The 144,179-nt window shown below is 40.4% G+C and overlaps 2 protein-coding genes and 1 pseudogene across 2 annotated transcripts; 2 read left to right on the top strand and 1 right to left on the bottom strand.

Annotated features, from left to right (window-relative positions):
• The first annotated feature begins 35,766 nt into the window (after positions 1–35,766).
• On the top strand, positions 35,767–86,479 carry LOC145768087 (ras-related protein Rab-18-like). The gene is made up of 4 exons (XM_082579553.1): positions 35,767–35,947; positions 65,249–65,439; positions 81,330–81,448; positions 83,203–86,479. The coding sequence occupies exons 1-4, from the start codon at positions 35,883–35,885 to the stop codon at positions 83,422–83,424; spliced, it is 597 nt and encodes a 198-aa protein (XP_082435679.1). The 5' UTR covers positions 35,767–35,882; the 3' UTR covers positions 83,425–86,479.
• Positions 86,480–88,194: 1,715 nt separating this feature from the next.
• Positions 88,195–113,785, bottom strand: LOC145768942 (uncharacterized; annotated as a pseudogene).
• A 13,257-nt stretch (positions 113,786–127,042) lies between these two features.
• On the top strand, positions 127,043–128,349 carry LOC145768941 (uncharacterized). The gene is made up of 2 exons (XM_082580542.1): positions 127,043–127,849; positions 128,101–128,349. Exons 1-2 carry the CDS (start codon positions 127,043–127,045, stop codon positions 128,140–128,142), a joined length of 849 nt encoding a protein of 282 aa, XP_082436668.1. The 3' UTR covers positions 128,143–128,349.
• Positions 128,350–144,179: the final 15,830 nt, after the last annotated feature.

The raw sequence follows: 144,179 nt of genomic DNA, 5'->3' as shown, positions 1-144,179 counted from the left end.
ACTTGGCTTTCATCAAAGCACTAGAAGAAATCTGCAGTGCTAAAGGAATATTGCCATATGAGTTTTTAAAGATTGTCCAACCTGCTCTAGATAAGATTCAAGATCACACTTGGTACTTGAGTGAACGGCTGGTAGGTCTTGCTCTTTTCGATACATCAGTGGATAATTCAACCAAAGAAGCAATGCGCTCAGCTTTCTTGAAATACAAAGGAAAAGCTCTTCAAAAAAGTCAGGAGATGCCACAATGCTCTTCATTCTCCAATAAGCAATTGAAAGATTTTGTTGGGGCCGACACATAAAGATTTTTTGATCTTCTACATTTCCTTGAAGAGTTGCTAAAACTGTCAGCGTTTAAATGGCCTGAATTACCAGACTATCAATATACCTTATCTGTTGTCAAGAATCTGTCAGTGGTAAATGATTGTGCCGAAAGAGCACTTGGCATGGCAACATCTCTTCATGGTCCTACAAAGCCAAAAAATGAAAAGCAGCTACAAGCAACATATAAAGTGATTGATGCAGTTAGAAAATTCCAACGATCTGCAGCTACTGCATGTGAACGAGTAACCAAAAAAACTTTGGCTGATTTCTTGACTTATAGTGTTGTGCATTAGTATCAATTACTGTCTGTATAGGTGTATAATTACACAGCACGTACTTCCGATTACCTGCATCCAAAAAAAAATGTTACTTTAAACTGGGAAGAAAATATCACTAATTAAAAGTTGTACTTTAAGAATTCGATATACTGTAAAAGGCAAATGAATCGTTCATATGAACTCAATTTCCAATATATTACGTCATAATGACGTCATCAAACATTATCATGACCAAGTTCAATACACAATCGCTTAGCCGTGCTAATTACCTTGCCATTGATACCTTGTATATGTCGGTGGCTTCAGTGTGTCACCAGTTATTAAAGGAAATATAAAATTATAGCGCCACCATGTGGTTAAAATTCTCAAAACTTTAAACATGAATATCTCACTAAGTATTTGAGCCATGTTAATCAATTTTTTTTCACATGTTGTGTATCAAGTTGCTCCATATATTTGTCAAGTATAAGAACGATTGGCGATAATTTAGATGGTATAATTGGCGTTTTAATTCGTTTTTTTTGTAAAATTTAACAAAATTGGAGCACTTTGGGGCGTTTGCGGGACCCTAAAAACTTTTTTATTAAAAAAAAATTTTTTGCCATCGTTAACCATATAGAAAATGGCAACTTTTTCCAATTTATTGAAGCGATTGAAAGATAAATTTGAAAAACGCCCAATTTTGGCCCACCCTAATGAGCATGTATACTTTGATTTGCTTCATTTTGCATCCCATAATGTGCTGGGATGACTTAGGCCATTTTCCGAATGCACAGACATGACTTAGGCCATTTGATATTTTGAGTTTATCAATATGAGTTTTTTAGCGGTGACATAATAACAGTAATAATACGACTGGAATTAACAGGAAAATCGCTAATAGCAACTCCAACCTAATGATAGGAGTTATATTTCATGCTAGACTGCATATTTTGCCTAAAACAGTTCAGAGTTGGCAAGACAAGCTGAATAAATTATTATCAGTGATGAGGCAAATTATCAAAAAAGAAGTTGCACCTTGTTGGCATAACATGTTTCATAGATTGGAGATCATTGTATTTCCTCAATTTGATTGGAAGATGGCTTAAAAAAATAGGAATCCATGTAGCCTACTGTAGTGTTGCCTAAGTTTGTTTGTGACCGGTGGCAGATCCTCTCACTGTGCAGCCTCACATAATGAAACCTTGTACAATACCCTTCCACTGCTTTCATGATTCAGGCCTCCAAGATCATGAACAGTGGGATCTCCAGCTTTCTTTCCAGGCCTGATACTCAACAAGCATCATCCATCGATTTTCATAAAATTACTGTGTTGCATCCTCTGTACATTGCTAGAATGAGGTCTGATCCTGACATTCTGGATAATAATTTCGCATTCTATCGTCGTAAAAATGTTGTTTACCAATTTTTGCTCGATAGTACTATGTGCATGCTATAGCACTCCATTTGAGTGTGACCAGCCACGAGGTACTTCTGAGTAAGTGATGCCATGCTTCCATGCAAGGGCACAGTAGGCAGGGCCTCCAAAAGCCCTGCCGGGCCCCGGTGCAGATGTTGCTGCCGGGCCCCCCAGCGCGACATGTCGCGTGATATCTCACCAATCACAAGCAAAATTTGCGGTGCGCGTTCTTACAAAGGATAAATTAGGTTAAAGTATTAACCCTCCATTATTTCACAAACAATGCACTATTGTAAATATAACTTTAAATTCACAGACACACACTAGTTATACACAAAGATAAAATTCTAAAACACTACATAGTGTAAATATAGCCTCAATAGCGTTGTCAGATATGGAATTCTGCCCTAATTTGAGGAATAGTTTATAGCTGTTGAAAACAAAAACTTGTATTTTGGATATTTTTTTAGTCCTGGGTGAAGATCAAAACCCTAACCTTTCCTAACTCTAACCCAGTGTTTCTCAACCTTTTTTGGCCCAACGCCCCCTTCATGACCTGGAAAAATTTTACCGCCCCCCAACAAAAACGATTAATTACGAAAAGCGAATATAAAACAATAAATAGTATTAATACTACAAAAGTGCTCAATGCCAAGCAGAGCGAATTACATCAAATAGGCTAGTTACCAGTCTCTAAAACCCTTACAGCCTGTTTCACCCTAAAAGGGGGATCATCAAAAGGTCATTATTCAAATAGAATTCTATTTGAATAAGGACCTTCTGATGATCCCCCTTTTAGGGTGAAACAGGCTGTAAGGTTTTTAGAGACTACCGTATTAACTATATTTGGTGAGAAGCAAATATATATTTGCGAGCATGAAAACAGTATATATAAGTCTACTGGTAGTCAGCGTGAATCTTGAGCTTGGTGAGAAAGTGCCAGTTTCTTCACATCCTGTGTAAAGCCAATGAGAAACATTCGAAGATCACCAGGGCCTCTGAGAGAAATTTTCACTAGGGGTAGGGGAAGGTGGGGTTAGTTGAGTCAGTGGGTTGGTTGAGTCACCATTGTTTTCTGACTAACCAAGCATGACTTCGTGAAGATTAATTGCTTGAAATAATAAGCATTATGGGTAACTGCGTCCATCTTGTTTTAGCAGCTTTGTAAGTTATACAGGTTATACAGTCAGCAAAATGCTATTTTTTGGACTAAAAAGTAAATATTTTCAGCTCAAAGTTGATTAGGATGCTGAAGCTATGATAGGCGTAAGCAAAGATAGCGTCGAAGTTTCATATAGTTTATAGCTATCTTATGCACAGTGCATTTGTGTAAAACTGATAAAGCTTTACGTATAGATAATACTTTCAATAATTGTCACGAGGAAGGATTGGGGTTGGTTGAGTCAATAGCTGCGGGACTAGTTGAGGCAGTGACTCAACTAACCCTACCTCAAGTTGCAGGCTGCTGAAATCTTACTTCTGAATTTTATTGCTAAACGCGCATTATTAATTCAGTTACTTGGACAAAATGAGCTATTATTTGATTATTACTTTTCTGTTTAGCTTTAAAATATTTTCAAATTAAGTCTTAAAAATTATAAAAAAAACTGGTCGTGGACAATGGCTTATGGAAACTTTTGAAGCTGGTTTGAAGTTAGTGCAAAATGGTATGTCGTTAAGAAAGGCAGCAGAAAGAGTTGGTGTGGACAAAGAAACGTTTCGTAGATGTTTGAAGAAGATAAATGAAACTGGAGCTGATGCTTCTAAAGTAAAGATGGGATGCTTAAACCACAAGCAAGGCATGAAACAAGTTGGGTCTATTGTTTTTAGGGATAGAGGAGATTTGGTGACTATGATCGGCACCATCAATACTCTTGGAATTGCTCGATTCGTTATTGCTGCACTTGATGCAACTCGTGCTGTCCTATGGTGGAAGTAGTAGTTCTACATGTTTCCAATGCAACAGTTGGGGTTGGGCACATTTGGCGTGCACCGACAACAGTGCTGTTTTTACATGTCCACTTGTGATTAATTTAGGGGTAGGGAACTTACGGCCGGCGGGCCAAATGTGGTTCGCAAAGCAATATAATGTGGCCTGTGGGAGCATGAAAAGTATTAGATTTCATGTCACTTTCAATAATACGTGTGAAATTTGGGTCTGGGCGATATGAAGACCTTTTTTTAGAGAAATGGCATGAAGTCGGGCGAAATCGAGAGAAATTTGGGCCTGGTTGCGGTGAAGACCTTTTTTTAAATTTATTTTAGAGAAATGGCATGAAGTCGGGCAAATTCGAAGAAAATTTGTGACTGGTTGCTGTGAAAACTCTTTTTTTATGAAAAGTTTGTGGAAACAGGCGAATTTGGAGGAGCCATGTGGCACGCCTGGTATTTTTAATATTTTTTGTGGCCCATAGTACAAAGTATAGGTTATTCCCCACTTCTGGATACAATAAACGTTCATTGATGGTATAGATCAGAGGTGCCAGTCTGCCAGATGGGGACGGTGCCCAATAGCCCCAAAAAATTATGCATCTCATGATCTCATGAATGCCATTGCGCCTCAACTAACCCCACCCACTGACTCAACTAACCCTGCATGCGGGGTTGGTTGAGTCAAACGGTGCTCTGTGTTCAAAGTAATAAAAATGACAATTAAACGTGATATAGCATTTTAATAAATGGGTAGTAGCAAACATACTTTGTTACCTTTGTTTCACTTAGACTTTGATAGGTGTATCTACAATAGGTAAAAAATTATAAGGAAAAATCTGAAACATGACTCAACTAACCCCACCTTCCCCCTACGAAGAGTCATTCCGGGCCCCTTTGTCTTAGACAAAACACGTGATGTTTGCTTAGGCATATTGCACACCATACAACATGTTACTGTAGAATTGGACATCTGTGCGCAATAATACTGTAGTATTAGGCTACAATAAAACTATTATTTAGTGTTTTGTGTAGATCAAGTGATCTGTCCCTCGCTAATTTGTGTATCCTGCATTGAATTCGTGAGTCAGTTGTTGATGATGCTGTTGAGAGGTGTCGCTTGTAGGCTTCAGCTATAATGTAAAGTTTTCAAATTCATTTATTTATTTCTCTTATAGCCTATGTAGCCTATAGCCTAGTTACAGTAGCCTATTCCTGATGAATGTGAGAACAGTGAGAACAATTCATAAACTTTGTATCAGAATATGGGAAACCAACATTTGGCCAGATGATTGGGTAAAGTCAATATTTGTCCCATTACCAAAAAAAGGTGATATAACGGAATGCAGCAACAACCGAACAATTGCTTTAATTAGTCATGCCAGCAAGGTAATGTTAACAATAATTAAAAAAAGACTAGAAAACAAAATTGAACACGAATTAGCTCCTGAACAGGCTGGTTATAGACCCCGCAAAGGAACAAAAGACGCAATATTCAATCTTAAAATGCTGATAGAGAAACGAAGAGAACGGAACCTTTCAACTCATTTATGTTTTCTAGACTATCGAAAGGCTTTTGATTCAGTGAAGCACCAACAATTGTGGACAATTCTGAAAGGTTATGGCTTTCCTACACATCTGATCAATTTAATCCGAAGCCTGTATACTGCTCAAAAAGCAGCAGTAAGAACTGGAAGTGGCCTCACCGAGTGGTTTTCCATTGGAAAAGGTGTCAGACAGGGATGCATATTGTCACCATATCTTTTCTATCTTTATACTGAACACATAATGAGAAAAGTTTTGGAGAATTTTGATGGCTCAGTGAAAATTGGAGGAAAAGTGGTAACCAACTTTCGATATGCTGACGACATAGTGTTGGTCGGTGGAAGTGTAACGGAACTGCAAGAACTTTTGAATAGGATCAAGTCAAGAAGTGAAGAATATGGTTTGCAATTACATCCCACAAAAACAAAAGTGATGGCCATAAGTAAAAAAGATGAAATTTGTCCAAGCTTATACATTGATGGTAATGTTGTTGAAAGTGTAAGTAATTTCTGCTATCTTGGCAGTGTCATAACTGACACTTATGATGATAGCACGGAAATTAGAAGGCGAATTGCTATGGCAAAAACAGCTGTGATATCACTTACAACGGTGTGGAAACAGAGATCAATTGGTAAAAACACAAAATTAAGATTGCTGCGAACTCTCGTTTTCCCAATTGCCACATATGGATGTGAAATTTGGACATGCAAAAAACGTGACATTAAAAAGTTAAAAAGTTTTGAAATGTGGTGTCACAGGAGGCTATTACGTATCAGCTGGATGGAAAGAAAAACAAATGAATTTGTTTCCCAACAAATAAACGATAAATGGAGTCTGATAAACAACATTAACCTTAGAAAATTGAGATATTTCGGACACATTGCAAGAAGCAACTCGTTGGAAAATTCAATGTTAACTGGGATGGTGCAAGGCAAACGAACAAAAGGACGACAAAAAATGAAATATTTTGACAATATCAAGCAAATTACAGGAATAAAAAGCATGCCGGAAGCACTAATAAAAACAAAAGACAGAACAAAATGGAGGCAGTTCATAAGGGAGATCACAGCTGATCAAACATGATCAATCTGTTGAAGAAGAATTCCTGATGAGGACACTACGTGGTGTCGAAAACGTTGGATTTAGTAGTTTTATTTTATTTGTGTGTTTAATAAAAAATGTTAAATCCGTTAACGTTGTTTCAGACGGTTGTTCGCCTGGTCAAACGTCATGTAGAAACCGTTCGGGTCTACTGAATATTACGTCATGGAAATTCCTAAAACATGAGCCAAAATTGCACCATCGTCCGTAAGACCTGTGTCAAACCTGTTGAAACCGGTTTAAACCTGTTTCAGTTTGAAACCTGTTTGGACATGAAATATTGCGTCACACGAACTGCTCTCGTGCCTTTGAGTTATCACAAATTTTTCTGATTCATTCTCGAAGTTGTTTGTTGGAAGTCGGTCGCACATTTAACTGGTTTATTTGGTGCTTGCTAACTGGACAAATTCTCCGTCTTCTATCCAAGTAATCTGTATCGTAGTGACAGTTTTAGAGGTGTAGGCATTGCATCTCCATTTCGATAGCCGCGGGCTAATTTTACAGGAATACACTTATTGAATAGACGTTTCAAGAAGTGTTTCTTTTTCGGTCACTATATGCAGACAAACGGATCCGGGAACTTTATGTTACAATTTTCCCACAAAGAGATTATGGTTTACCGCTGTGACCATAAAAAATAAAAGACGAGTTCTTGTCAGTTGGTAGGTCAAGAAGAAATTAAAGCAAAAAATAAAAATAAAAGACGAGTTCTTGTTAGCTGGTGGGCCAAGAAGCACTTGAAGGCATAAAAATAAACGACGTGTTTGTTGTCAGCTAGTGCAGAAGAACTAATTAGAAGTACAAGAAATAATAAAAGAAGATTTGTTGGTTGGTAGTCTACACTCTTACAGAAGCAAAGAAAAGTAAAGACATTTCTTCTCAGTTTGGTACTGAAGAAAAATAACTTTGACAATCATTGGCAAGAAAGAAGATTAAAAGACAATCCATCTGTGCTTGTAGATTCAAGTGGAAGAATCCAAGCAAGTTTTGTGGACTTTAGGACTTCATACTCGTACAGCTACGGTATCGTGCATTTAAATTCTTTTTTGTATTTTTACTGTCTTTGCAGTTAAGTTTTTTATAACTACTGTAGCCTAATAATTTTGTGTGTTTGTGTAACTTAATTTTTTTAATTGTTAAATTTAGCCCCAACATTTAATATGTCTACACTCGGTGGCGACAAGGACTCGACCGCCGTAGACTCGACTGAGTTTAAGCCTGATGATGTTCTTTGCGGTCGGGCAGGCCATTCTGGGGAGGGACCCATTAACGATGAGGCTAAGTCAGTTCGAGAGGCCCGGCATCTTAGACGAGATATTTTGACTCAAATTGGGAAACTTTCTGTAGCCCTAGGTTCTTTGAGTGATAAGCAGGAACTGTTAATTTTTAGATCTAAGTTATCTACTTTAGAAGAGGAATTACGGCATTTCCATGCTCTTTTGACTAAAATCTTTAACTCTGCGATCTTGGCAGAACTTCGTGATAGGGTAGACCCCGAATTTAACTCGTTAAAAAATAACTTTGAACAAAAAGAAAGTGAGTTCTCAGATATGTTGGATGCTGACATACATCCTGAGGATAGCGCCTCAAATGTAAGCACTAGGATGTCTATGACTTTGTCTCGGATAGTGGCACAAATTAACCTGCAGCTAAGACGAGAGGAGCTCCAGATACAAGCTGAGGCCGAAGCGAGAGCTGCTGAGGCTGCCGCGAGAGCTGAGGCCATTCGAGCTGAGGCTGCCGCGAGAGCTGCTGAGGCCATTCGAGCTGAGACTGCCGCGAGAGCTGAGGCCGAAGCGAGAGCTGCTGAGGCCATTCGAGCTGAGGCTGACGCGAGAGCTAAGGCCGAAGCGAGAGCAGCTGAGGCCGCCGCGAGAGCCGAAGCGAGAGCTGCTGAGTTCGCACTCAAAGACGCTCAGTTGAGGGCTGAACAACGTAAAGAGGTAGTTTTAGCTGAATATCGATCAGAGGTGGGCTCTCGGCGTAGCTCTAAGAAGGGCTCTTCTAGGCATTCCAGAAATGAACATCAATCGCAGTTTAATTTACATAACCTTTTCCAAACGCCCGTTCAACCTGTGAGTGGACCAGGGCAATCCACACGTTTTCCAGCTGTTTCAGGAGGTCTTGGGGCCGCGGCTAAGGGTCTTCCGAATGCTGTAGAGCCAAGGTCTGTGAATTACAACCGAACTCCTCCCCCAGAGCGTACAGGTCACGGGGCCGCCATTAGTAGTAATGCTTTGCCCCCTTCACAGTTTTCTGCGCCGCTAGGTTTTGATCGCCCAGCTACACGTAATTTGGGTGGTTGTGAGAGGCGTATCGTGTCTCCTGATTTTAACGTGTGTGAGGATCGTGGTCGGGCTGTGCATGTGACTGAGCCCACTCAGCCCCTTAAGGGATATAGCTTGTCTTCTCTCGCTAAATCGAGTTCTCAACAGCAGGATTGCTTTTTTGAATACCAAAATAGTAGGACGTTTTTCGATAAGGCGGCCTTGATTGGTTACGATGGTAATAATATGCCATTTATCTTCTTTAAAAATCGTGTTACGGCCTTAATGGCAGCTTCGCCCTTTAAGGGGACTTGTTTGACTTTGTTACAATCAGCTTGTGTTAGAACAGCTGCGCAAACGATTGCTAATTTGGTTTCTGACACCCCTGGCTTGTCAGAGGAAGACAGGATAGAAATGTCGTTAGCTCGCTTGTCCCAGCGTTTTGGGGTTCGTGGAGGTCTTTTTGCAGAACCGGAAATTAGAAAGTATCGCTATGGTAGCAAATTGACTTCGACCTCTTCCAGTGATCTGAAAGAGTTTAAAGATGAATTATCGCAGTGTTTGCTTTACGCGCAAGCTTATGGTCAGCGTGACAAATTGGAAGGACGTTTTGTTTTGGATTTGGCTAAGCGACTCCCGTTTGACGCTAAGCAGCGTTATCTTGACTTTTTAGGTGATCAGTATGGTGGCACTAATGAGCCTACTTTTCAGAGTTTGTTCGATTTTGTTGTACGAGAGGAAACGCGTAAGTCGACTGATTTTAGCATTATGCTAATGGGCGATTCTGGTGAGTCGCAGCATTTTAAACAGTTTGGCAAAGGAAAATTGCCTTCATGTCCGGTTAGGCAGACGTCCGTAAAACCCCACGATGATGTGATGTCAGGGAGTTCGCAGTACTCGACTGTTGTTGGCGCACCGCGCGGTGGTGAAGCCAGACGTAAAAACCTACCGGCATGCATTTGTTGTTCGTCACGTGGTCAAGTTGAATAGGCCTATCATTTTTTGTCTAATTGTAAAGAATTTTTGCGCTTGACACCTAAAGATCGGAGAGATGTCATTGTGAAAGCTGGCAAATGCTTGAATTGTTTGCGCCAGCATATGGTTAGGGATTGCGTTCATGCAAATAACTGTCGTAAGTGTGGGCCTAACAACGATAGGAAACACTATTTTCTTCTGCATGATTTTTATGTGACGTCACGTGATTCCCTGGATTCGGTTGGGAAAGATGATGCTCGTGCCAGAGTTCCTGTGCGTAATGTTAAGATTGGAAATGTTAAAGCAGCCTTTAACCGCGTTACTGCTGCTCGTGTTTTGAATCCAATGACTGGCAAATCGAAGTTGGTGTATTGTCAGCATGATCCTGGTTCGCAGTTGACGTTTGTTTCGAGTGACTTGGTGTGTGAACTTGATCTTAAACCGTACGATAAAGCGTCGTTTAAAATGGATACCCTGGCTGGTCAGAAAGCTACTTGTGCTGACCTTGTCAAACTCAACATCCAGTCGTTAGAGACAGATGAACTGTTTTGTGATATAACTTCGGTGGTTAACCCAGCTTGGGCTGATGATGTTAAAACTTTACCGCATAAACAAGATTTAAATGGTTTCCGTCATTTTCATGACGTGAATATGTTTCATTTGAATGATTGTAGTACTGTAGATGTACTGATTGGCAACGACAACGCTTATTTGATGTGGGCAAAAGAAGAACGTGTTGGTGAAAATCGTAGTGAACCGCATGCTTTACTCACTCCTCTCGGTTGGTTGGCTTGTGGTGGTAAGTCACCCTTAGAGGAAAGCGTTGCTAAAGTGTGCAGAGTGCAGACGTCTTCAGAGTCGGATGTCATCTCTGGCTTTCAGCGTAAAATTGAGTCTCGTGATATGGAAATAGCAGACCTGAATAAAGTCATTCAGGATTTGACGTTGCAAAATGAAACCTGTGAATTGTCTCGCAATGATAAGTTGGCTAGAGAACTTGTTGAACCGAATATTGAGTTGAAAGATGGTCGATTTGAGATACCTGTTCCGTTGAAGGAAGATATTGATCTACCTAACAATTTTGTGTTGGCGTCAGATAGAGTTGCTGCTTTAAGGAAGAAAGCTTTAAAACAACCTGAACTTCGTGATTTCCTTACTGACACCATGAAAGATCTTAAATCAAATGGCTATATTGAGCGTAGCTACTGGTGAAGCAGGAAATGTCAAGGGATTTGAATGGTATTTACCGTACTTTGTTACGTCACAATTAAAAAAGCGCATTGTTTACGATGGCAAGTCTGAATTCCGAGGAACTTGTGTTAATGATGTAATGTTTTCGGGTCCTGACTTGTAGATGAACCCTTGTAAACCCTCTGGTAGATGTCTTGGCTAGATTTCGGCTTGGTAGATTTGGTCTCATGGCTGATGTGACTAAATGCTTCTTTCAAATAAAGTTACCTGAGTCGCAAAGGGATTTGTTTCGTATATTGTGGTTTGAAGATGATGACCTTGAAAATGGTAGGATGGTACCATTTCGTTTTTGTGTACACCCTTGGGGAATAAAGAGTAGCCCGTATATCGCTTGCTTGGCTATAAAGAAAATGATCGAGCAGAATCCCAGCAGTGCTGGTGAATTGACTCTCTGCAATATTGCAAATAATATGTACATGGATGATTTTATATTTTCGGCTGATAGCTTAGAGGAAGCTCAGCAAATCACTCATGAATCAATTGCTTTGTTTGATAGCCGTGGGTTTAAACTTGGTAAGTGGAGTGCTAACAAGGAGGCTATGATTGTCTTGTCAAATTTGGATAATGAGATGCTTTCACCTTTGATTCGTGACATTGACTTTCAGACTGAAAATATGACTTTGCCATCAGCGAAGACATTGGGTTGTGTGTGGCAAACCGAGTCTGACGAGATGCGTATCGCATGTTCCTTAAAGCCCTTAGCTAAACACACGCGCAGAAGTATGCTCAGTCAGCTTGGACAAAATTTTGATCCGCTAGGCTTTGGAGCGCCATTTTTTCTAAAAGCACGCCTTATAGGCCTACTTCAGCAATTGGCGATAGACAAGTTTGATTGGGACACCGAGGTCCCTGATAGCTTTGTTAAAGAGTGGGAGTCGTGGCTTCGCTCTTTGGACCTGCTTAAGGATTTTTCGTTACCGAGATGGAATTTTGCAAACTCTGGTGTGTGCAGTCCGGATGATATTGTTTCATATCAATTGCATGGGTTTAGTGATGCTTCGAATCAAGCTTTCTCTTCTGTTGTTTACTTACGTAGACTGGTTAACGGAGTTCCGAGTGTGTCTTTCGTTCTGGGTAAATCTAACATTGTTGTAAAAAATCAGTTTTCTTGGCCGATAGCTAGGAAAGAGCTTGTTGCCGCTTTGAATACAGCAAGACTCGTGAAGCAGGCCTACGAGGCATTGAAGATGCCCGACTGCCTTAAGTATTTTTGGTGTGATTCTCGTACTGTGTTGCAGTGGGTTAAAAACCCTGATTTACGTTTGAATAAGTTTATTACGCGTCGAGTTGAGCATATTTTATTGTTGTCTGGAGCCCAGGATTGGCGTTTTTGCCCTACCGATATGAACCCAGCTGATGTTGGCACACGGCCAAATCTTATTACAAAGAAAGAATTTCGAGAGTTGTGGTTGAATGGTTCTAGTCTTCTCTATCAGTGTGAAGAAATTCCATCTGTAGAAAACGCCACTCCAGTACCTGTCCATAGCCTATACCTTCGTGACAAAGAGGGATCGCTTGACGTTGGACAGGGTGGTCTTCACAGATTGATCGAGGCCGCACCTTCTTTGTATGTTATGAAAAAGAGAATCGCTTATTTGGTTGCTTTTGTTGAATTTTTGTGCTGTAAAACGAGAAAGCGTAGCTTTGTGAAGCCAAAACTGGATGCATCTTATCTTAACAGTGCTTCAGAGTTGGCTGTGAAGTTTGTTCAGAAGAGCGTGTATGGCGATGTGGTACATTTAATGACCAAACGATCGCCGGATGCCCTTGAGGAAGTGATAAAGCGAGGTAGTGTTGGCGCTTCGCAACGTGAGAAGGAACGCTTGAAAGAATTACGTTCACTTAAAAAGTACAGACCTTGTGTAGATGACGCTGGTGTAATCCGCATTGAAGGGCGCTTAAGTAATTCTCCCGAGATCTCTCTTGAAGCAAAGCATCCGATTGTTTTGCCTTCGAAGCACCCTTTCACAAGGCTTGTTGTACTGTCGCATCATAATGGAAATGCGCACTGTGGAGTACAGCACACTTTGTTGTCTACGCGACAGAAGTTTTGGATCGCTAATGGTAATGCCTCCGTGAAGAGGTATCTTAATGACTGTGGTGTATGTGCGATTGAGAAAGCACGGCCTATAAGGCAGCTCATGTCTGATTTACCTTTGTCTCGCACAACTGCGCATAGGAAACCCTTTTTTGATTGCGGCTTAGACTATCTTGGACCTTTAACCTTTGTTGAAGGTAGAAGTCACAAAAAAGCTTGGGGACTCTTGTTCACATGTATGGCATCTCGCGCTATTCATGTTGTGCTGGTTACGTCATTGTCGCTGAGTGATTTCTTACTTGCCTTTACAAGGTTTACAGATTTACGTGGGCAGGTTAATGCTATCTATTCCGACAATGGAAGTACCTTTCAGGCAGCATCTAAGAAGTTACCCGAGTTGATAGAATCAGCTGAATTTCACAACGCCCTGAGACAGAGAGAGATAAACTGGGAATTTATACCTCCGTATGCTCCGGCGCAAGGTGGCGCCTGGGAGGCAATGGTTAAACAATTTAAAATTGCATTTTTTCACATTTTGGACTCTTCAAGTCGTAAGCCCAATTTTATTGAACTGCTTACGTACACAGGCAGTGCCGTTCGGATCGTGAACGAACGCCCTTTGGTACCTTTGAGTGACGACCCTAGGGATTTTACTGTCATCACCCCTGCCTCACTTTTGACCTCATACTTAGACCCATACTGTGCTGTTGGGCAACCACATGATCGTGACCAATTAAGAAGGGATTATCGGTTCAATTTGTCACTTTCTCAGCAGTTTTAGAGTAAATGGATCGATTTTTACTTGCCAGGTCTTCAGGGCCGGAAAAAATGGCTAAAAATGGCCGAGAATTTGGAGCCTGGTCAACTTGTAGTGGTAGGTTCTCTCCAGGACATTGGTAAACGTGGGAAGTATCAACTTGGGAGGGTGCATGAGGTAGTTCCACAAATTAGGAAAGGGAAGCCTGTGGTTCGTAGAGCTAAAGTTGCCGTCTGCAATTATGATGAGAGTACGGGGAAAGTGAAAGTAGACTATGTGTTGAGGGATATTTCGTGCCTCGCCCCACACTGTCACGGAACACACACTGTCACGCATCATGTTGTAGCAGTTGATTCGTTTATTTTTTTGTATGTTCGCAACACTTCTGTGTTGGAGTAGTTTTCACTCTAAGCAACCGCAATTATTGTTAACCCAGCAGCCGTCATGCTGTTATGTTTTGAGTAAGTTTGTGAGCATCATTTTTATTATTGTATGATAAGTCATTGTTTTATGTTTGAACCATTCGAAGTTAACTACTACGTCATTACCAGGGTAGACTTGGGCAGCAACCCCGTCGATAATTGCATTTGTTTACCTATCTTGTGCACGTTTAATGATCAACCGACAACACATAGTTTTGGCCGCATAATTTGAAAGAAAACTAGTGCTACAAACAAGACTGTTATAAAGATTCCTGCAAACGCATCAGTCCGAGCCACCGGCATCCTCATCGAGAAGTCACACCAAGAAGCATGTCGATGTTTGATCATTTCGTTTACTCATGTTCTAATCATCTGGCGCCAAGTGATGTGGCGTTCCCCTTTACAATTCTGCCTGCGTCTGAATAGTTCTGTCCGCTAGAGGTCGCCAAGGCTGGAACGTGGCTCGCGCCGCGGATGAATACTAAACAGGGACTTTTGAAAACAACAACTCAGCGATCGGACGTGAAATGAAGTGAAGGAAAGCGATGCACAAAAGACAATAAAGAAATGACATTCGGAAATCGGAACATGGCTACAAGGTTGAACCCGGACTATTGATTAAGGACATTTATTCTATTAAGTATAATATTACTGTGTGTGTAACCTGGTCTGCCCTGGTGACCTTTATTTGTATTAGCTTCTACCATTGTTAATTGATGTTATTGTGTTTACTTTGAATTATTATACTACTTCTACAATGCTTACTTTAGTGTGGTATTAATAGACAGTGCACTCTAGAAGAGTTAAGGTTAGAACAACGCCCCTTCTGAGCTAGGAGTCGCATGTCGGTAGTGCTTAGCGTACACTATTCGACAACACCCACACCATACGCCAAACCGTAGCTTAATTATCATTGCCGTTTTAGGCAACTTTTACTGCCAGGGTTAAAATGGTAATAAAACTGCCAGGGTAAAACTGCCAATGTTACTCCCAGGGTAATAAAACAAACAATAAATAAAACAAATGCACTTGTAACATGTACCATACTTGGTACATGTTACACACTCAAAGATGCAATAACATTCCGCTAAAAAAATTTGAAAGACTTTTCCATATCCTGCTTAGGATATCCATGAAAATGAAATAAGTGGCCACTGTAGCCTATGCATGTAGCCTATGTAAGGTCACTGATGTTGATAAACTTTTAGTTTTTGGGCAAAAAACAACCTCTTTCACTAATTTCAAATATAAAACTTGCCATTTTGGCCAGTTTTTGGTAAAAAGAACTCTCCAAAAATCAATGTCTCGCCACTGCCTGCAGCCATGCCAGTGGCAAAAGCTACACGATTGCTGGTACAGTGCTGCTGTTAGATTCAAAAGATTGATTGAAGAGCGCAAATCAGTCACTCTGAAGTCTGAACTTGCAACACACTGCCATCACGCATGCGCAAACCTCTTGCAAAACGATTTCTGTACGAGCGGGGATATTTTTTCTAAAAAGTTGAAAAAATTTTGGAAAAACTTGAGTGGGGAAAATTTCACCAGATTTCACCAAAAAGTTGTCTGGTTCCAAGGTCAAAAAGCTTGGCACCAAAGACCTCTAAATTCCACCAGAATTTTTTCATTTGGTATCCTATTTCCCCATCTGGCAATGCTACGCAGAAGTGCTCTCGCGAGGTCACGTGATTTCGTATCCCGAGCTCACTATATCCATAGATATCTTACATATAGATATGCAACTCAGTGGTGCGTAACGATGTTTGAAAGCTAACAGTGTAGCTATGGCTGTATGCAGGCCCGGATTAAGGTCAAATGGGGCCCCTGTGCTAATGAATTTTATGGGGGCCCTTACCAGCTTACGTGGAGCGTAATGGAAGTAAGCTGGTTTCGCTTGCAGAGGAAACCGAGCCTTGCTTAGGCTAGTTAGATAACTTTGAAATAGCACGTGATCGATGATTAAATAAGCATGTGCAAATTAAGTCAACAATGTTTACGTTATAATGGATGCAAAATCACACACATTAAATCAACGAAACCGTGCAAGGGAAAACATTGTAGCAAGGGACCACTGTTAGTACTGCACACTACACTGCAAATTGCAATGAAAGGTTATTCTGAATTTCTATTCTAAACTGCTCTTTCATTCACTACTAACTACCAATAGAATTTAGAAAACAAACATGAAATTCAGTCGAACGACTTTTTTCTGGCTTTCTTTGCTGCAAAGTCTGTAAAGATAGCATCAAAATTGAGAAGTCGCAGTTCATCACACTCTATGCTGAGAAGGCTCAGATTAGCCAACCGCTCTTGTGTCATTGTAAACCGAAGTACGTTTTTGATTCTTTTCAGCTTAGAGAATGATCTTTCTCCAGAACAGTTAGTGACCATCATACAAAGAAACAATCTAAGAATTGTTTCTACATTAGGAAAAGCAGCTTCAACTTTGTCATTCTTTATTATCTGGTACATGTTTTCATGACTAAAACTTGCTTTATTTCCATAAGCCTTTTTAAGATACAGGTAGAAATTCAAAAGTTCACCAACAAGACAGAGATCAACATCAGTAGGAAATTCTTTTGCTAAATTCACGACACTCTGTAAAATCTGTTCCTTTGATGCGTGAAGATCAATTAAAAACGAAAAATTCTTAGCAACTCTTTTGTAAATTATTGTAATTTGTTATTCAAAATTTGTCATTTTATTTTATGTATTTCATTTTTAGGAAAAGTGGGGCCCTCTGTCTGCGGGGCCCCTGTGCTTTAGCACACCCTAGCACAATGGTTAATCCAGGCCTGGCTGTATGCATTGACTTTAAACTTGGCACAGCAAAACAACTTTTTTTTTAATATATTTTTTGGTTTTTGTTTAAATAAAACTTTCTTCGTTTTCAAGTTGACGTATGGATTGCTTGTGATGACGTCACATTCTCGTTCCGCATGGACTGCTTTATGGAGATTCTGGCGATTGAAAACAAATCACAGTCACAGAGGGTACCTCTAAATAGGCTACCCATTGTCAGGCATTGTAGGCATTGTCGGGCATTGTCGGCTTTTTGGGGGGTTGTGGAGCATTTTCAGGGGTTGTCGAACATTTTGAGGGGTTTCAGGTATTGTAGAGTAGGCTAACTACTTTCAGGCATTGTTGGGAATTTCTAGGCATTGTGTAGGATTTCCAGGCATTGTCGATCATTATCAGTAGATGACAGGCTTGTGAGGCATTGTCGAACATTTCCAGGCATTATCGAACATATTCAGGGGTTGTCGAGCATTTTCAGGGGTTGTCAGGCATTGTAGAGTAGCTACTTTCAGGCATTGTTGGGAATTTCCAGGCATTGTCGATCAATATCAGTGTTTGACAGGTTTGGTAGTCATTATGGAACATTTTCAGGCATTGTCGAACATTTTCAGGGAATTGTCGAGCATTTTCAGGGATTGTCAGGCATTGTAGAGTAGCTACTTTCAGGCATTGTTGGAAATTTCCAGGCATTATCTAGGATTTCCAGGCATTGTCGATCAATATCAGTGTTTGACAGGTTTGGTAGTCATTATGGAACATTTTCAGGCATTGTCGAACATTTTCAGGGATTGTCGAGCATTTTCAGGGGTTGTCAGGCATTGTAGAGTAGCTACTTTCAGGCGTTGTTGGGAATTTCCAGGCATTGTCTAGGATTTCCAGGCATTGTTGATCATTATTAGTGGTTGACGGATTTGTCAGGCATTGTCGAACATTTTCAGGCATTGTCTAGCATTTTCAGGGGTTGTCAGGCATTCTAGATTAAGCTACTTTCAGGCATTGTTGGGCATTTTCTAGCATTGTCTAGGATTTCCAGGCATTGTCAATCATTATTGGTTTTTGACACGTTTGTCAGGCATTGTCGAACATTTTCATGCATTTTTATTCCCAGCTCTGCATGCGCAGCAGAATGATCCCTTTCTATTTTGCATAGGTTGTAAACGTATTTACAGTATACACAAACACAACAGCGTTTAAATGACCTGGCTATCAGTGGCGTGCCGTGACCACTTTGACAGGGTGTTCAGTGACGGCAAAGCAACAGCAGGGGGTCTGGGGGGCCTCCCCCAGAAAATGTTTAAAATTAACATTGAATTTGGTGCGTTCAGAGAGCATTTTCAGCACAAATTCTGAACATGAACAGAACTGACAAAAATAATGTTGTCGGAATGGAGAAGAATACAAAATAGATATTTATTTGACAGCGCATTGAATGAAAGACTTAATAATATCAAACATTAAGTTGCATTTCTAAAGTCACATACTTCAGTTCAGTTTTTATTTCCGACCATCAAAACGAACAATATTACTTGCCATAACACAGCAGGAGTCTGAAAAAACGCGAAAGTTAAAGCGTGCTCGAGATGGAAATGATTTACTTCATGCAAAGATTAGGCACGGTCGCAACACTTTGAGAAATGTACAAACGAATTAAAAACAAACAGGTGAAAGTTAAAATTTGATTTGATTGATTTTGATTTGATTGGCGTTATATATAGACACCCCACTCATGTATTTGGTGAATTTCAGAACAGATTTATGAATGTTTTAAGTAAAATAAATAAAAGCAAGCTTAACTACTATATATGCGGAAACTTCAATATTAACCAACTTTTATATAATTCATGTGATAAAGTTAAAAATTACATTAATGAGCTTATTAGCAATGGATGTGAAAATTTTATTGATAAACCAACTCCAATCACAGACCACAGTGCTACATTAATTGATCATATGTATTCAAATTATTTCAAAGACAATATAACACCTGGAATTTTAGTGAATGACATTAGTGACCACTTGCCAATCTTTATAATGGTAGAAACAAAAATTTCAGCAAAATGCAACTCGGGCACTAAAATAACTACTAGAAATATGAGTAATTTTGATTCTAAACAATTTCTCACTGAACTGCACGACTCATTTCTTGACTGGGAAACGTACAACAACACAGTAGATCAAGATTTCAATATCTTTATGGGCAAATTTAAATCAGTTTTAGATAAACACGCACCTTCAAAAACCACATCAAGAAAACACAGAAAGCTAATTCAAAAACCATGGATTTCAAAAAGCATCTTAAAATCCATTAAGAATAAAAATAAACTTTACAGAGTGTGTATTAAGAACAGACTTGAAAACTCTTTTTTGAAGTACAAAAAATATAGAAATAAATTAAATCATCTTATTGAAATAGCTAAACAAAAACACTATCAAGACCGTGTAAAAACAAACAAAAATAATCCAGCAAAACTATGGAAGACTATAAACACAATATTACAAACGAAACAGAAGGACAATATTTCAAATCATTCATTGGAAAACGAACAGAAACAGATTATCACTGATGGACCTATCATGGCATCCAAAATCAATCCACCAAACATGTCACCACCTGAGAAAATGAAAAGTCCTCTTCATTCCTTCTATTTAAAGGAAACAAATCCAAATGAGGTCCAACAATACATCAGTGAATTAAATCCCAAAAAATCTGTGAGAAAATATGATATTCCAATAAAATTTCTCAAGTTGGCAAGCTGCGTAATTTCTCCCATATTAAGCCATATGATAAACAAGTGCATAAATCAAGGGATTTTTCCACACTGCCTGAAAGTTGCTCAAGTAGTACCAATTTATAAAAAAGGTTCAAAGACTGATTGTAGCAATTACCGTCCCATCTCACTTCTCCCTCCTAAATCAAAACTTGTTGAAAAAATTATTTCATTACATATCAATGAATATGTAGAAAAATATAACTTACTATCAGAGTGTCAATATGGTTTCCGAAATGGCCTCTCTACATCTCTTGCTATTTCTGATGTCTGTCGTAATATATTATCCAATAAGGATAATAAGGGACTTCATACATGTAGTGTATTTTTGGATTTGTCAAAAGCCTTCGATACCGTGGATCATGCTCTACTGTTAAAAAAGATTGAAAACTGTTATGGTATCAGAGGGGTTCCTCTATGTTTATTAAGAAGTTATCTAAATAACCGTTCACAATATACATGCATAAACAATACTAGCTATATCTAACCCTGAACATATATTATGCGGAGTCCCACAAGGCTCAATACTTGGACCTTTACTATTTTTACTGTACGTAAACGATATGCCATTGGCTTCTTCTTTTCAAACCACCCTCTTTGCAGATGACACCTTGTTATCCATGTCAGCAAACTCACTAAATGATCTCCAAAGTAATATTAACAAAGAACTTCTGCAAATTGATAATTGGCTTCGATACAACAAGCTTTCTTTGAATTATTGTAAAACTATGTATATGCTAATGTAAAACTATGTAAAACTATGTATATCAAAAATGGAGGATATATTTACGATAAACATTAAAATAATACGATTTTTGCATGATAGACACCTCTCAAACATCTTCAAATAAAACTATAATCCGCAATCCGTGCCACTTAAATTTTACATGCGTCCGATCCAATATTAAATTACCTTTCTAGGGATGCGCACCAATAAGTAGGGAATTGGAAGAAAGTCCAAGCAGAACGGTTCAAAGATGGAGGATATATTTATGATAAACATTAAAATAATACGATTTTTGCATAATTGACACTTCTCCAAACATCTTCGAATAAAACTATAATCCGCAACACGTGCCACTTAAATTTTACATGCATTGGATTCAGTATTAAATTACCTTTCCAAGGATGTGCACCAATAGGTGGGCATTTAGAAAGAACTCCCAGCAAAACGCTTTAAAGATGCTGGAGCATACTGAATCCAATGCATGTAAAATTTAAGTGGCACGTGTTGCGGATTATTGATTGATTGATTGATTTTATTTCATTGTAGGTAAATATAGTACAATAAATACAGCAATAAAAAAGGAATTTCCAGCAACAGGATTATAGTTTTAGTTTTATTCGATTATAGTTTTATTCGAAGATGTTTGAAGAAGTGTCAATTATGCAAAAAACCGTATTATTTTCTTGAATATCGTAAATATATCATCTATCTTTGAACCGTTCCACTGGGAGTTCCTTCCAAATGCCCACCTATTGGTGCACATCCTTGGAAAGGTAATTTAATACTGAATCCGATGCATGTAAAATCTAAGTGGCACGTGTTGCGGATTTGAGATTTGTCGAAAGTAGGTCAGGTCGCATTTTATGCCTCGGACTTATTCACGGATAACTTTTTTAGGCGGAAAGAGGAAAAATTATTCTGTCAGAATGACGATGGTCAGCTGATGTGTAAGTGTGATGACGCATAGGATAGATTTAATTCAATTTCATGGCCTATGAGAACAGATTAGAGTTGCCAGATTGGGCGCTTTTACGCCCAATTGGGCTACTTTTGATTTGTCTAGGCGCCAAAATCTCGCGTTGGGCGCGCTTTTTTGGCTGGCGCCCAATTGGGCTACTTTTTTTTAAATATAATATAACTTTTTATGTAAAAATTATATCATGTTTAAGATTTTTACCTAATTCGTATTTTTTTCATTGAGGAGCAGCGTTTTTGGAGGCCTCGGTCAGGCAGGGTTACCAACTTGGTATAAAGATGCCAATTTTCAAAAATATGCATGTTTGGGCTTTAATATCTGGCAATTCTGGCAACTTAAGTGATCCAGGTTTTCATGAAAATGCAGTGGACATCAGTTCAGTTTGTTTTTATTTTTGACCATCACAACGAAAAACAATATAGGCTACCAGTATGTCAAACATAGCAGGGGTCTAGAAAAAGTTAGAAGCGACAAAATACGGACGCTATAACGTGCGTGATGCCAAAGCAGGACAATCAGTTATGGCATGGTCGCAACACCTTAACAAAATTTTTGCAAATGTAGAAAGATGAGAAGAAAAAGGCCAATGAATTTTTTTTTAACAATTTATAGGAGTAAAAAACAAGACAAAAAGATAGTTTCTACGTTGATCAACCTTGGTCACTGGTGGCGGTGGGTTATCAATCAATCAAATCAATCAATCATTTTATTTTTTGTCATTAACGGGTCCGGGACGAAAAAGATACTAACTACAAAAATCGATATAAACCTACCAGCACTTTAACGAACGGGAAAAGGTGGCAAAACCTTGAAAGGTTTAAAACGTGCCTGAATGAAAAATTATCAGTATAGTTAGCACGGCCACAAAACCCAAAAAACAAATAGCAAAAAATAAAACAAAAACAGAGAGAAGCACACATGTAGTAATGAATGACAGCCTAATGAAAAGTGTTGTGGATTGAATTTGCCAGTTCCAATATTGATGTGGATGAGCAGTCATAATAATAATAATAGGATAATAATAGGATGGAGAAAGAAAACCGGACATAAAAGAAACCCATCCTCAGGCAAAAGCCTGTTTCAATGTGGCCCAGGAGAGCAGGTGTTGAGCTCTTTCTACGGTTAGACTGCACATCACACAGTAGCCTAAGACGATTGAGGTTTGATATCCAGTTTAAGTTATTGTTTCTTGTCCTGGTGGGTGATGAAATGGATGAGCTGGTAGATGATGATGTTGATGATGGATGATGATGATGTCTTGATGGTGTTGATGAAGCTCTCTTTTGCAACGTGTCGTGTTGATTATGGAGTAGCCTATTGCGTTTGCTGTTAATATCTACAAACAGAAAAGTACAGCACAAGCAATCGATATTACCGGTATTGTTAGGTAAGCCTAGTCTTTTGTAAATAATTTCGGATTTCTACTAAAATCTTCACAAGAAGCCTTTCTACATTATCTTTCTATTCAATCTATACTATTGCGTGTCCGTTTTGCTTAAATGTTGTTTTAGTTTGTGAATAAAAAGTGACTTTGTATCAGTCTTTCTAATTGAAGAAGGAAATTCGTTCCATGTTTTCGCACCTGTGAATTCTATTGAATGTTGAGTAAGCGTTTTTGAGAAGTATGGAATGTTTAGAGAATCATTATCATGGTTTCTTGTAGACAAGCTGTGAACCTCTTTGACACATTTAAAAATGTTGGTGAAGCAATCTGGTAGTAAATTGTTGTGAAATTTAAACACGAAAACACCAATTTCCAGTTTGAACATTTGCTCAATTGATATCGGGATCTTGCTACAACTATCATTATCATCAAAACTGTTGATGATCGTGAGGGGAACACCCTTTATGCGTTAGCTCATCACGAAAAGCAATTAAACCATTTTTGTGTTATTTGGTGTGGTAGCCTACCGGTACTTGTTTGTAGTTATTTTAACAAACAGTTGAGTGAATGCATGGTTGCCAATCTGTCTGAAAGATGTGGATAACTGGAAAACCACTTATAATTTGGGACTGATGATCAACCGCTCTGGAAGAAATTTGTATAATAGCCTATCTTTTTCAGGGTTGGAAAAAATCATGATTTTTTTAAAAAAATCAAAAAAATCGGATTTTTTTGATTTAAATCGGATTTTTTTGATTTAAATCAGATTTTTTTGATTTTTTTTAGATAAAAAAGCGTCGAGTCTACTTGGGGGAAGAGATCATTTTAGTAAGATAGCAGAATCATTTTTAACCCCTTGATTGATTGAAAGGCTTTGCTTTGCAAGTGTTTAATCATTTTTATTATCATATTGTAGGCTAGCCTGTCTATTGCACATATTTTTAAGTAGGTGTGATATGTTGCTTTATACTAAATCACAATTGTGCATATCGAGATTGAGGTGAGTCTCAGACTGTCATCTCACTACACTAAGATCTTTCCTTACGTTTGAGCGCAAAACTCCCATCGTGACGTCACATTGCATGACAACATCTGTGTTGAATAAAAAGGAAAAATTCGCGCTAAAGTTTATGGCTCTACAAAATATCAATAGCTGTGGAATGGTAACATGTTTTTGAAAAAAGAAAGAAACACATTTTACAAAATACTTCTATGATCTAAAAAGTACCAATCTTTTAAAACGGTTTTTAACCTGGACAGGCATATTAAAAAAGGTCTAATAAAAATTAATCTGTGCCGTGTCTTTTAGCTCAAACTCTCACATTTGAAAACCCTGAGCCTCAATGCAGAATAGTGCAGCTTACCCTCTTTTGTATTAAAATGCTGAAACAATTTTTTGTCTGAGTTGAAATGCACAACTGAAACTCCGTATTATACTTAATTATCAGTATCTTAAATCACAGCTATACTTTGAGCTATTACATTGCTGCAACTTCAGACCAAGGCTCATCCTTTCTCATAAATGACAAGAGCAGTCACCCTGGCCATGTGCAATTATTCCCACCTACTAACGTTATTGTCCTTAACATCACAGATATATTATGATAGTACCATCCTTACTAAGTCACAGATCATTTTTCTGAATCGTTGATTGTATTTTTTTTTACCTAAAAAGCTCTAGCCTAATATACTATGTTGGAGCTGGTATACAAGTCCCAAGTGTGAACTGCCAAGTAAACTAAGTTGCCTTTCAAAACATGCATAGCCTATAGCCTTATGTATTTAAATATAACTTTTGTATTACAAAGAAGCAGTAAAACGTTTGTTGATGTATTTATTTTTATTTTAGCAAATAAAAAATCATTTGATTTTTTTAATTGATTTTTTTGATTTTTATTGTTTGATTTAAATCATGATTTAAATCAATGATTTAAATCATTTGATTTAAATCAGCCAACCCTGATCTTTTTGCTTGGGTTCCAATTTGGTCTCCATGTTAGAACCCCCAAAAAAGTTGGGCTACTTTTTGCATAAGCTTGGGCTCTTTTTTATATAAACCTCTGCAGAGGTGGGCAGTAGCACGCTACTTTTGTAGCGGCGCTACTTTTTTGGTAAAAGTAGCGGTAGCGGCGCTACTTTTTAGTTGGAGTAGCGGCTGCAATAGCGGCGCTATTTTTTTTCCAAAGTAGCGGGAACGGCGCTACTTTTTTTCAGTCACACTCCCGCTACCTGCTACTTTTTAATTTAAATTGAAAAAAATGCTTGTTTTTTTGCAATACTGGCGTGGTCAAGCAGCTATATAATCGGCTTGGTTGCAAAGTTTCGGTCTTTTCTAGCTGACGTCAACTTCTTCGGCGAATATCTCCGTGTGATGAAATCTATCTGCCAGGCTTTAGACATTCTCCAGGGCGAGTCCAAGGCATATTACGGAGTCTTGCTTCCAACCATTACAATTTGCGGGAAGAAGTTGACCGAGATCAGTGATCTTGTGACCTGTGACGAGTTGAAAGTGAAAGTCTTTGAAGGGGTGAAGAAACGATTCAACAAGTGCTTCAACAACATGAAATGCATTATGGCATCATGTCTTCATCCCTCCATCAAGACGTCGTGGCTACAATTTCTGCACTACGTTTCCACGGATGATGCTGACGCACTGCGAGAAAAAGTCAAGACAGATGTAATTCAACTATTGCGGGAGACAGCAAGCCAGGTTTATACCGAGAAGAGTGACACCAACACCAGTCATGACTCCGAGGATGTATTTTTTGGAGTGTTTGCGCCATCCCGTGAAACGTCAGTGCATCGAAGGAAGCAACAATTGTGGACGCCTTTTTTTTGGACAAGAGCAAGTCCTTGAGCTTTTCGAATACCGAGTTAAAACATCTGTTCATTAAATACAACACCCCCATTCCTTCCGGGTCTGCTACTATTCGGTGTTCCAGACAATGGTTCACCTAATCAAACGTCATATAAAAAACCGTTCAAGTCTACTGAATATTACGTCATGGAAGTTGCTAGAAAATGTGCCAAAATTGCACCATCGTTCATAAGACTTGTGTCAAACCTGTTTGGACCTATTTGGGCCTGTTTCAGTTTGAAACCTGTTTAAACAGGAAATATTACATCAGCTTTAAACACCTGTTTGAATGACTTCATAATTGTCTTTCATTATTGCGTCACAGTACTGCATATGTGAGTTTGAGATATTGCTATCTATTCTGGTCATTCGTAAAACGATTGTTTGAAAGTTGGCCGCACATTTAACTGTTGGCTTAGTGCTTGCTAGCTGGACAAAAGTTCCGTCTTTTATCCAAGTAATCTGTATCGTAGTGACAGTTTTTAGTGGTGTATCGCGTTGCACCCCATTTCGATAGCCGCGGGCTAATTTTACAGGAATACACTTATTGAATAGACGTTTCGAGGAGTGTTTCTTTTTCGGTCGATACATACAGACGAACGGATTCGGGAATCTTATGTTACAATTTTCCCACGAAGAGATTATGGTTTACCGCTGTGACCATTCGGCGAGTCCGATTCGGCGAGTCCGATTCGGCGAGTCCGATTCGACTAGTCCGATTCGGCGAGTTCCCTATTCGGCGAGAGCCCTTTTCGGCGAGTGCCCTATTCGGCGAGTTTTTGAAATTTTTGAAAGGAAATTATCGGGAACCGTAGCTTAATTATAATTGGCGTTTTTACATCGTTTTAACGTCGCTAAACGTTGAAATCGTGCAGAAAGGAATAAAAATAAAATGTTTGAACTATTAAATTAAAATTCGTCATGTCAGTTCAGTTGTTTTTATTTCTGACCATCATATGAAAAACAATACACGTCAACATAGCAAAGGTAGAAGCGACAAAACGCGAACGTTAAAACGTGCTTGAATTTGTCATGTCAGTTCAGTTGTTTTTCTTTCTGATCATGATATCAAAACAATACACGTCAACATAGCAAAGGTGTAGAAAAAGGTAGAAGCGACAAAACGCGAACGATAAAACGTGCTTGTGACCGAAGTAAGTTATTGAGTTGAAAGAAATTTGGCAAGGTCGCAACACTTTCAAAAAAATTTAAGATATGAAGGGAAAATAAAACAAAGAAAATGTTCCAAAAAAAAAATAAAATAGATCATGTTTATGTCTATAAGTTAGTACTTTTGAATAGTTAAAATGATTATTTTGGACCAACAAATGTGTGGCCTACAGCTTGGATTGAAAGGAAATTATCGGGTACCGGAGCCTAGTTATCCCGACCAGCAAAAATTTGTTCCAAGAACACAGTTCATTTTTACATTGTAGTAACAGAATGAAAAGGCTAAACAAATGTGTGGCCTATCGTGTTAACGTCGCTAAACGTTGAAATCGTGTAGAAAAGGGAGCTTTTGCTGACTAGGATACTTTGAAACTGAGGAACATTCACAGAAGCCCTACGATTTGTTCCAAGAACCCATTTAGCATAACATTTCATTTGTACATTGATTCAACGTCTGAATACATTATCTTAAAAATGCAACGTATCGTAGGGCTTCTGTGAATGTTTCTCAGTTTCAACAGGCGCACACACGACCATTGCCATAGAAACCCGATCAAAGGCGGGGAATATGCGCATCTTTTGTTTCATCTGCAACACGAAAACGGGCGTATTACAGCGAATTGAAACTTGAAAGCTGGTCAGCCATAAGTTGCGATATTGTATATAGTGAAAAGGTAGCAATGTCAAGTCGAAAACTTAATCAAACGTCTCTCTGTAACTATTTTTCAAGGGCTGTTTACGGATGTCAGCAACTTTTAAATTTATTAAAGGTGACGTGCTGTTGAATTGATGTAAACATGAATGATTTTGCTTTCAACAGGTATATTTTCAAGCATATGATCAAGTTAGTATTTTCATTCCATTTACAGTATACCTTTTAGTAAACCTTTTCGTCTCTTGTTTCATGCTAATAAATCTAGTTCGTTGCTAAACTTTATGTTGTGCTTAGCTTAAAGAGTCGCAGTCCATCAACCGCTAGCCAACGCAGACGCATAGCATGTGTTTTGGTCGAGCTTTGTTTATAATAATTAACGGTAGGTCGAACGTAGCGATAACTCCGAGTGTGGCAATAAAAGCAATCCTAGTGTGACGACATAATTACGTCATCCATCTGCGTGACATTTCGCAGAAATTACCTTGCTGCTGATGAAACACGCTTTCGCCCCCACGGCCAAAAAAATAGTTAGGCGCCTATGATTTTAACTATTCAAAAGTACTAACTTATAGACATAAACATTATTTTTTTTGTAACGTTTTCTTCGTTTTATTTTTCCTTCATATCTTAAATTTTTCTGAAGGTGATGCAACCTTGCCAAATTTCTTTCAACTCAGTAACTTACTTCGGTCACAAGCACGTTTTAACTTTCGCGTTTTGTCGCTTCTACCTTTTTCTACACCTTTGCTATGTTGACGTGAATTGTATTTGATATCATGATCAGAAATAAAAACAACTGAACTGACATGACGAATTCAAGCACGTTTTAACGTTCGCGTTTTGTCGCTTCTACCTCTGCTATGTTGACGTGTATTGTTTTTCATATGATGGTTAAAAATAACTGAACTGACATAACGAATTCAAGCACGTTTTAACGCTCGCGTTTTGTCGCTTCTACCTTTGCTATGTTGACGTGTATCGTTTTTGATATGATGGTCAAAAATAAAAACAACTGAAATGACATGACGAATTTTAATTTAATAGTTCAAACATTTTCTTTTTATTGGCAGATCGTTTATTGGCAGATTGGCAGTTTATTGGCAGATCGTTTATCTGGCTATGGTGCATAACGCTTCGGAATGGTCTCCACTGAAAAGGACCCTAACTCAAGATATGGCTAAGATGTCAGACTACCTCCACAAGTGGAGACTCAAGCTCAGTAAATCTAAAACGGTGTCGACTGCTTTCCATCTAAACAATAAGGAAGCAAAGCGTGAGCTGACCATCAACATCGATGGAAACATTCTGCCCTTTAACCCCACACCAGTCTATCTTGGTGTTAGTTTGGACAGGACTCTTGCGTACTGACACCACTTGGAATCACTTCGCAAGAAAGTAACATCACGCGTTGCCCTTATTCGTCGACTGGCAGGTACGAGCTGGGGTGCGACAGCAACAACTCTGCGCACCACTACCCTGGCTCTTGTCCATTCCACCGCGGAGTACTGCGCCCCTGTATGGTGTCGTAGTGCTCATACTCACTTGTTCGACAAACCCATCAACGACGCCTTGCATATTGTATCGGGATGCCTGAAACCTACACCTACTGAATTTTTACCAGTTCTTTCAGGCATCGCCCCTGCTGAGCTTCGCCGCAAAGCTGCCACACTCTCCCTGGCCCGCCGGTCACTGGAGCCACACCACGCGCTCCACAGCTACATCACCAGATCGGTAATAAAGAAACGCTTCAAATCGATAAGCCCCTTTGTCGCTCAAGCACAATCTTTGCTGAAGCACAACACCAGTGCCTCATCCTGGATCGCCAATACCTGGCAAGAGGAGTGGACAGACAACACCTCCAGACTCCACACCTTTGTTCCCGACGCTGGACCCATGCCACCAGGAAAGGAGCTTAGCCGACCTGCCTGGGTATGGTTGAATCGCCTCCGCACGGGTGTTGGGCGCTTCGCTTACTTGATGCACAAATGGGGCCTATCAACATCTGCAGCATGCAACTGTGGTGCAGAGGAACAGACAGCAGATCACATCCTATACCACTGCCCGACGTTTTGTTCCTCCAAGGGCAGTTGGCCTGTCAACGCTGGAGGACTCTACACTCAAGTGGCTGCTCGAAGAATGCCCGGACATTTGACCCCAATGAAATGTAGTCCAAAAACAACCTCTCATACGAAAGAAGAAGATCACAAAACAAACAAAATCAAAAGGCAAAGAGTTTTTCGTAAAAAATGGCACATTTGTGATCTTCTCCATCTATCTTCATTGAAATTCGATGGCATCATCACAGTCACTCTCATTTACTTTACTTCGAATTGTTTCACATACAGCTTGGTAAAAATCTATTACTGAAGTATTCTCATTCTGCCCATTGCCTGCAAAAGCTGAAAAACATCTCGCTTTTTCAGCGCTTTGACGTTGTTTGTTGGAGGAAGTTCTTCCACTCAGCCTCATTTTTTTTTTTTGTGGGGGGGGGGAGTTTCCAAGTTGACCACCACAAATTCATCACCACAATCCAAATCCGTTTTAAATAAAGCAAAAACACAGCAATATTTTTGGGTTCCAAAATGCTTTTCATTACATCTAATGCAGGCCTCGAAATTCGTTTTTGTTGACGGCGGACAAACGTGTCCGGTCTGAGCAGCTATCTCGGCGGACAAATTAAGTCTCACGGCAGACACACCAGTTTTAACGTCGATCGTCATACTTAATCACTTTATCTTGATAAGTCTTCGCCATTTGAGAACAATAGTTACGGTTTAGGCTTTTTAAAATTTCAGCGAAGTCACTCTAAAAGGCTTTCATCATACCAACGAGGTGCGCTTGAAGAGTCAAAGCGCCGTGTAGCTGCTAAATATGATGATGATGATAATATGATGATTGTTAAAATTTTGAATTTTATGGACTTTGTGTCTGATGCAAATAAATAATAAAAAAGTAATACGCCGCATAACTGATTAACCTCCACCTCTGAGGTCGTATGGCTTCTTGCGTCACAATGCTCTGGCCACGAGTCGGCAAACTTCTACACTAACGCTATTTTCTACTGTGCGAAGCTTCATTAGGCTTTTTTCTTTAGGTTAATTTTTGCGTGTCATGTGAGCGAAAGTGACGAAAAGAGTAAACAAAACATTAGAAAAAGCGCAATTACATTTTGATCTCTCCGTGATGCGGTCGCCTCTCCAAAATAGTATCAGTATTCCACGAGATCACGACAGGCTCGGGGCTATAATCAGCGCAGTCAGGGCCGTCCAGGCATATGCGCATGAGAGCTTCAATAGTATCGATCTTCAAAAACGTGCGCCAATCTCCACGCGATCATTGCTTGTCGTTAAGATACGTAATACCGAGATCTACTCCGTGTCTTCTCTCCAGACTGGCTAATTGAGGGAAAAGCGTAAATGCGCGCTCTTGTTTAACAATAAAATGTGCGATTTCAAACAACCTCTTAATTTTGATTATTTTCGTTGTCACTCATATTGTCGAGGGCCTTGGTGATCGGAAATTGATGGCTTGGAGTATTGTCGGCCAGATATGTTGAAGCTGCAGCCATATGAGGTAACGATGTGTTGTGATCTTTGACAGAGCTAATTCTTACATTCGTTGTTCCTTTAATATATGCGATTATGCGTCTATCACCACTAAATTTCCTAGTAGTAGGTTGATTGCCCTTATTCTCACTTTCAGAATTTTTTCTGGGTCTTTTCTTTCTTACTGTAATACCAAAACTTAAGTTTTGCTGCATCTTGCTGTAGTAACCTACTCGTATTATCTAACTTTGTGACCAACATTGCCCTTTCAATATTACTCGGAGATCAAAGCCAGACATTGTGACATAAGACTTGAACTAAGTTGGGCGTGATTAGTGTGGAAGTAGCGGTCGGTACTCCCATCGATTCTTAGCAAAGAATTCACCCTTGTTACGCTGATTCAATGTCATCAATCGTAGAAGCAACGTAAAAATCGAAAGTTTTCCTGCTTGAATGGAAGCTAAGGGATACAGATACAGTATTAACGTTTTCTAGATGCGCGCTGAGAATGCGATAATTTCGCATTCCCACCGCAAATTATATTCTTGCAACAGTTGCTCGTGCTATAAATGACGATTTACATCGCTAGTTCCTGCGTTATTTCTTGGCGGACAAATATGACCGATCTAGAGGGTACTTCCCGCGGACATCACATGCTGTGACGGCGGACATGCCGTGTCCGCCGTGAATTTCGAGGCCTGTAATGTCAATGGAAAATTTTTAAAGTGACGAATTAAAACTGATTTTTAAATTGTCACTTCACATATTTACATTTTAAATCGATTCATGGCAGCTTTGTCTGATTAATAATAATTGTTGTACCATAAATATACAAAACAAAGTAACTTTAATGGGTTTAATATTTTATTACACAAAGAAAAGCAACGTAATTAAAAAACAAACTCAACCGTTTTTGACATGTAGTTGTCTCCTCATCAGAAATTATTTTATATTTGCAATATACATAACAATGAGCAATTGAGCATTACCATTAGATAAATTGTCAAACATGATGCAACTCGCCATGTTTGCTGTTAGAGTAAGACATTTGACGAAGCTGACATGTTGGAATTTGCGGAATGGCCCGTTTCGGCGAGTTTCCTATTCGGCGAGAGCCTTTTTCGGCGAGTGCCCTATTCGGCGAGTTTTTGAAATTTTTAAAAGGAAATTATCGGGTACCGTAGCCTAATTACAATTGCCGTTTTTACATCGTTTTAACGTCGCTAAACGTTGAAATCGTGCAGAAAGGAATAAAAATAAAATGTTTGAACTATTAAATTAAAATTCGTCATGTCAGTTCAGTTATTTTTATTTTTGACCATCATATCAAAAACAATACGCGTCAACATAGCAAAGGTCGAGAAAAAGGTAGAAGCGACAAAACGCGAAGTTAAAACGTGCTTGTAACCGAAGTGAGTTGAAAGAAATTTGGCACGGTCGCAACACCTTCAGAAAAATTTAAGATATGAAGGGAAAATAAAACAAAGACAATGTTACAAAAAAAATCATGTTTATGTCTATAAGTTAGTACTTTTGAATAGTTAAAATGATTAGTTTGGATCAACAAATGTGTGACCTACAGCTTAGATTGAAAGAAAATTATCGGGTATCGTAGCCTAGTTATCCCGATCAGCAAAAATTTGTTCCAAGAACCCAGTTAGCCTAACAGTTCATTTTTACATTGTAGTAACAGAATAAAAAGGCTAACCAAATGTGTGGCCTATCGTTTTAACGTCGCTAAACGTTGAAATCGTAGAAAAGAGAACTTTGCTGACTAGGATACGTTGAAACTGAAAAACATTCACAGAAGCCCTACGATACGTTGCATTTTTAAGATAATGTATTCAGACGTTGAATCAATGTACAAATGAAATGTTATGCTAAATGGATTCTTGGAACAATTCAAAAGGCTTCTGTGAATGTTTCTCAACTTCAACGTATCCTAGTCAGCAAAGTTCTCTTTTCTACACGATTTCAACATTTAGCGACGTTAAAACGATGTAAAAATGGCAATTTTTGCTGGTCGGGATAACTGGGCTACGGCACCCGATAATTTCCTTTCAATCCAAGCTGTAGGCGGCCTACAGTAGGCCACACATTTGGTTAGCCTTTTTATTCTGTTACTACAATGTAAAAATGAACTGTTAGGCTAACTGGGTTCTTGGAACAAATCGAAAGGCTTCTGTGAATGTTTCTCAGTTTCAAAGTATCCTAGTCAGCAAAAGCTCCCTTTTCTACACGATTTCAACGTTTAGCGACGTTAACACGATAGGCCACACATTTGGTTAGCCTTCTCATTCTGTTACTACAATGTAAAAATGAACTGTGTTCTTGGAACAAATTTTTGCTGGTCGGGATAACTAGGCTCCGGTACCCGATAATTTCCTTTCAATCCAAGCTGTAGGCCACACATTTGTTGATCCAAACTAATCATTTTAACTATTCAAAAGTACTAACTTATAGACATAAACAAAATTTTTTTTTTTTTTTTTTGTAACATTTTCTTTATTTTATTTTCCCTTCATATCTTAAATTTTTCGGAAGGTGTTGCGACCGTGCCAAATTTCTTTCCATAGGCCCCGACTTTTCAAAAAACCTTGGTGGGCGAGAAAGGTGATGACGTCATAACCATAACGCTATTTTACTCAATTAAAATAGTCTTTGATTAAGCTTAGTGTCTTGTTTATATTAACAAATAGGTCGCAAACCGAATTTATTAGAAGCGCTGCTTGAAAGGATTAGTTTTACGCATGCAGTACGCCTAGTCGTAAAAATTTTGATATTGTTAGCTCATAATTGGAACTGTTGGAAAACAAGCCGATTCATTTCCTTTTCGTGCGAGTGAATAACAACGATCAAGACAGTGAAGTTATCGAAATAAAACGCAAAAAATCATGATCTCAAGCAGAGTGAAAACCCGCTATCAGTTTTATTAACCTCGTTTCGCTAATTACTCTCAAAGCGTTGACAACGGCGAAGTGTTTTTTCTTTTGTTTTTTATCGAAAGTCTTTATAGTCTTTTATTGAATACAGTAGGCTATACTCGAGTAAAGGTCGAGATGTTCGCAAGTGATTTTCACCTCAAAAAGACAAGTTCAACTAACACGGGACAAGCTGTTGTCTCCAGCTCGGCAATTTTCAAAATGAACACACTAAAAATCATTGTCGACGTAGATTACGGAGTGTGAAATCGCGTCGGCCTAAGTAAAACTTTTGAATACGTTTATTTGCAGTGATTCAAACTTAATTTTCAAATTCAATGATTTCTTGTCAATTCTAAACTTTATGCACTTGTTGAGCAATATGCAAAGCTCACGAGACAAAACAGAAAGTGGAGATCATTTTTTTATTTTTGCGTGTAGGATATAATCGTTCTTATTATAACGTAACATTCCATGATCGTTGAAGTCGATGTCAAACCTTAGCGGCCGCATAAAACAATGATGTCAGGTTAGCTAGGTGATAATAGCGGTAAGAGACGTCGTTAATGCAGGCAATATCTGCGACCAAGACCATTAAACACCTTTTCTTTTATCGGTTTTCGATATAATTCTCACACATTGCGAAGAAAACAATGCGTTCTGTTGAATCATAATTGTCTCACAGCGGGAAGACCTCGTTGAAAATAGCGCGTCTAATTTAGCTGGTTTACTTAATATTGCAGTGAATAGTTACGTGACTATTCCAGCAGTGCAAGTTACTCTACCATCTACTTTGAAATTTCCATACCGTACGAGAAAGCAATGTGATCAGCTGCTGTTTTGCGGGCATGAGCAACGTAGGCTTTTCTTGCTTTCGGCATTCTTTAAGTCCGTTTAAATTATCTAAATCTCTTTCACGAAGTGTTTTATCTTTGAAACACCACTTGTCATCACCATTTTTGTTGCCCTTCAACCATAAATTTACGGGGGGCGCCGCCCCCCGGAAGTCGGCGCGTATGTTTCTTTCAACTCAATAACTTACTTCGGTCACAAGCACGTTTCAACGTTCGTGTTTTGTTGCTTCTACCTTTTTCTACACCTTTGCTATGTTGACGTGTATTGTTTTTCATATGATGGTCAGAAATAAAAACAACTGAACTGACATGACGAATTGTAATTTAATAGCTTAAACATTTTATTTTTATTCCTTTCTGCACGATTTCAACGTTTAGCGACGTTAAAACGATGTAAAAACGGCAATTGTAATTAGGCTACGGTATCCGATTTTTTCTATTCACAAATTTCAAAAACTCGCCGAATAGGGCACTCGCCGAAAAAGGCTCTCGCCGAATCGGACTAGTCGAATCGGACTCGCTGAATAGTAGCAGACCCTGGAATTTGAACAAAGGTAGCTTGTGCATTTGGGTAAGCAGCCCAAAACTGGAAATTTTTTGTCAAAGTTAATTATAATTCTTTTCATGCATATCTCGCCCCCCTCTGTCTCAGACCTCTTAAATTCCCTGTCTCATGCGGAAGAAGGGAAACATCACTTCAGAGGCTATGTTTCTCTTATACATATAGTACTATAACTAATAACTGTGTTCTAATATTTTTATTTTATTTTTTTAACTATGTTCTAAGATTATTATTTTATTAGTTACTTTTTATTTTTAATCAGGTTAATATGAATGATTAATTTGTATAGATATATTATATACCGGTACTGTATGAATATATTTTGATTTATAAACTTTTTCTGAAAAGTATTTTTGATCACTTGGTAACTATAAGGCAGTTAAAATGGATAGTATCTTAACTACTCTTAAAATTTTAATTATTGGGGATAGTGGAGTTGGAAAGTCAAGGTAAGTGTCTTTAAATGTTGCAACATTATTGTGTAATTTATCAATGGCTTACCGTAGTTGTTTCGAAATTTTATAATTATACTGGTGGTGAAGTCAATATCTCGGGCAATGCACCTGTAGTTGTAGAAGACAGCATGAGCCATGGATCTCTACCTGCCTGGGTTTTTTTTTCGGTCATTTATCGGTCATTGACCGATTTTTTAGCAAAATGTCCGAAAAAAATATAGTCAATTCGGTCAAAATGTCCGAAAAATATATAGTCAAATCGGGTGTTGCAAGGTTGAGTTTCGCTGATGAACGTTGAAGAAAGTTTTCTCAGATAAAACACGACAACGTTTCTCAGCGAAACATAATGTTGTAGCCATGGCTTGGTTGTAGCTCATACGCGCCTCACTATTTTTTTGGCCGTGGGGGCGAAAGCGTGTTTCATCAGCAGCAACATAAATTCAGCAAAATGTCACGCAGATGGATGACATAATTATGTCGTCACACTAGGATTGCTTTTATTGCCACACTCGGAGTTATCGCTACGTTCGACCTACCGTTAATTATTATAAACAAAACTCGACCACTTCGGTTAAGCAAACACATGCCATGCGTCTGCGTAGGCTAGCGGTTGATGGACTGCGACTCTAAAAGCTAAGCACAACATAAAGTTTAGCAACGAACTAGATTTATTACCATGAAACAAGAGACGAAAAGGTTTACTAAAAAGTAAAAGGTAAACTGTGAATGGAATGACAATGTCTTGAAAATGGAATGCAAATACTAACTTGATTATACGCTTGAAAATGTGCCTGTTGAAAGTAAAATCATTCACGTTTACATCAATTCAACAGCACGTTAGGGCACCTTGAATAAATTTAGAAGTTGCTAACATCCGTAAACAGCCCTTGAGAAATAGTTACGGAGAGACGTCTGATTAAGTTTTCGACTTGACATAGCTCCCTTTTCACTACAATATCGCAACTTATGACTGACCTGCTTTCAACTTACGACTGACCTGTTTTCGTGTTGCAGATGAAACAAAAGATGCGCATATTCCGCCTTTGATCAGGTTTCTATGGCAACGGTCGTGTGTGCGCCATGCAGTTTGCGCGAGTCCGTTGTTGCGTTGATTATTCCGCATGTGCGCAATGCGGTTTGTACCAGCCCTTGTTACGTTGGTTGGTGGTTACGTCAGCGAGCGGTTCACTGCCGCGACAATTCACTGTAGAGGTTTCGACTTTCGAAAGCAACATCGAGTCTGTTTGCAAGCGCATAAAGCCAAACGCACGCTCCGTCTACGTAGCAAATTATGATGTTTTTGGGTGCATTCAACATCTGATGACATTGAATCGACACAAAATGGTAGATTTTTGCTATGTTGCAGGCAGCAAAATCTGTCATTTTTACATTGATTCAACGTCTGCAGACGTTAAATCAATGTAAAAATGACAGATTTTGTCTGGTGTGGAATTGTAGCATCCTACTCGTTCTAGTGATTATTTATCGCGAAGCTGTTGCGGTTTGCATTAAAAAAATGTTGTCCTGCTGCCGATCGCTAGTTCATCTATTGTTTTATGTATCAATACAGCATAAAAAGTTGGCGCCTATGTTGTAGCTAGTCAGGAAGTGCAAATTTTGGTTTGTATCAGCTACTTGAAAGGAAATATTTTCATCAGAAAAAATGACCGAAATAAATAAAAAAATGGCCGAATTTTTTCAAGTCATTTCGGACAAATGACCGAAAAGTGTCAGCGAAAAAAAAAACCCAGCTACCTGCTCCATTTGACGTTAGCATGCTGTCGGATCAGCTTCCGGCTCGGGAAAGTTCCGTCAGCACAGTCAGCCGTCACCTGTTCGAACATTTGGCGGCAAATCCGATGGCGCCACTTCAAAGATAACAGGTCACGAGTCACCTGCTTTTTATGTCGCAAAGGAAAACATAAAAGAAGTTTGTTTAGTTTAATAAAGCTCATAAGATAGCAAGGCGCAAGAGAGCAAACATTAACCCTATTAAAGCTTAATTGCTGCAGCGACGCTAAACGCAGTCTTTGTGAGAAAAACTAACCATTGCAAATTTGCGAACATAGGCTACACATTCAATGAAATCTGTTTGAAAACTCTCGCCCACCCAGAATTCCTCTCTTCTAAGAAAAAGTGACGCCTATGTTCTCACTTATAGAATTTTCCCTGGGCCTTTTCTTTCGTACTGTAATAGTGTAAATACCAAAACTTAGCCTACCGTACTTGTATAATCTAATTTTTTAACCAACCTTACCTTATCAATATTACTCGGAGTCGGAGATCAAAGCCAGACATTGTGATGTAAGATTTGAACTAAATTGCCCTGATTAGTGTAGAAGGAGGTACTCCCATCCATTCTTAGCGAAGAATTTACCTTTTTTACGCTGATTCAATGTCATCAATCGTTGGAGCAATGTGAAAATCCAAAGCTTTTCTGCTTAAATGGAAGCTAGGGGATATGTACAGTATTAACATTTTCTAGATGCGTGCTGGAAATTATATTCTTCATTCTTGCAATAATTGTTTGTGCTATGCAATGACGTCAGGGTTAGAAATGTTTAAGCCAAGGATTCGATCTATTTCGTCCCCAGAACACTTCGTACCCCCATTTCAGGGGACGAAGTCGGGGTACGAACTGTTCAGGGGACGAAATAGGTTGCATCCCTTGGAAAGCAAGTCAGTCTCATTATGTAAATACCTTTTGAAAATAGCCAAGCTATTATTTTGCATGCAAAATTTGTAATACTGTAGTTATTGTCAGCTTTACTGTTCTTTTGCAGGCCTTTTATACATACATTAATACATTATATATTACTGTACCGGTACATCAAATATCGTTACTACAGTACTTAAAAACCTCTACAACCTGTTTCACCCTAAAAGGGCATAACCAGTGCTGTATTTGAGGGTATACGGCGGTATACGCAGTAGGGAGGGCCGTCAATGCACTTTTTTTGTCAAATCACTTAGCAACTCCGCTCAGATAGGAGGCTTAGGTCACAAACAAATAATCTGAAATTTTTTTAGATCAGGCCGCGGGAAAACGCCGCACAAAAAAGTCAATATTACCCAAATAAAATAGAAAATACACAAAACAACGAAAACAGTCAAAAACAATCACAGAACGTAATCTTTCTTTGACTCAAAACGTGAACACTGTGAGCGAGCAGCAGTTCGCGTCAGAATAAGCTCATGTCTGCTGTCATGGCCGATGACTTCATCGCTTACTTTGGTGATGAGTTTATTGCGCGCTCAACTGCTTGTGTGCAGCACGGAAAACTGTCAATCGATATAGGAACATCGGTCTCGACGAAAAGCTCTGTGAGCTGTTGGATGCTGAAATCATGTAGATTGGTGGCTCAGTGAGTTTCCGCTCGCTCCACCGGAGCAACGAGTTTGTTTTCAAATCTGTGTACCCAAAGTTTAGTTTAGGAATTTCGAAACGACGTATCCCACCCGTGTACTCGTCCCTTGCTTTCTGGGTCCGATGAACTGCAAGCTTACGCATTGGCTTAGACTCGTCATGCAGAAGGACCAACACTACATTCTCCGGATGCGCAGCGAAGGTGTTTGTTTGTAAGCAACTGTCGAGGACTTTTTTTGATTGGCCTGTCAGATAGCGAGTTAGCTTAACCAACCGAAGGAAGGACCGAGCAGAAAAGTGAATCTTCTTGTTTCGCTTGGTAGTAAACCACATCGGAGCATAAACTTTAACGATGTAGCATTCGTCATCATTTCTATCAGCGCCTCTGTTGGTTCATGCTCCGAGATATAAAGTCGGCATATCCTTAAACGAGAGTAAGCCATCGTGCATGACCCTGTTTACCTGGATCACGGAATCGAATGCTTTATGGAGGCAGACTTCCCTCGATGAGCAACACGATATCGAGCAGATACTTTTAATTGTCGCAAATTTCCATCACCTTGAGCATCGACTTTCGTCAGATTGGATTATGTCTTTTCGAACTCGACGACTGCAAATTCTCCCATTTTGCACTTATCATTAGCGACGACACGGCTGATAAATCCTTTGAAGGTTTGCGGTCCTGATGATTTCAGTCAGGAGTTCGTTGAGGTGAAACTGGCAAATCGATTATTGCACCGTACTCCCGATATGTTTCTCAATGGTAGTGATGGCCCTGCGTGCTTACCTGTATTGACAGCAGTTCCGTTGCAGCCAATGACCCGAATGCCTTTCACGTGAGTTCCCTTGACTTTAAGAGCAGCCAACATCGTTTTGGCAATCTTGTTCCCAGTTAAACGCCCTTGAATGGAAACGTGGTCAATATATTCAGATCGTGGGTATTTCAGCATCACGTAGTGGGCTTCGATTGATTTTTGACGATAGCCAGCTATGCCATTCAATGTAAGGATTTTATCCTTTCTATCGTCAAAGTAAAGGCCTTCAACTATTGTGCCGAGCAAACTGGATGCGAAGTGACTCGTCTGTAGACAGAGTCGTTTTCCTGCATGAACGAGCTTGTTTTTGTTGACTATCATCGTCGGATTGAAATCATCTTTTGTGTCCAGTAATGTTGTGGTTGCGAGGGCAGCTGCTGCTCGACTCGGAATTCCATACCTTTCTGTCTGACGCGCAACTTTATGCAGATCGAAAGTACATCGCTCCTGCACTTCTTCGAGTTCTTCTTTGCCGATCGAGCACTCTGAAGTAAGGTGGAGTGAAAAAAAGTTTTTCTGTCATATTAATGAAGATTGAAGAGGGCTGTTAAAAGGGTGTCATAAGGTCTAATATTGACTTTAAAATTATTTTTTTGACGTGGCACTAAAAATCGAGCGTGCCACCCAGCCCCATGGGACACGCAAAGGTCAAAATCCATGAAAACAGCGGAACTTTTTTTACAATGCTCCCAGAAAGCTGGGAGTAGGCTTAAAAGTTGCAGAACAGCTATGTTCCTATATGCTCTAAAACAACATTTTGTTCTAAATGGGATCTATTGGGCATCTATTGGGCAGATATTCCAAAAAAAAAACGGATTTTTTCCATTTTCGGGGGCAAATTTAGATAAAATTGCATTTATTTAATGCTTAAATACATTTGTTTACTACACTTTGTTCAATTATTTTGGGTGTTATTATGGAGTCTACATATTTGGACTACATACTATACCATACCGTTTTTAGCATTAGCATATTGTAGCGGACTTATTGAAGCAAGCGAATACTATCTTTTAATTTGATATTGTTCGGAATGGCCCGTTTCGGCGAGTCCAATTCGGCGAGTCCGATTCGACTAGTCCGATTCGGCGAGTTCCCTATTCGGCGAGAGCCTTTTTCGGCGAGTGCCCTATTCGGCGAGTTTTTGAAATTTTTAAAAGGAAATTATCGGGTACCGTAGCCTAATTACAATTGCCGTTTTTACATCGTTTTAACGTCGCTAAACGTTGAAATCGTGCAGAAAGGAATAAAAATAAAATGTTTGAACTATTAAATTAAAATTCGTCATGTCAGTTCAGTTATTTTTATTTTTGACCATCATATCAAAAACAATACAGGCCTCGAAATTTGTACTTTTTTCCGGCGGTCAAGCATGTCCTACCAGACTAGCCCTTTCAGCGGACATTTAATATCTCAACAGGACATACTTTTTACATGTAGATTTTGCACAAAATCACACTAACAGTATTGTGTAGTCGTGTTTGTAGAAGACGATTTTCGACAACAGAATAACTCTGCAATGGTTGATGGCTTAATTAACCGACCCTAAAGTATACTGGAGCAGATTGCTTGCAAATAAATCAGTGCGTTAATGACAGTCGTATAATGACGCAATAAACACAATTGAAAACAACAATCCAAATTTCCTTATTACAAAAGCAACTACGATCACTTGTTCCATGGTTTTCGCGTTATAGAATCGTTGTGCCAAGCGATTACTGCCGGCGCGGGTTGTAAATCTCCATGTCAGGACCGTCCAGACAAATGCGCATTAGTGACTCAATAGTGTAAGCCCTCAATAGTGTTAACTAACTAACACAATAGTGTTAGTCTAACACCCTCCCTTCTGTGCAGAACTTCTATTTCTATCAGTATCAGCGTGAATAAGGTCGCCACATTCGCCTAAGCACGTGCGGAACCCAGCTGAGACTTGCTTCTCTGTGACGTTTCTTTTTAACAAACGATCAATGTAACGCAATAATCCTCATTGTTAAAATTAGAATACATATCCTGCCGAAAAGTTCAGACAACTTTATTTCAAGGCAACATTGCAAGGCGTTGAAATGATGTAAAAATGGCTACTTTTGCCATCAGCTGTTAACCACGCCACTCTAATGTGATCTTTAAAGCAATTGTCTGTACTATTATTGTTTCAGCTCCGTATTTGTTCGCGTTAAACAAACAATTGTAACAATTCAAATTTAAAATATATTTTTGCTGCATTAGTTCTATTTTTGTCAAGAATTTTGCGGCGGTCATTTATGACCGACCAATGAGTCGGCTTCGGCAGACATTCAAGGTCATTCCGGAGGTCATGTCCGCCATGACCGCCGGAATTTCGAGGCCTGCAATACACGTCAACATAGCAAAGGTAGAAGCGACAAAACGCGAACGTTAAAACGTGCTTGAATTCGTCATGTCAGTTCAGTTATTTTTATTTTTGACCATCATATCAAAAACAATACACGTCAACATAGCAAAGGTAGAAGCGACAAAACGCGAACGTTAAAACGTGCTTGAATTCGTCATGTCAGTTCAGTTGTTTTTATTTCTGATCATGATATTAAAAACAATTCACGTCAACATAGCAAAGGTGTAGAAAAAGGTAGAAGCGACAAAACGCGAACGTTAAAATGTGCTTGTGACCGAAGTAAGTTATTGAGTTGAAAGAAATTTGGCAAGGTTGCATCACCTTCAGAAAAATTTAAGATATGAAGGAAAAATAAAACAAAGAAAATGTTAGAAAAAAAATAATGTTTATGTCTATAAGTTAGTACTTTTGAATAGTTAAAATCATAGGCGCCTAACTATTTTATTGGCCGTGGGGGCGAAAGCGTGTTTCATCAGCAGCAACGTAAATTCAGCGAAATGTCACGCAGATGGATGACGTAATTATGTCGTCACACTAGGATTGCTTTTATTGCCACACTCGGAGTTATCGCTACGTTCGACCTGCCGTTAATTATTATAAACAAAGCTCGACCAAAACACATGCTATGCGTCTGCGTTGGCTAGCGGTTGATGGACTGCGACTCTTTAAGCTAAGCACAACATAAAGTTTAGCAACGAACTAGATTTATTAGCATGAAACAAGAGACGAAAAGGTTTACTAAAAGGTATACTGTAAATGGAATGAAAATACTAACTTGATCATATGCTTGAAAATATACCTGTTGAAAGCAAAATCATTCATGTTTGCATCAATTCAACAGCACGTCACCTTTAATAAATTTAAAAGTTGCTGACATCCGTAAACAGCCCTTGAAAAATAGTTACAGAGAGACGTTTGATTAAGTTTTCGACTTGACATTGCTCCCTTTTCACTACAATATCGCAACTTATGGCTGACCAGCTTTCAAGTTCCAATTCGCTGTAAAGATGAAAACAAAAGATGCGCATATTCCCCGCCTTTGATCGGGTTTCCATGGCAACGGACGTGTGTGCGCCATGCAGTTTGCTCGAGGCCGTTGTTGTGTTGATTATGCCGCTTGTGCGACTGTGGGCAATGCGGTTTGTACCAGCCCTTGTTACGTTGGTTAGTGGTAACCAAGGATGCCAGAGCTTGGTTTTTCCACCTAGATCTGGGTTTTTTTGACCACATCTGGGTTTTAAGTTTTTTTATTTCAAATTTAGCTAAATCTAGGTTTTTAACTTTGTACAGAGCTTGCACAGTATTAAAGCACTGGGATCTTAGATAAATGGTCCACACTGCAACACAAAAATGATAAGGTACACCGGTAATGTTTTTTTGCATCAGCCACTGCAGTCAGTGAGGTACAGGATGCTGAAAAAATGATCCAACTTTATGAAAATGTGGATGACTAAAAATTGGAGTAGGCCTAGTAGCCTACAACTATTTGTGTTACTGAGCATTTATTTATTGTGAATTTGAGTTATTCTTTTCAACAGTATGTTCAAATGAAAAAGGCAAAGCAGGGTTTGTTGCTAAGAACCAAGTTACCGTAGTTGTACACCAAACTGTAAGCAGTAAGCAGGCATGATGATTCTCCTTAGCCGCAGTCTACAACTCACACAGCAAAAAGTTTAGTTCAAAAGTCAAAACTAACCTTAATGGCTAGCCTATACACTCATACATCTAGTCAGTTTTAGAAATTTTGGTTAAACACAGACTAAACCTTGCTAGCTAGACGCTTTACCATAAAGGTAATTTTGAACCAAAATCTTTGCCGTGAGCCCATATAGGCCTACCAAGCTCTTGTTTTTGTATATAGTTATATTACACATATATTAACTGGTCATATTGACTGATTGATTGAATCTTTATCCTCGGACTGGGAAAGCTTCTTGCAGAGCTTAATCCTGGCAGTTTCGCATACTTGTGGAGGCTTTGAATCACTGACGCAGGCCCGGTCACCGAGATTGACAGAGTGGAGTTTCCGATTGTTGAAGTGTTGTTGCCAGGGAATTATTCCATCCAATAGATGCCGCTGAATGGAGAGCAGTCCTTAACGAGCGTTGCTCAAGCGCACACCCCGAGAGTCGAACCGGCGCCGCTATTGATCTTGAAGTTTCTTCGTTCCAGAAGTGACGCGCTAACCAATTGAGCTATTGTATACCGTCAATTATATAAACATGTTACTATTTGTAGCTTTCTGAGGCTTCTGTGTAATGCTTTAAAATGGTACTGAAAGCACACGCAGGTTTTTTAACCGCTTTACTACATATTTTCTGGACCTGGGTTTTTTTTGCCTCATCTGGGTTTTTTTTAGCACACAATCTAAGTTTATTGGAAATTTGTCGCTGGCATCCCTGGTGGTAACCTCGGGCCGAGACTTCAAGTTCATTTTCACAGCAACCGATTCACTGCCGCGACAATTCTCTGCAGAGGTTTCGACTTTCGAAAGCGACAGCGAGGCTGTTTGCAAGCGCATTAAGTTAAACGCACGCTGCGTCAACGTAGCAAATTATGTTGTTTTTGAGTGCATTCAACATCTGATGACATGGAATCGACGCAAAATGGTAGATTTTTGCTATGTCACAGGCAGCAAAATCATTCATTTTTACATTGATTCAACGTCTGCAGACGTTAAATCAACGTAAAAATGACAGATTTTTTTGTCTGGGGTGGGATTGTAGCATCGCTACTCGTTCTAGTGATTATTTACTGCGAAGCTGTTGCGGTTTGCATTTAAAAATGTTTTCCTGCTGCCGATCGCTAGTTCATCTATTGTTTTATGTATCAATGCCGCATAAAAAGTTGCTCCCACGCGGAAATATGCGTGGGGGCCTGGTCCCCACGGCTTAGGCGCCTATGGTTAAAATGATTAGTTTGGATCAACAAATGTGTGACCTACACTCCTACAGCTTAGATTGAAAGGAAATTATCGGTTAGGCTACCGTAGCCTAGTTATCCCGACCAGCAAAAATTTGTTCCAAGAACCCAGTTAGCCTAACAGTTCATTTTTACATTGTAGTAACAGAATGAAAAGGCTAACCAAGTGTGTGGCCTATCGTTTTAACGTCGCTAAACGTTGAAATCGTGTAGAAAAGGGTGCTTAGGATACGTTGAAACTGAGAAACATTCACAGAAGCCCTACGATACGTTGCATTTTTAAGATAATGTATTCAGACGTTGAATCAATGTACAAATGAAATGTTATGCTAAATGGGTTCTTGGAACAAATCGTAGGGCTTCTGTGAATGTTTCTCAGTTTTAAAGTATCCTAGTCAGCAAAAGCTCCCTTTTCTACACGATTTCAACGTTTAGCGACGTTAACACGATAGGCCACACATTTGTTTAGCCTTTTCATTCTGTTACTACAATGTAAAAATGAACTGTGTTCTTGGAACAAATTTTTGCTGGTCGGGATAACTAGGCTACGGTACCCGATAACTTCCTTTCAATCTAAGCTGTAGGCCACACATTTGTTGGTCCAAACTAATCATTTTAACTATTCAAAAGTACTAACTTATAGAAATAAACATGATCTTTTTTTTTTTTTGTGACATTTTCTTTGTGTTATTTTCCCTTTATATCTTAAATTTTTCTGAAAGTGTTGCGACCGTGCCAAATTTCTTTCAACTCAATAACTTACTTCGGTCACAAGCACATTTTAACGTTCGCGTTTTGTCGCTTCTACCTTTTTCTACACCTTTGCTATGTTGACGTGTATTGTTTTTGATATCATGATCAGAAATAAAAACAACTGAACTGACATGACGAATTCAAGCACGTTTAAACGTTCGCGTTTTGTCGCTTCTGCCTTTGCTATGTTGACGTGTATTGTTTTTGATATGATGGTCAAAAATAAAAACAACTAAACTGACATGAAGAATTTTAATTTAATAGTTCAAACATTTTCTTTTTATTCCTTTCTGCACGATTTCAACGTTTAGCGACGTTAAAACGATGTAAAAACGTCAATTATAATTAGGCTACGGTACCCGATAATTTCCTTTCAAAAATTTCAAAAACTCGCCGAATAGGGCACTCGCCGAAAAGGGCTCTCGCCGAATAGGGAACTCGCCGAATCGGACTAGTCGAATCGGACTCGCCGAATCGGACTCGCCGAATAGTAGCAGACCCGATATTGTTATACATTCATCAATATTATAGAGAATCACTTACACATTGAACAGGATATATAGAAGAGCACATATCTAGGTATTTAAATTAAAATTGAAAATGCACAATCAACCCATACCATAGCTAAGCCACAATTCGACTGACCTGCCACCATCCATCCCCAGTCCACAATCGAACAATTGTTCAATCTGCAGGAAGTTTAATTTAAAGCAACAGTGGCCAGCTTCGAAGAAATACATGCATATAAAACAATTGTACAGTAAAACCATAAAAAAGTGTTACAAGAATAGTAGGTATTTAAATCATCATTATGGTCATTCCCCTAATCATGATTTTTTTTTCTGAAACACGAAATATTTTTCATCACCCACTCTTTAATTCTGAAGATATTGTTTTTTGGTGGTAATCCACTTCTAGCTATTTGCGTCTACCTTACAAAACAATTTATTTCAGGCGAAAACTCCATCAACTTCGGAAATACGGAAGAAGATCGTGAATTGAGAGCAGGATTTTTGTGGAAGGGGAAAAATCCCTAATGCGTAAATGCGCAATTAGGGAAATTCGTGGATACAACAAATCTTTCAATTGCACGTTTATTTTGGAATAAATTTGCTTCCATTTGACATGGTTAGCTCCTGCATACCTACTGATTATTTTCACATAGTTTCATCCAAAAAAAAAAAAAAACCTTGGCGTAATGGATCCCGAAAACGATGTTGGTATATAGGAAAATATGTATAAATTACCGTGGATCCGCAATTTTCCTAATTCTTATTTATTTATTGAAAAATTATCAATCCAAACATTTTAAACACTTGAGAACACAATAGCAGTAATGACATTACTCATCAATTAATTGATTGAATCTAACTCTTTCGCGGCCACGGACGTATATACACGTATTGGGATTTTTGCCATGATGACCAAGGTCGTATCCATACGTCCAAGGTAAAAAGGTGTTTCAGGCAAAACAATGTAAAAATTTTTCGATCAAAAGGACTGTAAATTACGTAAACTTTTTTGCTTAAAATTTTCCAAATTTGTCCATATTCATTCTGCTGTATCTCCTAAAGCATTGCGCGCAGAAACGAAGTAAAATTTTTCTCATGTGCAGATTGCAGAATTGTTTTCGCATTATATTAAAGTACATATATTTTCATATTATTGTATCATGCTTGGGTAGCAAAGATTATAATGAAGTATACTTTTCTGCCAATTTTTAATGTTTTTAGAAATTAGAAAAAATACCGTTTGGAAGGTTGCTAATTGTACATTGAATGTTTTAAATTTTACGGCAAAGCTTTGCATCTTCGAGTAGCTGAAGATGTATGCTTTTATTTCATGTCAACAGGCCTTGAAATTTGTACTTTTTTCCGGCGGTCAAGCATGTCCTACCGGACTGGCCCTTTCAGTGGACATTTAATATCTCAACCGGACATATTTTTTGCATGTAGATTTTGCACAAAATCACACTACAGTATTGTGTAGTCGTGTGTCACAATCAAGGTGCAATGCCTCGCGATGGCTTGCTTTGTATCTTCAACGAGCGTGTTGTTTTGGTTGTAGAATTCTGGTGTGATGTGTTATTATCAGTTATGACCTGAAGTAACCTCTGATTACGAAATCTGTATTATGTAAAATGTGTTTTCTGGAATCATTTTCCCTACGTGACATTCTAGAGACTTCTGTAGTAGACTTACATTTAAATGCTGCTTGATAGAACAATGGTTCTTTATGATGTAACCTTACGTAACCTTCTCGAAGTTACTGGACTGAACAACCAACTATAAATAGTGGTGTAATTTGCGTAATGGATTATTATGATGATTATTATTGAGTTGGTTATGAGAATTGTGTTATGAGTTGTGGATTGGTAGTTGATGCAGAAATTATTGTTGATTGAGAGTTGAAGTAATCGAATACAAGTAGATGAGAATTGATGCTGATATAATTTCTGATCAAAATTAGAGTTAATTGAGAAGCCGTTCGTTAAAGTCCTTCAAGAAGTTAGATTATCATTCCACTAGTAGAATTATTCGACATTTAATTGACTGCTTTTCGGTTATAACCCATTAAACTATGTCATTGAATCTTTCCAAGTCTTTTTCCTGGTAAGAGATAGAAAGAAATCGTGACATTCGTGTTTGTAGAAGAAGATTCTACATGGTTGATAGCTTAATTAACCGACCCTGAAGTATACTCGAGCAGATTGCTTGCAAATAAATCAGTACGTTAATGACAGTCGTGTAATGACGCAATAAACACAATTGAAAACAACAATCCAAACTTCCTTATTACCAAAGCAACTACGATCACTTATTCCGTGGTTTTTGCGTTATAATATAGAATTGTTGTGCCAAGCGATTACTGCCGGCGCTGGGTCGTAAATCTCCAGCTCAGGACCGTCCAGACAAATGCGCATTAGTGACTCAATAGTGTTACAGGCCTCGAAATTCATTTTTGTTGACGGCGGACAAACGTGTCCGGTCTGAGCAGCTATCTCGGCGGACAAATTAAGTCTCACGGCGGACACACCAGTTTTAGCGTCGATCGTCACGCTTAATCACTTTATCTTGATAATTCCTTGCCATTTGAGGACTATAGCTACGGTTTAGAAGGCTTTTTAAAATTTCAGCGCAGTCACTGTCTCTAAAAAGCTTTCATCAGACCACCGACGTGAGCTTGAAGAGTCAAAGCGTCGCGTAGCTGCTTTACGCCGCATAACTAATTAACTTCCACCGAACGAGGTCGTGTGGCTTCTTGCGTCACAATGCTCTGGACACAAGTTGAAAAACTTCTACACTAACGCTACTATTTTCTGTTGTGCAAAGTTTCACTAGGCTTTTTTCTTAAGGTTATTTTTGCGAGTCATATGAGCGAAAGTAAATTTTTCCTGGGCCTTTTCTTTCTTACTGTAATACCAAAACTAAACAAATTTCGCTGCATCTTGCTGTAATAGCCTACTCGTGTAATCTAATTTAGTAACCAACCTTGCCTTATCAATCTTACTGGAGATCAAAGCCAGACATTGTGACGTAAAACTTGAACTAAGTTGCGCGTGATTAGTGTAAAAGTACCGGTACTCCCATCGGTTCTTAGCGAATAATTCACCTTTGTTACGCTAATTCAATGTCACCAATCGTTGAAGCAACGTAAAAATCGAAAGTTTTCCTGCTTGAATGGAAACTAAGGGATACAGTATTAACATTTTCTAGATGCGCGCTAGAATGCACGGGAAATTATATATCCGCAACAATTGTTCGTGCTATGCAATGACGATTTCTACCGGACAAATATTTCTCGGCGGACAAATATGACCGATCTAGATGGTACTTCCCGCGGACATCACATGCTGTGACGGCGGACATGACCGCCGTGTCCGCCGTGAATTTCGAGGCCTGGTGTTAGCCCTCAAGGATGTACGCCAATCACCCAATATTCTTTTCAGCAAAGAAAAACACCTCTCAACATGTGAGGAATATGATGGCAGTGTTAGTAAAAACTCAATAATATGCAAAATGTTCAAGAAGGACAAATGTGTTTAACACCCTCCCCTCTGTGCAGAAATTCTGTTTCTATCAGTATCAGCGTGAATAAAGTCACCACATTCGCCTAAGCACGTGCGGAACCCAGCTGAGACTTGCTTCTCTGTGACGTTTCTTTTTAACAAACGATCAATGTAACGCAATAATCCTCATTGTTAAAATTAGAATACATATCCTGCCGAAAAGTTCAGACAACTTTATTTCAAGGCAACATTGCAAGGCTCTAATGTGATCTTTAAAGCAATTGCCTGTACTATTCTATTATTGTTTCAGCTCCGTTTTTGTTCGCGTTAAACAAACAATTGTAACAATTCAAATTTAAAATATATTTTTGTTGCATTAGCTCTGTTTTTGTCAAGAATTTTGCGGCGGTCATTTATGACCGACCAATGAGTCGGCTTCGGCAGACATTCGAGGTCATTCCGGAGGTCATGACCGCCGGATATTTCGAGGCCTGTGTCAAGATTGTGCGTCTACCTCATTCATATGAGATGTTATTACGGTGTAAATACAAAAGATTTTTGTGAAAAATGTCTGGTTATTTAGATTAAACGTCTCGACCTCGGTGGTTGCTAAAACGTTAAGAGGCAGCATGGATGCAACAGAAATTACGTCACATGCTGGGAAAATGGAGATGTCCGGATTTAAATGATCCGGGACATTTTGCATATTTCAAACATGTACTATGTTCCTGTTATTGACAAATAAACCATTGGTTGATTGACATTTGTAAATTTGCCTCCGGCTCTGAACAGCCCCACACTAGTCTGTAGGCTATAGGAATGGGCAATATAGAATTTCGAATAGTTGCATTCCGAATATCTAATTACAGTATTCGAATTGTAATGACATTTCGAATCGAATTTTCCAAACCGAAATGAAAATATCTGCTTTTCCTACTACCAACATTTTTTATCGATTTTTCGCCGATCTATTACATTCGGCTCAGCGATAGCTATTCGGAACGGCTAGCCAGCTCTCTACCAGTGCGGTTTGTAGACGTCGGAAGACCGTTGTGCTGTGGGTTTTCATCGTACAAAACATGGAACACAATGCAACTCTGGGTGAGGCTACCGCTACACCTAGTGTCATAAGTTCCGCAACAATGCAGCAATCCAATGAAATGGATGATCTATTGAGCTCCGGTGTTGAAGCGACAAATACTTCAGCATCAAGTAACGACAACGAACAGCTTTCAGCTGCCAAAGAAAACCGATCGTACCACAAAAGTGCCAAACAGCGATGCAATTGAATGGTGGAACAAAAATCAAAAAAAGTTGCCGCTGTTGTTTGATCTTGCGAGGAAGTATTTAGCCACTTCTGCATCCTCAGAAAGATCCTTCTCGAGTGCTGGATTAACAGCATCAAAAGTGCGATTGTGGCCGACTGGTGAGCAATTAAAAGCGTTAAACATTCTTCACTGCCACAAAGACTTGCTCTCCTAGGCAATTACTGTTGTTTTTCATTTTGTTGCCACTTTTCCACTATGTGTCTTCAATAAAACCAGAATAAAAACAAAGCTTTTTGACATTTTCTGACATTAAAAAAAATTATTCTAGAATAGGTATTCTAAATTCAAAAAATTATTCTAGAATAATTCTAGAATAGCTTATTCTTCTATTTTGCCCATCCCTAGTAGGCTATATATAATATATTATACAAAAACAATGAAAACTATTAATACTACAAAAAGTGCTCAATGCCAAGCAAAAAGGCAAAGCAGAGCGAATTAAATCAAATATAGTTATTACTAATATTAGTAATAACTAATATTATTACTAATATTAGTTAGTAATATTAGTAACTAACTAATAGTTAGTTAGTTACTAATATTACTAATAATGGTAATATTACCATTGCTAATTTGGTAATATTACTTGAAATTCAAATATTTGAAATTCAATTCTATTTCAAATAGAATTGAATTTCAAATTTCAATTCTATTTGAAATTCTATTTGAATAAGACCTTCTGATGATCCGTTAGGTGAAACAATTTGTAAAGGCTTCAGATAGTAATAACTATATTTGATTTAATATATTATACATGTTTAAATAAGTTTGTACATTCTCTAATGCATATATCTGAATTATATCTGCATCCTAGGCAAAGGCTACTCTTCATCACACTTCCTTACCTTTTCCATGACCAGATCAAAACGGATACGATAAAAGCATGGCCGCTCTTACGCAGTAGCAAAATTGCTCGAAACACGACATCGACTATCGCCATCTAGCGGTTGCTGTTTTGAACTTTTATTTGCCGCATGGTGGTAGAGTATTCTTTTCCGATTTTATTGATGTTTCAATGGTCATTCTAGGTTCACCAGAAGAGATTTAACAGCAAAGTTAGTGCAGACGGTCAGAAAGTTTTCAATTTTATTAGGGACAGGGTTTTGGGACTAGGTCAAACATTTGCTGAAATCTGAAAAGCGGTTTTGGTCTAATTTTTAGTGCAGAAATAGGGATAGCAATCTTCTTGCCTGTGCCATTTCAGTTTTTGAGTTTGAACAAATATTAGCCTGTTTATTTTGAAGTTTGTGTTTCGGGTTATTTTACCAACAATTCGCGGTTAGGGGAATGACTATATATTAGTCCATTAAGAAGCAAAATGTTTCTTGGTGTGGAAGCGTTTCATTAAACACCGAGAGTTAATTTTTTTGCCTGATCAATCCGTCACGCCTTTCATAGCCAGCAGCTGAAGACGATGCCTCGGTAACAAGTTTAATGTGCCTTTCAACAGCTTGACTATGACATGGATGTTGAAGACACATGGGGTGGATCTTACCTTATCAAGCTAACATTATTCCAGTGTGTGATTGCCGGAGGTTCAGAGATGTCAGCCACGTTTAAATTGACCATTTTAAAATGTTCCCTTGCTTTAAAGTTTAACTATGGCACCAAGAATCGTCGCACATCAACATTATCATTGCTTGATTTGTCTTCACCATCTGATTGATCAACAAATCCACCTTCAAAATCACCCATATCCATATTTTCAATTGTGTAATTCGATAAACAACCTCTAATTGATAGAATCTTGTTAACAGCCATCCTCTTCACAATTTCATCTGCTAGCATGCTGAACAGTATGTTTTCAGGATGAGCAAAGAATGTATTACTTTGCACAACCTTCAGTAAAATGTCCCTGACTCTCTTATTTGGAAATTTAACGATCCTTTGAATGAAGGCAAACAGATTTGTTGCACCACTTGTAATTCGATTCTCTCGCTTAGTTTGAAACCATGTCGGGAAATATACTTCTACGCAAAATTCAGTCAATAATTGAAGTATTGCAGATGGCTTTTCGACTAAGACATAATACCGCATTATTGTGCAAGCGAGAGTCAACCACCGGGAGTGAAATATTGGCCCAATTTCCAGAATTTCCAAATCATAGTCCACATGCCCGAGAATAACCGCCCAACATATTTTGTAGGCATAATGCTGATCAGTGCTGAGATTATCCACAATTTCATTTGTGAGCAACAGAAAATTTTGGTTTAAAATGGGCTTAAACTTAATAACTAGCCAATCAGATACACTTCCATTTAACTCCTTTTCACTTTTTCCAGAAAAGGTATCCGGGCTTTTTGTCGTTCCATCCAAAGCCATAAAAACATGACATAGCCATACAAACAAACTAGGTAACCAACCATAACCATTCAATTAAAATAGCCAAGTTTCCCATCTGTCCAAATATGTAGACTCCAATTATTGAACAAAGTGTAGTAAAAAAATGTATTTAGCTCCTTCGAACCGATAGAACATTTTTGTCCCATAGCATATTTTGTCATATCTAACATATTTCAAAAAGTTAAACCTTTTCAATTTGTTGGCAAATTGTATATTAATAATTTAGCAACTCTACTAAAGCACAAAAGCGTGCTCTTGCGGTTTTTTGTCTAGACAGGAAGGTTTCAAAGTTTGGAAAGTTTAAGAGAATTTTCACAAACATTAAACAGCTGTAATTTTGCTTTGAAAAGTTGATTTGTTTCAAAAAGTCGACAGTTTTGTTGTACTAGTATTATTTGATCACTTTGTAACAAATTTTGAAACTAAAGTATTTTTCAATCATGAAAATTTCTAATTATACAAATGGGACATTTTTGTCCCATTCGGTTTCACGAGTACTTTTTACTTGAAATTTTTGTTTGGCAGATGGCTAACAAACAAATTAGATCGCGAAAGTTTCTTGTTACTTCCAGTGAAGTTATTCAACTATTAGCTGCTAGTGACTCTGATGCATCTGGAGATGACTTTGTTGATGAAGAAGATTTGATGTTCTTGGCGGAGGAGACTGTAAATGACGATGAACATGTAGTCACTATAGATGATGCTCGAGCAAGCACTTCGACAGAAATTCCAGCTTCCTTGAATCGTATATTCAACTGGAAAAAAATATCACTTCCTGTTTCGATTCCAGACTGTAACTTAGAGGGAAAAGTAAATCTCAAATACGAGCTTGAACCAACACCTCTAGACGTATTTCTAGGCTCTACAAATCTTGAACTTCTTTAGGAAAAAGTAATTTTTCAAAGTCAATTGTATATGCAGCAAAAAGGTGTGTCTTTTGGTATTGGTATTGATGAGTTGAAAGCATTTATTGACATTACATCATTCATGGGATATCACATTGTTCCATCTCTGCAAGATTACTGGAGCCAAGATCCTGGACCAGGAATAAAAGTTGTTTGTGACGTTATGTCCCGTGACAGATTCTTTGAAATCCGAACTGCCCTGCACTTTGCTGACAATGAAAAAGATCATGACGTGGCAGATAGAGTTTGGAAAGTTAGACCACTCCTACTTCATTTTAACGAGGCATTTCAATGTGCTATGGATCCAACATCTAAGCAAGCAATAGACGAGCACATGATAAAATTCAAAGGCCAGCATTCTATGAAGCAATACATGCCCATGAAGCCAATCAAAAGGGGATTTAAAATGTGGTGCCGAAATGATTCTGATACAGGATACCTGTTTCAGTTTGACATGTACACTGGCCGAAAAGAAAACGTGGAAGGTGGATTAGGAGAGAATGTGGTACTTCAACTATCCAGGTCATTAATTGGCACCAATGTTCGATTATTTTTTGATAATTTCTTTACGTTGCCTTCGTTAATTTTGAAGTTGAAAGAAGAATCTATTTTTGGATGTGGAACTGTTCGGGGTACCAGAAAAGGGATGCCTAAAGACCTTCGCACTGACAAATCAATGAAGCGTGGAGAGATCGATCGTCGCTATTTTAATGGAATCCATTTGGTCAAATGGCGTGATACCAAAGCAGTTTCAGTCTTGTCCACCATAGATTCGTGCATGCCAACAATTGGACAAAACGGAGAGTGAAAGGTGAAAAAGAAAAGGTTACCATACAATGCCCCGTCATGATACAATCATACAATGAGGAATGAAAGGGACAGATGTAATGGATCAGATCAAAGTCACCTATGAACTCGACCGTAGATATCCAAAAAAGTTCTACTTGCGTGTTTTCTTTGATCTTCTTGACATTGGATTTGTAAATGCATTTATCATTTACAAAAAACTAATGGATACTGATTTTCCTGGTTGTAAACGACTGACGACGTTGAAACAGTTCAAGCATGAGGTGGCGATGACACTCATGGAGAACTTCTCCAGCAGGAAGCGAGCTAGAAGTGGGTCGGCAAGTTCGTCTAGAGTGCTCTCACTTCAGACAGAATTCACTTCCCATCAAGTTTCTCGTGAGCCTAGTATCAAACATGGACGATGCAAGCTTTGCACAAAATGTACAATTGACTCACGGACATCTGTTCGTTGCAACGAATGTGGTATATTTCTTTGCCAGACCAGCGGAAAAGACTGTTTTAAAGAATGGCACAATAATGTTCGACAGTAATCGCATGCTTATGAACTTATTTGGCCCACTCTTTTTTGATTACGATGCCGTAGCCTACTTTATTGCCAAGTGTGGTCGTTATTGATTGATGTACTTTTTCATGTTTTTAAAAAAAAACACCCCCGTCATCTTGTACACCCCTAAAATTTAATTATGATAATAAATCACAGAAAATAAACATATCAATGTAAGAGAAAAAACAGTCGGAAACGTTTATCAAACCTGCTCGATTATCAATAAATGAGCTTATTAACTATTGAGATTGTGATTCTTTAGTCGGAATGAAAAGTGCACGTGAAGCCGAATGGGACAAAAATGTCCCAAATTTAAAAATAGGTCTTACTCATTGAAAATAAAAACAAAACACAAATTTAGAGTTTCTATTGCAATAAGAGTGGTCTAAAGTTAGACAAAACAACAAAATAATAGAAAAATATTCTTTTAAAAACATCGGTTCGAAGGGGTTAAGCATCAAATAAATGCAATTTATCTAAATTTGCCCCGAAAATGGAAAAAATCCGTTTTTTTGGAATATCTGCCCAATAGATGCATTTAGAACAAAATGTTGTTTTAGAGCATATAGGAACATAGCTGTTCTGCAACTTTTAAACCTACTCCCAGGTTTCTAGGAGCATTATAAAAAAAAGTTACGCTGTTTTCATGGATTTTGATCTTTGCGTGACCCATGGGGCTGGGTGGCACGCTCGATTTTGGGTGCCACGTCAAAAAAATAATTTTAAAGTCAATATTAGACTTTATGACACCCTTTTAACAGCCCTCTTCATTAATATGACAGAAAAACTTTTTTTCACTCCACCCTACACTGAAGGGAAGTGCCTTCTGGGAGTTTCTTCTGTATTGTCGTCATCCGAGTCGTGAGTACATTCTTCGCATTCTTCCGCTCGTTTCCTCGCTTCTCTCTCGAAAGCAGTTGCTCCTTCTGCTCGTCCCTCTTCAGATTTCACCGCCTCCCAATCCAATGACACCAATGCGTGCTTCGCATTGGTCCTTAACGAAATCAACCTCGCGTGAGTGCAGCAATTTGTCGTCAACGACATCGAAAAGAGTGTGGAGGCAAAGACTGGCCTTCAATGAAGTTTTCCATTCAGCCGTCTTTCTAGCCTTGAGAATTTTATTCTTCATCTTAACCATGGTTCATTCCTTCAGAATCTTCTTGATCACTAGGGTGGATAAAAAAAAATGAATTTTTGGGTTCGGCTTAGTGCATCTGCCAAAAGTTGCAGTTTGGGCTATCTTTTACATTGGTACTTGAAAAAACATTTTTTGACCCCGTTTGACCCCTATCCAAGAGCTCTCTAGTGGCCGTCAAGCCAAAATTCTTTAAATTGGCTATAATTTTTTTTCTACGGGGTGTAGGCTAATGATTTTGGTGTCTAACCCCACTAAATCAAGTCTTGGGAAGTCAATTATGCAGTCTAAAATGATGCATGGGCAGCCAAAATTGCATAATGACATTTTTTCTCTAAAAAACGCATTTTATGGGGAAGAAATGGCATTTTTAGATATTTTGGGCAGTTTTATGGATGAAATACTAAAAAAAGTGTAACCTAGGTATAACACACTAGTATATGACCATTTGTGTGCAAACTGGCCTCTAGTCCAATGAGATGGTCGAGGTGGTGGTGATATGAGGTCCAAGTGTAAACTTAACTATTGCATTCATCACAGCTTTAGATATTGTTTATTTCAATGGTTTATTTTCAATTGAGTTTATATGATGTTTACTAGAGGCAAAACTTGCATTTGGCTTCTGAATAAGCATCCCATTGAATACATCCTAGGTAGCGTGCACACAACCCCCTTGGTTTTTCCTTTTTTGTACTATTGACTTGTAGATTTGTGAGATTCTTCCACTAGCCAAGAATCTTTGCTGGACCAAAAATCAGTAGAATTGGGGCATGTTTATGTGGGCCACCATCCCATTCAAATTTCCAGGTTTGCCATTAAGTAAATATGGAATTACTTTCACGCTTCTTAGCAGAATTTGTAGGCTATGTTTCAACAAAATAATATGCATAAAACTCATAAAAAGTATGCCTGTTCGACTATCTATTGTACAGTGAATTAAAAGAATATTCTCTGTAAATTCACATTTTTTGCGCGTTGGAATAGCTAAAAATACAACTTCAGTGAGCGGAAGTAGTCTAAAATTCTACTTTCGCACTAGAAATAGATCAAATACACATCTAGAAGGTTAACAATAGGCTAGTAAGTTTGCTACATAAAACTTGAATCTGTATAACTGCAAACTTTTACAAACACACCTTGTCACAGAAGGCAATGTGATCGACTAGTCTAATCTGTGCAAGAGGATATTAGTTTTTTCTCTCTCAAATTAGGTGTGTCGTTTCTGTTGGCTTTCACTATTTGTAAAGTGTTTTGATAGTGTTCCTCGTTTCTGGCACTATGTAGGTAATCGATGTTCAGTTTAACTCCACGTTCAGCCACATCATTTGTGACATTGATGGAACCAACATTGTAAACAGCTTTCTGGTACGACTTTGATTCAGACCATTTCTCTACTGATAAAGGAAGAAAATCATCATTTATCTCTAAAACAGAGAAAAAGAACCGAGAGTCCTTTGTGATAAAATCTGTCAGTTTTGATTCCAGATTGATTTCTGATGGAAAACGTGGTTTCCTGTAGCTAGCCAGTGCCAAACCGATCTCTGGTGTAAAAACAGGATCTGTAGGTTTTACATGTATAAGTTCATCAGCCATCTGACGTTTTCCCTCTTCCTGAACTTCAGAGCTGAACATTGCCAGTGGTACCATCTCAGCAGAGAGATACCAAAAGTGACGTTTGAAGCTACGTTCAGCAGCATCTGATATCAACTTATGCACTGCTCCGTATCTGAAAATGTTCTTGTACATAGTCAAACAGTTCCAAGGAGCATCTACAGTACTACACCGAAACCAATATGTACAGTAGACATTAGACAAGTGAAATGAAGTTCATGAGATCTTTCAGTTTAGCCACTTGTAGAACTGATGTGATAGTTCCCTTAGGTAACTTAGCTATTTGATTTTCCAGGAATGAATCAATTTGACCATCCATCTGGCCTTGTGTGTGGCCCCAGGACGGTAGAATTTCACATTTTGTAGACCAGGACTGATATTTAAGCAATGCACATTGCACAAGTTCATAAGTTCTTTACAGTTGCCTCAAATGAACAATTTGCTTTGTGCAAGTTGAACAACGCCATCTTTGAGGTTCTGAATGAGATCGTGTGTTGTTACTGGAAAGCTATTGACATCCAGTGTACTTAGCAGTAGGGTGTAACATTTTTCCAAAAGTATGTCAATAATATGTTCTATAGATGGGAAGTGGTGATACTAAAATGCTCTAAAAAGATTTTTGACAATAAATTAATTTTTAAGGTTCCACACTTAACTTGAAAATATTCATATTATTAGCTATGAAATGTCGCGCGACCTATTCATACTATCGTTTTTGACAAGGTCTTTGTCATTGTAGAACAGTTGTATATGTGTAAGAGAGTTTTAAGTTTGTCTGGTCATTAAAAATAACTAAGTTGACATTTTCCTAGCTTTCTTGGCCTAAATTTAAAGGCATAAAGAATTTCAAAAACTCTTAATTTAACAACATTTTACTGTAAAATGCAAACGGTGATAATAATCTAAAATAAAACGAATATTAAGGCAGCAGATATGTTTAATTTGCACAAATCAACATGTCCGAGAAAAGTAACCAACAAAAAATCCAGTTGCAATCAAACGACAAATCAAATCTTATTTTATTTCCTTCAACGAAGCTGCATGCTTGTCGAAGCTCAGCGAAGCTGTCACCTTCTTTTCCTCTAGGCATTTTTTTACACACCCAATTAGCCTTTTATTTGCTATTTGATTGTTTTTGAATGATTTCCAATCACCAGGTGAACCAATTGAAATAGCTGGAGAACATTTACTTGTAATATCAAAGAGCGATTTCATAGGCCTATTTTTCCAAACTAGTTTCTGGGTGTCAATTGATGGAACAGAAATTTTCTTAACATTTTCAACACTAACAGGTGGTTGGTCTAATTTGGTGGTGTTTAGTCAAAACCTTGCTCTCCTGGTGAGACCAGATGCCAAAGTTTAGGGGGTTCAGGTCTGGGGATGAAGGATGCCATTCTTCCTTGGAAATGAAGCACCGCACATTGGCTGAAAGCCAGTAATTGTGTTTTCTTAGCTCCATGTGAAGTGGCAGAATCTTGTTGGAATGGCCAATTCCGTTTTTTGAAGTGTTTATTTGCCTGGCAAAGCAACAATGAACCCTCACGAATATCATTTCGATAGTTTTCTTGGTTCAATTTCACTCCTTGGTCCACAAAAATCAATAGACTCCTTCCTGATTCATTGACTGTGGCCCACACCATCACTGATGCCACCCCTTGTCTCCGAATGACTACCCGGGGTTCAACGTCACCATCTCTTGATCAAACACGATCGTTCTGACTGTTAAAATGATGCTGGACATCAAATTTCTTCTCATTGCTGAACACAAGATTTGGCAGCGTGCCTCTTTCTTCAATGCGCGAGAGCAGAATTTTGGCTCTGAAAAGACGTTTCTCAATGGTATTGGTATTTAGCAACTGTTTCTCCATGTATTTGAATGGGCTCATCTTCAAATCCTTCTTGAGAACTGTGAACATGATTCCATAGGCCACGTCGGCCTCCTTTGCCAGTTTTTGAATTGAATCTCTTGTAACGTTAATTATTGATGACCCTGTACAGTAGTGTACACCATACAGGCCTCGAAATTCGTTTTTGTTGACGGCGGACAAACGTGTCCGGTCTGAGCAGCTATCTCGGCGGACAAATTAAGTCTCACGGCGGACACACGAGTTTAAACGTCGATCGTCATGTTTAATCACTTTATCTTGATAATTCTTCGCCATTTGAGAACTATAACTACGGTTTAGAAGGTTTTTTAAAATTACAGCGAAGTCACTCTGAAAGGCTTTCATCAGACCAACGACGTGCGCTTGAAGCTCTCGTCAAAGCGCCGTGTAGAGCTCTGCTTACACCGCATAACTGATTAATTTCCACCGAACGAGGTCGTGTGGCTTCTTGCGTCACAATGCTCTGGGCACGAGTCGGAAAACTTCTACACTAACGCTATTATATTCTGCTGTGCAAAGTTTCACTTGGCTTTTTTCTTTACGGTACGTTTATTTTTGCATGTCATGTGAGCGAAAGTGATTTTTCCTTGGGCCTTTTCTTTTTCACTGTAATACCAAAACTTAACAAATTTTGCTGCATCTTGCTGTTATAGCCTACTCGTATTTATAATCTAATTTTTTAACCAACCTTGCCTTATCAATATTACTGGGGGATCAAAGCCAGACATTGTGACGTAAGACTTAAACTAAGTTGCGCGTGATTAGTGTAGAAGTACTGCTATTCCCATAGATTCTTAAGCGAAGAATTCACATTTGTTACGCTGATTCAATGTCATCAATTGTTGAAGCAACGTAAAAATCGAAAGTTACAGTATTTACATTTTCTAGATGCGCGTTAGAATGCACGAGAAATTATATTTTCGCAACAATTGTTCGTGCTATGCAATGACGATTTGTATCGCTAGTTCCTGTGTTATTTCTCGGCGGACAAATATGACCGATCTAGATGGTACTTTCCGCGGACATTGCATGCTGTGACGGCAGACATGTCCGCCGTGAATTTCGAGGCCTGCCATATATTCTAATATGTATATATTATAGTAACTATACAGTATACATATATACTTATCCCAACCAAACCAAGGAACCATAAATGACAAACAGTTGCTATTAATGTATGTTGGTAGAAATTTCAGTGTTGATGATAATTGTACAAAAAGATAGTGCAAAAATGTAAAAAAAAATACTGCAAATGTTGTATGCACATTAGGTTATTTACAGAATAATACAGTAGGTACACACAAAATAAATGTTGCAAAGCATGATTGATAAGTATTATTGAATAGGTAGCCTATAACATTTCGATAATATAATACGTGATATTATACACCCTTTTCCTACAATTTGCAATTATTTGTAAACAACAAATTAAGTGTAAAACATAAATAAGCCCCTATTTTACCTAATTTGCATACCGTATCCGAAAGCACTATATTTCAACCTGAGTGTGGAACTTTAAAAAATCGTTTTTAATCCCTAAAAATTGGTTTCTGCTATCAGTGAGGCATTTCCCACCTGTTAGAAACAATATTGAAACAAAGTGAAATTATTTTTTAAAAAGTGTTACACCCTACTTAGCAGTTGGCCACTGTGAAATAGAATCCCAGTTCTTGCGGAGTCTCATGAAGATGCTCATTTCTGGTTATTTTGAAACCTCTAGCTTTAAATCTTCAAAGATACGTGACACAACGCTTTCACCGATGTGATGTAAACAAGCTGACCAGAGAAGTTCCTTATCTTAAGAGCTACAGTAGTTCTAAGCAGTTTTTGTGTTTCTTTTTTAGAGTATTTTTGTCGTTTTTTTTTTGCACTCAGAATCCTATTTTCTTTCCTTCTAAATCGTGCGAATGAAATAGTCAAATCCGGCTATTGTGGCTGTCCTGTCGCTGTCAGGCATCATTGATTTTAAGAAAGATATGTCTGCAGGATTTGATATAAGCTCCTCAACAAAACACTAACAGACTGATTTTGCCTGAACCCGTTGTTGTGCATTTTGTGTCCATTACTGTAATGCTATGGATAACTGGATGCATAAATTAAAGACATTTTTGCAAAACTTCATACTGTAATTGTTTGCTTTTATATGTTTTCTTTAGTGTATTAACAGCAATACCTTTAGAAGCATTATGCATTTGTTTTTCTTTGCCCTTTTTTAACCTTTTGAGCTCCAAATTTCTTTTCCGATTTTGGTCCGTTGAGGACCAAAATATTTTTTTCTCAAAATTTCCCAATTTTCAAAAGCACCCCACGGAAATGCTTGGACCTTGTTGATCACCAATATGTAGACATCATCCCAGGGGTGACGTTAGACCATGTTACATAATTTTATTTTGCATCCCAGGGATCTACTTGGACCGCAAAAGGTTAAAAAAACAATAAATTTCCAACTTTTTCAAGCATTTTTGCTGAATAAAGGCTCTGATGTCATTTTGCTTGCCCATAGATGATTTTAGATTGCAGAAATGACTTCCCAAGACTTGATTTAGCGGGGATAGACACCAAAACCACAAGCCTGCACCTACTAGAAAAAAAAATATCGCCAATTTAAGGAATTTTGGCTCGGTGGCCACTAGAGAGCTCTTGGATAGGGGTCAAACGGGGTCAAAAAATGTTTTTTCAAGTACCAATGTAAAAGATAGCCCAAACTGCAACTTTTGGCAGATGCACTAAGCTGAACCCAAAAATTCATTTTTTTTGATCCACCCTATTGATCACTCCCTCAGGCGTAATGATCGCCACTGTGGAGAAATCGTGGATAATTGTTTGAAATCGTAGAACTCCAATTTCCTTCTTTTAATCTCCGGTGTCCTCCTTCATGATTTTCTTCTTTCACTGGAGCGTAACTTCGGAGAACGTCACCACTGGTGGGGGTAATATCCCAGAAATGGGGTAATTTACTGATTAGTTGGACCGTGTTGTGCACAGGTCTGGATTTAGGGGGAAGAGGGTGCAGTTGCCCTGGACCCCCTTTTTGAAGGACCCTCCGACGTGAAAAAATGTGATTTTGTGTTATTATAATTATTTTCTCTCAGCCTTTGAAATCTCTGCAAGATGACTCCTTTTTCTTTCAAGGTTAATTTTAGTCACAAGGTGGCGACTGAGCTTTTCGTAAAGGCATTAGCAACAGTGTGGGTGACTTTCAAGTTACCTTGTAAAGTTTTACGCGCCCTCGGCGCAAAAAAAATTTTTTTCACGAGCTCCCCAATCTAAGAGTGCCCCAGGCCTCCATCAGTTAAACTCGCCCCTGGTTGTGCACCTTCTTCCTGGCGTTCAATTAAAAAATGGTTTTCGATTTCATCATTTACTCGGCGAACCTCCTAAGAAACTCAAGTTGCTAAGCGATCTGTTTCCGACGGCCCTCCCTAATATGCAGTATACTCTCTGCTTTTTCGAGCAACTATATATAGTAGGGTACATAAGTAGGGTGTTGCAAATTTTACAACCTATGTTGAAAATATGATTTTCTGACCTGAAATGGTGTGAAACGACACCAAAAAAAAATTTCGAAAAATTTTAAGGTTTAGGTGTCCCACGCTCACCCCGAAAATTTTGCGTTTTGCCGCAAATGAACATATTTTCAAACGCATGCAATTTCTACAGTTTACATCACAACCACACCATGTTGGGTATCATTTTGATCAGAATTTTTATGGAGAACATCACTAAACTATCAAAAGTTAATTTTCTGTAAGAATGTAAAAATTGAAAATTTGGCCTATATATAATATATTATAAAATCATACTTCCAATAAGAGATTCAAAAATTTTTTGAAAAACGCAACACCCTAATATATAGTATATATACATACCCTCTGGTTTTCCAAAGAAAGTGCCTATGTTATCCTTACTGATTCTTTACAACTAACTTACTAACTAAACCTTTGAGGACCTTTGATAATGTGAGCTGTTCGATGTTTATTAATTGCAATGGACCACCTGTGGCTCAATTTACTGCTAAAAAATATGTAAGATCCTGGCTGCTAAACCACCAATCCGCTAAGGATACTATATCCCAAATTTGTAAAGAGGTTAAAGATGTAGATTCCTCTCGGCAGGCTGTTTGGAATATATTCATAGAAAAATAAACAATTTTGTACCTCTTGTCCAATTTTGATATTGATATAATTCATATGGTAGAATATGCGGTGGGATGGCACAGCGGATAAGGTGTTCCGCTTTCCAATCATGCAATCCTGGTTCGACTCCCGGCTTAAGCTGGTGGTTGAAAATCACCGCTCACCTCTACCCAGGGTGTAATAAAATGAGTGGGCATAGTTGCTGAAGGAAAGGCGGCCGAGAGAAAAGAACTGGCCACCCTACTCTTGTTTTAGTATAATGAGAACCTTATTTTCAGTTCTTCACATCCCCCGATGCTTGGATCAAGTATGGGACTCAGCTTTACTATGTTTTACAATTTTGAATATATATGTTTTTTTCAGTTTGCTTTTGCGGTTTACTGATGACAAATTTGACCCAGATCAATCTGCAACCATAGGTGTGGACTTTAAAGTCAAAGCAATAACAATTGATGGGAACACTGTAAAACTGGCCATATGGGACACCGCTGGGCAAGAACGTTTTCGCACTCTCACTCCCAGTTATTATCGTGGTGCACAAGGCGTTATTTTTGGTAAATTTGTGTTTAAACTTCTGTAAATTAACTCAACTGAAGTACTGATTGCGATGATGATCTTTTGAAAACGAATTTATTTTGCTGCACCTTGAATATTTTACTTGAAAAATGAGTAGGCTATTGGCACTGAAAAAAGTTATCTTCAGTCCAGAGAAACAAAAGAACCTTTGCAAGTATGCATGCATCTTATTGCATCTATTTATAATTTGCTTTACACTTTTTGAAATATATAAAATACTTTTAATAAAACATTTTGCTGAAATGAAATGCAATAGGCCAGGGATCCGCAAATAGTGGGTTGCGACCCAAATATAAAGTTCTATTAACTATAAATATAACTTGTATGGCAAAAATAAATATAATCTTATAATCTTTGATGTGCTGAGTTTCATACAATGTTGTACAAAAAAAATCATACTTTTGATTGTAGTACAGTAGTCCCCACTTATTAAACCCACGGTTGTAAAGCCTGGAAAACACCTTCCTTGAGCCAGAACATGAAAAGTCTTTCAGCTTATCTCCAGAACTGGCGACTGAAACTCACCGAAACCAAAGTTGTAGCAGCAGCTTTCCACCTACACAATCGGGAAGCTGATCGTGAGCTACATGTTCAGAACAATGGAAAACCACTTTCCTTCTGTCCCGAATCAAAATATCTTGTGGTGACACCAGACTAATCGCTTACATACCACCACCATTTGGTGTCACTGCGCAAAAAGCTGACATCCCGTGCTGCGCTACTGTACTCAAGCATCTGGCAGGTTTCAGTTGGGGTCGAGAGCTGACACTGCATATAGCAGCGTTAGCCCTTATCTACTCTTTAGCAGAGTACTGTACACCTGTTTGGTGCTGCAGTGCTCACTGCCACTGTAGAATTTTGACGCGAATTCTACGTTAAAGAATATCTTTCTCACTGGCGCCAAACAGTGGATTGGATTATTATATGCGTCGCTCAGTTAATACGGTTATGCGCCTACAACAGACAGAAAAACAAGCCAAGTAGATTGAATCTGAACGCGGTCTTGAGTTCTGTTAGTTTATTGTGGCAGATAGGTTGCAAGATCACAAGTTGCAGGTCGAAGGTTCAGTCACAAGGTTGCAGATCGCAAGGTCTACGGGGTTGCAGGTCGCAAGGTCAGCCACAAGGTCGCAAGGTCGTTTAACAAACTTAGTGGGCAGATATAGGCTACTTCAATTCTAGATAGAGCTGGTGATTAGTTCAGACTCACCGAGACAGCAATCAGGGCTTGAAGTGATAATCCGTACAAACAATAATCCAAATATTAATAGTCTTAACAGTCATACAGCAATTGATTCTACTAGTGCATCTTATTCGAATAGAATACAAAATGTACAGTTAGTAAATGGTCAAGAAATATTTCACATAAAGTTTCTCAATTTATGCTTAACCCTTAACATACCAAGCCTAGCTCACCAACGTCGTTTACCAAGGTGGGGTCCTCCAAGGACCCCATCGTTTCTATTGCTTAAAGCAGTGGTTCTCAAACTTTTTTTTGTTGCGACGCCTCTGGAAAAGTTTTCTGGACTTGCGATGCACCAGCAAATAAAAGTTAATGAGGAAACTTATTATTAAAGTTTTGTTTGTGAAGAAAGGGGCGTTCTTCCCGGCTATCAGCACAAGGCTGAGCACTCACTAGTACAGCGAGCAACTGCGATTCGCCAACCATAACGGTGTAGCTTCCACGCTAGCCATTCAGACTTTCCAATCAACAATATGTTTCTCGGCAGCCGATTTGTAGCAAGAATTGACAGCGATAGACACGTGTTTCGCCCATGAGGCTACAAATCGGCTGCCGAGAAACATATTGTTGATTGGAAAGTCTGAATGGCTAGCGTGGAAGCTACACCGTTATGGTTGGCGAATCGCAGTTGCTCGCTGTACTAGTGAGTGCTCAGCTTTGTGCTGATAGCCGGGAAGAACGCCCCTTTCTTCACAATGCCCTCTGCCCTGGCGCCTGCTGGTTTTGTTGGCTCTTTCTTTGTTTCCACAAAGATAAGAGTTAAACTGACTGGTAAAGCGGTGGTCGAATAAATTTGTGGCAGAATACGGTGCGATACTGATGAGCCCAGCCTCATGGGCGAAACACGTGTCTATCGCTGTCAATTCTTGCTACAAATCGGCTGCCGAGAAACAAAGTTTTGATTGTTGATACAACAACAAAAAGCAATGCATATTATTTAATGTGACGTGTGGGCTTGTTTGTTTTTATAAAGTTCATTAAATTTTGGGAGAATCTTTGAAATTGCCACCCACATTTTTCTTTCAGTGTTTATTGGTGATCGAAATTTGCTTTTTATAACCGCTAAGGCAGAAAATCCTGCTTCACATAAATATGACGTGACAAATGGGATAATAATTCGTAGTGCTTTCTTCACCAAAGCTGGATAATTGCCATTCATTGAAATCCAGAAATTTGCCGGATTTCCTGAATTAAACATCCTTTTCAGGGAATTGTCACAAGAAAGGTCAATGTAGGCTTCTTTTTCTTGTGCAGTAAAAGACAGTGCAGTAGGTTGGACGAAAGGATCACGTATCCATTCGTAGTTTGATAAATTTGTCGGGAAGTATTTTGCAAATTTCGACTCGAGCTTGGACAAATGTTGCCTAAATATGCTTCACAAATTTGAAGGCAGCGTCATACTTTTCTTTTCAAGCAAATTGGACAAGAAAACAGCAGTGGCCGAGTGGTTAGCGCGTTGGGCTCGCAGTCGAGAGCCTGCATGTTCGACTCCAGCCACCCGCACTTGCTGTTGTTTCTCTGGGCAAGAAACTACGATAATTACCCTGTGATCGATTTCGAGTAATGGGTAGTACCAAATTTAAATCATAAGTAGAGTAGATAACCGGAAACAGACAATGCAGTCGGCTGCAGCGTGGGTCAGGTGTACGTCGGAAGGCCTACACCGATGCATAGCGCTCAAGTCCGCTTTCCCGCAATGCAGGATAAAGATAATAAAACAAACAAAAGATAATAAAACAAACAAAAGTAAAGTATCGAGAGCTTTCAGACAGGTTTGCTATATCTTCCTTCCACAATAGCAGCTTTTTAACGAATGCTGCAATTTTATCTGAAATGTAATTTTTATTCGGCCCTTGCATAGAAATGTTCAGTTTGGCAAAGATATCACACAAGTAAAGTAAGCCAATTTCAATAAAAAATTGTTCTGAGCTAAACAATCTGCAAGTGGATTATTTTCTTGCTGCAAAGAAGCCTGAAGTTCATCCACCAATTCGTAGAAGCGTTCAAAGAATTTTCTAAGCGAAAGCCACTTGGATGAAAATTAAAAGAGCCATGGCCACCTGGAGATGCGGCCTGATTTGTCACATTTTGGAGATTTTGATTACAGCTACTGCTAGTGTTTGACTAACATTTTCTGAGATTTTTTTACTTTTTGCTGTCTCCTAATGATATAAAAGCTGTTTGTTGCCTTGAGGAAGCGATAGTAAATGAGAAAAAGTATATTGAAAAAGGCTCAATCAGACTGTTATTGAAAAATTAACAGTCTGACTAAAATCTTCGAAATCAAATTTTCTTTGTTTTTCAACATCTGAGGATGTTAAAACCTATTGTGTCATCTGGGGAAAACAGTAAAGAAAGCGTAAAAATATAATTGTTAGAAAAATTTATTTAAACATTCGCCCAAAGTTAGCAAAATCTGAAAATTTCTGCAAAATGTGACAAATCAGGCCATATCTTTAGTTAGCCATGAAAGAGCAAACTCCGATGCGCAGCGTTCATTTCTCCACAAAGTTTTTTGAAAACTCTTGACTTCAGTGGGCGTGGTTTAATGAAGTTAACAACTTTGATGACAACTGAAACTGCTAATCAAAGGATATACCTCATCTTTATAAGATAAACTGAATTCAGCTACGAAACGAAACTCTTCTGCGACGCCCTTGGAAAATTGAAACGACGCACCAGGGCGTCGCGACGCACAGTTTGAGAACTACTGGCTTAAAGTATACAGTATATACAGGGTCATCAATAATTAACGTTATAACTTCAAACAAATGTATTTAACGAATGGTAGATAATAATTGAGTAATAAACAATAATATTATTGTCAAATAATTAAATATTTAGGAAAAACAAATTTTACTCAATGTGTCAGCCATTTGCGTCGATGACAAGTCGGAGACGCTTCGAAAAGGACCTGCAAGAGTCATGAATAACTTTTTGGGTATTTTGGCTAATTATTTTTTCAGATTATCCTTCACTGCTTCCAAACTTTGGTGGTATTTAGTCGAAACCCTGCTCTCCAGGTAAGACCAGATGCCAAAGTCTAGGGGGTTCAGGTTTGTGGATGAAGGAGGCCATTCTTCCTTGGAAATGAAAAACGGCAAATTGGCTGAGCCAGTTTTGCGTTCTCTCACAATACATACAATCAGTATACCGGCACACCAAAGCACAAGCCAATTTGTAGTCTACTTTCTTCATCCTTACTTAGATTACAGTTTATACAGCTAATGTAACAAAGGAAGATTGCTGAAATTGTAAGTAAAGCAGATGCCATTTTTATGACACTGTAACAAACCCCTGTTGTTACCCCAAGTGTTATAAAAACTAAAATTTTAGTCTTAGCATCACATATAGTATAACACATGTGTTTCTACAAATTACTTAGACAAAGGATCTTATTCATAAACGCACAGTTCATCCACTGTCATCTTCACATTCTTTTGCACTTGTCACAGTTGGGTTGGTGACTCGGTGCTGTTCGCAAACGAAACGTTTGCATTTGGAGCATATAATGTTAACTTTTCTATCGTTGTTTCAAGGACATTGAAAACATCTTCCTCTCTTCCGTCACTGGCTGCCTTGACGTTGAGGATATATTTGAAGCTTCAGTGTTTCGACCTACAGAAACTCCCATAACTGTAATAGCTCTAACGATGTAAAGCTGAAAACCAGATGGATTACATGCTCTGCGCAAGACATTAGGTTTCGTTAATTCTTTGCCTAACTCCATCAAGAAATATAATCCTCGATTAGATTTTCTACTGTTCCAGTCTCTGTTTATGAACACCCAAGTGATACAGGAATTCAGGGCTCCAATGTCAAGCACGTTCATAAAAAGTCAGAAAGGCCATCTTGACATTCGTCTGGCACAAGAATATTCACTCACCAACTTGTCTGTATCATCCACTCCGCCTTTTGTGCGGTTATATTCAAGTATCATGTTGGGTTTCTTGTGATCGTCATTAGACAGTGAATTATCAAGATGCTGAGAAGATAGTAAACGAACCGTCTTGTTTTTTTAGGCACATAGCTTTCAACTGACAGTTTATCTGAAAAGATAAAGTTTGACGATAAAACATATCGTCCCTTCGCAACTTCCATAACTGCAGGAATATCTGACTTTTTTGCTCAGTGTTCCTGTCTTGGTGATATTTTTCTCGAGCAAAATTTCTGCAGTTGGCACTGATATAAAAAAAATATCTGTGGTAACACTTCTTCTAGTTGCAAACAGTGATTTCATCATGTCACACAGTACACACAACCAGACGTCCTTGATTTTTCTCAGGTGTACTCCCAGGAAGTTTTCCAGTATAGACTTGGAGATTCTACAGGCGAGTGGTTTTCACGTCTTCAGCTGCCCACACTTTAATTTCATATCTTGCTAGTTTTGACTTCATATACTCTCTCATTGGACATTTCCCTCGGAAAGAGACTAATTGTTCATCTACCGTTACTTCTTCAAATGGCTTATAGAGTTTTTTGCAGTTTTCTATAAATCCATTCAAATTTCGCAAAAAGCTGCAAGTTTAGCATTTTCTTTTCTTTGACTACATGTTGATTTGTCATCAAATTCTCAATCTCTGGCAAAATGTAAGGACATTTTTCGCGTGAAGTTAACTGGTTAACATTCAGCATTTGTAACGTAATATACCAAGGGGGGTCCCATCAGGACCCCAGGTAACGTTATACTGTTTTTTGCATATGTTTCAAATAATTTTTTAATTTTTGTTGCACTATACCGAACTTGCTTAAATTTATGACACATACAAAGATGATGAGAAAAATTGTTGCTATAGGTAAGGCGGGAGATAAAAAAATTCACCTCTGGGGTCCCTACGAGACCCCGCTTGGTATGTTAAAGGTTAAGAGTTAAGATTTAAACATCTCGTTTTACCAAATGCAGCTAATACAAAACTCAACGGAATTTCTGGTCTATGCTCTCAAACGTTCGCTTTGCTAAGCCTTTTATGCTGATATTGCAAAACACAAAGAAGATGCGCTATATAAAGACAACGATAAGAAAAAATAGCTTCAGTAATATGCCTTGGTTGAAGCAAGCAAGCAGATAACAATCGTTCGCCAACGTTGATAAAACATCTTTCAAGATGCGGCGAAAAGCTTCGAAGAAATAACGCGTTTAGCCAGTATTTATAATCACATACAGACACACAGCATTTAGACGTTGAATTACCGTTGGCCGTGCTATGCCAACGTTTAAATGGATGATGAAAAACAATGATTAATTTTCAACCCACAAGATGACATAAGTTGTTTTTTAGGGCAATGGAAGTTAAAAATAGCATTTTAAAACAACACACTACAGATACTCTGGTGCCGTTTCATGAGTCACAATCCCTTGCAAGCCCAGTCTCTTGTCTAGAAACTGACAGCAATTATTTAACTTGTTTTTCGGGAAGAATAAGGAATTGCTAAAAATGTAAATTGTTTTCGTACAATTTGATAGATCACCAACTCCGTGGAAAGAGATATATGAATTTAAGTAAACGCAAGCTTTATGTCTGTAAAAGTAACGTAATAATTCTATCAACACGAAGCCGCGATTGACGTTTCAAAGGTTTTCATTAAAACAACAAGACTTGCTTGTTTGGCTGATACATAGACTACTTGACATGATATTCATGTCGATTATAAAATTAACACACTCCCGGCCCGAAGAAGGGCATATAGGCCTTCTTTTCATGAAAAGTAAATTTTATCAATCCATTAGTAAAATGCTGAACTTCGGATTGCTTGGCATTAGGCTACAGTATACAATATACATATTATACATATTACAATAGGCACATACTGTTAGTTACAATAATAGTTACAATACATCAAGAAAAAGTTCTGGAACTCCGCAGTTCATCATCTTGATCTAGACGGCGTTCTCGTCCTCACCTTCAAACGGAACAATGACGCAAAGTTTGGTGATTGGACGTTTGAGTGTTCCTGTCGAAGTTTTGACCATGACCACTCTCACATTTCCGAATTTATCGGGAAATGTCTCTGTAATCCTATCAAGCGGCCATTTTTGTCGCGGTGTTAAAGTGTCACTGAGCAATACAATGTCTCCCGTTTTAATGTTGGCATTTCTGGAACGCCATTTTGGTCGAGAAATTATCGATCGGGGGTATTCCTGTACCCATCTTCTCCAGAAACAGTCGGCGAGATACTGCACAGCCCGATATCGGTCACTATGCAAGCAGTCCTTTTCGGTTGAATATAGCGGGGGCAAACTGGGGTTGGTATTTAATTTTAACAAGTGATTAGGTGTCAGGGGTAGATCTTCATCTGCGCCGAGTTTAACTTCAGTTAGTGGCCTGGAGTTTACGATGTCCTCAACTTCAAGCAAGAGAGTGTGAAGAGTGTCATCAACTAATGGGCGCTTTGGTAAAATATGTAGAAGTACTTGGCGGACGGTTCTTATCATTCTTTTCCATCCACCCCCCATATGGCTTGCTAGGGGTGGGTTAAATTCCCATTCGACTCCTTCCTGTCGGAGATAATCGTGAATTTGTTTTTTGTTCCAATTTTGAAGTTCTCTTTTCAGCGTTCTGTGGCAACCGACGAAGTTACTTCCGTTGTCGGAAAAGATCTTGGTAATTGGTCCACGGCGAGCAATGAATCGTCGCAAGGCGTTCATGAATGAGTTGGTAGTTAAATCTGGCGCCAACTCTAGATGTATGGCTCTAGTAGTTAAGCAAGTAAACAGGCAGCCGTATCTTTTCGCATCACTTCTCCTTTGGCGGACGATTATTGGTCCAAAGTAGTCAACGCCAGTACTGTTGCGAAATGGAGGCTCTGAAATTTGAAGTCGTGCTTCTGGAAGTTCAGCCATAAATTGCACTCCTGGCTTTGCGGTTCCACGTCGACAACGTAAACACCTGTTCAGTATTTTTCGAACAGCAACTTTTCCATTCAGAATCCAGTATTTATGAGCCAGCAGGTTGATTGTGTGAGATGCACCAAAGTGCTTCGCCTTTTCAGCGTGGAAGTAGTCGATGATCAAATCCGTTAGGTGTCGACCCGGAGCAAGGATGGCTGGATGTTTCGTAAGGTAAGTTTGCTTTGTCAAGTCTACCTCCGACTCGAAGGGTGTTACCGTCCAGGATTGGGTTTAACTTCTCCATCGGCGCGAGTTGAGTTTTTGATTGTTTTGGTCGTTGTCCTTTTGGCAGTGACAAGAACCATGCCGGAAAGGCTTGGCGTTGTTCGTAACGTACCAACTCGTTTTCAGCAAACTGGAGTTCGGACACTTGGATCGGATTTTGGGTGAGGTTTGAAGTGATTTCGTCGCCACGTATTCGAGCAAGCAGGTAAGCCTTGACTCGTAGTAACCATGCTGTAGCAAGCTTTAGGTGATGTAGTGACGAAAAGTGGGAGATAAGTACATCAGTTCCTGTTGAAGATTTGTTATTTGTACCAATAGTGAACGAAGTTACCTTCTGGCGCCGTTCAGGTTGAAACTTGTTGTAGATATCGTCGTGTTGTGGCTTAACGGATTGTTGAGGCCATTTGGTTGGCGGCTTCTTTAAAAAGTCTGGCCCATTTAGCCAATGACCAGATTGCAGTAGAGCTTCAGCCGTCATACCTCGAGATGCCTGATCTGCTGGGTTGAGGGCCGTTGGCACATGATGCCAGTCGTACACTTTGGTATGACTTAGAATTTTTTGCAGGCAATTGCGAGTGAAGGTTGGAAAACGTTTCGTATCAGCGTACAAGCTTTGCAGGACAATCATGGAATCTGTCCAAAAAATGCATGGACAATCAATTAGCTCGAGCTCTTGTTTAACGGTCCGAGCCAGGTTGACGGTGTCCAAAGCAGCTTCTAATTCTAGGCGTGGGATCGTGTGTCTTCCAGCGCCGGGTAGAAGGGATTTTCCTGTAACAAGACTGCAAAGAACGGTTGAATCAGGTAATATTGAACGTAGATAACACACGGAACCCCTAGCTAATGTTGAAGCGTCGGAGAAGAAGTGGAGTTGAACTTCCGGGGTCGCAGTGGTGGACTTCAGCTTGTAGCAGCGAGGTATACGAATCTCTTTTAGACGTTCTAAAGTGTTTTCCCATAATCTCCACCTTTTTAGAATGTTTGGCTCAGCAGGGTCGTCCCACCCTACCTTTGCTAGACAAAGTTCACTGTATATGAGTCTAGCTTCAAGAACTACTGGGGCTACTAATCCCAATGGATCAAACAATGCATTTGTAACTGATAGCACTTGCCTTTTAGTCAACGGTTTTGTAGACGGCTCTACGTTGAATCGAAATTCGTCGGTTTGTACGTCCCATTCCATGCCCAGGACGCGTTGCTTTGGCCCTTCTCCAGGCAGCTGGTTCTTTATCGATTTGGACTTTTCTTCATCAGGGATTGAATTCATTACCTTATCGCTGGTGGATAGCCATTTTGTTAGCTTGAACCCAGACATGCCAAGGATTGCTCGTAAGTCTTTTACGAGCTTACATGCATTTTCATCGTTTTCAGCTGTTAGCAGTGCATCATCGACGTAAAATGACGTCAGTAAGGTTTGAGCAACATGAGGGTCGAACAACTTTCCATGCTCTCGAGCAGTTTCACGCAAGCAGAATGTTGCTACAGAAGGAGAGCATTTTGCTCCAAACAAGTGTACCTTTGTTCTGTACACGGTGGGTTCACGCGATAGATCGCCACCCTTCCACCAATAAAAACGCAATGCATCGCGATCACATGGTGAAACTTTTACTTGATGAAACATTGCTTCAATGTCAGAGACTATTGCAATTCGGCCCTTGCGAAATCGCATTAATACACCGACCAAAGAATTGTTTAGGTCGGGACCAGACATGAGGTAATCGTTTAAACATTGATTGTGAGAGGTAGCAGCGCAGTCAAACACGACACGTACCTTGTCTGGCATTTTTGGGTTGATAACTAGGTGATGCGGTATGTACCATTTTCGATTAGTGTTGTTGATGTCGTCTTCTGGTACTTCTTCGGTGTAGCCCTTCTCCAGATTTGTCTCCATTTGATCGACGTATTTTTCTAAAAGAGAATTGTCTGCAAGCAGACGTTTCTTTAAGCTTTTCAGGCGCTTTTGCGCCATCTCGCGGCTGTTAGGAAGCGTAGCACAGTCATTGCGCCATAAAAGTGGCAGCTGATAGTGACCGTCAGAGCGGGTTAACCGTCTGCACATCATGTCGTAGGCAATTGGGTCCTCGCGAGAAAATTTAAAACCAAATTCTTGTAGTTCTCTATGAGATTGCAAGAATTTCATCAGGCTTTCCATGTCGAGTAAGTCTGTGTCGACTGAAGGTGAGATTGTTCCTCCTTCGTCGGTTATGATTAAGTCCTGGATGTCTTCGGTGTCTACGGGCCACTTAGCGCCTCTAACAAGAAGGCTTGTGCTATTTTCCTTTGGACAAGGGGCATCTTTGAAGTGTGAGCCACGAAGAAGCCAACCTAATGGAGTGCGGATAGCATCTGGACTTTCGTTCGGACGTGGCGAAAATCTGCTTTCAAGACATCGATGGGTTACTGCATAGTTATTGCCAATCAATAACATTACTGAGCAATTTTCGACTGCAGGCAAATCAATACCTTGCAAATATTGATATGCTTGCAGTGTTTTCGGCTTTGGGCTCAGTTGCGGATCTACAGGGATTTTGTTGACTACGACGACTTCTTGTAGCTCGAAGTCTTGTTCTTCATCTAAAGATGACACTATAAAGGAGACGATGGGGGCTTCCAGACGTTGAGGACTTTCAGACGATAGCGTCTGGAGAGCAAAACTACGCTCACACTCTGGTTTGGTATCCAGAAGTTTTATTAGTTCTTCTTCGCAGAACGTACGGTCAGAACCAGAGTCTAGCAGCGCATAGGTTTCGACGGTTTTTTCACCACAAGTTACCTTTACGGGAACGATGTCCAGGTACGAGTTTTGGCTAGCTAGCTCTTCCGGTTCTGAGCGCACGGCGAAGTTAGGCGCTTTTACAAACGTGTTGTCATGGCGACTGCGAGGAGTACGGTGCCATTGGTCGCTCATAACTTTAGAATTTCAATGGTGGTCATTGCGACGGAAGGTATCGTCTTTTGTCCGTATTGCAGGTCCTGAAGTACCTTGTTCTGAAAGATTAGGTGAATGTAGTAGAGTGTTGTGTTGTCTGCTCCCGCAATGGTCTATTTGGCACGAAAACCTTGAAGTACACGCTGAACTTAAATGGTTTGGGCTTAGGCATTGTTTACATAAGCCTTTTTCTTCGACAAGGCGTACTCGTTGTCGATAAGATAGAGCACGGAATTTTTTACATCGAAACACACTATGAAAGGCATCTAAGCAGCATGCACACTTCCAATCCTCTTGCCGCTTGCTAGGCTTAGTTAGAGGAGGTTTAGGGTTTTGTACAGAGTTAGTGCTAAATGAAGATACCTTATTTTTCCCAGATTGTGGTACACTGGACTTGTGTGGATTACTCGATAGTAGCTTTCGGCCGTAGACGGAGTTTGCATAGTATTATCTTCTATGAATGCTACGAAGTCAAGAAATCTGGCTGGCTTCTTGCCTTCATTGTTTTCTATTATCACACATGATTTCTTTATCCAATCTAATTGCATAGTGTGTGGCAATTTTTCCACCAACATCGTGATAAAATTAACGCTGTCTAAGCTGACGGCAGACACCTTGCCATCAGGCGTGCGAAATAGGGAGGCGTTGCAGCGGTTTAAAAGCACAGACAATTTTGTGAGACGTTCTGGGTCGTACCGCGTGAATTTCGGTACGTTAGTAAGGACTTCTTCACAGGCCTGGGCTATAATATGTGGCTCACCATACCTGTGACGAAGTTCTTCTATTGCTAACTGGTAATTGTTTCTGCGGTCAGGACAGTCTGCAAAGTGCTGGATTTGTTCCTGAACACCCCTGCCGCAATGTTGCAAAAGAAATGATAGCTTCTTTTCTGAGGGAAGCCAACTGCCAACATGGGTTTCAAACCAGTGTTGAAAGGCACGAAAGTCCATGGGGTCTCCTTCGAACTTTCTTATGTCAGGCTTGGGAAGTAGTCGCTCACTGACTTCGGCCTGAAATTCATATGGGTTAATACGTCGAGATTGAGAAACGTCGATGTCGGGGTTTGAGTACCTCATATCCCGGCTACTGTAGCTTGGATGTCCGAAGTGGGGTTCGTCATTAATTTCGAAGTTATTTGGGCGTGACGTTGGGCTCGTAGAAAACGTGACTTTGGCTCTTTCTTGAGTTACATTGTCATTATAGCTTCGTTCATTTTGTTGAGGTAAAATTAAGGTTTGATCATTTGATCGCAAATTATCATGAATTTGTGAACCATTAGTTATTAGTTTAGGGTTTGAGATTTGGGGCGGAATTGACAGGTGACGAACGCTTCTTACAGAACCTTCCTGAGAATTTGCTTCCCACACATCTGCTTCGACGCTAGCTGCTTCTAAAAGGCGAAGGTCCTCAGCTGCGGCTCGGTCAGCTTTCAATTTTGCCTCTTGTTCTGCTTTCTCCAGCTTTAGTTGCCTCTCACGTTGTTCTTGTTCCCGTTTCAATTGCCTCTCGCGCTCTGCTTCGAGACGACGCTGCTCATTATGCTGCACCGCTAGTCGTGCAAGTTCTAATTTAGCTTGCAACGCCTTTTGCTTAGAGCTTCTGTTGGAGCTTGTTGTCGTCGTTCTGCGGCTTCCAGTTGTGGAGCCCGATTTCGAATGGTGGGAGACATTGAAAAGATGTAAAGAGTGAGCCTGACTACCCTCATGCTCGTCCTGTTCTTGTAGCCAGCTGTCGACTTGGGCCATGAACTCGCCTTTACCTCGAATGTAATCATCCTTTGTAAGAGAGGAAGATTCGAGCAAAGGCGTGTCCTCGGGCATGTCAGTGCAGAGATTCATAAGGGCGCTGAACAACTTGTCTAGGTCACGAAGCCGGGCACGGACTGTTGTTGCACAATGAGGACTTTTCATTAAATTGTTGATTTCTAAATAGAAATCGCTTAATTGCTTGGCCGCATCGGAAAGAGTTTCAGCGGCCATTTTGCTGTAGAGTTTTCCGCTTCTTAGCATACAACGTGTTTGAAGGCAGAAAACATAGAAAACCAAGCGAGAATTTGCTGGTTAAGTTTGTTAAACCGTATAGAATTTTGACGCGAATTCTACGTTAAAGAATATCTTTCTCACTGGCGCCAAACAGTGGATTGGATTATTATATGCGTCGCTCAGTTAATACGGTTATGCGCCTACAACAGACAGAAAAACAAGCCAAGTAGATTGAATCTGAACGCGGTCTTGAGTTCTGTTAGTTTATTGTGGCAGATAGGTTGCAAGATCACAAGTTGCAGGTCGAAGATCACAAGGTCACAAGATCACAAGTTGCAGGTCGAAGGTTCAGTCACAAGGTTGCAGATCGCAAGGTCTACGGGGTTGCAGGTCGCAAGGTCAGCCACAAGGTCGCAAGGTCGTTTAACAAACTTAGTGGGCAGATATAGGCTACTTCAATTCTAGATAGAGCTGGTGATTAGTTCAGACTCACCGAGACAGCAATCAGGGCTTGAAGTGATAATCCGTACAAACAATAATCCAAATAATAATAGTCGTAACAGTCATACAGCAATTGATTCTACTAGTGCATCTTATTCGAATAGAATACAAAATGTACAATTAGTAAATGGTCAAGAAATATTTCACATAAAGTTTCTCAATTTATGCTTAAGAGTTAAGATTTAAACATCTCGTTTTACCAAATGCAGCTAATACAAAACTCAACGGAATTTCTGGTCTATGCTCTCAAACGTTCGCTTTGCTAAGCCTTTTATGCTGATATTGCAAAACACAAAGAAGATGCGCTATATAAAGACAACGATAAGAAAAAATAGCTTCAGTAATATGCCTTGGTTGAAGCAAGCAAGCAGATAACAATCGTTCGCCAACGTTGATAAAACATCTTTCAAGATGCGGCGAAAAGCTTCGAAGAAATAACGCGTTTAGCCAGTATTTATAATCACATACAGACACACAGCATTTAGACGTTGAATTACCGTTGGCCATGCTATGCCAACGTTTAAATGGATGATGAAAAACAACAATTAATTTTCAACCCACAAGATGACATAAGTTGTTTTTTAGGGCAATGGAAGTTAAAAATAGCATTTTAAAACAACACACTACAGATACTCTGGTGCCGTTTCATGAGTCACAATCCCTTGCAAGCCCAGTCTCTTGTCTAGAAACTGACAGCAATTATTTAACTTGTTTTTCGGGAAGAATAAGGAATTGCTAAAAATGTAAATTGTTTTCGTACAATTCGATAGATCACCAACTCCGTGGAAAGAGATATATGAATTTAAGTAAACGCAAGCTTTATGTCTGTAAAAGTAACGTAATAATTCTATCAACACGAAGCCGCGATTGACGTTTCAAAGGTTTTCATTAAAACAACAAGACTTGCTTGTTTGGCTGATACATAGACTACTTGACATGATATTCATGTCGATTATAAAATTAACAGCCACAACATCGACACTACCATAAACAGCGCCCTGCGGACAGTAACCAGATGCCTGTGTCCCACATCATTGGACAATTTTCCCATTCTCGCTGGCATCCAACCTGCTGAGTGCTGAGCTTTGTCGTAAAGAAGCCACTCTGTCTCTCGGCCGACTGGCACTGGAGGCTAACCATATTCTCCACTACAAGATCTCTGCTCCACCAAACGAGCACCCCCGACGACTGAAATGAAGACACCCATTCATGCCAGCCGCTAAACTTCTGATCAACGAAGCTGATAAACAAGACATCTCTGCGGTTGCTTGGGTGGACCATAAATGGAATTCTGAATGGAAATTAAGTACCACCAGACTCCATTCGTTCATCTCAGACGCCGACACATGCCCCACCGGCCTGACACTACAAAAACAGGCATGGGTGCGCCTCAACCGTCTTCGTACTGGGCGTCGGGCTTTTCCGCTCAACCATGCACCAATGTGGAATGGCCACTTCTTCCTCCTGTAAATGTGGTGCCTAGGAACAGACCGTGACCACATCATCAATGACAGTACCATCTTCAAGCCACCTAGCGGAGTGGAAGGTCTAAGCGTCATAGATGATGAAATCAAAGACTGGCTGCTCTCTAGTAGCCTTCCAGTGTAGTTCGGCAACATCGTGAGTCTGGGGTTGTAAAAGAATAGTCCCTCGGCCTCAGAAGCTTACACGACGACGAAGCGCACGGTTAATAGGTCTACCCACTTATTAAGCCAAATTTGGTCCATTCCAGAATTACTGAAGGTATAGGAGTGGTAGAAAATTGTCCTCCGCTTAATAAGCCCAAAATCCTCCGGTCCCGATGTGGGCTTAATAAGCGGGGACGACCGTATTGGAATTGATATTAGATTGCAAAAGATTTTGCACAAAAATGATATGCCTCTGAAACGTTTGGGTCGCGAAGATTTCGAACGATTGTTTTTTGGGTCGCCCCAACAAGTAGTTGCGGACCCCTGCAATAGGCTACTGTACTTAACACTAACTTTTTGTGACATTTTTCTTTGGTCAGTTTTTTATTTTTTACAAAGCTCTGATTTTTGTTATAATTGTTTCAAAGAATAAAAGATAAATGCATCTAAAATTAGTTTATTGTACCACAGTTTATGACTGCACAAGAAGAGACTCTTTTTCTCATTTGTCCACTTGGCTCACAGAAGTGGAAACATATTCGACCAAGCCATCGATTGTCAAGATGCTAGTTGGGAATAAAATTGACAAGGTTCAAGGCATTTTAAACATTGCAATTACCGGGTTATTATTTTGGCTAACTTCAAGAATTATGCCTAAACACTAAACAGGTTCCAATGGATTGTATGGACAATGGACATAGCTTTCTCAAATTGATGAATAGTTTAAACTGACTATTACACTGGGGAACAAAGGTTTAGTTGCATTGACATACTTGCCCTTGTCTAAATTTGGGATGCTGAATTCAAAAATGCAGTGTTTGTTTTTTTGGAAGCTACAGATTTTTTGCAATTCAATCTTTTCCAACAAATTTAATAAGTGTACAACGTTTTAGGGGGGCGCCCAAATATGCCCTGTTTTCTCACAACAGTTTCACAAAATAACCAAAAACAAGCGTAAGAAAACAATAGAGAAATTTTTATGAATAGCCTAAAATAAGCTAATAATTACAGTATGTTTTGTCTCTACGGAGGGTTAACACCCAAACTCAACCACCACCCCTCAACACAGTTTCACATGAAAGCATTAACTGCATAGTATACGTTCACTTAATTTACTTTGTATCACAAATCTTTTGAGAAGAGCACTCACAATATCACGTGCTGAGTCACATTACTGCAATCAGCTCGTTCGCAAGGAAAACTGCTCTATGTTATAGCGCTTACTCGATGGAGTCGTGCACAATGTTTGGCATGCCTGCCTCCAAAGTTTCATGAATGGGCTACTCCTTATGTGCCCAGTGTTTTTATCGATCTTGGTCAAGGAGAAAGCTGACCATTTTGAGGTCTACTCAAATGATCCCAATGTTCTTAGGGCATTTGAATAAGTTGATGATCTCATCATACATATATCCCTGATCAATATTTTAGCTGTCTTCACATGAAGAAAAGTCACTAAGTACCCGGATCAAAAGTTCAGAATGTGGATTAGGTCGAATAGCTGATGAAATGCTTACATAGGAGATTTCATGGCGATTTCTCCTGCTAACTTCCTTCGTGTTGACTGAGCAAAAATAGCAGTTCGTTACGTAATCTTGGGGTTCTTAGGCTACTTATGCAGATAGTTTCACATGACGCACACACTGAGTGCTCAGCATTCACGAATACGTTTTTGTAAAAATAAGAATTTTCAAGTTGCCTGGAAACTAGAGCTTGCAGACAAAAGCCGACTTCAGACTTGTAATCAGCGCCAAAAGTTTATCATTGATAAATTATCAACAATCAGTTGACAAATGTCATGCAACAAATATAAATAAACGGTTGTTTCCCAGTGTTATTATTTTGGTGACTGCACTCTAGAGTAGTGTATCTTACCGTGAGGTCCATGGAAAGACCTGTACCCGTTGGGATCCATGAAAAGCTTTAAAGGTGTCCGTGAATGCACTGGTTTAGGAAAAAGTACTAAAAGTTGCAATGTAAAATTAGTAGCCTATATTTACTCTGGTAAGATTGTCTCCCGCAGTTTTGATAATAATTCTTTGACATGAATAGGGTTCATGATTAAACAAAAGATTAAAAACCACTGGGTAGAGTTAAGATTGATCTAGGTCTAGTCGACCAATTGATTTAATTTGATTTATTATTAAGTATGATTGAATTAGAATTTATTTTAACAGGAGTTACCATAGTTTGCTTTTTTCATTACAATTTTCAATGGTTGTTACTTGTTATAATAAACATTAGCAAAGTAATTTTCACTTTTAAGTTTCATTTGTTTTACCATATAGATAGTTATATAGTAAATATCAAACCATCACGTTTGTAATGATTTATTTTATTTGTACAGGAAAATAGACAAGTGTCGAGAGACGAAGGATTGAAATTTGCACGGAAGCACTGCATGCTTTTCATAGAGGCAAGCGCAAAAACTAAAGATGGCGTTGAATGCGCGTTTGAGGAATTAGTCGAAAAAGTCATACAAACCCCCGGGCTGTGGGAAACAGAAGGAGAACGATCGAAGAGCATGAAGTTAAACTCTAACGCCGCTTCTGGGGCATGCTCGTGCTAGTGCGCAACATCACTTGGAAACTTTTATAGTTATCTTATTCTTCCTATCGTATAATACTACAGTTTGTTTTGACAGAAAAAGACAGACAGCTTTTCTTTTACACTTCTATGAAACAAATGGTTTATGCTGTCAATTTTTTTGTTTTGGAAACGCTGTGCTCAAGGCCATTTTTAAAACTATTTGTTTCTCCAATATATTTATATGTAAAAGGCTCGTGGCAGCCAAACTAAATAACTACTTTCACCAGACTTTTAATTTGCACTTTAACATAGTTGACTGGTCAAAATCCTATAATGAATGTTTTTCAACTTGGAATCCTTTCTCACTGATAAACCCTTGCATTCACATGGAAGTGAAGTGCTTTGTTAGTATTTGACTTTAAGAAGTTTAATGTGAAAATGTAAAGTCTATCAAGCTGTGGTGCACAAATACCGTCAATAGATTGTTCGTTTTAGGAATTCTTCCCACAAATGCGACAGTAGTGATGACCACTATTGTCATAAAAATTATGCGGTTAACGTGAGGTGTGTGAGAGTAACAAAGTTTAAAGAACTCCATTTTCAGCTTCGTTTCTTTAGCTATCTGTCGTACAACATTATAAAGCAAATTATGAAATGCGAAAAATATACACTATTCACTTTGATGAACTTGTGTTCACATGTATAAAATAAGCGTTTCGATTTAATTCCTCCTTTCGTTGTAGAAGTTTTGCGTCAAATAATCATGAGTAGCCCATCCGTGATTGCTTGCGCACTTGTATCTCGCAAAATCAACCAACTTATCTATACGTTCAACTTCCGATTTTTTCACAGTAGAAAGACTGCTACGTTTTGTGCAGAGCATCTGACTTTGCTGCAAATCACGATCCTCATTTACAACACATTTTTTGTTGCATTTTATCAAAACGTAGTGGCAAGATACGCTGTGTCTACGGATGATCAACAGATATGCTGTGTCTACGGATGATGCTTACATAAATGGCCCATGATGCACAGTACCAAAGTTGCCTCCAGCTTCTTTCAGCAGAAGGTATCTTTGACATTTTCCTAAATGGTAACCACATTATGGTATTTAACCCGCACCCTTTCAACTGCCATGTTGACAAATGACACTTATTACCGTAACGCAGCTGACCAAATAGTGTGCTTTATTTCTGTAATTTATGATTTTCATTGCTGTGGATTGGCCAGTTTATCCAATTTGATTTCTTTTATGTTGTGAAACTAGTTGAAGATACTACGGTCTATCTTCCGTAGCGACCTATATCCAATAATACATAGGTGTTGCCAACGTGTAAACCTATAATAATGACTGGAAACTAATATAGTTTTACTTTCCAACTCCAGGCTAAATGCATGAAACCAATGTGCCAAAATGTGAGCACTGATCTCTAATCACGTCTGAACTATTGGTTTCACTTAAAAAATCGACCAAACCTTAGCTTGTTTTCGGTGATATTGCTAGATGTTCTTCGGATTTCCAGCACAAGTGCCAAAATCTAGTTCCATATTTGCATAATAACAGCAGCATAAATGTTGATCAAAGTCACACAAAATATGCAAAAAGATTACGTTTATTAACTACTACTGGGACCAGCAGCTCATACCAGCGATTTTTACTGCTATCAAGCGCAGTAGATGAAGCCTCCAGTCAAACTTAAAGCTTGCACAATGGCAAGTTCTGTGTTTGGGCTATGGGTCGCCATGATTTGATCCCACATTTGCATATGGTATTCCCTGTGTTTTATTTTTTATGGAAGTTGCAACAAGGTTGCTTTCGGCTAGAAATTTTGCAAAACTTCACCGACTATGAAAATATGTCTACAATCTACATGCACAGCGTTTCTGGTGCTTTAACTTAGTTACCAATACTTTAAATATTACGAAAACTTAACTTTTATGACAAACGGCCTTTCTCTTATATTGGCTAAACAAGATGTAGTGCATTCGCTAAAAGAATGCCAATTGCATCAATTTTTTACACTGGCGTAGTGCGTGCTCAATTTGCTTTGAAGTGAGTTGCAATCATCTTAAAACAACTTGTTGAAAATCTTAAACTGATAAAACTAAAGTCGTGTTCAGCAAACGTTTTGAAAACTAGACGGTTTTCATATATTGAGTATGATAATAACATTGAATGTTACACTGTAGTAATATTTTATCATCAATTTATGTTGAACACGGAGTCATAGCTGTGCAGTTGGGCACTACTTTTGCAGCGGCGCTACATTTTTGTTGGAGTGGCGAAGAGTCGCTGCATTTCTTTCAGTAGCACTCTCGCTACCCGCTACTTTCCAATTTAAAGTGAAAAGGTGTCTCATTTTTGGAGATTTTTATGGCAACAATACGTGAAAAGGCAGAAATCATTCGCCATTGCATGAAACGTCGGTTCGGAAAGAAAAGTAAATTGTGAAGGCCTTTTTTCAGACAGAAGCAAGTCCTTCCTTGAGCATCATTGGTTTTCAAGGTCATATTGACGTCATAAAGTGCTGTGTCCGTTTAAAAGAAAGGTAGCGGATGCACGGTGGTAGGCTATATACTTGCGTGACCATGCCCAGATACGTATTGCACTGACGAGGCCAGAAGGCCGTAACAGTGTGCCACTGTCTGCAGTTAGCCTGTGCGTGCACTGTGCAGTACATATTTTTGACCGTTATTCAACAGCAAGTTTCCGAAGATGAAAACAATCTAGTTTTCGAAACGTTTTTTAAACATTTAAATTTTTGTACAGAATGTAATTTGTTTGTGGTCTGTGAAACTTATATTTGGTTAGCATTGCGCCTCTATGATGTGTCGACTGACATACGTCATTATTGTGTGGTTTATTGAGCGCTACAATCTGTTTTTCAATGAATCTATAGAAGATCTATATTATTTGTAAAAAAAAAAGATACAAGTCCTACGCTAATTCTTGTTATACACAACGAAAGTATTGACTGCATCATAGTTTCCATCGAGTGTTGCCAGTTTCACACAATTAGATCTATGTATTTCTGTTTCCTTGTCCAGTTGTTGTGCAATTTGTATATAGTTGCATTAAATTTTTGCAATAGTTGCGTAGGGTATTGCAAAATTTTGAAATAGCCCAATCAATTTCTTGGCAAATGAAGAGATATTTTGACCGGTTGAATACTGAGCTTAATGAAGAAATTAAATTTCACTTTCAGAAGCTTAAAAAAAAGGTTTTTAGACAAGGTGCTACCGTCTCCTTAGACTGAGTGTTTGTTGGGGTTCTTGATGCATATGTACGATTTGTGAAATGTCAGTTAAGCCAGAAATGCAATTATTACATTTTGTCAACGCTCAGGAATGAAATAGGTGCTTCTGCGGAGAGGGTAACTAGCCCTCACACCCGTTGGTCGACGGTGGTTGGTCGACTATTACATGCGATAAGGGGAGCTCCCGGTGTTGCCTTCGCTGAGCAACCCAAGTCAACCCTTGTGTTCTGCCAGAAACTGCTCTCAGGACTGCTCTCCATTCATCGGCACCTAATGAATGGAATGGCTCACTCAGCCAATCTCTGTAGCCGGCCTTGCTTCGGTGGTTCAAACCCTGAACTACAGTAGAACTCGGTTAATCCGGATTCGATTTGACCGGCGATTCCATCCGGATTAGGCGAAGGTCCGGATTAACCGATGACGGTTCTTATCAAGCCTGACGTTACCTAGATAGAAGGGTATTGGTAAAAATCACCGAAATTGAATGCATTAGTGTGGTCATCTGCCAATTCCGAGACGCGCGATCACCACATTAGCGGTAGAGTTCTTTTGAAATGCAGTATGCATGTAAAATGAATGTATTTGTAGACTCTGCATCTAACGCAAGAACACACTGGCAAAAGTTATATCTTCAGACATGCGTGTCGGAATAATCTGTAGTCACTCAAAACTTTTGAAAACAGTTACGGAAGACGAGTTTCTATGGAAAACTTGCAAAAAATCACGGTCAAACAAAGTCTTTTATTGGAAAAACGTCACCGACATTACGACCGAAAATTCCTCCGACATCTTTTCAAGTTACAGTACGAGTTTGGGCATTTGCGCACAAATTTTGCGTGAGTAGGGAATACTGTTTATGAACGGAAGAAATCCGTAATAATTTATTGCGTCACATTAACGGAACAATAAATAAGAAATTTCTCGCAATAAGCCACGTTACGTTTTAGCATAAAATGGCAAAACTGTGGAGCAAATCCGGATAAAGCGATAGAGAAAGCGCAACTTTTGTCCGGAATAGGCGAAGATCCGGATAATCCGAAGCTGTTTCTCAAGAAAAAGATTACAAATCATTTGTACTTCCAGTTTTATCCGGATTAACCGAGTTCTACTGTAGTACGCGAAATTGCCAGGAATAACCTATCAAAGGCTTTGTCCATCTGAGGATAAAGATTCAAAACCCAACAAAAAAATATCGGTGCGGATTGTGAAGTAAGTGTGGTTTATATTTTTGCTTGAGAACAATTTGGAGACCTGTCAACTTTGTAATACCATCATCGTCCATTTTGCTTCAAAGAAGCCTGGTCTTTGTCCTGAAACATCAGGGTCGACCAGTTGTCTGCAGCGACTCCTCCATCTCTCATTGTTGTTGCCATCTTTAATTTTCAGGTTTCTTGTGCTCATGTCATCTTTCACAGTGTCATCCCACATTTTCTTTGGCCTTCTTTTTCTCATTTTTCCTGTCACTACCTTATTTCAGACTAGCTTTGTCAAATTGTTTTCATCCATTCGTTCAGATGTCCAACCCATCTCAGACGATGATCACGCAAGTAGGCCTACTCCTCAATATTCTCAATATCAGTCCACTCTCTCAAGACATCATTTTTAATTTTGTCGAGAAGTGTCTTGCCACACGTCATAGGCTACGAACCATTCTAATTTCTGTCGTTTGCATTCTCCTAATATTTGTCCTCTTCATCGCTCAACATTCACTTCCATAACACATCACACTTCTTACACACGCTTTGTACATGTAGGCCTACAACCTTTCTTTCAACCTGCGAGAAAGCATTCTGACACAAAGCGTGCCTGACAACTTGTACCGACTGCTGTCTCGTATTCGTCATCAGCCATATCTGCAGTGCAGTTATCATAATTCTACTGTTTAGTCTACTTTCAAGTTTTAATATTATTAGCATAATTCAACTGTTTCAAGTTTTATTAATTCATTTCCAATGCGTCTGGCAGCACTCCGGCGTATGAATATTTTGGTGATAAAACACACTAGCATGGCAATATTCGTCCCTTTCAAATTGACACAACTTGGGATAGCACGTCCTTGTCTCGGCTATCTGATGACATCGACTTGTATGCTGGGTAATCAATAAAGAAACCCTTTTGGAGAAACAACAGTAGTGCTCTATCTATGTATACAGAATGTTAGCTTAGCCACTTCTGTTACAATGGTGACCCCGAGTACATCTTCAGAACTCACGACCTGCAACAAAGACATCCACGCCACCTGGTAATGTACCACGTTTTTGCAAATATTTTTTTAACTTTCTGAAATTATCTCTAACTGTAGTCTACATGCATAGTTTCTAACTTCTATTCCTAGATACCTTATCCTTGTGGTTGCCATAGAAACCACCGCATGCCAAATGTTTTTAACTTTTGTGATTATCTCCTACTTTAGTCTACATGCATAGTTTCTAACTTCTATTTCTACGGTACCTTAACCTTGTGGTTGCCATAGAAACCACTGCATGCTAAAAATTTTTTAATTTTCTGAAATTATCTCCTGTAGTCTATATGCATAGTTTCTAACGTCTATTTCTACGGTACCTTAACCTTGTGGTTGCCATACCAACCACTGCATGCTAAAATTTTTAACCTTATGTAATTATCTCCTACTCTAGTCTACATGCATAGTTTCTAACTTCTATTTCTACGGTACCTTAACCTTGTGGTTGCCATACAAACCACTGCATGCTAAAATTTTTAACCTTATGTAATTATCTACGGTAGTCTTTATGCTTCGTTTATAACTTCCATTTTTTTTCTACGGTACCTTATCTTTACTGTTGCTATAGAAACCACTGCATAAACAATCTTTTTTAACACTTCTTGTAATCAACCATTACTCACTGTACCCTACAGGCAGTTGCCAGCCATACTTTTTACTAATCTCCCCACTATGCCTCGATTCGTGTCAGTTCTTACTGACATACCGGTAACTCAACATTCCACTCCCGCTTGCGCTGCGGCCACACATTCCACCAATCTTTTTTCAAACTCTCAAATACCAATGCATTCCAACAATTCCTTTTACACTTTAGATAGTACAGCCTCCACCACCCCCATTATGACGTCCCACGCAGATGCAACCTTCACCACACCCATGCGCTCCTCCGCAACTGCGCCACACGATATCACTACAATAGGCTCCACTTCTACGCCTACCTACTATTCCCCCGTCAATATTAAACTTCCTGAATTCTGGACGGAGAATGTGCCCCTCTGGTTCAGCAGGTGCGAATCTCTATTTAGGCCGCACAACCTCAACAATGAACAGATCCAGTTCGATCTTGTTCTAAATACTTTGTCCTATGCTCAATTGCGTGATGTTGACCACGCCATAATCACCAGTCAACACACTCATCAGCCTTATTCTACACTCAAACAGGCTCTCATCTCAGCCAATCAGCAGAGCTTTTCTGCACGTCTATCCACCCTTTTCCACAAATGCACTCTAGGTGATAAAAGACCTACTGTCCTCCTAAATGAGATGCGTAAGCTGCTGGGCCATGACAATGCTCACAATCCCACGGCTAATGCCATTCTAAAAAATTTATTTCTGGAGCGCATGCCGTCACAAATACGACCCATCTTGGCTGCCTCCACGCATCTAGATCTTGACGCCCTGGCCCTTCAGGCCAACAACATTTTAGACGCCTCCACTTCACAACATGACCTTCTCACATCCAACGATCATTCCTCTCAATCTATAATCAATCAGCTCTTAGAACAAAAAATTACTTCACTTACGCATTCTCTCGAAACCTTCATGTCGCTGCCCAATCAGCAATCTGCACCTCTTCCAACGCAAAGTCATGGTCCACGATCACCCTCGCGCCCACGTTCTTATCCTCAGGCCATGCCGCCCTTCAACCCTCATCGTCGCACCGATAACAGCACACGCTTCACCCCCCCACCTATCTGTTATTACCATCACAGGTTTGGCCACCAGGCACGCAACTACTCCCCTCCTTGTGCATTCTCCGGTCCACCAAAAAATGGCGCCGCCCCGCTGCCTCGTCAATAGGACTCACAGCGGGGCTATCCACACAGTTATATCCTTCATCGCCTCAACCTTTTTACATTTACGATTCTATTACTCCGCTTAAATGGCTTATCGACACAGGTAGTCCTTATTCCATTTTTCCCGTGCAACATGCACCTTCTCAACGTAGTACATCCCATCTATATGCTATTAACAATACCAAAGTCCCCACCTTTGGCTACACTAAACTGCATCTCTCTCTAGGGTTCGACAAATCATTTTCATGGCGTTTCCTCATCGCGGATGTTCTTCATCCCATTTTAGGAATGGATTTTCTTGAACATTTCCAAATTTCACTTGACATCCCAAAGCGTAAATTAATTCTACCACCTGATAAGCATCCTACATGTTCAAACGACGCTCGCTCTTCCACTAATGTTAATATGTGACCCAGTAAATTGCCTTCAGCAAAGTCCATTCATGCAAGTCGCGATACTAATCACAGTTCTACGGCGTCACTACATAAACCTGCCTCTCATAGCATCTCTAGCACACTTCCTGCGCCATCTTCCATTGATTCTCTCCTCGACTCATTCGCTGACGTTTTTGATCAATCGTCCTTCACTAAATCTATTTCTCACCACGTACAGCATCACATTATCACCACAGGGCCACCAGTCCGCTCACCCAAACGGCGCATGTCCCCAGAAATGCTCGACACATTGTCCAAGGAACTGAATACTCTTTTTGATCTGGGTGTAATTGAGTATTCTAATTCGCCTTACGCTTCACCCATACACATGGTTAAAAAAAAGGACGGAATGTCCCATCGCATCACGGTTGATTATCGCAAACTCAACCTCCAAACTCAACCGGACCGCTACTCACTTCCCTTCCTTCACGATTTTGCCAACCGCATTAATGGCTGCAACGTTTTTTTCTAGTTTAGACTTACTCAAGAGCTTTCATCAAATTCCCGTAGCACCTGAAGACATTCCCAAAACTGCTGCCATCTCGCCGCTTGGCTCCATTCAATTCCGTTTCATGCCCATGGGCCTATCGAACTCTAGTCAAACCTTTCAGCGCCTCATGGATGAAGTTTTACGCGACTTATCCTTCATTTTTTGCTACATTGACGATATACTCATTTTTTCAAAATCCCAGGAAGAGCATTTATTTCACCTGCAAGAAGTCTTTTCACGACTTGCCAACTTTGGCCTAACCCTTAACAAAAACAAATGCACATTCGCAGTACCCCAAATCACCTTTTTAGGTCACTTTCTCTCATCGCAAGGTATTCAACCCAATCCTGAAAAGGTAGACGCAATTCAATCGTTTCCTCAACCAATTACGATGAAACAACTACGCAGTTTTGTAGGTATGATCGCTTTTTATTCCAAATTCATTCCCAACTGTGCTGACACTCTGCGACCGCTGCATGCTTTGCTCACACATAACAAAGCCAGTCGCAAACGTCTCACGTGGACTCCTGAAGCCGAAGCAGCGTTTGCTCAAGCAAAATCGTCCTTATCCAAGGAGTGTCTTCTTGCATTTCCCACACATGAAGCTCCCACTTTTCTTGCAGTAGATGCATCCGCCACTCACATAGGTTGCGCATTGCAACAAACCGTATACGGCCAATCCCGGCCCATTGCGTTCTTCTCAAAATCTCTAACTACTGCACAACGCAATTACTCAACGTTCGACCGTGAACTCTTAGCCGTTTACCTCGGCATTCAACATTTTCGTTATTTCTTAGAAGGTCGTACCTTCACCGTCCTCACGGACCACAAGCCGCTAATCAGCGCTCTCCACCGTCCTACCGCATCACATTCGCCGCGACAGATTCGCCACATGTCGTACATAGCTCAATTCACTAAGAATCTTCAGCATCTCGCCGGTGAAGACAACGTAACTGCTGATTGTCTCTCCCGCCCTCCCATAGCCGCTATTTTTGAGGACGTTCCGTCCCTTGATTATAATCGTATGGCTATCCTGCAGAATCAAGACACTACGCTTCCGCCTCTCCATGATAATTCATCGCTGAATCTGACCACTCGACCTGCCCCGAATGGCCTCTCCTTGTTCGGCGAGACATCTACCGGCCGTTTTCGCCCTTATGTTCCTCCGCTCATGCGCAGACAGGTATTCGACATTATCCACTCTCTGGCTCATCGAGGCATCAAACAAACACAGCGTTTACTATCTGACCGTTTTTTTGGCCTAAGCTTAAAATAGATGTTCGCGACTGGTGCCGCACCTGCTTACACTGTCAGCAAACTAAAATCTTTCGTCACAATATCTCACCCTTACAGCAGTTTCAACCGCCAGCTGGTCGTTTCGCTCACATTCACCTGGACCTCATTGGCCCGCTGCCATCTTCCCAGGGCTTCTCCTACATTCTCACCATTGTGGATCGGTTCACTCGTTGGGTCGAGGCCATTCCATTACGTGATATAACTGCAAAATCATGCGCAGACGCTTTTCTCATGCACTGGGTCAGCCGATTCGGCGTGCCTGCCCGAATTACCACTGTCCGGGGCGCTCAATTCACTTCCACTCTATGGAAAGATATTGCCCAATGTCTTGGATCTAAGCTCTCACATTCCACTAGCTATCATCCTCAAAGCCAGGGCGCCGTTCAAGAATATAACCGCGTGATTAAATGGGCTTTAAAAGCACAAACTACCTCTACAGACTGGGTCTCCAACCTTCCATGGGTTTTATTAGGTTTGCGCTCTGCTTTGAAAGAACAAATCGACTGTTCTGCCGCAGAATTGACCCTTGGCACACAACTCCGTCTGCCGGGCCATTTTTTTACTCCTTCCGATGACACACCTTCATCTCACACTCCACTCGTCAATGACTTCATCAAGTTTATGGCCGCGTTGCGTTATGCTCCTACCCGCGCAACCGCCAAACTCACATTGACGATGCCTTATTCTCGTGCTCCCATGTCTTCATTCGCGACGACGCAGTTAGATCTCCACTTCAGCGTCCGTATCAAGGGCCTTTTCGTGTTCAATCACGTTCTGACAAATTTTTCACTTTAGACCTCGGTTCGCGCATTTCCAACGTTTCCATAGATAGACTTAAACCATTCTACCCGCTTGCATCACCTGACGTCACCCTTTCACCTACAAACACACCTCGTCCACCGTCCGTATCTAATATTAAAGACAACTGTTCTACCTTGTCTCAATTACCTTTCCCCCAATCAGTATCCATCGTGCGCGAACCTTCATTCATTCACTTTCAGCCCAAAGCGACTCGTAGTGGACGCATCATCGTACAACCTTCCAAATTTACAGACTAACCTCCACTCAACCAATTTATTCTACAGCAATTTACTGTCCTGGGCAAGACGTCAAAACTGCATCCAATCTACAGCAATTTACCATCCTGAGCAAGACGTCAAAACTGCATCCATTCTGTAGCTTACGTCCTGGACAAGACGTTAAAACTGCATCCATTTCTCCATTCTACAGTCATGTGACGTTACAACAACTTTTTATGCTCGTGTTTGTTTTTTTTGATGAGTGCTGAGCCTACTCAGTACCTTACTGCGACTCTCATAGTTTCTTGTCTCGTTTCCTACCTATCATCAGCCGGCATTGCCTTGCCAATTTAATAACTTGTATGCCTGCATGTATTGCTATTCTTTTTTCATTATGTGTCCCATCATCAGCCGGCGTCTGCCGCCATGGCAGTGCCATGTAACATATTGCAACTACTTGTATCCCCGCATGCATCGCTTTTTCTTATGTGTCTGAACTGCTTATGTGTAACTTTCTAGCGGTCGCTACTTTGTATCAATTTTGTTTCAGACCTGCCTATCAACACGGTTGCTGCGAGAGGTTGATGCGAGACTTCAAGGAACTTCAATACAGCACCACGATGATGACACGACAAGCTCACTCATGAGACCACTTCAACATGGCACCACAGCACCCCATGTTCTTCACGACTTGCACTGAGTTGAACAGTCCCTCATCACATTCCTCAACATGAGATGCCTCAACCTCGAGATGCCTCCACGGAGATGATTTCAATACGGCTATCCACAGCCGGCGACGCAACTCCAACATGGTAAATCCCATGTCTGCCGCAACTTCCTGCGACACACCTTGGACGTGCAATTGCTGCATCGTTCATCATTCAAGCCTTCTCTGCGTCAGAAGCACACCGCGACGTCAACCCAACCAGTGCCGCTATTTTGCGCCACTTTCGACATGCAATGGCTGCATGTCACACAACTTGCAATTATACAAGCTGGCCTCCTTCGTGTCATATTCGTCCTATATCAACGGACTCACAACTCAGCGGCTGTCGTGCTCATCATATACATCACCGAACTTTCAAATCAGCTGCTGTCGTGCTCATCATATACATCACCGAACTTCCAAATCAACTGCTGTCGTCTCGTCCTCCCTCATCAAAATACTCGAACTAATAGTATGACCTTAGATCATCCCTCTGGCACAACCGCGCGCGCACACCGTTAGGCTACATACATTTTTTTACTATTCTGGTTTGCTTCCATGGGTGTCAGGGCCTATCTCTTCGGAGTCAGGACATGGACAGCCATGGACGCTTACCTGTTTGTATACATGCTTACTTTTTTCTCTAAAAACGCTTGTAAATATTTTTCTCATGGCTGATTTTACAGTTGCGCCCCAGCATTCAATTTCACTCACTAATAACCTAATTATTCGTCATTCACGACGTTTCATCTACGTTTCAACGTCGTTTTGACTGGGGCCAACGTATGTACCGACTGCTGTCTCGTATTCGTCATCAGCCATATCTAGGGATGGGCAATTCAGAATACCGAATCCAGAAGGATTCGGATCCTAAACTATCCGAATCCAAAACGGCAATAAAACCGGGTAATAAGATTCGGTTTTAAAGATATACATACGTCTTGTGCAAGCTGTCAGCTGGAGACAGTGAACTGAAAAAAAGTGTGATTTACTCACTTTTTTCTTTGCACTGACACCATCCGCAGTTCCGCACTTTCAAAAACATTGTGCACGCGTTGTGCGCGCACGGCACATGCAACTCTACGTCACTCGCTCGCATGAGCAATTAAAGAAACTAAGCGCGCAATTTTCGTCACGCTTTGTACACAATATGCACAATCGTGCAATGCTTTTTTTCAATCCACGTGCGTATGCGACTCTGCGATAGTTTGACTGGTGGGCATAACAACATTGAGCAGATGCTCCCTGCTAAAGGAGTTGGCTCTGAAACACCTCAGCATCTTCCGAGCCATTCTTTTCGACTGCGGCTTGACGGAAACTAAGTCCCGTTCAGCGTTGCCAGATGGGGAGATAGAATATCAAATTAAAAAATTCTGGTGAAATTTAGAGGTCTTTATTGCCAAGCTTTTTGACCTTGGAAACAGATAACTTTTTGGTGAAATCTGGTGAAATTTTCCCTACTCAATTGTTTTCAAGAAGGTTTTTTTAATTTTTTTAAACTTTTTAGCAAATAATCGCTGCTCGTATAGAAAAGGTTTTGCAAGAGGTTTGCATATGGATGATGGCAGTGTCTTTTGTCTTAAAACTATTTGTATTTAAGCGAAATTTCTTTATTTAGGGTCAGGGCCGTAGCCAGACCACAGAGCAAGGGGGGGGGGGGCAATTTTTTTTTAGGGGGGGCCGAAAATTTTTTTTGGGAAAAATCATTATAATTGTAGCTGCTGCTCGAGAATGTTGGGATTTTTCCAAAGGGGGGCAAAATTTTTTTCAGGGGCGGGGGGCGATGCCCCCCTGGCCCCCGGCTGGCTACGGGCCTGTTTTGGGTGTTTTAAATATCTGGTGAAACTTTAGTTACTTTTTGTTGCCAAGCGGCTTCCATCATCTGGCAACACTGCTCCCATTTGGCTGGAAGTGGTTTGCGAGGTTTGCTAGTTGCTACGTTTGCGAGGTTTGCTAGGTTTGCTACATTTAAAGACGCCCTTCTAAATGGGCGTCTTTAAATGTAGCAAACCTAGCAAACCTCGCAAACCTAGCAAACCTAGCAAACGTAGCAACTAGCAAACCTCGCAAACCACAAAGTTGCCAGATGGTATTTTATTAATTGTATTTTTTTTAATTTCTTGGCGTTTAATTTGTCTGATGTCTGTTTTTTAAAACCCTTTTAAATATGTTATTTGTTTAGTGTTGATGTTCTATTTTCATCAATAGAAATATATCGAAATCTCTGCTTAGTTGGTTATGGTTAGTTTTGATATAAATACGTTAAAGCAATGCCTTTGCGATCAATATTTGTGAGATATTGTAAGGTAATATTAACGCAATATTTGGTAGTCAGACATTCGGGAATCAGTATTCAATCTCTTAGACCATAGTTGGGTGAGTTCACCAATTACTGGTTCTCTTAAAATCGAGCTGCGGACGATAAATAAAACTTAACTTTTGCAGGCGACCGTAGTTCCTACCCTGGGCTACGCCGTGTGACACACAACGAAGTTTCTAATGACAAAGTTTTTGTGTGTGTTTAGGAAGTAAGGGATATTTTGTGAACGAAACCGTTTTTTCCAAAAGTCTTTGTTATTTCAAGTGTGTTTAAACCACCTATATGCTTTGGATCCTTTTTGGGTTACTTGCAAAAAAAGTGGCTTGTTTTTGAGATTGGTTTGAAGCGTGTTTTTGGCTGGGTAATTTTGTAGTATCTGGCAACTCTGCAAGGCTTGCTTCTTTAAATGTAGCAAACCTAGCAAACCTCGCAAATCTTGAGAAAGGCTTCTACAATTGATGGCCGATGAAGTTTTTAACTGTTTATAGTGTGCATAAAATAGATAGGCCTAGACTACAGACAACCTTACCATTACTTGCTGCTAATCTAAATCTATCTTCTTTTGAGAGACTATGAAAACCAAAATTGCAGTTGTTGGGGTTGGCTTTCAAATGCAGAAACCTTCTCAAGCTTTGCGAGGAATTCGGAGTTCGCGACATTTAAAGACACCCGCTGAGAAAACCTCATAACTATCAATTGACAAATGCACAAACTTTCCTCAAAGTCATAGCCATAGATAGTAAAACCTTATCAGGTTTGCGAGGTTTGCTAGGTTTGCTACATTTAAAGAAGCAAGCCTTGCAGAGTTGCCAGATTCTACAAAATTACCCAGCCAAAACACGCTTCAAACCAATCCCAAAAACAAACCAATATTTTTGCGAGTAGCCCAAAAAGGAGCCAAAGCATATAGGTATTTTAAACACACTTCAAATGACCAAAACTTGGAAAAACCGGTTTCGTTCACAAAATATCCCTTACTTTCTAAACACACACAAAAACTTGTCATTAGGAACTTCTTCGTTGTGTGTCACACGGCGTAGCCAAGAGCAGGAACTACGGTTGCCTGCAAAAGTTAAGTTGTATTTATCATCTGCAGCTCGGTTTTTAGAGAACCAGTGATTAGTGAACTCACCCAACCATGGTTTAAGGGAGGGAATACTGATTCCCGAATGTCTGACTACCAAATATTGCGTTAATATTAACTTTCAACATCTAACAAATGTTGATCGCAAAGGCATTGCTTTAAACGTATTTATATCAAAACTAACCCTAAAAAACTAAGCAGAGATTTTGATATCTTTTTATAGATGATAATAGAACATCAATACTAGACAAATAACATATTTAAAAGGGTTTTAAAAAACAGACACCAGACAAATTAAACGCCAAGAAATTAAAAAAAAAATACAATTAATAAAATACCATCTGGCAACTTTGTGGTTTGCGAGGTTTGCTAGGTTTGCTACATTTAAAGACGCCCATTTAGAATGCCTTAATGTGTTGCATTGCAACAAACATTTATTGTGATTGTGTAGCTTTTGTGTCTGAAATTTTTTACTTTTTGTGTTGCTGGAGCCTGGAAGTTAATAGGATTCAGTATTCTGGATTCGATTCTGGATTCGGTTTAGTATTCCAGAATAATTCTAGAATAGTGAATTATTCTGAATTGCCCATCCCTAGCCATATCTGCAGTGCAGTTATCATAATTCTACTGTTTAGTCTACTTTCAAGTTTTAATATTATTAGCATAATTCAACTGTTTCAAGTTTTATTAATTCATTTCCAATGCGCCTGGCAGCACTCCGGCGTATGAATATTTTGGTGATAAAACACACTAGCATGGCAATATTCGTCCCTTTCAAATTGACACAACTTGGGATAACACGTCCTTGTCTCGGCTATCTGATGACATCGACTTGTATGCTGGGTAATCAATAAAGAAACCCTTTTGGAGAAACAACAGTAGTGCTCTATCTATGTATACAGAATGTTAGCTTAGCCACTTCTGTTACAAACTCTTTCTTTTTCCAACCCGCACGTATCCTTGCCGTCACAGCTCTGCTGGCGCAGTTATCTACAGTATTTCCTCAAGATAGCGGAACTCCTAGCGAGCGGATAGCGGAACTCCGTAACAACTTCTATCTTATCTCATTTCAATGCTACATGCTTTTCGTACGTTTCATCAGCTACAATACTCTCACATCTTCTGCACTCAAAACGCATCACACTCATCAACTTTCCATGAATGTCCGCCCCGTTAGCTCAGTGATTACGCGCACGGCGCAAGTTCGACTCTCGGGGTGTGCGCTTGAGCAACACATTTCAGGACTGCAACAACACTTCAACAATCGGAAAACTTCACTCTGCCAATCTCGGTAACCGGCCCTGCGTTAAGAGCCTCTACAGCAGTGGTTCTTAAACTGGGGGGCGTGTGAGGTTCACAAGGGGGGCGCAAGAAATTGAAAAACTCTGCATGAAATATGACTAAACATGTCTTCACAACTACACTGGACAGTCGATTGTTGAAGTAAACCATAGGCTCCGTTAGAGGGGGCCGGGGGGAGATTACCCCCCCATTAATTGGAGTGGGAGTAACTAATGCAAAATCCCCCCCCCCCCCACTAATGTAGAGATAAAAGTTTAATTTTTAATATAGTTTTACTTTTGTGTTTTATTTTCATTTTTTTATTTTGTTGCACAACTTTTGAGTTTTTTGCTTGGAAAGTCCGACTCGCAAGACAACGCCAAACTATGTAGGCTATCTTGTCAAAAATATACGCATCACAATGCGCTATGTATGACGTCATAATTTTCTCACAGCAACAAACTGTTTAATTTCGCTCTTGCTACGAACGAAACCCGCTACAGTTGCACTGTTTCAATGTTATTCGGCCATTGAATCGTTGTACTGTAACTCGGCGGCTTTTTTCGCGGAGATAGCTTCCCTTCGCCCAAATTACCATCAAAAATTTGGGCCGATCAAGTAGCCTATGTGCAGTGACGTTCGGTGGCTTAACCCGTTGGGAAAGCAACTTGTAAATATGCTGCAGCAAGGTAGTAGGCACGAAGGGCGTAACCGTCGGGCGGAGCCCGAAGGCGTGCTGCCTAAGGCAACACTTCCAGCGGGGGGTCTGGGGGGCCTCCCCCAGAAATTTTTGAAAAACACTTCCAATTTGGTGCGCTCTGAGAGCATTTCCAAAACAAATCAAAAATAAAAATCTGTCAAATTGTGCTTCGCCTATGTCGTGATCATACATCCATTTAATGTTTAGAAGTCATGAACAATCTTAATTTTAACTTTGCAGGACCAAAATCCTGCGTTAGACATGGAATAATAGTTGTCTAAATGTTTAATTCGTCATGAATGTTCATTCTCAGATATTCAGTTAGGCCTACACTACAAAAACTAACACTTAGGCCAAAACATTATAACCGCAAGCAATTTGTACAAAAAGCTGGATAAGTTTGCCTCCTGCGTATAGAAGCTTAACAAACTAAATATTGCATCCGCACCTGAACGTTCATTGGCGAAGTAACGTTATATCAACGCTGTAAAAAGGGCAAAGGCATGACTATGAAAGCTAGTACAGTAGGCTAAAGTACATGGCGAGGAGACATCAAAAAAACAGCAACAAGCTTTTTGGCATTATGATGCTGTGCGTGTACCGTGACGAGATACCATTCTGACGAGTTAGTCTAGTCGCTCTAGCGAATGTACGCATTGACGTCACTGGGAAAGCACAACTAACCATACCATAACACATCTGATTGGCTAAGCAGCTGGTGACGTTTTGCAAAACGGGTGAGGATTGGATAAAACGAAGGCGTTTTTTGAACCTAGAAAGCAACTTTGATAGTTGATTTCCCTGGAGCTTCAGTGGTTGTTTCTGACAAAAGCGTTTGCGTCAATTGGCATTTATAGGCAAGACATGCGGTTTGGTGAGGACTTAGACTACTCACAAGCGTTACGAGTAATTCTAGTCACGAATACAGTAATTTTCAAGTTAAAATAAACGTGATAAAAATAATAAGAAGTTAAACCTAGAATTCAGTCATTATATTTTGCATAGTTTTTGCTAAGGTAAGCACTGCTTTCCTTGCTTTCCCTCACCGATCGTCACGGTAGACTCTTTAACATAGGACAGTTTTCCGTGCGAATCAGCTGATTTCAGTCATGTGACTCAGCACGTGATATTTCGATCTTCTCCAAAGATTTTTGATACAAAGAAAATTAAGTGAATGTATCACCACAGCAGCGTGGCCTAATGGGTTAGGGTTAGGGCAAGGGAATAGCCATTTCGATTCCCACCCTCTGCTAATGTTCTTTTTTCTTCTGAAACTGAACTGAGTGCAAGAAGGATCTTAAAGACTGTAATCAATTGAGTTTATTAGGTTACAATCATAATGGCGTGAGTCACATGACTGCAAACAGCTGATTCACGAGGAAACCTGTCCTACGTTAAAGTGCCTACCGATCGTCACTGCCTATGTGTGAAACAAGTGAATGGGACTTAAACCTATTGTCAAAGAGTTGTATGTCCGCCCCGTTAGCTCAGTGGTTACGCGCCTGGCTCAAGATCACGCGGGGCTGGTTCGACTCTCGGGGTGTGCGCTTGAGCAACACATTTCAGGACTGCTTTCCATTCAGCGAAATAATTCCCCGGCAATAACACTTCAACAATCAGAAAACTTCACTCTGCCAATCTTGGTAACCGGTCCTGCGTCAAGAGCCTCTGCCAGTGTGGAAAAACTTGTATATCGCTATTGGTTAATGACCCTTCTTCTGCAGAAGCTGAAAGATCGTTTTGCTCGCTATGCCGCTTAAAATGATGGCCCCGAAGCACAACGACTGCTTTAAGACTCAATTCCATTGCCATGCCCATCAAGTGTATTTGGATGAAAACAGTGTAGATGAAATCTGCAAAGAACTTGTTTTCAACAATGCACAAAGATTTAAAGTCAATGGAGCCTTTGACTGTTCTGCTTAGAATAGAAACAGAGTGTACACAGTGTTTTGTTTGAATTGAGGTGTTGTTCGTTTATAATGTTATTTCTTTATAGTTTTTGTGAGATTTTGGTATAAGATATTACCTGGGTGTTATGGCATTTTATGTTTAGTGTTATTTCTTACACGACGCAGATGGTAGGCCGTAAGCCTTCCTGTAGTATCGATCAAGATGTCTCCCTATTTTCAGTTGTTGTAAAAGTTAATAGCCTACATTTTAGCTTTTGTTTTATTTTTTTCTGAGTTGAATGTAGGCCTATAGACCCTAGATGCTGAAACTTTTCCTTTCACTGTGGATATTATGGCACAGGTTATAATGTTGTATTCATGTAACTGTAATTTAAGTTATAGATCAAAGCTTTGATCTTAACGCTTTTGACTTTTTAATCTAAGCTTTTAGCATCTGAAGTAGGCTACAAAATTTGGAGGTCTTGAGCCAAGGAAGAATACAGAAAGGAATTTTTGCGTATGTCCCCTCTTCCAGTCAAAATTGTTTCAAAACCTCAAAAAATGTGGCAAATGTTAAAGAGCTTTTCCTCGCGATTTTAGATGCGTTGAAATAATTTTTCGATTTTTGGTCGTGCTGAAAGGCAAAAATTTTCGGCGCGAAGCATGCCGCCTAAGACGCCGTATAAGAAACTGACTAAGAAGCTTTTTCAGTAATGGAAAAGGGAGCTGGGGGCGACCTCCAAGGAGTAGGCCTATATGTGATGCGATAATCCAATAAGCCCCATGTTGATGTCAAAACATCGTTCCCGCCCCTGCTTAAATTACCCCCCACTCTCAGGAAGTGTCCGGAGCCCCTGAAGTAAACCTTTAGCTTTTTTCCGATGTAAGAAAGACTCTTAAAAATATAAAGATTGCAAGTAGCGAGTGCTTTCGCCAATCGTCGTCGGCGGAAGTTGTAGAAGCGTCTTTCGGAATTGCTCACAAGATAGCTCGGGAGAAGAAACCACACAGGCAATTCACAAGAGGAATTCTTGGAGCTAACATGAAATTCTACTGAAAGGGACGACTTTGAAGCAATGCCACTGTTACGGCCAATCTCTGTACAAATCAAACGTCATATAAAACCGTTCAAGTCTACTGAATATTACGTCATGGAAATTCCTAAAGCATGTGCCAAAATTGCACCATCGTTCATAAGACCTGTTTGGACCTGTTTGGGCCTGTTTAAACAGGAAATATTACATCAGCTTAAACACCTGTTGGAATGACTTCATAATTGTCTTTCATTTATTGCGTCACAGTTACTTTCTACGTGAATTTGAGATATTGATATCTATTCTGGTCATTCGTAAAATGATTGTTTGAAAGTTGGCCGCACATTTAACTGTTGGCTTAGTGCTTGCTAGCTGGACAAAAGTTCCGTCTTTTATCCAAGTAATCTGTTCTGTAGTGACAGTTTTCAGTGGTGTACGCGTTGCACCCCCTCGTTTTCGGTAGCCGTGGGCTAATTTTTACAGAAATACACTTTTTGAAAAGAAGTTCAAGTGTGTGTTTCTTCGGTCATTATATGCAGACGAAAGGATCCGGGAACTTTAAGTTACAATTTTCCCACGAAGAAATTATGGTTTACCGCTGTGACCATAAAAAATAAAAGACGAAGTTGTTGGTTGGTAGGCTACAAAAGCAAAGAAATAATAAAAGAAGATCTTGTTGGTTGGTAGTCTAAAGAAGCAAAGAAAATTAAAGACATTTCTTCTCGGTAGGCAACTGAAGAACTTTAAGCTAAAAAGTAAAGACATTTCTTCTCAGTTTGGTACAGAAGAAAAAATAACTTTGACATTCATTGGCAAGAAAGAAGATTAAAGGCAATCCATCTGTGCTTGAAGATTCAAGTGGAAGAATCCAAGCAAGTTTTGTGGACGTTTGGACTTCACATACGCGTACAGCTACGGTATCGTGCATTTAAATTCTTTTTTGTATTTTTACGGTCTTTGCAGTTAAGTTTTTTATAACTACTGCAATTTTGTGTGTTTGTGTAACTTAATTTTTTAATTGTTAAATTTAGCCCTAACATTTAATATGTCTACACTCGGTGGCGACAGGGACTCGACCGCCGTCGACTCGACTGAGTTTAAGCCTAGATCTAAGTTATCTACTTTAGAAGAGGAATTACGGCATTTCCATGCTCTTTTGACTAAAATTGTTAAATCTGCAATCTTGGCAGAACTTCGTGATAGGGTAGATCCCGAATTTAACTCGTTAAAAAATAACTTCGAACAAAAAGAAAGTGAGTTGTCAGATAGGTTGGATGCTGACATACATCCTGAGGATAGCGCCTCAAATGTAAGCACTAGGATGTCTGAGAGCTCGTCACGGATAGTTGCACAAATTAACCTACAGTTAAGACGAGAGGAGCTCCAGATCCAAGCTGAGGCCGAGGCAAGAGCTGCTGAGGCCATCGCAAGAGCTGAAGCCATACGAGCTGAGGCTGCCGCACGAGCAGAGGCTGCCGCAAGAGCTGAGGCCATACGAGCTGAGGCCATACGAGCTGAGGCCATACGAGCTGAGGCTGCCGCGAGAGCTGAGGCCGACGCGAGAGCTGCTGAGGCCGAAGCGAGAGCTGCTGAGGCCGCCGCGAGAGCCGAAGCGAGAGCTGCTGAGTTCGCACTCAAAGACGCTCAGTTGAGGGCCGAACAACGTAAAGAGGTAGTTTTAGCTGAATATCGTTCTGAGTTGGGCTCCCGGCGTAGCTCTAGGAAGGGCTCTTCTAGGCATTCCAGAAATGAACATCAATCGCAGTTTAATTTACATAACCTTTTCCACACGCCTGTTCAATCCGTAAGTGGACCTGTACAATCCACATGTTTTCCAGCTGTTTCAGGAGGTCTCGGGGCCGCGGCTAAGGATCTTCCGAAGGCTGTAGAGCCAAGGTCTGCAAATTACAACCGAACTCCTCCCCCAGAGCGTACAGGTCACGGGGCCGCCATTAGCAGTAATGCTTTGCCCCCTTCACAGTTTTCAGCGCCGCTAGTTTTTGATCGCCCAGCTACACGTAATTTGGGTGGTTGTGAGAGGCGTATCGTGTCTCCTGATTTTAACGTATGTGAGGATCGTGATCGGGCTGTGCATGTGACTGAGCCCACTCAGCCCATTAAGGGATATAGCTTGTCTTCTCCCGCTAAATCGAGTTCTCAACAGCAGGATTGCTTTTTTGAATACCAAAATAGTAGGACGTTCTTCGATAAGGCGGCCTTGATTGGTTACGATGGTAATAATATGCCATTTGTCTTCTTTGAAAATCGTGTTATGGCCTTGATGGCAGCTTCGCCCTTTAAGGGAACTCGTTTGACTTTGTTGCAAGCAGCTTGTGTTAGAACAGCTGCACAAACGATTGCTAATTTGGTTTCTGACACTCCTGGCTTGTCAGAGGAAGACAGGATAGAAATGTCGTTAGCTCGCTTGTCCCAACGTTTTGGGGTTCGTGGAGGTCTTTTCGCAGAACCAGAAATTAGAAAGTATCGCTATGGTAGCAAATTGACTTCTATCTCTTCCAGTGATTTGAAAGAGTTTAAAGATGAATTGTCGCAGTGTTTGCTTTACGCGAAAGCTTATGGTCAGCGTGATAAATTAGAAGGACGTTTTGTTTTGGATTTGGCTAAGCGACTCCCGTTTGACGCTAAGCAGCGTTATCTTGACTTTTTAGGTGATCATTATGGTAGCACTGAGGAACCTACCTTTCAGAGTTTGTTTGATTTTGTAGTACGGGAGGAAACGCGCAAGTCGACTGATTTTAGCATTATGCTAATGGGCGATTCTGGTGAGTCGCAGCATTTTAAAAAGTTTGGCAAAGGAAAATTGCCTTCATGTCCGGTTAGGCAGACGTCGGTAAAGCCCCATGATAATGTGATTTCAGGGAGTTCGCAGTACTCGACTGCTGTTGGCGCACCGCGCGGCGGTGTGGCCAGACATAGTGACATACCGGCGTGTTTTTGTTGTTCGTCACGTGGTCAAGTTGAATATCATTTTTTGTCTAATTGTAAAGAATTTTTGCGCTTGACACCTAAAGATCGGAGAGATGTCATTGTGAAAGCTGGCAAATGCTTGAATTGTTTGCGCCAGCATATGGTTAGAGACTGTAATCATGCAAATAACTGTCGTAAGTGTGGACCTACCAACGATAGGAAACACTATTTTCTTCTGCATGATTTTTATGTGACGTCACGTGATTCTCTGGATTTGGTCGGTAAAGATGATGCTGGTGCCAGAGTTCCTGTGCGTAATGTTAAGATTGGAAATGTTAAAGCAGCCTTTAACCGCGTTACTGCTGCTCGTGTTTTGAATCCAATGACTGGCAAATCGAAGTTGGTGTATTGTCAGCATGATCCTGGTTCGCAGTTGACCTTTGTTTCGAGTGACTTGGTGTGCGAACTTGGTCTTAAACCGTATGATAAAGCGTCGTTTAAAATAGATACTCTGGCTGGTCAGAAACCTACTTGTGCTGACCTTGTTAAACTCAACATCCAGTCGTTAGAGACTGATGAACTGTTTTGTGATATAACCTCGGTGGTTAACCCAGCTTGGGCTGACGATGTTAAAACTTTACCTCATAAACAAGATTTAAGTGGTTTCCGTCATTTTCATGACGTGAATATGTTTCATTTGAATGATTGTAGTACTGTAGATGTACTGATTGGCAATGACAACGCTTATTTGATGTGGGCAAAAGAAGAACGTGTTGGTGAAAATCGCAGTGAACCGCATGCTTTACTCACTCCTCTCGGTTGGTTGGCTTGTGGTGGTAAGTCACCCTTAGTTGAAAGCGTTGCTAAAGTGTGCAGAGTGCAGACGTCTTCAGAGTCGGATGTCATCTCTGGCTTTCAGCGTAAAATTGAGTCTCGTGATATGGAAATAGCAGACCTGAATAAAGTCATTCAGGATTTGACTTTGCAAAATGAAACCTGTGAATTGTCTCGCAATGATATTTTGGCTAGAGAACTTGTCGAACCGAATATTGAGTTGAAAGATGGTCGATTTGAGATACTTGTTCCGTTGAAGGAAGATATTGATCTACCTAACAATTTTGTGTTGGCGTCAGATAGAGCTGCTGCTTTAAGAAAGAAAGCTTTAAAACAACCTGAACTTCGTGATTTCCTTACTGACACCATGAAAGATCTTAAATCTAATGGCTATATTGAGCGCGCGGGTGAAGCAGGAAATGTCAAGGGATTTGAATGGTATTTACCATACTTTGTTACGTCACAATTAAAAAAGCGCATTGTTTACGATGGCAAGTCTGAATTTCGAGGAACTTGTGTTAATGATGTAATGTTTTCGAGTCCTGACTTGTTAAACCCTCTGGTAGATGTCTTGGCTAGATTTCGGCTTGGTAGATTTGGTCTCATGGCTGATGTGACTAAATGCTTCTTTCAAATAAAGTTACCTGAGTCGCAAAGGGATTTGTTTCGTATATTGTGGTTTGAAGATGATGACCTTGAAAATGGTAGGATGGTACCATTTCGTTTTTGTGTACACCCTTGGGGAATAAAGAGTAGCCCGTATATCGCTTGCTTGGCTATAAAGAAAATGATCGAGCAGAATCCCAGCAGTGCTGGTGAATTGACTCTCTGCAATATTGCAAATAATATGTACATGGATGATTTTATATTTTCGGCTGATAGCTTAGAGGAAGCTCAGCAAATCACTCATGAATCAATTGCTTTGTTTGATAGCCGTGGGTTTAAACTTGTTAAGTGGAGTGCTAACAAGGAGGCTATGATTGTCTTGTCAAATTTGGATAATGAGATGCTTTCACCTTTGATTCGTGACATTGACTTTCAGACTGAAAATATGACTTTGCCATCAGCGAAGACATTGGGTTGTGTGTGGCAAACCGAGTCTGACGAGATGCGTATCGCATGTTCCTTAAAGCCCTTAGCTAAACACACGCGCCGAAGTATGCTCAGTCAGCTTGGACAAAAATTTGACCCGCTAGGCTTTGGAGCGCCATTTTTTCTAAAAGCACGCCTTATACTTCAGCAATTGACGATAGACAAGTTTGATTGGGACACCGAGGTCCCTGATAGCTTTGTTAAAGAGTGGGAGTCGTGGCTTCGCTCTTTGGACCTGCTTAAGGATTTTTCGTTACCGAGATGGTATTTTGCAAACTCTGGTGTGTGCAGTCCGGATGATATTGTTTCATATCAATTGCATGGGTTTAGTGATGCTTCGAATCAAGCTTTTTCTTCTGTTGTTTACTTACGTAGACTGGTTAACGGAGTTCCGAGTGTGTCTTTCGTTCTGGGTAAATCTACCATTGTTGTAAAAAATCAGTTTTCTTGGCCGATAGCTAGGAAAGAGCTTGTTGCCGCTTTAAATACAGCAAGACTCGTGAAGCAGGCCTACGAGGCATTGAAGATGCCCGACTGCAGTAAGTATTTTTGGTGTGATTCTCGGACTGTGTTGCAGTGGGTTAAAAACCCTGATTTACGTTTGAATAAGTTTATTACGCGTCGAGTTGAGCATATTTTATTGTTATCTGGAGCCCAGGATTGGCGTTTTTGCCCTACCGATATGAACCCAGCTGATGTTGGCACAAGGCCAAATCTTATTACAAAGAAAGAGTTTCGAGAGTTGTGGTTAAATGGTTCTAGTCTTCTCTATCAGTGTGAAGAAATTCCATCTGTAGAAAACCCCACTCCAGTACCTGTCCATAGCCTATATCTTCGTGACGAAGAGGGGTCGCTTGACGTTGGACAGGGTGGCCTTCACAGATTGATCGAGGCCGCACCTTCTTTGTATGTTATGAAAAAGAGAATTGCTTATTTGGTTGCTTTTGTTGAATTTTTGTGCTTTAAAACGAAAAAGCGTAGCTTTATGAAGCCAAAACTGGACGCCTCTTATCTTGATAGAGCCTTAGACTTAACTGTGAAGTTTGTTCAGAAAAGCGTGTATGGCGATGTGTTACATTTAATGACCAAACGATCGCCGGATGCACTTGAGGAAGTGATAAAGCGGGGTAGTGTTGGCGCTTCGCAACGTGAGAAGGAACGCTTGGAAGGATTGCGTTCACTTAAAAAGTACAGACCTTGTGTAGATGATGCTGGTGTAATCCGCATTGAAGGGCGCTTAAGTAATTCTCCCGAGATTTCTCTAGAAGCAAAGCATCCGATTGTTTTGCCTTCGAAGCACCCCTTCACTAGGCTTGTTGTACTGTCGCATCATAATCGAAATGCGCACTGTGGAGTACAGCACACTTTGTTGTCTACGCGACAGAAGTTTTGGATCGCTAATGGTAATGCTTCCGTGAAGAGGTATCTTAATGATTGTGGTGTATGTGCGATTGAGAAAGCTCGGCCTATAAGGCAGCTCATGTCTGATTTACCTTTGTCTCGCACAACTGCCCATAGGAAACCCTTTTTTGATTGCGGCTTGGACTATCTTGGACCATTGACCTTTGTTGAAGGTAGGAGTCACAAAAAAGCTTGGGGACTCTTATTCACATGTATGGCATCTCGCGCTATTCATGTTGAGCTGGTTACGTCATTGTCGCTGAGTGATTTTTTACTTGCCTTTACAAGGTTTACAGATTTACGTGGGCAGGTTAATGCTATCTATTCCGATAATGGAAGTACCTTTCAGGCAGCATCTAAGAAGTTACCCGAGTTGATAGAATCAGCTGAATTTTACAACGCCCTGAGACAGAGAGAGATAAACTGGGAATTTATACCTCCGTATGCTCCGGCGCAAGGTGGCGCCTGGGAGGCAATGGTTAAACAATTTAAAATTGCATTTTTTCACATTTTGGACTCTTCAAGTCGTAAGCCCAGTTTTATTGAACTGCTTACGTACACAGGTAGTGCCGTTCGGATCGTGAACGAACGCCCTTTGGTACCTTTGAGTGACGACCCTAGGGATTTTACTGTCATCACCCCTGCCTCACTTTTGACCCCATACTTAGACCCATACTGTGCTGTTGGGCAACCACATGATCGTGACCAATTAAGAAGGGATTATCGGTTCAATTTGTCACTTTCTCAGCAGTTTTGGAGTAAATGGATCGATTTTTACTTGCCAGGTCTTCAGGGCCGGAAAAAATGGCTAAAAATGGCCGAGAATTTGGAGCCTGGTCAACTTGTAGTGGTAGGTTCTCTCCAAGACATTGGTAAACGTGGGAAGTATCAACTTGGGAGGGTGCATGAGGTAGTTCCACAAATTAGGAAAGGGAAGCCTGTGGTTCGTAGAGCCAAAGTTGCCGTCTGCAACTATGATGAGAGTACGGGGAAAGTGAAAGTAGACTACGTGTTGAGGGATATTTCGTGCCTCGCCCCCGTAAAGAACACCTAAGTGTTAGGGTTTGAGCCTGGTTTTGTCTGCGGTGGCCGATACTTGTCTGAGCCCGGAACAGTCGGTTATTATCGCAACTATTGTATATAGCGTCATTTAGCGTGTACCTATGGTACCAATTTCATGTATCGTCGTGTTTATTCTTATTGCTGTTCATTCTTTGCATGCCCTTTGTATTTGCGTATTAACTTAAACGTGAGTGATTCAAAAAATTTGTGTATCGTGTGTTTTATTCATTGGCTCACGATTGTCCTTCAATTCTATTTTAGTTATGCCATGTTAGACTGTCATAACTAGGGGCCGCTATGTTACGGCCAATCTCTGTACAAATCAAACGTCATATAAAACCGTTCAAGTCTACTGAATATTACGTCATGGAAATTCCTAAAGCATGTGCCAAAATTGCACCATCGTTCATAAGACCTGTTTGGACCTGTTTGGGCCTGTTTAAACAGGAAATATTACATCAGCTTAAACACCTGTTGGAATGACTTCATAATTGTCTTTCATTTATTGCGTCACAGTTACTTTCTACGTGAATTTGAGATATTGATATCTATTCTGGTCATTCGTAAAATGATTGTTTGAAAGTTGGCCGCACATTTAACTGTTGGCTTAGTGCTTGCTAGCTGGACAAAAGTTCCGTCTTTTATCCAAGTAATCTGTTCTGTAGTGACAGTTTTCAGTGGTGTACGCGTTGCACCTCCTCGTTTTCGGTAGCCGTGGGCTAATTTTTACAGAAATACACTTTTTGAAAAGAAGTTCAAGTGTGTGTTTCTTCGGTCATTATATGCAGACGAAAGGATCCGGGAACTTTAAGTTACAATTTTCCCACGAAGAAATTATGGTTTACCGCTGTGACCAGCCACTAGCTGAGTTCTGGGTGAAAAATGTACAGCCATTTACAAGAGTGTGTGTGCTGTGGCTATACGCACACTTCCTCCATTTTCATCCACTTACTTGTGTGGAAGTGTTTTTTCTACTCTCATGAACACAAAGACAAAATCTAGACACAAACTTGACTGTGAAGCCGATCTCAGATGTGCAATTTCTGCTAGGCTACTAATCCTCGAATTAAACATTTAGTATCCAAAAAAACAGTTACATCCTTCGCATTAATGTAACTTTCCTGGAAACGAATTGCTGTTCTGCTTAATGTTTATTGATTTTGAAACAAGGTGGGGTGCGAATTTTGTTAGAATTGTAAAAGGGAGGCGTGTCTCAAAAAGTTTAAGAACCACTGCTCTACAAGTATGCGAAACTACCATGAATAACCAATCAAGGCTTTGTCAGTCCGAGGATAAAGATTCAAAACCAACCAACCAATGCCTGAACATCTCTTGTGCACCCAATACTTGCATTTAATACACTGCATAGAATCGCTCATTACTCTTTTCCCACATATTGCACATTGATCCATAACATTAATTGCCAATGCGCCTCATTTGTACATTTTATTTTTGTTCTCATTGCTTTCGTTTTATTCACTTTTAAACCTTTTTTTGGGGTCTGGTAAAATTTCTTCATGTATAGTGGTGGCTACCTTCGGTTTCAGCAGGTTTTTTCCAACACCGAAAAATGTCTTTCAAGAAGGGTCACAGTTGAATGGTATCCTTTTTTACCATGTTCTGATTGGTTGGCGGTCGGGACTTTACTAGGCCTACTCCCGGGTTGGCGGTGTCATTGGGGTCTGGTAAAATTTCCTCATGTTAGTGGTGGTTACCTTCGGCTTCAGCAGGTTTTTTCCAACACCGAAAAATCTTTTTCAAGAAGGGTCACAGTTGAACGGTATCCTTTTATATCATGTTCTGATTGGTTGGCGGTCGGGACTTTACTAGTCCCGGGTTGGCGGTGTCATTGGGGTCTGGTAAAATTTCTTTATGTTAACGGTGGCTACCTTCGGCTTCAGCAAGTTTTTTTCCAACACCGAAAAATCTTTCCACTGCAGCACTGGAAGAAGTGGGGTGTTGTATTTAGTAAAGAGACTTTATAAATCGGCAGTAGGAAAGCTCAAGAACTTGCTTCTGTCTGAAAAAAAGGACTAGCCTACACAATTGACTTTTCTTTCCTGATCGACGTTTCATGCGATGACACCAACACTCCAAGAAAATTCATCCTCGGAGTCGTGACTGCGGTGTTTGGTTGGTGACGGTATTATACGTGGCTTGACGTTTCCCGCAATAGTCAAATGATTTCTGCTTTTTTTACTCGTTGTTTCCATAAAAAATGCGGATCTTCGACGTCGCAATGGAGTAGGCTATTTGTTTTATTGTAACCTTGTGTAAAATATTTCCTTGAACACTCACGATTTCTAAATATAATTTACACTTATAGCCTAATAGTCAGCAATTCTATGAACATAGAACATGAAATACAAGGGCAGAAGAAACGTTAAGATATTTGAGAAACTTTTCGTGAAAACTTTTATGGGTGTAGGCTACTGCAACACCGCAGCGCACACTACCGAGCCGCACCTGATGACGATTCGTTCCTGTCTACAGCAATAAACTTGTTTACAAGAAATATAGGCCTCGTTCTTACAGGCCATTTCCACCATTAATTTCCTCGGGATGTCGCTGTTACGATTACAACGATAGATTACAACAAGGTGTCCGCCCCGATAGCTCAGTTGGTTAGCGAGTGACTTCGTGAACGAAGAAGCCTCAGCATCAAGCGGAGCTGCTTCGACTCTCGAGGTGTGCGCTTGAGCAACGCATTCTAAGGACTGCTCTCCATTCAGCTGCAACTAATGGATGGAATGTTTCCCCGGTAACAAGATTTCAACAATCAAAAAATTTCACTCTGTTTTAATCTCGGTAACGGGACCTGCGTCAAAATCCTCTACAGTCTACACGTCTGCGAAACTACCAGGAATAAGGCTTTGTCAGACCGAGGATAAAGATTCAAAACCAACCAATCACAACTCGGGGAGACTGAGGTAAAGTGTGCAATGGGGTAAGATGAGCAACCCCTGTTTTTGGAAAAACGAGTCGGCGGAATTTTTTTTTATTCTGGATGTATCACTCATAATGCCACTTCATTCAATGTATTTGTTATGTCCACTGAGAATTGCATTTCACAATGGCACGCAATTAGGCTATAGCCTAGCCTACTGTTTATGTCAAAAATTCTAAATTTTTTTTTTGCCAAAAACAGAATAACTTTATTGTTACACTATGTAAATCAAATCTGATTTTTGTAATGGTAAGTATAAAGTGTGAGGATATTCAATAAAACGTTCATGTTGGTTATAGTCTTACAGTTTTATTAAATATTTGTCATTTTGTTACAAAAACTAGGATGGGGTAAAATATGCAATGCTAGTTGAATGGTTGAAGTATCTTGGAGCAGTTGCTCAACTTACCCCAAAAGAAATAGCCTTAGCTTACTTAATGTTTGAACTGTTGAATTTGTGTCTTTTTAGGTTCGTGTTGGATACAAAAAACAGTGTTGTGTCGTAAAGCTTAATGCTTCGCAATTATACAAACAAACTGACAGGGGAATGCTTCAACTTAATCGAATTGCTCAACTTACCCCAGGTCATTGCTCAACTTATCCCATACAATTTATGCCAGGGTAAGTTGAGCAACACGCAAATAAGTATCAACATAGAAAAATATATAAATTGCAAGGCAATAAGACTCAATCTAAAATGTAGCAGATTCACTATAGTGCTTTAAATTCACCCTATTAAAATTTTCTAAAACAAACCGTTCTTTTGTAAAAGCGACTTAAGCAAAAAGGTGCTAATTACTTACGACTTAAGCAAAAAGGTGCTAAAGATCTTACCCCACCCTCCCCTATGTATGAGCTGGAGCGGCTTGGTAGCCTACTCACTCCGCCGTCCGCCCCCACAACTTCAAATGGAGTACGCTTCAACTGGATGATTTAACGTTCGCGATTTGTTGCTTTAACTTTTTTCTGGACCCCTGCTGTGTTATAGCACCTCACGCAATTACTGTGGGTCAGTGTTGTACGTTGACGCCGTCAATTTTACGGCGTCATTTGACGGCGTCAACTTTTTGTTGACGCTAAGGCTAGCGCCGTCAATTTATTGTTTAGTTGACGGAAGTGATAGCGCCGTCAACCATTTGGCCGATTTTAAGCGTCAAGCGCTATGCGTCATTTCTTGTTTTCATGGAAAATCTCGTTTCACAATCAGAGTTTCACGATGTATTTTGGCCATCGCGACTCATCCGAATTACCCGTTTTCGCGTTGGTTGGAATGGCTACCTGGAAAATACAAGCGGAAGAAGTTTGCCAAATGGTGATCACTCATATCGTGAGCAGTATCGAGAAGGAGGAATCAAAGAGATAAAGAGGAAAATCAACGAATGTCATCGCGGAGGTTGAAGATACATTATTTCAAGAGCTCTATACCCTTGAAAACAGCGATGTTGGTGCAGTGGACCTCGTTAAAAGATTTATATAGCCTATGCTCAGTGTTGTACGTTGACGCCGTCAATTTGACGGCGTCAACTTTTTGTTGACGCTGAGGCTAGCGCCGTCAATTTATTTTTCAGTTGACGGAAGTGATAGCGCCGTCAAGTATTTTGCCGATTTCAAGCGTCAAGCGCTAAGCGTCATTTTTTGTTTTCATGGAAAATCTCGTTTCATAATAAGAGTTTCACAATGTTTTCTGGCCAGCGCGACTCATCCGAATTACCGGCTTTTGCGTTGGTTGGAATGGCTCCATGGAATACATGCGGAAGAAGTTCGCCAAATGGTGATCACCCATGTATTGAGAACGAGGGATCAGAGACAGAAAGCGAAAAATTCATGAATGGCATCGCGGACGTTGAATATACTTTATTTCAAGAGCTCTATGCTCCTGAAAAGAGCGATGTTGGTGCAGTGGACCTCGTTAAAAGATTTATACATGCTAAACTATCACAGCACGCTTGAAACAGTGATAGGCCTACCTTTCAGACTAAACGTTTTCAACTTGTTTTTGAAATACAACACACCAATACCAACCAGCGCTGCTGTGGAACGCATGTTTTCACTTGGAAAGGACAATATGCGCAGGGGCGCCGGAAGCGGGGGGGGGCAGGGGGAGCGGATGCCCCCTGCCCTCAAATTTCTGTGGATGGGGAGGGAAGAGGGGGCAATGATGCCCTTTTAAGGTCATGTAAGCTCCTGCACACTTTGCAATATAACAATTTATGCTATTCGCTTTTAGCCTAACTATAATGTTCTATTTTTGCCTCAAAATAATATTCACGACTGGTCACAGCGGTAAACCATAATCTCTTCGTGGGAAAATTGTAACATAAAGTTCCCGGATCCGTTTGTCTGCATGTAGTGACCGAAAAAGAAACACTCCTCGAAACGTCTATTCAAAAAGTGTATTCCTGTAAAATTAGCCCGCGGCTATCGAAATGGGGTGCAACGCGATACACCACTAAAAACTGTCACTACGATACAGATTACTTGGATAAAAGACGGAGAATTTGTCCAGCTAGCAAGCACCAAATAAACCAGTTAAATGTGCGACCGACTTCCAACAAACAACTTCCAGAATGAATCAGAAAAATTTGTGATAACTCAAAGGCACGTCAGCAGTTAGTGTGACGCAATACTTCATGTTTAAACAGGTTTCAAACTGAAACAGGTTTAAACAGGTTTGACACAAGTCTTACGAACGATGGTGCAATTTTGGCTCATGTTTTAGGAATTTCCATGACGTAAGATTCAGTAGACCTGAACGGTTTTTATATGACGTTTGATTAGGTGAACAATTGTCTGGAACATAGCGGCCCCTAGTTATGACAGTCTGACATGGCACAACTAAAAAAGAATTGACGACAATTGTGAGCCAATGAATAAAAACACATGATACACAAATTGTTTGAATCACTCACGTTTAAGTTAATACGCAAATACAAAGGACATGCAAAGAATGAACAGCAATAAGAATAAACACGACGATACACGAAATTGGTACCATAGGTAGTAGGTACACGCAAAAAATGACGCTATATACAATGGTTGCGATAATAACCGACTGTTCTGGGCTCAGACAAGTGTCGGCCACCGCAGACAAAACCAGGCTCAAACCCTAACACTTAGGTGTTCTTTACGGGGGCGAGGCACGAAATATCCCTCAACACATAGTCTACTTTCACTTTCCCCGTACTCTCATCATAGTTGCAGACGGCAACTTTAGCTCTACGAACCACAGGCTTCCCTTTCCTAATTTGTGGAACTACCTCATGCACCCTCCCAAGTTGATACTTCCCACGTTTACCAATGTCCTGGAGAGAACCTACCACTACAAGTTGACCAGGCTCCAAATTCTCGGCCATTTTTAGCCATTTTTTCCGGCCCTGAAGACCTGGCAAGTAAAAATCGATCCATTTACTCTAAAACTGCTGAGAAAGTGACAAATTGAACCGATAATCCCTTCTTAGTTGGTCACGATCATGTGGTTGCCCAACAGCACAGTATGGGTCTAAGTATGGAGTCAAAAGTGAGGCAGGGGTGATGACAGTAAAATCCCTAGGGTCGTCAATCAAAGGTACCAAAGGGCGTTCGTTCACGATCCGAACGGCACTGCCTGTGTACGTAAGCAGTTCAATAAAATTGGGCTTACGAATTGAAGAGTCCAAAATGTGAAAAAATGCAATTTTAAATTGTTTAACCATTGCCTCCCAGGCGCCACCTTGCGCCGGAGCATACGGAGGTATAAATTCCCAGTTTATCTCTCTCTGTCTCAGGGCGTTGTGAAATTCAGCTGATTCTATCAACTCGGGTAACTTCTTAGATGCTGCCTGAAAGGTACTTCCATTGTCGGAATAGATAGCATTAACCTGCCCACGTAAATCTGTAAACCTTGTAAAGGCAAGTAAAAAATCACTCAGCGACAATGACGTAACCAGCTCAACATGAATAGCGCGAGATGCCATACATGTGAACAAGAGTCCCCAAGCTTTTTTGTGACTTCTACCTTCAACAAAGGTCAATGGTCCAAGATAGTCTAAGCCGCAATCAAAAAAGGGTTTCCTATGCGCAGTTGTGCGAGACAAAGGTAAATCAGACATGAGCTGCCTTATAGGCCGTGCTTTCTCAATCGCACATACACCACAATCATTAAGATACCTCTTCACGGAGGCATTACCATTAGCGATCCAAAACTTCTGTCGCGTAGACAACAAAGTGTGCTGTACTCCACAGTGCGCATTTCCATTATGATGCGACAGTACAACAAGCCTAGTGAAGGGGTGCTTCGAAGGCAAAACAATCGGATGCTTTGCTTCAAGAGAGATCTCGGGAGAATTACTTAAGCGCCCTTCAATGCGGATTACACCAGCGTCATCTACACAAGGTCTGTACTTTTTAAGTGAACGTAATTCTTTCAAGCGTTCCTTCTCACGTTGCGAAGTGCCAACACTACCTCGCTTTATCACTTCCTCAAGGGCATCCGGCGATCGTTTGGTCATTAAATGTACCACATCGCCATACACGCTCTTCTGAACAAACTTCACAGCCAACTCTGAAGCACTGTTAAGATAAGATGCATCCAGTTTTGGCTTCACAAAGCTACGCTTTTTCGTTTTAAAGCACAAAAATTCAACAAAAGCAACCAAATAAGCGATTCTCTTTTTCATAACGTACAAAGAAGGTGCGGCCTCGATCAATCTGTGAAGACCACCCTGTCCAACGTCGAGCGACCCCTCTTCGTCACGAAGGTATAGGCTATAGACAGGTACTGGAGTGGCGTCTTCTACAGATGGAATTTCTTCACACTGATAGAGAAGACTAGAACCATTCAACCACAACTCTCGAAATTCCTTCTTTGTAATAAGATTTGGCCGTGTGCCAACATCAGCTGGGTTCATATCGGTAGGGCAAAAACGCCAATCCTGGGCTCCAGACAACAATAAAATATGCTCAACTCGACGCGTAATAAACTTATTCAAACGTAAATCAGGGTTTTTAACCCACTGCAACACAGTACGAGAATCACACCAAAAATACTTAAGGCAGTCGGGCATCTTCAATGTCTCGTAGGCCTGCTTCACGAGTCTTGCTGTATTCAAAGCGGCAACAAGCTCTTTCCTAGCTATCGGCCAAGAAAACTGATTTTTTACAACAATGGTAGATTTACCCAGAACGAAAGACACACTCGGAACTCCGTTAACCAGTCTACGTAAGTAAACAACAGAAGAGAAAGCTTGATTCGAAGCATCACTAAACCCATGCAATTGATATGAAACAATATCATCCGGACTGCACACACCAGAGTTTGCAAAATACCATCTCGGTAACGAAAAATCCTTAAGCAGGTCCAAAGAGCGAAGCCACGACTCCCACTCTTTAACAAAGCTATCAGGGACCTCGGTGTCCCAATCAAACTTGTCTATCGCCAATTGCTGAAGTATAAGGCGTGCTTTTAGAAAAAATGGCGCTCCAAAGCCTAGCGGGTCAAAATTTTGTCCAAGCTGACTGAGCATACTTCTGCGCGTGTGTTTAGCTAAGGGCTTTAAGGAACATGCGATACGCATCTCGTCAGACTCGGTTTGCCACACACAGCCCAATGTCTTCGCTGATGGCAAAGTCATATTTTCAGTCTGAAAGTCAATGTCACGAATCAAAGGTGAAAGCATCTCATTATCCAAATTTGACAAGACAATCATAGCCTCCTTGTTAGCACTCCACTTAACAAGTTTAAACCCACGACTACCAAACAAAGCAATTGATTCATGAGTGATTTGCTGAGCTTCCTCTAAGCTATCAGCCGAAAATATAAAATCATCCATGTACAATTGTACATATTATCTGCAATATTGCAGAGAGTTAGTTCACCAGCACTGCTGGGATTCTGCTCGATCATTTTCTTTATAGCCAAGCAAGCGATATACGGGCTACTCTTTATTCCCCAAGGGTGTACACAAAAACGAAATGGTACCATCCTACCACTTTCAAGGTCATCATCTTCAAACCACAATATACGAAACAAATCCCTTTGCGACTCAGGTAACTTTATTTGAAAGAAGCATTTAGTCACATCAGCCATGAGACCAAATCTACCAAGCCGAAATCTAGCCAAGACATCTACCAGAGGGTTTAACAAGTCAGGACCCGAAAACATTACATCATTAACACAAGTTCCTCGAAATTCAGACTTGCCATCGTAAACAATGCGCTTTTTTAATTGTGACGTAACAAAGTATGGTAAATACCATTCAAATCCCTTGACATTTCCTGCTTCACCAGTACGCTCAATATAGCCATTTGATTTAAGATCTTTCATGGTGTCAGTAAGGAAATCACGAAGTTCAGGTTGTTTTAAAGCCTTCTTCCTTAAAGCAGCAACTCTATCTGACGCCAACACAAAATTGTTAGGTAGATCAATATCTTCCTTCAACGGAACAGGTATCTCAAATCGACCATCTTTCAACTCAATATTCGGTTCAACAAGTTCTCTAGCCAACTTATCATTGCGAGACAATTCACAGGTTTCATTTTGCAAAGTCAAATCCTGAATGACTTTATTCAGGTCTGCTATTTCCATATCACGAGACTCAATTTTACGCTGAAAGCCAGAGATGACATCCGACTCTGAAGACGTCTGCACTCTGCACACTTTAGCAACGCTTTCATCTAAGGGTGACTTACCACCACAAGCCAACCAACCGAGAGGAGTGAGTAAAGCATGCAGTTCACTACGATTTTCACCAACACGCTCTTCTTTTGCACACATCAAATAAGCGTTGTCGTTGCCAATCAGTACATCTACAGTACTACAATCATTCAAATGAAACATATTCACGTCATGAAAATGACGGAAACCATTTAAATCTTGTTTATGCGGTAAAGTTTTAACATCATCAGCCCAAGCTGGGTTAACCACCGAGGTTATATCACAAAACAGTTCATCTGTCTCTAACGACTGGATGTTGAGTTTGACAAGGTCAGCACAAGTAGCTTTCTGACCAGCCAGGGTATCCATTTTAAACGACGCTTTATCGTACGGTTTAAGATCAAGTTCACACACCAAATCACTCGAAACAAACGTCAACTGCGAACCAGGATCATGCTGACAATACACCAACTTCGATTTGCCAGTCATTGGATTCAAAACACGAGCAGCAGTAACGCGGTTAAAGGCTGCTTTAAAATTTCCAATCTTAACATTACGCACAGGAACTCTGGCACGAGCATCATCTTTCCCAACAGAATCCAGAGAATCATGTGACGTCACATAAAAATCATGCAGAAGAAAATAGTGTTTCCTATCATTGTTAGGCCCACACTTACGACAGTTATTTGCATGAAATCAATCCCTAACCATATGCTGGCGCAAACAATTCAAGCATTTGCCAGCTTTCACAATGACATCTCTCCGATCTTTAGGTGTCAAGCGCAAAAATTCTTTACAATTAGACAAAAAATGATATTCAACTTGACCACGTGACGAAGAACAAATGCATGCCGGTAGGTTTTTACGTCTGGCTTCACCACCGCGCGGTGCGCCAACAACAGTCGAGTACTGCGAACTCCCTGACATCACATCATCATGGGGTTTTACGGACGTCTGCCTAACCGGACATGAAGGCAATTTTCCTTTGCCAAACTTTTTAAATTGCTGCGACTCACCAAAATCGCCCATTAGCATAATGCTAAAATCAGTCGACTTACGCGTTTCCTCCCGTACTACAAATTCAAACAAACTCTGAAAAGTAGGCTCATCAGTGCCACCATACTGATCACCTAAAAAGTCAAGATAACGCTGCTTAGCGTCAAACGGGAGTCGCTTAGCCAAATCCAAAACAAAACGTCCTTCCAATTTGTCACGCTGACCATAAGCTTGCGCGTAAAGCAAACACTGCGATAATTCATCTTTAAACTCTTTCAGATCACTGGAAGAGGTCGAAGTCAATTTGCTACCATAGCGATACTTTCTAATTTCCGGTTCTGCAAAAAGACCTCCACGAACCCCAAAACGCTGGGACAAGCGAGCTAACGACAATTCTATCCTGTCTTCCTCTGACAAGCCAGGGGTGTCAGAAACCAAATTAGCAATCGTTTGCGCAGCTGTTCTAACACAAGCTGCTTGTAACAAAGTCAAACGAGTTCCCCTTAAGAGGCGAAGCTGCCATTAAGGCCGTAACACGATTTTTAAAGAAGATAAATGGCATATTATTATCATCGTAACCAATCAAGGCCGCCTTATCGAAAAACGTCCTACTATTTTGGTATTCAAAAAAGCAATCCTGCTGTTGAGAACTCGATTTAGCGGGAGAAGACAAGCTATATCCCTTAAGGGGCTGAGTGGGCTCAGTCACGTGCACAGCCCGATCACGATCCTCACACACGTTAAAATCAGGAGACGCGATACGCCTCTCACAACCACCCAAATTACGTGTAGCTGGGCGATCAAAACCTAGCGGCGCAGAAAACTGTGAAGGGGGCAAAGCATTACTACTAATGGCGGTCCCGTGACCTGTACGCTCTGGGGGAGGAGTTCGGTTGTAATTCGCAGACCTTGGCTCTACAGCATTCGGAAGACCCTTAGCCGCGGCCCCGAGACCTCCTGAAACAGCTGGAAAACGTGTGGATTGCCCTGGTCCACTCACAGGTTGAACGGGCGTTTGGAAAAGGTTATGTAAATTAAACTGCGATTGATGTTCATTTCTGGAATGCCTAGAAGAGCTCTTCCTAGAGCTACGCCGGGAGCCCGCCTCTGATCGATATTCAGCTAAAACTACTTCTTTACGTTGTTCAGCCCTCAACTGAGCGTCTTTGAGTGCGAACTCAGCAGCTCTCGCTTCGGCTCTCGCGGCGGCCTCAGCTGCTCTCGCTTCGGCCTCAGCTCTCGCTTCAGCCTCAGCTCGAATGGCCTCAGCTCTCGCGGCAGCCTCAGCAGCTCTCGCTTCGGCCTCAGCTCTCGCGGCAGCCTCAGCTCGAATGGCCTCAGCTCTCGCGGCAGCCTCAGCAGCTCTCGCTTCGGCCTCAGCTTGTATCTGGAGCTCCTCTCGTCTTAGCTGCAGGTTAATTTGTGCCACTATCCGAGACGAAGTCATAGACATCCTAGTGCTTACATTTGAGGTGCTATCCTCAGGATGTATGTCAGCATCCAACATATCTGAGAACTCACTTTCTTTTTGTTCAAAGTTATTTTTTAACGAGTTAAATTCGGGATCTACCCTATCTCGAAGTTCTGCCAAGATTGCAGAGTTAAAGATTTTAGTCAAAAGAGCATGGAAATGCCGTAATTCCTCTTCTAAAGTAGATAACTTAGATCTAAAAATTAACAGTTCCTGCTTATCACTCAAAGAACCTAGGGCTACAGAAAGTTCCACAATTTCAGTCAAAATATCCCTTCTAAGATGTCGGGCCTCTCGAACTGACTTAGCCTCATCGTTACTGGGTCCCTCCCCAGAATGGCCTGCCCGACCGCAAAGAACATCATCAGGCTTAAACTCAGTCGAGTCTGCGGCGGTCGAGTCCTTGTCGCCACCGAGTGTAGACATATTAAATGTTGGGGCTAAATTAACAATTAAAAAAATTAAGTTACACAAACACACAAATTTATTAGGCTACAGTAGTTATAAAAAACTTAACTGCAAAGACCGTAAAAATACAAAAAAGAATTTAAATGCACGATACCGTAGCTGTACGGGTATGAAGTCCTAAAGTCCACAAAACTTGCTTGGATTCTTCCACTTGAATCTTCAAGCACAGATGGGTTGCCTTTAATCTTCTTTCTTGCCAATGAATGTCAAAGTTATTTTTCTTCAGTACCAAACTGAGAAGAAATGTCTTTACTTTTCTTTGCTTCTGTAAGAGTGTAGACTACCAACCAACAAATCTTCTTTTATTATTTCTTGTACTTCTAAGTAGTTCTTCTGCACTAGCTGACAACAAACACGTCGTTTATTTTTTTTTGCTTTAATTTCTTCTTGACCTACCAACTGACAAAAATCGTCTTTTATTTTTTTGCTTTAATTTCTTCTTGACCTACCAACTGACAAGAACTCGTCTTTTATTTTTTATGGTCACAGCGGTAAACCATAATCTCTTCGTGGGAAAATTGTAACATAAAGTTCCCGGATCCGTTTGTCTGCATGTAGTGACCGAAAAAGAAACACTCCTCGAAACGTCTATTCAAAAAGTGTATTCCTGTAAAATTAGCCCGCGGCTATCGAAATGGGGTGCAACGCGATACACCACTAAAACTGTCACTACGATACAGATTACTTGGATAAAAGACGGAGAATTTGTCCAGCTAGCAAGCACCAAATAAACCAGTTAAATGTGCGACCGACTTCCAACAAACAACTTCCAGAATGAATCAGAAAAATTTGTGATAACTCAAAGGCACGTCAGCAGTTAGTGTGACTCAATATTTCATGTTTAAACAGGTTTCAAACTGAAACAGGTTTAAACAGGTTTGACACAAGTCTTACGAACGATGGTGCAATTTTGGCTCATGTTTTAGGAATTTCCATGACGTAAGATTCAGTAGACCTGAACGGTTTTTATATGACGTTTGATTAGGTGAACAATTGTCTGGAACAACGACACAAAATTCTTCATCACAGTAAGTTATATTACATCATTATAAAATAGCATGATGCCCTTCCGTGCCATTGTTCTTTGTATAGCGGACACTTGTATCATTATACTCGATAATGAGCTGATAGATGAGCATTATCGCTATATCTTATCTTAAAACTTACAAAAAAAATTGGCCTTTCAGCAACAAAAGTGCCCTTTTTTCATACTCCTGCCCATCCAGTCAAAAATCGCTCCGGCGCCCCTGAATATGCGTCCCAAACGCAGCAGATTGTCAGACAAACGTTTTGAAATGCTTGTTTTTCTGCAAGGAAATAACTAATAGGCTGAGCAGCTAATTACAATGCAGTCTCAAAACATAATACCTGCTCTTTATTTATAGCTATTGTTAGCCTGAACTTGGTTGAAATATTTACGTTTTATGAAACGCTGGCAAAAAATAACGCTAGAAATTAGCGCTGACGCTGACGCCGTCAATTTCTTTAAGAGCTTACGCAGTCCTTTACGCCGTAAAGTTTTTAGGCAATTCGCGCTGACGCTGACGCCGTCAAATTATTTCAATGACGCGTACAACACTGCCTATGCTAAACCATCACAGCACGCTTGGAACAGTGATCCCTTTCCGAGTAAACGTTTTCAAGACTTGTTCTTGAAATACAACACACCAATACCATTCAGCGCTACTGTGGACCACATGTTTTCACTTGGAAAGGACATCATGTGTCCCAAACGCAGCAGATTGTCAGACAAACGTTTTGAAATGTTTGTTTTCTACAAGTAAATAACTAATAAGCTAAGCAACTAATTACAATACAGTCTCAAAACATAAAACCTGCTCTTTATTTATAGCCATTGTTCGCCTAAACTTGGTTGCAATACTTCCGTTTTGTGAGACCCTGGCTAAAATAGCGCTAGAAATTAGCGCTGACGCTGACGCCGTCAATTTCTTTAAGAGCTTACTCAATACTTTACGCCGTAAAGTTTTTAGGCAATTTGCGCTGACGCTAACGCCGTCAATTTATTTCATTGACGCGTACAACACTGCTGTGGGTTAATTCTTTTACTTTGATAGTCGATAAAAAAATCATGAAACTGAACTGAATAAAAGAAAAAAAGTGTGGAAACTCTTGATGAATGTCAAGATCGTAGGGTCGCTTTACTCGCTTACTTGCAGTTCCTGTACATACTATCCATTAGGCCAGGGGCCAGGGCTTCCCAAACTTTTTTGCTCGCGACCCCTTTCAATCTCCTACAATGTTTCGCGGCCCCTTACAATTAAAACGACAAACAGTGCGAAATAGACGTTTGTCATATTTATTGAAAAGCTTAAAGTGCCTCTGACAGGAAAATAAATTCGCTAAATTTACCTAAGATACCAAAAAGATTACACCAACAAACTTTTCTGACCAGCAAATCGTAAAAAATATCAACAGGCTACTAAGTTACACGCTTGCAAACTTTCGTTGACATCGGCGAATCTGGCACTCATTCAATTGCGAAAATAAAAACGGCAACACCGCTGTGACGTCACAGTAAGCGGGAAGGATACATTCTTTCTCTGTGATGACTTGGTAAAGTATGGTACGGCTACTGCAAAACGTGAATGTGTGGGGCTCTGTTGATCTAAAGCATGCGCAAATTAAGAATTACCGAAATGAAAAAGTGAACTTATTATTACTATCAGATTTCGATCAAATAGGTTGAGTTTACTTTTATCAAACAGCATCTCAATTCAATTGAAATTGCGGTTTCATAGGGCTACAATTTTCATACTTTTTTATTTGTCCTAATCTGGCTATAGCCATTTGCAGTGTAACAACAGTATTTCACAAACAGCACCTTTGATTTATGGTTGAGGCAATGCCTACAAATTGCTGTTTATGTGACATTGTCAGTGACAAAGACCGTGTGCTTTCTTTTCCCACTTTCCCACAAAACAAGGTACTGAGAAGAAAATGATCAAAGTTTTCTTCAAGTGTTCGAAAGTGGGATGGGCCGTACAAAACTAGTCGTATATGTTCACTTCACCGAAGATGATTTTGTTAATACCACCAAAGTAAAAATGCCTACAGGCATGTGTTGGAGTGTATACTATAAGGTGATGGTCTCGGAAGCAACAATCGAATTGTGATGCCGTCATGCATTGTTTGGCGAATCCGAAACAATTTTCCAGATCCAGATGGCCGTTACACAGGATTTCAATGGCCAACTGGAGGCACTTTATGAGAGAGAGAGAGAGAACTTTTATTTATTTTTGAATAGTGATGATGAATTAAATATGAATGATGATTCGTACGATTTCTTCATTTTTCACTTAAAGTATATTTTAGGTTCTGTAGGAACGTATCCAGTACAGTTTTATTAAACTGCAAAAAACAATAAATCTTCGAAAAAAGCAACCGCTTGTACCAATTCCGACCAAACTGTGATCCACCAATTACATCTAGGAAGCGTTTGTTTCATCTGTTGCTAACGACGTCCACTTAGGATGACGTAATACCACCAAAGTCGTCCCAGAGCAGTGAAATATGGAGTTTCGCCTGTGGTGGCGCTGCGGAGCAGTCGTTTGATTAAATTACGCCTTAACCAGTCGAGCTACGAGGTTAAAATTAAAAAGTTCGCTAAGTGTAATTCTGCGCTAGGAAATGCTTTAAAAAGTTACTATACTTGGATCCTACCTGTCAGGGGCACTTTAAATTTAACGAAAACCAAAAACAATTTTCCGTTCTCAGTTCAGTTTGTTTTTATTTATATCTGACCATAACAACGAAGCCTATGGGGCAGGGCTCCCACACGGCATAAAATCATAAAATAGCATAAAATTTCACCCCCATCATAAAAAGTCATAAAATTGTCATGAAATTTGACCATTGGCATAAAAAAAATTTAAATCCAAATTATTTAGACGTTTGTTATAGTCGTCATTTTATTTACGTTGAATATATGTAACTCGTGACCAGCGTCACTACATAATCACAGTTCAGCGTTTTCTGGTACAGACGTTGGAATTGATTACCACCGCACTGCGCGTGTAATCAATTGAGCGTTCTGTACCACGTTCCTTAGTTGATTGTTTTGCGTTTCTTTCTTGATATATATTGAGTTGTTTTTGTGCACATAAGTCAGTAAGTAACAAGAGGTAAATGGTTTTCTCACTTGGTTGGCTATCGCTACAATTATTATTGTTTATTTTATATTAAACGTCTGGAAATACAACAGACATTTAACTGGCGTCGTCGGCAGGATCTTTACAGAATTTCTACAGGATTTTAGGAACATGGAGAAACTGATCGAAGTCCTGCAACAACAAATTGCCAACCAAGAACGCCAGACGAAGGAGCAAATTGCCAGACAAGAAGAACGTCACCAAGAACAAGTACAACGTCACCAAGAACAAGAACAACGTCATCAAGATCAAATTGCCAACCAAGAAAAGCGCCACCTTGAACAACTACGAGAAATACGAGCCCAAACTTCAAGACCACAACCAACAACAATACAACAACAGGTATCTTTACCTAAGTTCGTAACGTTCGATGCCACCACTGAACTGTGGGCAGACTATTGGAAGAGGTTTAACACCTTTGTAGCAGCACATTCAGTCGCACAAGACAAAATGCCGCAGGTTTTTCTCACCAATCAATCACCTACAATCTACAAAATGTTAACAAATTTGGCTGCGCAGGAAACAAACCCAAAGGAAGTCAACGATCTCACCATGACGGAAATTACAAATTACATGGCTCAACAATTCGACCCAAAACGCTTCATCGTGAGGGAGCGATTCCGTTTCTGGAGCGAAATGAAGCGCAAGCCCGGTGAAACAGCTCAAGAACTAGCCATCCGCATACGCCAGGCAGCTGCCACCTGTGACTTCTCGTCCATTTCAAATCCATTGGACGAAGCTTTACGTACTCGTTTTATTTGTTCAATAGGTAACGAGGCGGTGCTTAAGGCGTTATTCAAAATCAGAGCTGATGAACTTACTTTCAAACGTGCGGTAGAGGTTGCATCAGAAACCGAAGAGGCAGCCAAGGTGGCCAAAGAAACTGTTTACGGCACTCCACCAGCACCAGTTGCGAAAGTAAGGACCATCAGCAAACCTCCAAAAACTAGGCAACTTACAGGTACTTTCTTTTCTTCTAAAAATAAAGAATGCTATCGCTGTGGTAATTCCAACCACAACGCCAATGACTGTAGGTTTAAGAAAGCCACTTGCCATTTCTGCAATATTACGGGACACTTACAGAGTGTTTGTCGAAAGAAAGCTAGACAATTCAAACCTTCTAAGGTAAATTGTATCGAGGAAATTAACATGCTTTCTAGTTCTTGCAGAAAACCTCGAAATTCAAAGTTGGAAGTACCGATATCCATTAATTCGGTAACCACACACTTAGAACTGGACACTGCTACGAATGGAAATTTCCTTTCCAACGACGTCTGGACTCGGGTAGGCGCACCTCAATTGCAAGCACCAGTGTCGCAGTTCCAATCTGCTACCAAGCATCTAGTACCAATCACGGGTTCTTTCACGGCCCAGGTAACTTGTCCTTCCACGGGAAGGTCAGATAATATTCCTTTTGTAGTCACGACAGTCAAAGGACTAAACTTGCTAGGTCGTGATGCAATCTCGTCTTTAGGAATTTCTATCGATAAATTCCTTCTGTCTAACTGTTCTACTTTACAGAGCATCCAGTCATGCGACAAGCCTGATAAGAGTCTGGAGAAGGCATGCTCCCTCTTATGTGACGAGTTCAAAGATGTTTTTAAGCCTGAACTCGGGTGCTTACGAGATTATGAACTAGACATAGATTTTAAGTCTGATGCTAAACCTGTTTTTCTAAAACCTAGGCCTGTACCTTTCGCGCTAAAGGAGGACTTAGCACAAGCCTATGATTCGGGCATTGCACGTGGTGTATGGACACCAGTTCAGTTTTGCGATTGGGGCACACCGGTTGTTCCAGTCCGTAAGCCTTCAAACTCTTCAGGAGCGAAGGCCAAGTTACGCATATGTGGCGATTATTCAGTCACAGTGAACCCTTCCCTGGAGACCCATCGTCACCCGTTACCCTTACCAGAAGACTTAATGCAAAAATTGGGTGGTGGGTATGGTTTCAGCAAGATAGACTTGGCTGATGCCTACAATCAGATTCGACTTGGTCCAGTCAGTCGAAAGCGACTCGCATTAAGCACTCACCGTGGCGTACTTTTACAAAATGTTTTACCTTTTGGCATATCTTCTGCTCCAGGTTATTTTCAGAAGATCATGGACGACCTTACAGCTGACCTTCCAGGGGTCGCAGTCTACCTAGACGACATTCTTGTCAGTGGCACTACTGCTGAGGAGCATCTCCAGAATCTTCGACGGCTCCTCGATCGACTTCACTCAAAAGGCCTGAGGTGTAGAAAGGACAAGTGTAAGTTTGCACAACCTCAGGTAGAGTATCTCGGACACGTTTTGTCCAGGCAGGGCATCTCCAAAGGTCCCAAGGTAAACGCCGTACTGGAGATGTCTGCCCCCACTGACGTATCTTCTCTTCGTTCGTTTTTAGGTTCCTTACAATTTTATTCGAAGTTTCTACCGTTGAACGCTTCTACTGTAGCAGAACCACTATACCATCTCACGAAAAAGAACATTCCTTGGAGATGGGGAAAACAAGAGGAAAACTCTTTTGCTCAGCTGAAGCATCATCTATCTACTGATGAGGTTCTTACACATTTCAATGCGTCACTTCCGGTAGGTATCGCATGTGATGCTTCTAGTGTGGGCATCGGTGCTACTTTGTTTCACCGTTACCCAGATGGCACAGAACGGCCTATAGCAAACATTTCAAAAGTATTAACAGCCTCTCAGAGAAACTATAGTCAAATTCAGAAAGAGGCTTTGTCGATAATTTTTGCGCTAAAGAAATTCTATCAATATCTTTTTGGTAGATCATTCATTTTGGTCACAGATCATAAACCATTGCTTAGTCTTTTTGGCCCGACCAAATCGACACCTTCTTTGGCAGCAAATCGTTTGGCTCGTTGGGCACTCTTTTTGTCGCAATTTACATACACTATTGAGTACAGGAAGACAAAGGATCATCAAAACGCTGATGCTTTGAGTCGCTTACCAGCAGGAGGGGATAAAGTCTTCGATGAAGAGGAAAGTGCGGATGACATTGATATCGTCTGTGCTATCGATGCTTTGGATTTGCAGGCCCAGACCCCAAATGCCGCCTCACTGCGTAAAGAATCTTCTAAAGATCCTATCATTTCCACGGTAATGCGTTTCATTCATGAAGGATGGTCAAGCCGGTCAAGCCGTTCCGTAAGTACGCAGACTCTCTTTCTACTTGTTACGGATGTCTACTTTACGGTTCCAGCGTGGTCATCCCTTCCAAACTTCGTCCTTCCGTCCTTCAGTTGCTTCATGAAGGACATTTCGGCATTGAGAGAATGAAGCAGTTGGCAAGGACGTCCGTCTACTGGCCAAACATCGATCGAGACATCGCGGAACTTTGTCACAAGTGCAGTACCTGTGGCGAATATCAACCGCAATCTAAAACCCAGGTCCAATCATGGACGGTTCCAGAAGCACCGTGGAGTCGCTTACACATAGATCATGCGGTAGAATTCATGGGTTATCATTGGTTACTCAGCATTGATGCTTTTTCTAAATACCCTTGTATTCATGCTACTACTTCCTTATCTTCAACAGCTACTATCAACCTGCTAGAAGAAGATTTTGTTCATTTCGGCTATCCCCATACTGTAGTTACCGATAATGCTACTACTTTTAAATCCACAGAATTCCAAACTTTCTGTAAGGAGAGGGGTATGGTACACATCACGGGTGCCCCTTACCATCCGGAAACCAATGGAGCGGCGGAGCGCCTCGTACGTACGTTCAAGCAAGCACTTCGCAAATCTTCCCTGCCCCCGAAACAAGCATTCTTGGAATTCCTACAGCAGTATCGACGCACGCCCACTCCGAGTGGCTACTCTCCAAGCCAATTACTCAACAATCGTCAGATTCGAACCAAGATCGACACGCTTCTCCCCACACCGTCTCAAGTGGTATCCCGACAAAACCCTCACAACACGGACGCCTCTGCAGTTACAAAACGACATTTCAAACCGGGAGATCCCTGTTACGCGCTAGACGGAGCCAGGATCCTCGTTGGGTTCCAGCCGAGGTGATTAAGCGACAGGGTAGCCGCATCTTCCTGGTACGTCTGCTGCCACATGGTCCGACGTGGAGGCGCCATATGGACCAACTGCAACCTCGCTATGCATCATCGGAGGACCAGGAGCCGGGAGAAACTCCTGCACCAACAGTCGACTCCTCCGCTGTCTCCACCTCAGTTCGAACGGATTCGGACGATACACCGACTGTACCGGAATTCGGGCCACACAACCCACGAAGGTCGAGCCGTCGCCGCAGACCTCCGGCCCGTTTCGGACTTTGAGAGTTATTGTTTAATTCGGTGTCTTGTTCATATTTTTCTTTGTGTATAAAAATTATCGGGGGAGGTGTTATAGTCGTCATTCTATTTACGTTGAATATATGTAACTCGTGACCAGCGTCACTACATAATCACAGTTCAGCGTTTTCTGGTACAGACGTTGGAATTGATTACCACCGCACTGCGCGTGTAATCAATTGAGCGTTCTGTACCACGTTCCTTAGTTGATTGTTTTGCGTTTCTTTCTTGATATATATTGAGTTGTTTTTGTGCACATAAGTCAGTAAGTAACAAGAGGTAAATGGTTTTCTCACTTGGTTGGCTATCGCTACAATTATTATTGTTTATTTTATATTAAACGTCTGGAAATACAACAGTGACCCTGGCTAAAATAGCGCTAGAAATTAGCGCTGACGCTGACGCCGTCAATTTCTTTAAGAGCTTACTCAATACTTTACGCCGTAAAGTTTTTAGGCAATTCGCGCTGACGCTAACGCCGTCATATTATTTCATTGACGCGTACAACACTGCTGTGGGTTAATTCTTTTACTTTGATAGTCGATAAAAAATCATGAAACTGAACTGAATAAAAGAAAAAAAGTGTGGAAACTCTTGATGAATGTCAAGATCGTAGGGTCGCTTTACTCGCTTACTTGCGGTTCCTGTACATACTATCCATTAGGCCAGGGGCCAGGGCTTCCCAAACTTTTTTGCTCGCTACCCCTTTCAATCTCCTACAATGTTTCGCGGCCCCTTACAATTAAAACGACAAACAGTGCGAAATAGACGTTTGTCATATTTATTGAAAAGCTTAAATTTAACGAAAACCAAAAACAATTTTCCGTTCTCAGTTCAGTTTGTTTTTATTTATATCTGACCATAACAACGAAGCCTATGGGCAGCAGGGCTCCCACACGGCATAAAATCATAAAATAGCATAAAATTTCACCCCCATCATAAAAAGTCATAAAATTGTCATGAAATTTGACTATTGGCATAAAAAAAATTTAAATCCAAATTATATAGCCTACCTTGATTGGAGTTAGTGATCTTTTTAAGCAGTATTTATTTTGCCTAAAAAGTAAAATCAACTTTTGAGATGAAAAAGGCAAAGTAAAACTGAAGGTTATTTTAGCCAGAGAATGTTGGAGTGAAACGTGAGGGTTATTACTGCTCACCATACTTTGCATATTTGTGAAGTGGAATAGTGGCTTTTCAAAAGTTTTTGGAACATTGTAGACTGTAGGGCAGCCTTTGTGTTACACTTTCTCGGATGCAACCTAATTCGTACCGTCAGTTCGTACCTTGAAAAGATCGAGAGAAAAAATTTAAAAAAGCCGAAGTCGCTGATCGCAGTTTTCGCAAACAAACAAAAACTCTTAGGATCATTATCAGAAATTTTAAAATGTCTGCGGAAACTCCGATCAACCCTAATCCTTTTAAAATGTTTGCGGAAACTTCGATCAACCCTAACCCTTTTAAAATGTTTGCGGAAACTGCAATCAGCGACTTCGGCAAACTCTTAGGATCATTATCGAAAATTTAAAAACGTTTGCGGAAAAACGGAAACTGCGATTAGCGACTTCAGCTTTGTTCTATTTTTTTCTCTCGATCTTTTCAGTTTGTTTGTTTGCGGAAACACCGATCAACCCTAAACCCTATTAAAATGTTTGCGGAAACTCCGATCAACCCTAACCCTTTTAAAATGTTTGCGGAAACTGCGATCAGCGACTTCGGCAAACTCTTAGAGTCTTAGGATCATTACCAGAAATTTTAAAATGTTTGCGAAAAAACGGAAACTGCGATCAGCGATGTTCTGTCAGTGACAGTTTGTTTGTTTGTGGATACCGATACCCAGTGTTGGGTGCAATAACTCATTTTTCAGTTAAGCGATAACGATGATCGATAAACGAGAAATGCCTAAAGCGATAACAATAAACGATAAAATTATCGCCGATAATGTCCGATAACATTTTTTTTTTCTTGATAAGCGCTGCCCCATCGCATGCAGCACGAACTGTTTTCATCAACATGACGAAAAATCGAACATAATATACTGTAAAAAGACAAAACTTTTTGTACTGTCAGTTATGCATGAATAGAATCGCAACAGCGGCAGTGGGTATCGAATCTTCAACCTCTTGATCCAGAGTACAGCAAAGTCAGCAATTTGCAACTCTAAAAATTATTGTGTTGTCAGGGCCGTCGCTGCAGGGGGGAGAGTGCCTCCTCCCCTGACAACGACCTGTGCACACACATTTCAGGCAATGAGGAAGAACTGGTTTCAATTTTAGTTTCATTAACTAGGTGCCTAGTAAAAATATTACTTTTCATGGACTTTCCACTTGTGTGTTGATCCGAAATAAAATTTATCGGCGATAATCAAATATTGCCTTTGGCGATAACGATAAACGATAACTGAAAAAACAATTGAGCGATAACGATAAGCGATAAAATTTATCGCCGATAATTATCGCCGGTAAATTATCTCCGATAATGCCCATCACTGCCGATACCTAACTAACCCTAACCGATACTCCGATACCCTAACTCTTTTAAAATGTTTGCGGAAACTGCGATCAGCGACTTCGTTTTTTTTGAATTTTTTTCAATCTTTTTAAGGTACGAACTGACGGTACGAAATGTTCATGGTACAAATTAGGTTGCACCCCACTTTCTGCACCTTTGTTTGCTTTGTTTTTTAATTTAATTGCATTTCTTACTGTGGCCAATTGTGTTTTATTGTGAAGTGGAAAAGTGGTGTCTCAGTGTAATTTTTGGAAAGTTGTAGTATGTAGGGCAGGTATTAAGTATGAACATGTGGCCAAATGTTCATAAACAATCATTTTGTATTGTGAATCGAAGCAATGTTATTCTTTTTTAAAGTCTAACACTGAAAATTTTACGGAGGTAACATACCTGGCAGTTTTCATATTTAAGTAGGCCTATTTTACATTGTAAGAATGTGGTGTGGTTGTTCTGAATTCAGTATAATAAGCACTGCTGCTGTAAAAAGTTTTGTATTTAAATAGTTTTGCCAATTTTTAAACTAAAACATTTTTTAACGATTGTATTTTTACCATTCCAAGTCATGCAATTGTTGCGTGCATGATCTTAAAAATCTGCTCAAAACATAAAAAAAGTCATAAAATTGTACTGAATATCATAAAAAAAGCATAAAAAATAGTTTGTTTTGAGCATAAAATCATAATAAAATTGAACAACTCTAGCGTGGGACCCCTGATGGGCAGCCTACTGGAAACAAAACAAAAAAAAGAAACACATTTATTCAGTGTGATGGCCTGATGGGTGTGACTGCTTTCTGCAACAAAGCAAGTCCAGCCGTGGCTCAGTGTTTTTTATTGCAGGTCTCAAGGCGGTTTCAATGTTGTTTAGGCTGGAACGATAAGCGAAGTGAGAATATTTCAGATAAATCATTTTGAAATATTTGTTCCCAGATGTTCAAATTTTTGATGAACGCATCAGTTTTAGATTTTAATGCAAAATATTGATGTCTTCTCTTAGGAAGGGCAAATTAAATTCGTTCAGTCTTTCAAGCAAATCTGACATTTAGCATAATTCCAAAAGCTAGACTAGATGTCATTGCGGAAATCATGGACCAAGACTGAATTTTATTCTGTTGGAAAAATGACAATTTCTGTTTTTAACGTTAATTGGCTAGCCATTTTTAAACTTTGACCTTTGAAAGCCACCTCACTTCACGATGCAGAAAAGAGTTTTTAACTGCGATTCCATTTCACCTCTTAAATTTTCAAAAATCGGGCAGTCTATTGAGTGCGCTACTTAATAACTGTCACTAGTTAATAACTGTCACAGCGTCTCGCACAGAAGTGTTAATATGCAGTTGGTCACAGCGGTAAACCATAATCTCTTCGTGGGAAAATTGTAACATAAAGTTCCCGAATCCGTTTGTCTGCATATAGTGACCGAAGAAACACACACTTGAACTTCTATTCTTAAAGTGTATTTCTGTAAAATTAGCCCGCGGCTATCGAAATGGGTATGCAATGCCTACACCTCTAAAACTGTCACTACGATACAGATTACTTGGATAAAAGACGGAGAATTTGTCCAGCTAGCAAGCACCAAATAAACCAGTTAAATGTGCGACCGACTTCCAACAAACAACTTCGAGAATGAATCAGAAAAATTTGTGATAACTCAAAGGCGACGCAACATTTTATGTTTAAACCGGTTTCAACAGGTTTGACCCAGGTCTTACGGACGATGGTGCAATTTTGGCTCATGTTTTAGGAATTTCCATGACGTAATATTCAGTAGACCCGAACGGTTTCTACATGACGTTTGACCAGGCGAACAACCGTCTGTAACATAGCGGCCCCTAGTTATGACAGTCTGACATGGCATAACTAAAAAAGAATTGACGACAATTGTGAGCCAATGAATAAAAACATATGATACACAAATTGTTTGAATCACTCACGTTTAAGTTAATACGCAAATACAAAGGGCATGCAAAGAATGAACAGCAATAAGAACACGACGATACATGAAATTGGTACCATAGGTATTAGGTACACGCAAAAATGATGCTATATACAATGATTGCGATAATAACCGACTGTTCTGGGCTCAGACAAGTGTCGGCCACCGCAGACAAAACCAGGCTCAAACCCAAACACTTAGGTGTTCTTTACGGGGGCGAGGCACGAAATATCCCTCAACACATTCACTTTCTGTCTACTTTCACTTTCCCCGTACTCTCATCATAGTTGCAGACGGCAACTTTAGCTCTACGAACCACAGGCTTCCCTTTCCTAATTTGTGGAACTACCTCATGCACCCTCCCAAGTTGATACTTCCCACGTTTACCAATGTCCTGGAGAGAACCTACCACTACAAGTTGACCAGGCTCCAAATTCTCGGCCATTTTTAGCCATTTTTTCCGGCCCTGAAGACCTGGCAAGTAAAAATCGATCCATTTATTCCAAAACTGCTGAGAAAGTGACAAATTGAACCGATAATCCCTTCTTAATTGGTCACGATCATGTGGTTGCCCAACAGCACAGTATGGGTCTAAGTATGGGGTCAAAAGTGAGGCAGGGGTGATGACAGTAAAATCCCTAGGGTCGTCACTCAAAGGTACCAAAAGGCGTTCGTTCACGATCCGAACGGCACTGCCTGTGTACGTAAGCAGTTCAATAAAATTGGGCTTACGAATTGAAGAGTCCAAAATGTGAAAAAATGCCATTTTAAATTGTTTAACCATTCCCTCCCAGGCGCCACCTTGCGCCGGAGCATACGGAGGTATAAACTCCCAGTTTATCTCTCTCTGTCTCAGGGCGTTGTGAAATTCAGCTGATTCTATCAACTCGGGTAACTTCTTAGATGCTGCCTGAAAGGTACTTCCATTGTCGGAATAGATAGCATTAACCTGCCCACGTAAATCTGTAAACCTTGTAAAGGCAAGTAAGAAATCACTCAGCGACAATGACGTAACCAGCTCAACATGAATAGCGCGAGATGCCATACATGTGAACAAGAGTCCCCAAGCTTTTTTGTGACTTCTACCTTCAACTAAGGTTAAAGGTCCAAGATAGTCTAAGCCGCAATCAAAAAAGGGTTTCCTATGCGCAGTTGTGCGAGACAAAGGTAAATCAGACATGAGCTGCCTTATAGGCTGTGCTTTCTCAATCGCACATACACCACAATCATTAAGATACCTCTTCACGGAGGCATTACCATTAGCGATCCAAAACTTCTGTCGCGTAGACAACAAAGTGTGCTGTACTCCACAGTGCGCATTTCCATTATGATGCGACAGTACAACAAGCCTAGTGAAGGGGTGCTTCGAAGGCAAAACAATCGGATGCTTTGCTTCAAGAGAGATCTCGGGAGAATTACTTAAGCGCCCTTCAATGCGGATTACACCAGCGTCATCTACACAAGGTCTGTACTTTTTAAGTGAACGTAATTCTTTCAAGCGTTCCTTCTCACGTTGCGAAGCGCCAACACTACCTCGCTTTATCACTTCCTCAAGGGCATCCGGCGATCGTTTGGTCATTAAATGTACCACATCGCCATACACGCTCTTCTGAACAAACTTCACAGCCAACTCTGAAGCACTGTTAAGATAAGATGCATCCAGTTTTGGCTTCACAAAGCTACGCTTTCTCGTTTTACAGCACAAAAATTCAACAAAAGCAACCAAATAAGCGATTCTCTTTTTCATAACATACAAAGAAGGTGCGGCCTCGATCAATCTGTGAAGACCACCCTGTCCAACGTCAAGCGACCCCTCTTCGTCACGAAGGTATAGGCTATGGACAGGTACTGGAGTGGCGTTTTCTACAGATGGAATTTCTTCACACTGATAGAGAAGACTAGAACCATTCAACCACAACTCTCGAAATTCTTTCTTTGTAATAAGATTTGGCCTTGTGCCAACATCAGCTGAGTTCATATCGGTAGGGCAAAAACGCCAATCCTGGGCTCCAGACAACAATAAAATATGCTCAACTCGACGCGTAATAAACTTATTCAAACGTAAATCAGGGTTTTTAACCCACTGCAACACAGTACGACAATCACACCAAAAATACTTAAGGCAGTCGGGCATCTTCAATGCCTCGTAGGCCTGCTTCACGAGTCTTGCTGTATTCAAAGCGGCAACAAGCTCTTTCCTAGCTATCGGCCAAGAAAACTGATTTTTTACAACAATGGTAGATTTACCCAGAACGAAAGACACACTCGGAACTCCGTTAACCAGTCTACGTAAGTAAACAACAGAAGAGAAAGCTTGATTCGAAGCATCACTAAACCCATGCAATTGATATGAAACAATATCATCCGGACTGCACACACCAGAGTTTGCAAAATACCATCTCGGTAACGAAAAATCCTTAAGCAGGTCCAAAGAGCGAAGCCACGACTCCCACTCTTTAACAAAGCTATCAGGGACCTCGGTGTCCCAATCAAACTTGTCTATCGCCAATTGCTGAAGTATAAGGCGTGCTTTTAGAAAAAATGGCGCTCCAAAGCCTAGCGGATCAAAATTTTGTCCAAGCTGACTGAGCATACTTCGGCGCGTGTGTTTAGCTAAGGGCTTTAAGGAACATGCGATACGCATCTCGTCAGACTCGGTTTGCCACACACAACCCAATGTCTTCGCTGATGGCAAAGTCATATTTTCAGTCTGAAAGTCAATGTCACGAATCAAAGGTGAAAGCATCTCATTATCCAAATTTGACAAGACAATCATAGCCTCCTTGTTAGCACTCCACTTACCAAGTTTAAACCCACGGCTATCAAACAAAGCAATTGATTCATGAGTGATTTGCTGAGCTTCCTCTAAGCTATCAGCCGAAAATATAAAATCATCCATGTACATATTATTTGCAATATTGCAGAGAGTCAATTCACCAGCATTGCTGGGATTCTGCTCGATCATTTTCTTTATAGCCAAGCAAGCGATATACGGGCTACTCTTTATTCCCCAAGGGTGTACACAAAAACGAAATGGTACCATCCTACCATTTTCAAGGTCATCATCTTCAAACCACAATATACGAAACAAATCCCTTTGCGACTCAGGTAATTTTATTTGAAAGAAGCATTTAGTCACATCAGCCATGAGACCAAATCTACCAAGCCGAAATCTAGCCAAGACATCTACCAGAGGGTTTAACAAGTCAGGACTCGAAAACATTACATCATTAACACAAGTTCCTCGAAATTCAGACTTGCCATCGTAAACAATGCGCTTTTTTAATTGTGACGTAACAAAGTATGGTAAATACCATTCAAATCCCTTGACATTTCCTGCTTCACCAGTACGCTCAATATAGCCATTTGATTTAAAATCTTTCATGGTGTCAGTAAGGAAATCACGAAGTTCAGGTTGTTTTAAAGCCTTCTTCCTTAAAGCAGCAACTCTATCTGACGCCAACACAAAATTGTTAGGTAGATCAATATCTTCCTTCAACGGAACAGGTATCTCAAATCGACCATCTTTCAACTCAATATTCGGTTCAACAAGTTCTCTAGCCAACTTATCATTGCGAGACAATTCACAGGTTTCATTTTGCAACGTCAAATCCTGAATGACTTTATTCAGGTCTGCTATTTCCATATCACGAGACTCAATTTTACGCTCGTCGTCGTCGTCTGAGCTTCTGGGGCCGAGGGTCTATCCTTTTACCACCCCAGATTCACGATGTTCCCGGACTACACTGGAAGGCTGCTAGAGAGCAGCCAGTCTTTAGTTTCATCATCCATGACGCGCAGACCTTCCACTCCGTTAGGTGGCTTGAAGATGGTACAGTCATTGATGATGTGGTCTGCGGTCTGTTCCTCGTCACCACATTCACAGGAGGAGGAAGAAGCCATTCCCCATTGGTGCATGGTTGAGCGGAAAAGCCCGACGCCCGTACGGAGACGGTTGAGGCGCACCCATGCCTGTCTTGGTAGTGTTAGACCGATGGGGCGTGTGTCGGCGTCGGGGATGAATGAATGGAGTCTGGTGGTGCTTGACCTCCATTCAGAATGCCATTTATGGTCCGCCCAAGTAGCCGCAGAGATGTCTTGTTCGTCAGCTTCGTTGATCAGAAGCCGAGCGGCTGGCACGAATGGGTGTCTTGATTTCAGTCGGCGGGGGTGCCCGTTTGGGAAGGCAGAGATCTTGTGGTGGAGAAGATGATTAGGCTCCAGTGCCCGTCGACCGAGGGACAGAGTGGCTTCTTCGCGACGAAGCTCAGCAGGTTGGATGCCATTGGATGCCGATGCCAATTTTACGCTGAAAGCCAGAGATGACATCCGACTCTGAAGACGTCTGCACTCTGCACACTTTAGCAACGCTTTCATCTAAGGGTGACTTACCACCACAAGCCAACCAGCCGAGAGGAGTGAGCAAAGCATGTGGTTCACTACGATTTTCACCAACACGCTCTTTTTTTGCACACATCAAATAAGCGTTGTCGTTGCCAATCAGTACATCTACAGTACTACAATCATTCAAATGAAACATATTCACGTCATGAAAATGACGGAAACCATTTAAATCTTGTTTATGCGGTAAAGTTTTAACATCATCAGCCCAAGCTGGGTTAACCACCGAGGTTATATCACAAAACAGTTCATCTGTCTCTAACGACTGGATGTTGAGTTTGACAAGGTCAGCACAAGTAGCTTTCTGACCAGCCAGGGTATCCATTTTAAATGACGCTTTATCGTACGGTTTAAGATCAAGTTCACACACCAAATCACTCGAAACAAACGTCAACTGCGAACCAGGATCATGCTGACAATACACCAACTTCGATTTGCCAGTCATTGGATTCAAAACACGAGCAGCAGTAACGCGGTTAAAGGCTGCTTTAACATTTCCAATCTTAACATTACGCACAGGAACTCTGGCACGAGCATCATCTTTCCCAACCGAATCCAGAGAATCACGTGACGTCACATAAAAATCATGCAGAAGAAAATAGTGTTTCCTATCGTTGTTAGGCACACACTTACGACAGTTATTTGCATGAACGCAATCCCTAACCATATGCTGGCGCAAACAATTCAAGCATTTGCCAGCTTTCACAATGACATCTCTCCGATCTTTAGGTGTCAAGCGCAAAAATTCTTTACAATTAGACAAAAAATGATATTCAACTTGACCACGTGACGAAGAACAAATGCATGCCGGTAGGTTTTTACGTCTGGCTTCACCACCGCACGGTGCGCCAACAACAGTCGAGTACTGCGAACTCCCTGACATCACATCATCATGGGGTTTTACGGACGTCTGCCTAACCGGACATGAAGGCAATTTTCCTTTGCCAAACTTTTTAAATTGCTGCGACTCACCAGAATCGCCCATTAGCATAATGCTAAAATCAGTCGACTTACGCGTTTCCTCCCGTACTACAAATTCAAACAAACTCTGAAAGGTAGGCTCATCAGTGCCACCATACTGATCACCTAAAAAGTCAAGATAACGCTGCTTAGCGTCAAACGGGAGTCGCTTAGCCAAATCCAAAACAAAACGTCCTTCTAATTTATCACGCTGACCATAAGCTTGCGCATAAAGCAAACACTGCGACAATTCATCTTTAAACTCTTTCAGATCACTGGAAGAGGTCGAAGTCAATTTGCTACCATAGCGATACTTTCTAATTTCCGGTTCTGCAAAAAGACCTCCACGAACCCCAAAACGCTGGGACAAGCGAGCTAACGACATTTCTATCCTGTCTTCCTCTGACAAGCCAGGGGTATCAGAAACCAAATTAGCAATCGTTTGCGCAGCTGTCCTAACACAAGCTGCTTGTAACAAAGTCAAACGAGTCCCCTTAAAGGGCGAAGCTGCCATTAAGGCCGTAACACGATTTTTAAAGAAGATAAATGGCATATTATTACCATCGTAACCAATCAAGGCCGCCTTATCGAAAAACGTCCTACTATTTTGGTATTCAAAAAAGCAATCCTGCTGTTGAGAACTCGATTTAGCGGGAGAAGACAAGCTATATCCCTTAAGGGGCTGAGTGGGCTCAGTCACATGCACAGCCCGATCACGATCCTCACACACGTTAAAATCAGGAGACACAATACGCCTCTCACAACCACCCAAATTACGTGTAGCTGGGCGATCAAAACCTAGCGGCGCAGAAAACTGTGAAGGGGGCAAAGCATTACTACTAATGGCGGCCCCGTGACCTGTACGCTCTGGGGGAGGAGTTCGGTTGTAATTTGCAGACCTTGGCTCTACAGCATTCGGAAGACCCTTAGCCGCGGCCCCGAGACCTCCTGAAACAGCTGGAAAACGTGTGGATTGCCCTGGTCCACTCACAGGTTGAACGGGCGTTTGGAAAAGGTTATGTAAATTAAACTGCGATTGATGTTCATTTCTGGAATGCCTAGAAGAGCTCTTCCTAGAGCTACGCCGGGAGCCCGCCTCTGATCGATATTCAGCTAAAACTACCTCTTTACGTTGTTCAGCCCTCAACTGAGCGTCTTTGAGTGCGAACTCAGCAGCTCTCGCTTCGGCTCTCGCGGCGGCCTCAGCTGCTCTCGCTTCGGCCTCAGCTCTCGCGGCAGCCTCAGCTCGAATGGCCTCAGCAGCTCTCGCTTCGGCCTCAGCTCTCGCGGCAGCCTCAGCAGCTCTCACGGCAGCCTCAGCTCGTATGGCCTCAGCTCTCGCGATGGCCTCAGCAGCTCTTGCTTCGGCCTCAGCTTGGATCTGGAGCTCCTCTCGTCTTAGCTGTAGGTTAATTTGTGCAACTATCCGAGACGAACTCTTAGACATCCTAGTGCTTACATTTGAGGCGCTATCCTCAGGATGTATGTCAGCATCCAACATATCTGAGAACTCACTTTCTTTTTGTTCAAAGTTATTTTTTAACGAGTTAAATTCGGGATCTACCCTATCACGAAGTTCTGCCAAGATTGCAGAGTTAAAGATTTTAGTCAAAAGAGCATGGAAATGCAGCAATTCCTCTTCTAAATTAGATAAGTTAGATCGAAAAATTAACAGTTCCTGCTTATCACTCAAAGAACCTAGGGCTACAGAAAGTTCCCCAATTTGAGTCAAAATATCCCGTCTAAGATGCCGGGCCTCTCGAACTGACTTAGCCTCATCGTTATTGGGTCCCTCCCCAGAATGGCCTGCCCGACCGCAAAGAATATCATCAGGCTTAAACTCAGTCGAGTCTACGGCGGTCGAGTCCTTGTCGCCACCGAGTGTAGACATATTAAATGTTGGGGCTAAATTAACAATTAAAAAAATTAAGTTACACAAACACACAAATTATTAGGCTACAGTAGTTATAAAAAACTTAACTGCAAAGACCGTAAAAATACAAAAAAGAATTTAAATGCACGATACCGTAGCTGTACGAGTATGAAGTCCTAAAGTCCACAAAACTTGCTTGGATTCTTCCACTTGAATCTACAAGCACAGATGGATTGTCTTTTAATCTTCTTTCTTGCCAATGAATGTCAAAGTTATTTTTCTTCAGTACCAAACTGAGAAGAAATGTCTTTACTTTTCTTTGCTTCTGTAAGAGTGTAGACTACCAACCAACAAATCTTCTTTTATTATTTCTTGTACTTCTAATTAGTTCTTCTGCACTAGCTGACAACAAACACGTCGTTTATTTTTATGCCTTCAAGTGCTTCTTGGCCTACCAGCTAACAAAAATCGTCGTTTATTTTTCTTGCTTTAATTTCTTCTTGACCTACCAACTGACAAGAACTCGTCTTTTATTTTTATTTTTTGCTTTAATTTCTTCTTGACCTACCAACTGACAAGAACTCGTCTTTTATTTTTTTTTTTGCTTTAATTTCTTCTTGACCTACCAACTGACAAGAACTCGTCTTTTATTTTTTATGGTCACAGCGGTAAACCATAATCTCTTCGTGGGAAAATTGTAACATAAAGTTCCCGAATCCGTTTGTCTGCATATAGTGACCGAAGAAACACACACTTGAACTTCTATTCTTAAAGTGTATTTCTGTAAAATTAGCCCGCGGCTATCGAAATGGGTGTGCAATGCCTACACCTCTAAAACTGTCACTACGATACAGATTACTTGGATAAAAGACGGAGAATTTGTCCAGCTAGCAAGCACCAAATAAACCAGTTAAATGTGCGACCGACTTCCAACAAACAACTTCGAGAATGAATCAGAAAAATTTGTGATAACTCAATGGCGACGCAACATTTCATGTTTAAACCGGTTTCAACAGGTTTTACCCAGGTCTTACGGACGATGGTGCAATTTTGGCTCATGTTTTAGGAATTTCCATGACGTAATATTCAGTAGACCCGAACGGTTTCTACATGACGTTTGACCAGGCGAACAACCGTCTGTAACAGCAGTACCTAGTGCAAATTGGTATACTTTCTGCGACCCCTGAATTTTGTTACGCAACCCCTTTGGGGTCGCGACCCCCAGTTTGGGAAGCCCTGAATTGGGCTATATTAAATACCAG

Source organism: Aplidium turbinatum, chromosome 4 (assembly GCF_918807975.1).
Source record: "Aplidium turbinatum chromosome 4, kaAplTurb1.1, whole genome shotgun sequence".
NCBI lineage: Eukaryota > Metazoa > Chordata > Ascidiacea > Aplousobranchia > Polyclinidae > Aplidium > Aplidium turbinatum.
Note: the sequence above shows the minus strand (reverse complement) of the source record. Positions and strands in the feature narration are given on the sequence as shown.

Excerpts from the sequence above, each read along its gene's own strand:
- LOC145768941 (XM_082580542.1), top strand. The coding sequence starts at position 127,043 with ATGGAGAAACTGATCGAAGTCCTGCAACAACAAATTGCCAACCAAGAA. Across the intron at positions 127,850-128,100 it reads CACCAGCACCAGTTGCGAAA|AAAACCTCGAAATTCAAAGT; the intron begins GTAAGGACCATC and ends TAGTTCTTGCAG.
- LOC145768087 (XM_082579553.1), top strand. The coding sequence starts at position 35,883 with ATGGATAGTATCTTAACTACTCTTAAAATTTTAATTATTGGGGATAGT. Across the intron at positions 35,948-65,248 it reads AGTGGAGTTGGAAAGTCAAG|TTTGCTTTTGCGGTTTACTG; the intron begins GTAAGTGTCTTT and ends TGTTTTTTTCAG. Across the intron at positions 81,449-83,202 it reads TTGGGAATAAAATTGACAAG|GAAAATAGACAAGTGTCGAG; the intron begins GTTCAAGGCATT and ends TTATTTGTACAG.